This window comes from Neofelis nebulosa, chromosome 1, assembly GCF_028018385.1.
Source record: "Neofelis nebulosa isolate mNeoNeb1 chromosome 1, mNeoNeb1.pri, whole genome shotgun sequence".
Taxonomy (NCBI): Eukaryota; Metazoa; Chordata; class Mammalia; order Carnivora; family Felidae; genus Neofelis; species Neofelis nebulosa.
Genome location: NC_080782.1, coordinates 146,388,156 through 146,532,334, shown reverse-complemented (window position 1 = coordinate 146,532,334; position 144,179 = coordinate 146,388,156). Strand labels below are relative to the sequence as shown.

The following is a 144,179-nucleotide window of genomic DNA, read 5'->3' as shown; positions in this document are numbered from 1 at the left end:
GTACACTCTACACAAAATTCTACTTGTTTTTCACTTGTCCGTGTGTATGCACTTGAAGGAATGCTCTATCTGGGAAGGTTGCCTCTCTTTTTGACAGCCTCAGGAGGTGCCCATGCAGACAAGGAGGGAAAAGAGCCCACCAGTCAACTTTCAGGTATGGGGAGACAGATCTCACAGCCGGATCACCCTTACATCCTCTTCCAAATTGAAGGCAACAAGGTAATCTCTTAATATTTATTTATTTTTGAGAGAGAGAGAGAGAGACAGCATGAGCAGGGGAGAGGCAGAGAGAGAGGGAGACACAGGATCTGAAGCAGGCTCCAGGCTCTGAGCTGTCAGCACAGAGCCCAACATGGGGCTTGAACCCACAAACCATGATATCATGACCTGAGCTGAAGTTGGATGCTTAACTGACTGAGCAACCCAGGGGCCCCAACAAGGTAATCTCTTAATGCCAAGCCTAGCACTGGATACCTGGTAGGTCTCAAGAGATATCTGCTGATCAATCAATAATCAAAAAAAATGTCGAACCTACAGAATTAAGAATAAACATACTGCAGACCTGGTTTAGAGCCCACAAAAAAGTCGTTTGTGATGAAACAAGTTTATTGGTATCTTTTTCTTGAGCCAAAAGTACCCATACACACTAGCCTTGGGGCAAAGGCCCAGAGCCTTGAAGGGCTCTGGGGAGCTTTAAGGTGGAGCTGTAGGGAGCAGGTGCAACTGACAGTGGAGTGCAAACCAGAGCCCTGGGCAGGGGGAGCCAGAGCCAGTCTCTCGAGAAGCAGCAAGCACCAGGACTGAAAAGTAAGAGTAAGGCCAGTGATCGGCAGAAGGGAAGCTGCCAGTGCGCCTGGGTGGCTCAGCGGTTGAGCGTCCGACTTCAGCTCCAGTCATGATCTCATGGTTCATGAGTTCAAGACCCACATCAGGCTCTGTGTTGATGGCTCAGAGCCTGGAGCCCGCTTTGGATTCTGTGTCTCCCTCTCTCTCTTCCCGTGTCCCTCTTGTGCTCTCTCTCTCTCAAAAATAAACAAACATTAAAAAAAAATTAAGGGGTGCCTCGGTGGTTCAGTCAGTTAAGCGTTCAGCTTGGGCTCAGGTCATGAGCTCACGGTCTGTGGGTTCGAGCCTTGTGTCAGGCTCTGTGCTGACAGCTCAGAGCCTGGAGCCTGCTTGGAATTCTGTGTTTCCCCTCTCTCTGCACCTCCCCCACTTGCACTGTTTCTTTCTCTCTCTCAAAAATAGATAAACATTGAAAAAAATTAAAATACAGTCAGAGAAAGACAAGTATCATATGACTTCACTCATATGAGGACTTTAAGATACAGATGAACATAAGAGAAGGGAAGCAAAAATAATATAAGAGCAGGGAGGGGGACAAAACATAAGAGACTCTTAAATATGGAGAACAAACAGAGGGTTGCTGGAGGGGTTGTGGGAGGGGGGAATGGGCTAAATGGGTCAGGGGCATTAAGGAATCTACTCCTGAAATCATTGTTGCACTGTATGCTAACTAACTTGGATGTAAATTAAAAACATAAAATAATTTTTTTTTAATTTTGAAATAAAAAAATAATTAAAAAAAAAAAAAAAAGAAGCAAAGCTGCCAAAGGACCCAGAACCAGGGGAGGAGCAGTGAATGGGATGAGAGGGAGGGCTGAGGAGACAGGATATGCATGCACCAAGGAAGGGTGTTGAGCAGGTTGTTCCCATTGGCTGTCCAGCTGGGGAAGAGTTTGGCCAGCTTACCTGTGTGCTGGGCTAAGTGACAGGTACTGTGTTCCTTTCACACCTTTCACGTGCCCATCCTGACAAACCACACCTTTTAAAGGCATAGTTGCACACTCTGTGTGTGGTTCAGCGCTCTCCCAGCACTCTCCCCCTGAAACTGGCCCATGTAACAGTCATCCCAGAAGATCAGCCTCATCGTCTTAGAGTTAGGCTGTATGCGATATAGGACCAAGAAGCCAGTGAGGTCATTTCCCTTCTTTTGAAGAGGAATAAAATAACTGGAACAAAACAACAGCAAAATACTTCGATATGAGGACCTTAGAAGCTATAGGTCATGTCTGTCCGTAGCCGTGAACTAACTAGTGGAATAGTGACTGACGTTTTCCTCAATGACTTCCAAAGAAGTCCTTTGGGCTCCTTTCATTGTCGGGCTATGAGAACCAGAATAAAACACCAAGCAGCTCATTATTAAGCCTGGGATTTTTGGCACCAGGCCTGGAGATAGCGGAGGGTCTCTAATTCCCCAGAAAAGCACTTCCTATCCACATTTCCCCTGCAGAGGAGTTCTGCCTACAGCTCTGTTCTAGCATGTCTTGGGATTTGGCACAAATCTGAGGGCTACCGCAATAGCCCTGACTCTGACTCTGAATCCAGACAAGGAGAGGACTCAAATAACCAGAAGTAGCTTGTTAAGCAGGTGCTTTCATGAGAAAGCAGTGGAAGTCAGAATCAGCTACCAGGGACATAGTCACAAGACAGTGTCAGGGAATGTGTTGGGCCCGCAGCTTACATTTTTCTAAACCTATGGAACTGCACAGTGACAATGTCAGCAACGAGGTGCTCAAAGATCCTAAAGCTCTTCTAAATTGCCCAAGAAAGGATATGCTCATTTAAACAGCTTCAGTGTTCATGCATTTCATTGAAGTTTGGTTCTTTGAAAGTTGATAACCTGAGTGTGGGCACAATAAACAGCTTGGTAAGATGCCATGATTCACCAGAACACAGCCAATGTCTATCCTGCCAAGGAAAGAAGTCTTCCAAATCAAGAAGTGCCTTAATAAATCATCTGCTGGAGACAGAGACCTTCTCTTCCACTGTAGGATATTAAGCTTATCCTAAACCACACTTGGAAAATAAATATATTTATGTTAATAGTTTACAAATTCAGCAGTGTCCCTATCTGAAAAAAAAAAAATCTGTGGTGACGTGAGGCCAAGCAAGAATAAACCAATCTCTTGTGAAATCTTGTTCCAGAGCAGACAAAGGTTAAAGCTTATTATAGGACAGCTGGGGTTTCACAGACTCAAAAGTCCTTATATTTAGAAATCTTACTCATTTGCCCTGTGCCTTGTGTGCCCTGTCAGTCGGTCACTGGTGGCTCCAACAGTGAGAACTGTGTGGCTTTGTGTATCCCACATGTCCACAAACCATGGCCCCATGGCTCGGTCTGCTGCTCACTATCCCTTAACCCCTAATTCTGCACCAAACTGACTCACTCCCGTGGTGGCCACCAACCCGTGGGCACACCCCTCCCTGTTTTCCCTCAGGTGCCTGTTCTCGGGCACCACGGAATCAGCCATAGCTATGTATTTGTATGTAATTCTCCTAGAATTTTTTCACGTTATGCTATCTTTCTATTTTGAAGATGAGTCTGTATTTTAGATATTTTCCAAAAATACATTTTTCCCCTTCATTCATTCATATCAACCCATTACCTACAACTTTCAATCTCCTGCAGCAGAAAAATTAAGAATTGGCAGACTAAGTTGACCATAAAGAGGAGTGAGTGTAGGAGTGTGACAGAGGGCAAACACTGAATGCCTCACTGTTTTTATTGTCATCACCATCGTCACCATCATTACCATCATCGTCATCACCATAATTGTCACTATCATCACCATCCACCACCACCATCACCATCACCACCATCACCATCATCATCACTATCACCACCATCATCTTATTACTACCATCATCACCATCACCAACATCACCATCACCACCATCATCATATCATCACCATCATCACCATCATCACTATCATCACCATCATCATCATATCATCACCATCATCACCATCACCACCATCATCATCATCATCATCATATCATCACCATCACCACCATCATCACCATCACCACCATCATCACCATCATCACTATCACCACCATCATCATATCATCACCATCATCACCATCACCACCATCATCACCATCATCACTATCATCACCACCATCATCATATCATCACCATCATCACCATCATCACAATCACCATCATCACCAACATCACCACCATCATCATATCATCACCATCATCTCCATCACCACCATCATCACCATCATCACCATCATCATCATATCATCACCATCATCACCATCACCACCATCATCATCATCATCATATCATCACCATCACCACCATCATCACCATCACCACCATCATCACCATCATCACTATCATCACCACCATCATCATATCATCACCATCATCACCATCATCACAATCACCATCATCACCAATATCACCACCATCATCATATCATCACCATCATCACCATCACCACCATCATCACCATCTTCACTATCATCATCATCATCATCATATCATCACCATCACCAACATCACCACCATCACCACCATCACCATCATCATCATCACTATCATCATCGCCATCACCATCGTCACCATCACCATGATCACCATCCTTATCACCATCGTCATCATCCTAAAGAAGAGAGGCTCATATTTTTGGTGCCAGGCTCTATGCCAGGCTCTTCACGGGCATCACCTCACCAAACCCTCCTTATAAGAAGTTCCTGGAAGAAGCAGCTATTGTAATGTCCATTGTACAGATGAGGCTTTAAGAGAATGGCTTCTCTAAGAACACACATCTAGAAGCATCAGAGTCATAACAGTCTGACTCTGGAACCTGGGGCATTCACCAATAGGCGATACTGCCAACCCTTGTGGCTGATCAAACTCTTGCAAAGACCACCTGAGGCCTTTTAAAGGGCAATTTCATATTGAGCTGGAAAATGCAAATAAGGCTTTCCTAATCTGCCGTACATGCAGCAGGTGATTGAATAGTTAGTTGTATGTAAATCAAATTTTTGGAAATGAAATCCTATTCTAAATCCACCAGGGAAGCTTGCTTCATTGCTTCATCAAAAAAAGAAAAATAGGATTGTCCCACAATTTGTTCCAGTAGATCTCTTTGGTAAAGTTAGATTTTTTTATATCTATGACTACCTTAGAGTTGGGTTTGAGGGCTGGGCCTTGACCCTCCCCTTAGCCCAAAGTCACTCCTTGCTGACAAAGTGGGTTCCTTGTGATCCAGACAGAAGAGCGAGAAAGTCCACATCCCCAACTGCCACACCAGGAATTGCTGGCTAAAGGGTAGGGTGGCAGGAATCAGTGCTCCTTTGGGGAGGGGGAGGAAGAGGTGGAGGAGGTAGCATAAAATATGCACGAAGCCGACTTGCACGGATGGCTAAGTGAATTCTTCAGTTAGCCCACTACTTTTTGCTCAGCTCTAGCAGCAAAATGAAGCTAATGGTGCTTTGAGTCAGAGACCCTTCAGGAAGTGATTTGAAATCCTCTGAGGAAAACAACAGAGTCAATAAATATCGTCGCATTATGTGTCCAGGCAGCTCCTTCTGCAGATGAGATCAGCGGTACGTAGGCAGCTAGAATCTCCCCGAAATTCTGTGAACGTTCCGTTGGATCCAGAAGGAAGGGCCTTCAGCCCCAGAACCGTAGTCAGCAGACAGCCTGTGTGTGTTGGCACTGTCACGGATCATCTCAGCTACAGAAAGTCACTTTGTCCAAGGTCATGTCCTTCCCAAAAGACTCCCACTGATGGGTCATTCATAAAGGCCCAGCCATATAGGCCCCATCCGGGGCAATTCTGACAGGCTCTTGGCAAGAGACAGCTCTCCACGAGGTTGTCTGAGGCTGGGGATGTGCATGTCCACTCAACTTCTCTCTGTTCCTCCCTCTCTCCTCCACAGGTGTCGGTCCCCAGGCATATGCCTTGATACACAGCCCTTTCCTGACATTCCATCTCAGTCTACCTGCCAGAGCCCTCAGCCTGCAGCAAGCATCTATACAAACATTTGCAAAACGAAAGTAACTGTAGAATCAAGGAGAAGGGCCTTGCATGTACTGTGTATATAATCTAGGAAGCCAGACTCAAGTTGGCTGAGAATTTGCCCCTGTGTTTCCGGTTTTCATGGTGCCGATAATTAGCAAGAATAACTGCTCACAACTATTTCAAGTAAGGTACAAGTCTATGCTGTTTATTTCTCCCCTATAGAAAATTCACCTGCGACAAAATTATTTGGATACACCTCCCCTTTATTTGGCAGGTGTTAACAGATTGCAAAAAAATGGTTCTAATTCTCCTTCCACCTGTGTCTATGCCTTTAGCAGTGTAACCCTTCGTAATCCTTCCCATCTAGACGTAGGCTAGCCCTTGAATCAAGGATGGCTTTGTGCCTTGCCTTGGCTAACAAAATGTGGGGGAAGCCTCAAACACTTTGCTCCCTCTTTCGGATCCTTACTCAGCCAACTATGTGCTAAAGCCTGGGTGAGCCCCCCAGGAAGGTGAGGAGCCCGTGCAAGGCGGAGACAAGCTGAAAAAGAGGCCACCCTACTGTTCCCAGCCAATGCATGACCAAGCCCATTTAAGGCCAGAACTGCCCAGAAAATTTCAGCCACAAAATTGTCAGCTACAGAAATAGCTTTTGTTTTAACCCACAAGTTTTAAGGTAGTCGGTCATGCAGCAAACACTGTCTGATCAAACACGGTCAGGACTGACTCTGAAGAATGCATTTTTGGGCAGACTGGTCTATTTCCCCAAACCTTTTAAGATAATGATATTAAGTAGGTGGGAAGAAATACAGAAAGTGCTCTCTGCAGGTAGAGTTAAAATTTCAATTTTAAAACACAGCTTCAAGATAAGACTGCTTAGTCTAAGAAATGAACTTCCAGAGAAATATACAGAAAGAGATTTGTGGTCAAGTTGGAAGTTTGAGGACCATGACCTTGGAAGTCCCCACACGGCCTGCTGTCCCCTTCTCTGTCCCATGGACACAGAAGTGGAGAACTATAGCAGACTGCCTTAGAGAACCTTTAGGAACCCAGCACTCTCCCCTCGTCTACCATGGAGAGCAGCAAATGAAAAAAAGATGATCTCCAGTTCTCCAGTAACAGAATAAACAGCCTTCGGCCTTTTAAAATAAAATTATTTCAGGGGTGCCTGGGTGGCTCAGTCGGTTAAGCGTCTGACTTCAGCTCAGGTCATGATCTCACAGTCCATGAGTTCAAGCCCCGAGTCAGGCTCTGTGCTGACAGCTCAGAGCCTGGAGCCAGTTTCAGATTCTGTGTCTCCCTCTCTCTCTGGCCCTCTCCTGCCCATGCTCTGTCTCTCTGTGTCTCAAAAATAAATAAAAACATTTAAAACATTTTAAAATTATTTCAGGGCTCGACACTATTTACTTGTTCCTGGATCTGGTTCAAAAAGGTGGATGGCCCTGCAGCCATTTCCTAGGAAAAAAGTCTCCCCGGTCCCTGGCCCAGGTTCTGACATAAACCTGGTTCCTTTTCTGCTGCTGTGCTCATCCAGATAAATGTGCACAGAGCCACTGTTTCCACCCGCTGCTTTGACTCGGAGCGAGGTGTGTATTCCCCTGATAACCTGGTGCCTGTGGTGGTTTGCTGAGTCATAGTTAGACTTCACAAACAGACGCCTTCGCCTCAGTCTCCAACGCAAAATTTCCTACAAATTCCACATCGGTTCACAGAGGGTTTTTAACCTCTTGAACACCCTTTGTCTTCCCGAAACTTTTCATCTCTCCACGCTAGAGGCTTAGGACGCACCCGCATGAATTGGGCTACTTCCTGCTACCCAGCAGCTAGAAGAAACTGCAAGAGGCAGAGAGTTTACATGCCTCTGAGGTGGTATTCTCCGACTGACTCACCATGGGGCCTCTCAGAACTTTCCAAGTGGATAGCTGGCCCCGGGCAGGAGACAGAATTAGTGTGTATGCGTTAGCGAGGTATTCAGAAGGTCCTGGTAGCAGGGTTCTAAATTAGAGCCGTGACCTCTCAGTAACCTCCTTTATATTTACATGTGTCCATCTGCAAGGTCACAATGCCATCTGACAAGACACGGTTTTTACTCAGAGAAAGACAAGACGTGAATGACAGGGGCATCCGCTGGCATCTGCCAGCGTCTAGATTGCTAGGAATTTCTAAAACATGCCATTTTTCCTAATTAACTCCCTATAGACATTTTTCATCCAACCCAGCTCAAGCAAGTACACTGCTTTACAAGTGTAGGGCTGTCAAGGGGGACGGCGGGGTCTGGTCTACTCCTGTGACACATTCACTTTCCCCTTCCTTATGTAGAGATAACATCTGATCGAGATGAACATCAGGTGCGGTCTTTAAGGAGAAAGTCTCAAAAGGATAGCCCAAGGCATACGTGTCTGTGTATAAGGAGGAAGGTGAACCCCATGGGCTCTACCTGTGGGCTAAGGCAACGGTAGGGATGGCAGACATGTGTCCTCTGGACCCATTTATGAGTCCTTCTTGGGACCCCTCTAGCTAATGAATGTGCAAGCACCCAGTGACCGCGAAGAACCATGTCTGTTGGGGCGCCTGGGTGGCTCAGTTGGCTGAGCGTCCGACTTCGGCTCAGGTCACGATCTCACAGTTTGTGGGCTCTAGCCCTGCTAGAGCTCTGAGCTGACAGCACGGAGCCTGCTTGGATCCTGTGTTTCCCTCTCTCTCTGCCCCTCCCCCACTGGCGCTCTCCCTCTCTCTCTCAAACCATAGAAACGTTAAAAAAAAAAAAAAGAACCATGTTTGTTAATTAGTATACTGTTGACAATGTCAGTACACACATCATCATTATGCTATGCATTTCTCGGCTTTGTTGGTTGCATATTTTAAAACAAAACATCGAGTTTCTACAATTATAACTTTTAAACAGGCGTTCAATATGTTGAAGCTAATAAATATGGACAAGTGCTTAGAAGAACTACATGAATTTCTCAGTGTGTTTAGAGTATGGATATTTTCTTGTGCAGTCTGAACATGTATGTACTTAAAGGTTTTTAAGAAGTATTTAGGGGTGCCTGGGTGGCTCAGTTGTTGAGCGTCCGACTTCGGCTCAGGTCATGATCTCACAGCTTGTGAGTTCGAGCCCCGCGTCAGGCTCTGTGCTGACAGCTCAGAGTCTGGAGCCTGCTTCTGCTTCTGTGTCTCCCTCTTTCTCTGCCCCTAACCCACTCACATTCTGTCTCTGTCTCTCTCAAAAATAAATAAACATTAAAAAAAATTTTAAAAAAAAGAAGTATTTAAAAAAAGATGAGCTGTATGTAAGAAATGTTAATGCAAGGTCAGGGAAAAGGTCAAAGAGAATATGAAATGAATCAAACGATACAAAGAAAAAATAAGAATTCAGTAAGAAGAAGAATGTTGGGGTGCCTGGGTGATTTGGTCAGTTGAGCGTCTGACTCCTGATATCGACTCAGATCACGATCTCACAGTTCATGGGATGAAGCCTCACTTTGGGCTCTGCACTGACAGCACAGAGCCTGCTTGGGATTCTCTCTCTCCCTCTCTCTCTACCCCTCCTCCATTCACACTCTCTCTCCCTGTCAAAGTAAATAAACATTTTTTGAAAAAGAAGAAGAATGTTAAACAATCTGAAGCGTAAGTATAGACTAATAAAAATAATCTCTGGATGCAAATAAATAAGTGAGTGATAATGAAAAGAGGAACCCAAGAACTACCTGGTATAAACAGTACCGGAAAGGGAGGCTGTGGGGACAAAAGTTAAATACAATCATATTTTGTTAGCAAATAGGAACATTTTCTCAGGCAGCATATGAAATTATGGGAAAAGTTAAGTTCTTGGAGTTTCTCAGTACCTGTGTTAGATGCATATGTTTTAGCCAAGCTGCTGGAGTCTCCACCTTCTCCAACCAGCTCTGAGTCACTGGCGGGTCAGGAATCTCAATACACAGGGGGCTTCCTATTTCATTGGCTGTGGCTATTTTTAAGCACTTTGGGATCAAGTTATAATCATAACAGTAACAAAAACAGTAGTAACAACTTAAATACATTATTCATAGGTAAGCTTTATTGAGAGCTTCTTATCCACTAGGCTCTGTTTCAACCCTTGGCACGTAATGTAACAATGATCCTTACTACAATTATTATTACCCTCATTGTACAGACGAGGGGTCTGCAATATGTTGCTAGTCTTTTCTTTCTTTCTTTTTTTTTAATTTTTTTAAAGTTTATTTATTTTTGAGAGAGAGAGCCAGAGTGCAACCAGGGGAGGGGTAGAGAGAGAAGGAGACACAGAATCTGAAGCAGGCTTCAGGCTCCGAGCTGTCAGCACAGAGCCGGACGCGGAGCTCAAACCCATGGACTGCGAGATCATGACCTGAGCCAAAGTCAGATGCTCAACCAACTGAGCCACCCAGGTGCCTCCAGAGTGACTAATCTTAAGCTCACATTATTCTTTACTACTTTTCCAATGTTGGAGCTTTATGGGCTGACATAAAGTGGAAAACCCTACTAAAGGCCTGACATGCTCAGTACAGAAACTTTCTGGCTTGCTCAAGAACCACACTGGACCCTGATCCACTGTGGTCTTATTTTCTTGTCCAGTTTTTCCAAAGGCAGCCTGTTAGCTGCCTGCCTCACACTGACCTGGCCCCAAGACAGAGAGCTACAGGGTCACGTGCGTTTATGGCCAATGGTGGGCATTACCTTTAACCCAAGCTAGCTAAGGAACTGAATTATCTCCTTTACTGAACAATCTCGTTGACTAAGCAGGAGAAGACCATTGGTTAAGAACAAGAGAGAAGGCATTTTAGAGTCAGACAGGTTCAAATCTCAAGCCTAGCACTTACTGGGTGTGATTATGGACAAGTAATTTAACCTCTGTCAGCCTCTGTTTCCCTCTACATGGCAAAAAGATGAAAGGAATTGGGTTTTACCTGCAGCATGAAGAAGTAAAAAAAAAAAAAAAAAAAAATCCATAGACTCAAGTTTCCCAGTCAGCATTTCTAACAGCTAGAAGGGTTTGCCAGAGAGGTTATGGAATCCTCCTTTCTATAAACCTTTACAACTATGACACAGCCCTGTTACTCAAAGAGGAGTTTCATTGAGACCTTCCCCCTTCTAGAGTGCAATCCCGGTGGTCTGGGAAGGACTCACAGGTCTTCGGTCTCTTAACATCAATATCAGTGACACTCTTTTGCCTCTAATCTGTTTGTTTAACAAAAGTGAATGTTGACATAATCACTTCCTTGTGTGCCTCTACCCGCATTCCAAACTTCCATGAGATGAATTAAAAATCAAGACAGGTATTATATGCGGGTGATGAATCACTGAACTCTGCTCATGAAATCGATACTGTACTGTATGTTACCTAACGAGAATTTAAATAAAAATTTGAAAAAGAATTAAAAAATCAAGATATTTTTATTTGAAAATTGTTGGCCACTGCAGTTTCAAGACTGAGAAACTCCCTACTTAAACTTAAGATGTACCTGATAATCTTTTAAGTTTATTTATTTATTTGGGGGGGGGAGGGGCAGAGAGGGAGAGAGAGAGAATCTTAAGCAGGCACTGCACTGTCAGTGCAGAGCCCGACCTGGGGCTTGAACTCATGAACCATGAGATCACTACCTGAGCCAAAACCAAGAGTCGGACACGTAGCTGACTGAGCCACCCAGGTGCCCCGATAGTCTTTATCAGTGTGCCAAAAGGTACCAAACTACTTTTACGCATCAATGAAATGATTAGGCAGAGGCAGGTGCAACGTGAGGAACGGTCGCATTAAACAAAACAACTTCTCAAAAACCTTTTTGTTCCCTGAGCACTAAATCTCATGAATTGAGGCCTCGTCTACCTTTTGTGCCGGCCAGGAAACGGAGAGAAAGACAGGTGGACCAAAGTACAGAAGGTACAGTAATGAATTTTAGGCACTTGTGAAGAGAGCCAGCCTGAGTAAGTGCATGAATTGGGCAGCGGTCAGTTCTACCCGGTGGTATTACTGCAGAGACTCAGTTCCACATTTCGGCCGGAGGGCAGACAGCACCCAGGAAGGGCTTTGGCTCAACAGTTGAGAAAAGCACAGACATATTCATCCCTCCCATGGCCCGGGTCTGCCAGACCACCTTCTGATGGCACCACCTAAGACTGTCGGGGAGGAACGTGCTACGGACAAGTGAGCAACCCTGACAATTCATTCCATTGTTCCAGAAATAGTGACCATGTCCACACTTTGGGCTGTGCTGGGGATACAGGGTAAGTAAGGCCTCATCCATGCTCCCAGGGACTTGCAGTTCAGGAAGAAAAAAAACACAATTATAGAAGAAGGTACAACAGAGCATGGGAATCATGATGGGGAAACAGTGTGTAATAGGGGTCCTTACCTAGTCTGGGGTCAGGGAGTCATTAAAGAGGAACCAAGCTGGACACGAGGTAAAGGTGGTCGAGGCAGGTTTTACTCAGTAACGACTGTAGGTGGGGAAAGAGACTTCAATGTGGACTGAGCTCAATTCCAAGTACAGCAGTGACAGCTGGGAATTTGGAGCCAGTAAGCAGAGTGAGAGGGGTCAGCAGATGGAAAATCACTAAGAGGAGACATCAACGGGTTGGGATTCTTGCTAAATTGGCCAAACAGGAGTTTTGCTACAGGCAGGCCAGGGGCTTTGGTGTCAAGGGTGGGGGATGAGGAGTGTGATCAGATACCAAGGGCCAGGGGCCCGGGGGAGTCTCACTAAATAGACTGAGCCAATTCTTGCTAAAACTGGACCTCAGCAGGCCATGGACAGAGCCCACGGTTGGGGCCTGGTAAAAAATGGGGACTCACAGGAGGATGTGTAAAGTATGGTCAAGAAGAGAGACTTTGTGGGGCGCCTGGGTGGCTCAGTCAGTTAAGCATCCAACTCTTGATGTCAGCTCAGGTCACGAGCTCACAGTTCATAGGTTCGACCCCTGAGTTGACTGTACAGAGCCTGCCTGGGATTCCCCTTCCCCTTTTCTCTCCCTCTTTCTCTCTCTCTCTTCTCCCTCTGACCCTCCCCACTCCTGCTCTCTCTCTCTCTCTCTCTCTCAAAATAAGTAAACTTAAAAAAAAAAAAAAGAGAGGGGGGGGCACCTGAGTGGCTCAGTCGTTAATTGTCCAACTCTTGGTTTCAGCTCAGGTCACAATCTCTCGGTTTGTGAGTTCAAGCCCCACACCAGGGCTCCCTGTTTCAGATTCTCTCTCTCCCTCTCTCTCTCTCTCTCTCTCTCTGCCCCTCCCCTGCTTGTGTTCTCTCTTTCTCTCAAAATAAATAAATAAAGTTAAAAAAAAAAAAGAAGAAGAAGAAGAAGGGGCACCTGGGTGGCTCAATCGGTTGAGCATCTGACTTCAGCTCAGATCATGATCTCGCGGTCCGTGAGTTCGAGTCCCGAGTCGGGCTCTGTGTTGACAGCTCAGAGCCTGGAGCCTGCTTTGTATTCTGTCTCCCTCTCTCTCTGCCCCTCCCCCGCTCATGCTCTGTCTTTCTCTCTGCCAAAGATAAATAAATATTTTTTAAAAATTAAAAAAAGAAGAAGAAGAAGAGAGACTTTGTCAGAGTTCTTCTTGCAGAAAGGTACATTTAGCCTGCAGGCTGAAGGCTGAAAACAGTCTGCATGAGGGCAGATCTCCAAGCGTAGAGAAGGGCAAGTGTGAACGCCCCAGATTCCGCGTGTCTGGCAAAGTAGACAAAGCTGGTTATGTCGGCAGATGAAGTCTGGGGCAGAGGATAGGAAGTGAGACTAGAAACAGAAGCAAAAGAGATTCTGTAGCCTTTGCAAATGGTGCCAGAACATGAGATTTGTACTAAGGCCCCATGGGGGGAGGGGGGGGAGGTTTAACCGGGGGAGTGAGAGAGTGACTTTTCTAGTTTGCAGGCTGGCAGGCAGAGTGGAGAGGCAAGGCAGGAGGCAGGGAGTCCAGCTGAGCAAGTGCTAGAGTGACTGGGTGTGAGTTAATACAGCTGGATGAGGGAGGCCGCCAGGAGCTGGAGAGAAATGCAAGGATTAAGACAGTCTTCGATCAGGAATAGTGGTACTTGACTTAGTGGCATGATTCAATGGCAGGAGAGAGAAAGGCGGGAGTCGAGAACAACCCAGGGGATTCTGACTTTGGCTACTGGATAGAAATTGAAGTTAGTAACACTGGTGGAAGAAAAGCTAGTAGAGGAAGATGATCATTAGCTTGGCACACATTGGGTTCGACTTGTAAGATGTTCAAGTCTGGAGCTCAGGCACGGAAACCCTGTCATCCCCAGTTCTGACGGTGCCTTGCATTGTCTCTTGAGGGCTGACGTGGAGGCCTCCTGTCATTTCCTCGCTGATTATCAGGGACTTGTTCTGAGGGCTCACCTAGAGCAGGCAAGGTGGATGCCCAGAAGAGAGACGTTGGAGAAGGTGTAGCGAGGAGAGAAAGAATAATGGGAGGGGGGCGCCTGGGTGGCTCAGTCAGTTAAGCCTCCGACTTCGGCTCAGGTCGTGATCTCACGGTTCGTGCGTTTGAGCCCCGTGTCGGGCTCTGTGCTGACAGCTCAGAGCCTGGAGCCTGTTTCGGATTCTGTGTCTCCTCTTTCTCTGTCCCTCCCCAGCTTGCACCCTGTCTCTCTCAAAAATAAATAAACATTAAAAAAAAATTTTTTTAAAGAAAGAGTAATGGGAGTGGCGGCCAGTAAAAAGAGAATGTAGGAAGCATCAAAAGGGATAATTCCTTCCTCTTTTCCCTCTTATCTTTCTAGAACCTTGCCCAGTCCCGCTTCTAAGAACAAAGTCCAGGAGGTGTCATGCACTTTCTAGGAATTCACACACCAAGAGTATGATTAATAGCCTACAGGAAACCTGTCTACAAGGAACTCAGCTCAGGGGCACCTGAGTGGCTCAGTTCGTTAAGCATCCAACTCTTGGTTTTAGCTCAGGTCATGATCTCATGGGTTCATGAATTCAAGCCCCACACCAAGCACTGCACTGACAATGCGGAGCCTGCTTGGGATTCTCTCTCTCCCTCTGTCTGTGTCCCTCCCCTGCTCACGTGCACTCTCTCTATAAACAAACAAACAAACAAACAAACTTAAAAAAAAGATAGGTTATCTTAAAAAGCAAAACAAACAAACAAAAAACAAAGAACCCAGCTCATAAAGTGATTTGGAGGCAATTTACCAGTAGGATTAAGATGCTGTCCCATATACATTCGTCAACTTGGACAGAAGCATCAAGTTGCGTGAAGAGGGCAAGATGCATGATGAAACAGAAATACTGAAAATCCTCTTACAGAGATACTATGGAGAGAGCTAGTTGTTACCTGAAGGGAAGGAGGGAGGAGAAGGGGGTGATGGAGACATATTCATATTTCTCCGTACCTCAACCATATCAATAATGATTTGTTAAAATTCAGTTAAAATTAAGAGCTCGTGCCTATTTGGCAAAGTGTTAACATCTGTTAAACCTGGGAGCTTGGCAGATGTATTTATGTAAAATATTTCATTAAGGGGCACCTGGGTGGCTCAGTCAGTTGAGCATCTGACTTCGGTTCAGGTCATGATCTTATGGTATGTGGGTTCGAGCCCCACGTCGGGCTCTGTGCTGACAGCTCAGAGCCTGGAGCCTGCTTCGGATTCTGTGTCCCCCTCTCTCTCTGCCCCTCCCCCACTCATGCACACGCTCTCTCAACTAAACATTTAAAATAATAATAATAAAATTATTAAAATGGCTGTACACTGTATCTTTCTTACACAAGAATTCCAAATAATATAAATAGATACTCCCCACCCCTCCAGGAGGTGGCACTTAACCCCATCCTTCCCAAGGGTGGGCTGGGCTTAATGAAACAGTTCCAAAGACTAGACAGAGGAGAGAAAGAGATAAACAGGACCCGTACACTGGAGAAACCTGGTAGATATCACCTTCACCAGGTGATGAAGGTTAACATCACAAGACATATCAGGTGGTATCATGTAACCTCATATGATGTGACAAGAAGGGCCCTTGACTTCTCGTGGTACCCTTTCCAAAAACCCATAATCCCAGTTAATCATGTGAAAACAACAGACCCACTCTCAGAGCACCTGGCCAGTACTCAAGACTGTCAGCTATTAAAAAGAAAGCAAGAATGAGAAACCACTGTCAGATACCAGAGGACACATACAGGAGACAGTGAAATCTGAATTAAGTCTGGAGTGTAGTTAACAGTAACGTACGAGGGTTGGTTTCTCGGTTGGGACAAACGTACCTGGCTTACGTAAGCTGTTACCAATAGAGGGACACTGGCTGATAGGGGATATATGAAATCGCTCTGTCCTATCATGCAGCTTTTCTATACCTCTGACATTATTCCATCAGAAAAGTTTATTTGTAAAAGAAGGACTGTGCATAGGGCACCTGGGTGGCTCAGTTGGTTAAGCATCCGACTTCAGCTCAGGTTATGATCTCACAGCTCATGAGTTCAAGGTCTACATCGGGCTCTGTGCTGACAGCACGGAGCCTGCTTGGATCCTCTGCCTCTCTCTGTCTCTCTCTCTCTCTCTCAGCTCCTAACCCTCCCTCAAAAGTAAACATTAAAACAATTCTGTTAATAAAAATATTTTTAAAAAAGGACTGTGTGCCATCAAGAACCCTCCCTCTCAAAATGAAACCAACGAGGAGTCAGGTGTGCCTTTGGGAATCACAACACATTATGAAAGTACAATGGGGGTGGGGAGGGCGCCTAGATGGCTCAGTCAAGAATCAGTGTCCGACTCCTGATCTCAGCTCAGGTCTTGCTCTCAGGGTCGTGAGTTCAAGCCCCACAAAAAGTACCACAGCACCTTGTTTCCGAGCACGGATGGAGAAGCAAATGCATGGTGGAGGTCAGTTTTTCAGAAAACTGAAACCAACCCTTCAATCACAAAAAAATAGATTAATACTTTCAACTGTTTTTTAATGGCGAGCTTTCACAAGTGGATGATAAAGTTCCCTGCCCTTTGAACAGAGGACGCTAACTGTAACTGAATCCTTTCTAGGCGAGTCAGGGTCACGGGGGAGGATGGCTGTGAGTTCGTCACACCACACCACAAACGGTTGGTTCTGCCTTTCATCTTCCTCACTGCGGTAGGGTGCAGGAGACACAGAGGCCAGCCGCCACAGCTAAGACATGGCTATGAAAAGGCCAAATAAGATGGATGTGGATTGGGTGCCTGGGTGGCTCGGTCAGTTACGTGTCTGACTTCAGTTCAGGTCATGATCTCACGGTCTGTGAGTTTGAGACCCGTGTCCGGCTCGGAGCTGACAGAATCCCAAGCCTGCTTGGGATTCTGTGTTTCCCTCTCTCTCTGCCCCTCCCTGACTTGCTCTGTCTCTCTCTCAAAAATAAGTAAATAAATTTAATGAAAAAAAATATGGATGTGGATTAAGACATCATAACCTCATGTGAACCAGCACCCTAAACAAGCAATTTAGCTAAGGACAGCAGCTGGCAGTTGATTTTCCCATATATCTATTATTTCCCATCTCAGGGTTAGAAACACAGTTACTGTAGTTTGCTGAATGTGAAGCCTGTCCTCTGAACAACTGAAGGCACCACAGTCCCTGGGTACCTCATGCCAGGCCTGGGAAGCAGGTGCAGGTGAGGGGTTAACTCATCGGTATCTTCATGAGGGAGTTCAAATTGTGACCTTGTCCGGCTCTACTCAGAGAATATTTTCTTGGTGATGTATGTCACGGGGGAATTCTTGGGTTTCTGTTACACGGAGGAGTGTCTCATAAACCCAAAGCAGTATGACGTGAGCCAGGGTGATAAGCAGCCAGAGAAAGGAAGTCTTTTCTTCAACCTTCTTCCAGGACCATGTGCCTCTTGCCCTCCCTGGAATCCAACAAACACCACCTCACAGCCCCATCAAGCGATGGGGTCCCCTCTGGAAAATGGACTTCACCCCACTCTCTGAGACAGCTTTTCACTCAGTCAGCGCCCCAACCTTTACTTAATCTCACACAAAGATGGCATATAGCACCTTCCCCAAATCTCTTTTCCTTGAATGACCTCAAAAAAGAGCCATAAAAATGATGTGATGGGTTGTTTTCACCCTATAAGCAAGAGAGATAGCTATTTCTAGAATCAAGATTTGGGGACAGGAGATATTTAATGAGAAATGAGGGTGTTCAAGAAGCTTCCCATACAATGTCCACCTTGTCAGTTGTTTGCTGGAGAGAGGACTCAAGCTTCCATTAACATCACAGATAGAAATAAACGAGGCCAGGTTTTGACCTGAAATTAGTGGTCAGCTAACTAATCTTAAACAAAAGACATTTTAACATCCACACTATATCCCCATTCCTCTAGGAAAGCCTGCAAAGATCTATACTCCACTTAGGGCAGGATTTTGCAATTTTCAGTACAATTCAAATTTGGGGACCTGATAATCCTTTGCTATGGAGGGCTGTCCTGTGGGCTGCAGGAAGTTGAGCGGCTAGGGTTGCTAGAGGTAGCAGATTAAAATGTAAGGGTCTTGGGGCACCTGTGTGGCTCTGTCGGTTAAGCGTCTGTCTGAGCTGACAGCTCAAGGCCTGGAGCCTGCTTCGGATTCTGTGTCTCCCTCTCTTTCTGCCCCTCCCCTGCTAAGTACTCTGTGTCTCTCTGTCAAAAATGAATAAACGTTAAAAAAAAATTTTTTGTAATGTAATGGTCTCAGTTAAATGTGAATTTCAAATAAATGACAAGATGGTTTTTTGTTTTTTTGGTTTTTTTAGTATAGGTACGTCCCATGAAATATTCACAGCATCCCTGGTCTCTATCCACTAGATGCCAGTAGCATTACCCACCCCAGCCCTGGCCTCAGTTCTGACAGCTAAAAATATCACCAGACATTGCCAAATGTCCCCTTGGGGGGAGGGGCAAAACTGCCTCTGGTGGAGAGCCGCTGATTCAGGACAACACAACAGAACGCTTCAAATCCGAGTCCCTTTATCTTAGCTTTCAGAAGTAATCTGAATCTACTGGCTAAAGTATCAGCGAAAGAATCGAGACACTCTTCTACACGTCTTAAACATTTTGAAAATATTACTACTTTGCTATTTATTTATTTTTGAGAGAGAGAGAGAGAGAGAGAGAGAGAGAGAATGCAAATGGGGGAGGGGCAGAGAGAGAAAATCCAAAGCAGGTTCTGCACTGTCAGTGCCAAGCCTGACACAGCGCTCGAACCCACGCGCCGCGAGATCATGACCTGAGCCGAAATCAGGCATCAGATGCTTAACCGACTGAGCTACCCAGGAGCCCCTCTTTATTTTGCTTTTTAATGTCCTTTGGAATCAATCTCTTCTGGCCTTTCATGCTGGGTAAAATCTTGGCTCTCTTTCCGAATTAGCAGGCTCATTTTGATCAGATGATATAAATTAAGAAACCTGCCATATTCTCCTTTTTCCTTCACAGCTAGAAAGCTTAGCGGTAAAATTAATGCACAGTTGGAGAAATCACCTGAGCTCACCTGGCCCGTATTTTATTATTTTTTCAAACAAACAGCTACACAGTGGCTTTTGTATGCACATATATTTTAAATGCTTTACACATATTAACTTCTTGAATTCCTATCACTTCTTAATTACCTTATGGGTACATGCTATTATTATCCTCCCTTTCAGGATACAAAACTGAGGTCCCTTTTTGGGTATCTTTGTAAATTATTTCCTCTTTCATGACTGTCCTTTTTGTATAAGGAAGCCCACTCCCATCCTGTTTGGAAGCTGATCGCACACTGAGACCACTTTGGACTCTCGGCCTCGCCTGTCTCTAGTGTCAAACTCTACCATGGCAACCAGCCCCAACTACTTCTTCCAGGCTCACCCTCCCAGAGCCCAGCCTCGTACCCATGCATGCACCTCTCATCTCCCATCTTGGCTTCCCTGTTAACACCAAGATGGGGGACACCAAGGGACCCTGCTTCAGAGCCCAGAGTCGTGCAGCCCAGAACTGCAGGGGAATTAACACCTCATGGTGTGAGTGTTGTGCGGCGGGAGATGGAAACTGGTAGATAAATTTATTCTTTTTTTTTTTTCACTCCAGGCTGCTCTGAGATGCAGCTTTTCTGACAGGGTGCTGAAATAAAGCCACTGGCAATACTTAGTGGCAACCAGCTCACTTACCTCTCTGCTCAAATGTCTCTCCTTCTCTCTGCCTCGTTCCTACATCACCTATTCTCTGGCTTCTGCTCCCCGATATTGTGCTCCTGACAAAGCAGCAGAAACACACTATTATCCCGCTCTGCTCTCTAAGGAATCCAGACTACAACACTTAGAAATAATTATAAATAAAATCACACTGGAAGGACGTTTATCTACTTACTTTCATTAACTTCAGAGTCAGCAATATTTATTGTGGTCCAATCAGAACAGAATTCTGGAACGTTAGGGGCGCTTGCGTGACTCAGTCGGTTAAGCGTCCAACTTCAGCTCAGGTCATGATCTCACAGTTCTTGGGTTCAAGCCTTACGTGGGCTCTGTGCTGACAGCTCAGAGCCTGGAGCCTGCTTCAAATTCTGCATCTCCCTCTCTCTCTGCTCCTCCCCCAGTCACACTCTCTCTCTCTCAAAAACAAATAAACATTAAAAAAATTTTTTTTTTAGAATTCTGGAACATTCTCCCTAGCAGGACGTTTAAGAGTCAACCCCATTATTTTTACAGTTGAGAATAACAAGACCCAAAGAGGGAAAAGGATCGCTCCAAATCACATGCCTTGGTAGTGCTGTGTGAATATAGCACATTTAGTTGAGTGTCCACAGGGTCAGATTGCCATACCAATTATTTCACTTCATGCTTGAAAACTGGGGGGTTAGCATGATTGTCCCCATTTTGTGCATAAGAAACAGAGGCTCAGAAAAAGTGCAGTAAAATGTTCAAGGTCACCATGTTAGCAAAATGGTAGAGTCCGGTGTACGTGAGGCCTCCAAACTGGTTCTTTCCCCAACTGCCTCCTGGCCGTTCCAGGAGTCAGGCAGAAAAACACACCTGACCTTTGGAGCAAAAGGCAAAACACACCTGCTTCAGAGCAGCTTCCAGGCTCTGAGCTGTCAGCACAGAGCCTGACTTGGAGTTTAAACTCGTGAACCACAAAATCAATGATCTGAGCGAAGTCAGACACTTAATCGACTGAACCACCCAGGCGCCCCGAGGTATTGTACTCTCCGACAACAGTGTGTGTATACAGTAAGTGCTTAATAAATGTTAGCCAACAGCAGTTCTCCGGAATCAAAGATGCCTTCCGAAAACAACATCAGCTCCTCTTCTGTAGGTGCTCACTAAGTGCCAAGCACGGTGCTAAGCATTTTCCATAGAAGAAGGAATCTCTTCTTTTTTTCTTTTTCTCTTATTTTATTTTTCAAAGTGTATTTTTATTTATTTTAAGAAAGAAATAGAGAGCAAATGGGGGAGGGACAGAGAGAGAGAGAGAGAGGGAGAGAGGATCCTAAGCAGGTTCCATGCTGTCAGCACAGAGCCTAACACAGGGCTCGAACTCATGAACCATGATATCATGACCTGAGCCAGAACCAAGAGTCGGATGTTTAAATGACTGAGCCACCCAGGCACCCCTATTTTATGTTTTCTTGCAAGATTTTATTTAAATTCAAGTTAGTTAACATATAGTGTAGTATTGGTTTCAGAGGTAGAATTTAGTGACTCATCACTTCCATACAACACCCAGTGCTCATCCCAACAAGTGTCCTCCTTAATGCCCGTCACCCATCCCCCCACCCCCCCATCAACCCTGTTTGTTCTCTATAGTTAAGAGTCTCTTATGCTTTCCCTCCCTCTCTGTTTTTATCTTATTTTATTTTTGAAGGAATCTCTTCTGACCATCCTAACCTCATGAGGGAGGAAGATGAAGGGGAATGTCTACCCTCTCCTCTTCATTTCTTATTGCTTCTATCAATAGTTAACAAATGTCAGTCATTTATGTACTCACTTGTTGGACTTTGCCATATCTATGTACCAGTTTTAATTTTTTTTTTTTTAAGTAAACTCTACCCCCAAGATGGGCTTTGACCTCATAACCCTGAGACCAAGAGTCACATGCTCTATGGATGGAGCCAGCCAGGCGCTGCCCACCCCCCTTTGTACCAGTTTTAAAACTTAAATTTCTAGTATAGTTTTGTCCTAAGCAAGAATACTCCCAAATATTAGGTTTGAGCACTAGTTATGTTTTTCCTTACACACATTAAAACATGCATATGCACCATCAAAATGAAAAACGCTATTATTTAAAATACCCTAGGGGGAAAAAGATAGAACAGGATTGGAAAATACTCCAGAAAAAAAATAAGATAGAACAACATTGGCAAAACATTGATCATTATGAAACCAGATATTGAGTGCCTGGGGCTGTACCATTGTCTAATTTCATGTGTCTTTGACATTTTCATGATAGTTTAAAAAATAAAATAAAACAAACTTATCAAATCTGGAGGTGGGGAGGGGAATGTTCTCACGCAGAGACCTAAAACCATCTCACATTCCCCAGAGAAGCTGTCACACTCTAGGAAACACTACCCCATAATACCTACTAGAAGGTGAGTATCATGGAGACAGACACTCAGGCTTCATTCTTTCACATGGGTTGCATCCCCTGTGCTTAGAACAGTAAGTCACAGATGTAAATGCCCAACTTAAGTTTGCTGAATTGATGAATGAGTGATTATCAAGCTTCTCATCACCCTTGTGGCTTCCAGCTCTGTCTCCGTGGATCCCCTATAACTGCTAACTCTCCCTAGAGCGGGCAATACATTAACTTGGAAATTTTCACCCCAAAATGATTGGGGTTGCACAAACAGGCCTCATCTGAGGAGCTCCCTCTGTTTTTCTTTTACTGCTACACCATTTGGCCTCTGTTATTGTGAAAAACACCTAGTAAGTTTCAGCGAAAGTCCACAATCGTATATGGTGGGCACTGGGCATTTTCTGCTAAGTGCAGCCAAATGTCCTAAACGCTATTACCTGGCCACTGGCTTTTATGTCTTTGGTCAGAGAATCCCTTGCCGGGTGCTGCTGAGAAAAGTTTTATAACCAGTGTCTTCAGCGGCGTTAAGTGCTATCAGCCTGGGAAAAGAAGGAAGGAACGAGGTGGTCTCAGGAGCCAGAAATGACCCTGTGCTTTAGGAGTCTGACGTGTGCCTCCACTCCAACATGGACTGTGCCTGTTCTAAGCCGCTGGGGAGCACATCCTCTCCCTCTCACGCCTGGAGCACAGCCAATGCTGCCTACTCTCTGAAGATACTCTCTGGGGTATTCTGAGATCAGATTCTGGTACCGAATTAGGTGTCTCAATTAAAGGTTGAATATACTAGAAGTCTAAATCTATCCAGGAGGAGAGAAAGACCTGGGTGGCATCTCTTTTTGTGTATATAATTAAAAGGCAGTGAGAGTGTGCTCCTTTATTAGACACAGCAATTAGTATTATGCAAAGATACTGTTTCAATTATAACACCATTTTTTTTCCTTTGCTGGAGGATACGTGCCAAATTTCTATTAAATATCTGCATACCTTCTGACTCTTCTTATGTATTCAGTGTAACTCCTTTGAATACAGCAACAAAAAAAGCGATCATACAGGGGCACCTGGGTGGCTCAGTCGGTTAAGCATCTGACTCCTGATCTCGGCTCAGGTCATGTTCTTACGGTTCGTCAGTTCAAGCCCTGTGTTGGGCTCTGCTCTGACAGCAAGGAGCCTGTTTGGGATTTTCTCTCTCCCTCTCTCTCTGCCCCTCTGCCATGCAACAGCCCTCTCTCTCTCTGTCTCAAATAACATAAATAAACATTTTTTTAAAAAAATTTTAAAGAGATTATATGACTAACTTAAAGATCCCAAATATCAGAAACAATTTTTAAAAAGTCTGAGCAATTAGAGCAAACATTCTACTTTACTGCCACGAAATACAAATACAGAAATTATGCTTCTACTCGCCCAGTCTCTACTCTGGAAAAAGCTTTCTCTCTCTGCTTATGGGATGAGAACAACGCATCACGTCATTTTTATGGAACTTTCTGAGAAGTGACGTGGACGCAGGGTTGGAGGCCCTGGAGCCTTCTAATTAGGATTACTTCCATATGATCCACGTTCAGATGCTGAACTGAGCCAAATGGACCACCTAAGACAAAGCTGAGGAGGCAACTGTTCCATGGCTTGTGTCATAAATTAAACCTAAAGCATCTTTCCGAGGAAGTGATCAGCAGATAACTGTCAGCATAAAAATCCTACATGGAAATCAAGTAGAGGACTGGCCCACTGACAAATGAAAAGGGGCTTAACGTCACTCGTTTGAGGGAATTAAAGGTAAATGTGTCCTTTCTCACCTCTCTGCTGGCCTGCTGAGATAGCCTGCTAACAGCAGAGCAACATTCTTGCAGAATTCTCCTTCCATTCGTGCAAGCAGAGCAATCTTTTAAAAACGGAAAATCAAGTTGTCTTTCCACTGCTTGAAACCTGGCTTCCCAGTTCACTTCCCAGGTTGGTTTGTTTGAGTTTTAAAATTTATTTATTTTTGAGAGAGACGGTGGGGAGTCGGGGGGGGGGGAGGCAGGGAGTGAATGAGCGAGAGAGGGGCTGAGGGAGAGAGAGGGAGACAGAGGATCCCAAGCAGGCTCTGCGGCTCAGCACAGAGCTGGATGCCGGGCTCGAACTTGCGAGTTGTGAGATCATGACCGGAGCTGAAACCAAGAGTCAGAGGCTTAACCCACTGAGCCCCACAGGCATTCCCCGCCGCACCCCCCCCCCCCCCGTATATTTAAATACAAGCTGCAACATACTTTAACATAAATTGAATATAAATTACATGGGGCTGCAACATTTTGCATTTACAACGTCTTAGAAATCTTTTCATGTTAGCACACGGAGATCGCTCTCTTTGTAGCCTACGAAGCGCTAGACAGGCTACGGCTCCCTTGTCTACTTTCTTCTTTTGTTATTATTATTTTTTTTTTTTTAATTTTTTTTTTCAACGTTTTTTATTTATTTTTGGGACAGAGAGAGACAGAGCATGAATGGGGGAGGGGCAGAGAGAGAGGGAGACACAGAATCGGAAACAGGCTCCAGGCTCGGAGCCATCAGCCCAGAGCCTGACGCGGGGCTCGAACTCACGGACCGCGAGATCGTGACCTGGCTGAAGTCGGACGCTTAACCGACTGCGCCACCCAGGCGCCCCTGTTATTATTTTTTTAAACGTTTTATTTATTTTTGAGAGAGAGCACAAGTGGGGGAGGGGCAGAGAGCGGGGGACAGAGGAGCCCTAGCAACTCTGCACTGATGTGGGGCTTCAACTCACCAACCAGGAGATCATGACTTAAGCGGAAGTCGTAAGCTCAACTGGCTGGGCCACCCAGGTGCCCCAGGTATTCTCTTATTAATGACTATTTAGATAGTTAACCCTTTTCTGTTGTTCTATATAAATGGGGCTGAAGGGAACATTCTACATATGTCTTCTTGTTTTACTTTGAGAGTTTATCTTAAGACACTGAGAAGCAGTTTTATAAAACTTCAATAGCCACAGCCAAGTTGCCTTCCAAACTAACTGTGGGCACACCCCACCCGAGGAGTGTGAGCTCTATTTACTCACACCTTTGCCAATATTTTCTTCTCGGTGTTCTGGAATGTCTATTCCTGCGACTCATACCATTCTTTAACTCTAGGAAATTCTTGTGTATTCTTTCTTGAATCATTTCTTTAAATACTGTATCCCTCCACCCTCTCCATTTTCTGCGTGTGAATGGTGGAACTTTGAATCTACACCTCATGTTCCCGGAGTTTCCTTTCCTACTTACCATCTTTTCTCCTGCATGGTGAAAAGGAGGATTTCTTGGCTCCATCTTCCAAGTTACGAACGTGCTCTTGGTTAGAGTGCAGTCCCCGCTTGCACTGCGGGGTTGCGTCCTTGCTGTACTGAGCTGCACCTGCCGCCCACGGCCCCGGAGCGCGTTGCCGGGCGCGCAACTTGCAGAGCTCACACGGCCTGAGTCCCGGGCCCAACCGTCTGTAGCCGGGTCTTGCCCAGCAGCCATGGGGGCGTCGGGGCGGCTCCTGCACACGGTGATCCCCGGCTCCCCGGGCTCCGGCAAGCACACCCTGGCTTTGCGCATCACCAAACACTTCCGGCTGAAAAAGTTCTCCAGCGGGGACCTGATCCGAGAAAACATGCTGAGGGACACAGAGATCGGTGTGCTCGCCAAAGTTTTCATGGACCAGGGGAAGCTCATCCCGGACGTCGTCATGACCCGGGTGACCCTTCACGAGCTGAAAAATTTCAGCCAGAAGAGCTGGCTGTTGTGTGGTTTCCCCAGAACACTACGACAAGCTGAGGCCCTGGATAGAGTTTATCAGATACACCTGGTGTTGAACCTGAACGTGCCCTCTGAGGTCATCCAGCAACGCCTCTCCGCTCGCTGGATTCATCCAGGCAGTGGGCGCGTCTACAACCTCGAATTCAAACCTCCCAACGTGGTTGGCGTGGACGATCTGACTGGCGAGCCTTTCGTTCAGCGTGAGGACGATAGACCAGAGACGCTCATCAAGAGGCTGAAGGTTTACGAAGACCAACCAAACCTGTCCTGGAATATTACCGGAAGAAGGGAGTGTTGGAAACTTTCTCCGGAACAGAGACCAACGAGATCTGGCCCTGTATGCATGCTTTCCTGCAAACAAAAGTTCCACAAATAGACCCAAAAGCATCGGTTATTCCATGAGGACACATGCTGGCTGGCAGTTAGCAAGATGAACAGAATCTCTTCTTCTTTTCGTTTACAAGTTCCTTGTTCTAAGTACTCCGCCATGGACGAATTCCTTGAAAGTTACATTAGTTGCATTTCTGTGGATGTTATTTTGTTATTTTCTAAGGATCGGCCAAATGAGTCTCATGCTGAAATTTGTCTTTGGAGACTTCCTGGTGTGTTTCATCCAGCTTTGGGGGCGCAATTCAAAATGTCCAAGCTTAAAAAATTCTCTTGGAGCAAGATTAAAAGAGCAATTGGTAGCAATAGGACTTTTGTTCAGGAGGAAAAAGTGATTGGTTTCCTATTTTTCTGGAAAAGTAAAAAAATTACATTATATGAATTTGGAGAAAGTGTCTAATTAATCAGAGGCTTTTGTATAGCCAGATGCAAAAAAAAAAAAAAAACCCAAAAAACAAACAACAACAACAACAACAAAACCAAAAAAAACCCACAACATTTCCAGCACATGGGGCATGGTTTTGTGAGATGCTGTATCTATAAAATTCTGTACGTATAAATTCAGATAAAAATAGCTGGATTTATAAATTCAGTACAGAATGCAAATTTACTGTTGCCTTATTTAAACTAAGAAACCTATAAGGTGGCTGTATAAGCTGCATTTATTTTGTTGTTAAACATACTTTCAGTTTACTCAGAATTTTCAAGTTGCTATAAAAATGTATCACATAACATTTAGGAAAATATTACTTTGATATGACTTGTTTTCTCTTGAAAATACATGAGCACTGAGGGATATAACTTATGTTAGAAATTGACATTATGATACAAGCTCTTGGATAAGTACCAGAGTTGAATGAATTTTCGTAAGTGAAAATGTAAATGACATGTTGCATTTTCAGAGGTTACTCCGGTTAAGAAATGTGTCTTTAGGATCTGCTTGCCAGTTCGCCTGATCATTCTGCCTTGAAGAGTAACAAAGTACTTAAAAATAAGAAGAAAAACTTATAACACGATGTAAAATACCATACTTTGTCCTCAGAAGATAGAAATAAATCAAGCATCCCTGGTGGGAAATTTCCTTGAGAATATAGCAGCCATAATTAGTAAGCAGGTGTAGCGATGAAAAAGTTTTATATGAGAGGGAAAAAGGACCAGGAAAAGTAATTCAGTTTGCTGAGGGTGGAGTTCTTTATTCCTGACCAAAGAAGTTGATACCTGGGAGCGTTCATGTACATCCTCTCTCAAGGGGAAAAAATCCTGCCAGTGTCTGCAATCTGACCAGCCATTAAAAAAATTTTTTTTAAATGTTTACTTATTTTTGAGTGTGTGTGTGTGTGTGTGTGTGTGTGTGTGTGTGAGCAAGGGGGAGGAGCAGATAGAGAGAGGGAGACACAGAATCCGAAGCAGGCTCCAGGTTCTGAGCTGTCATCAGGGAGCCCGACGTGAGGGTCAGGCCAGGGAACCAAGAGATCATGACCTGAGCTGAAGTCGGGGACTTAACTGACTGAGCCACTCAGGTGCCCCATGATGAGCCATTTTTAAATCATTATTCTAGATTCCTGCCTGGCATTGGGAAGACACATGCTTATGTAGTGTGGCCTGGTAGGAGTGGGCAGTAAGAGAGGTAGAGGAGAAACACAACTATATCTTCTTTACTGTTAATTTCAGTTGGTGCTAAATCAAATGAAACAAGTCCTTGCACCCGCTGTTACTAACAGCCTTTGAAAATGGGGCCTATTTTACTCCAAGCACTCAAAATACAAATACCAGAAAGTGTTCTATATCTAGGAGAAAAACTTCTCTTTCTGTTCGATGGATTTTTCTTTTTTTAGATATTTTTTCAAATGTTTGGGGCACCTGGGTGGCTCAGTCGGTTGAGTGTCCGACTTCGGCTCAGGTCATGATCTCACAGTCCGTGAGTTCGAGCCCCGCGTGGGGCTCTGTGCTGACAGCTCAGAGCCTGGAGCCTGTTTCAGATTCTGTGTCTCCCTCTCTCTCTGACCCTCCCCCGTTCATGCTCTGTCTCTCTCTGTCTCAAAAATAAATAAACGTTAAAAAAAAATTAAAAAAAAATAAATGTTTATTTTTGAGAGATAGAGTGAAAGCAGGGGAGGGGCAGAGAGAGAGAGAGAGAGAGAGAGAGAGAGAGGAAGACACAGAATCCGAAGCAGGTTCCAGGCTCTGAGCTCCAGGTTCAGCACAGAGCCCAACGTGGGGCTCAAACCCACAAACTGCAAGATCATGATCTGAGCTGAAGTTGGATGCTTAACCGACTTGAGCCACCTAGGCGCCCAATTGTATTTTTCATTTGTCAATTTTTCAAAAGGGACCAAGACTTTTGAAAAGGGTTAAGGAATACAGGGGCATCTAGGTGGCTCAGTCAGTTGAGCAACTGAGTCTTGATTTTAGCTCAGGTCATGATCCCAGGGTCATGGGATTGATCCCCATGTCAGGCTCCGCACTGAGCATGGAACCCGCTTAAGATTCTCTCTCTCTCTCTCTCTCTCTCTCTCTCTCTCTCAAATAATAATTTAGGGGCGTCTGGTACCCCAGTCTGTTAAGCGTCTGACTTTGGCTCAGGTCACGATCTTGTGGTCCCCTTGGGTTTGAGACCTGTGTTGGGCTCTGTGCTGACAGCTCAGAGCTGGAGCCTGCTTCGGATTCTGTGTCTCCCTCTCTCTCTGCCCCTCCCCCACTCACACTCTGTCTCTCTCTCTCAAAAATAAACATTAGGGGCACCTGGGTGGCTCAGTTGGTTAAGCGTCTGACTTTGGCTCAGGTCATGATCTCATGGTACATGAGTTCAAGCCCCGCATCAGGCTCTGTGCTGACAGCTCAGAGCCAGGAGCCTGCTTCGGATTCTGTGTCTCCCTCTCTCTCTGCCCCTCCCCCACTCACACTCTGTCTCTCTCTCTCAAAAATAAACATTTAAAATTTTTTTTTAATAATTTAAAAAATAAATAAAAGGGCTATGGAAAACATTTCATTCTTCTTAATACTTTCTGTAACGACTCACTCAGATACTATGGGCTTTCCAGAAAAGTGAACTACCAAAACTCTGAGCTATCACTAGTCACTAGGTTATAAAACACACATTCATCTTCGTTATACTAAAATTACATTTCAGAAAAAAAAGATGTGTCATCTGCTGGTCCAAGGATCAAATTTTAATCTCCCCGACTCTTCTAGTTGATTTATTTGTGACTGCTTTATCCTCACACGTCAGAGAAATTTGCTGATGCTTATTTATTTTTTTAATTGAAGCAGAGTTGTCATATAATATTAGTGTCAGGCATACAGCACAGCAGTTTGACAATTCTGTACATTCCGCAAACGCTCACCACAAAAAGCGTGGTCACCATACAATGTTATTGCAATATTATTGACTATATTCACTACGCCGTACTTTTCATCCACGTGACTTAATCTTACAGCTGGAAGTTTGTACGTTTTCATCCCCTCTGCCAATTTTGCCCATCCCCACATCCCCCTCCCCTCTGGCAATCACCAGTCTGTTGGATTTATGAGTCTGTTTCTGCTTTTTGTTTGTTCATTTGTTTTGTTTTTTATATTCCACATTTGAGTGAAATCATATAGGATTTGTCTTTGTGAAGTTGTAAGGTATTTGTCTCTGTCTGGCTTTTTCTTGATTCCTCTTTTGCTTGATCTATTCTTTATCTTGCCTGGGTGTTGTGTATTTTGTTGAGTTTGTTGTCTTTTGTAGTGTTGGTCTTTCTCCAATGTGTGGTGGTCTTGACTCTTTGATCTTCTATCTAGTTGAGATTCTCCATGAGTCTGTATTCTCTGTCAGTGGGCGTGATCTGCTTAGGGAGATTGCTGGTCTGAATTGGACTGCCCTCAGGGACAATGAAGGGTAAGCCACTGGGTGAGATTTCGCTGGGGTGTTCAGGTCTACCCTATTCCCCTGACAATGGTCAGCCCCAAGACAGATGGCCATGCCCATCTAATTTGGGCTCCCTGGCTATGACTCCTACAGGAAGGCTGACATTTTGTCACAGCTGTTGAAGTCAAGAGAAGACAGAAGGGCTTCAGTGGAGGATGAATCGTTGGCCCCACCTGCAGCAACAGCCCAAGGACCTCCATGTTGATTGTCTTTGATACCCTTCTGCTCCTGGTGTCTGCCACCTTTGAGGATGGAGCAGGCTTGATGTTCCCTGTACCTTTCCAACAATCATCTTCTGTGCGCATTTTAGATTGGGCTTTCTGTCTTTGCATCAATCCACTCTACATGCCATATTTCAGGATCTATCCTGGTTTCTGGTTCACTGAAAGTTTCACTTCTTACTAAGGATTATTAGTTAAGACTCTTGCTGCAGGAGGGAAGAAGTTGTAGGACTAAGTAGGATAGTTAGTCCACCATCCTGAAATGGAACCAGAATTCTTTGTCCATCCTCAAAATATATGAGTCACCAGAGTGGCAGCTTTTAACTCGGGCTGCACAGTAGAATCATCTGGGGAGCTTTAAGACAACATTGATACACCAGCCATTTGGATTGAATTATCAGGTGTGTGGGGAGGAGGAGCAGAATCATGGTCATTGCTATGTTTACTGTATTTTGAAAGATCCCTAGGGGCTTCTGGGTGGCTCGGTGGGTTAAGCGTCCAGCTCTTGGTTTCAGCTCAGGTCATGATCTTGCAGTTGGGGGGTGGAGCCCTGCGTCAGGCTCTGCACTGATAGCAAGAAGCCTGCTTGGGATTCTCTTTCTCTCCCTCTCTTTCTGCCCCTCCCCTGCTTATGCCCTCTCTCTCTCAAGAGAAATAAATCAACTTTAAAAAATTATTTAAAAAAATAAAATAATAAAAAAGCTCCCTAGCTTTTACAAGTCATATCCTAAAGTGCTGAGTGGATTAACTCTAAGAGCACCAGCCTCCAAATCGGTATCCAGAAGAGACTCGGAACCACCTGGCACTCTCACCACCTGGAACTTACATCATAAAAGGCTCTGTCCCCCTTGTCACTCCCCCCACCCCCCACAAATGAATATTTAAGCAATGGATATTTTTATCATTTTATCATCAATCATTACCATGGATGATAGGTTTCATTTCTCACTTTATCTGTGTTGCTGATCAAATGCCACATTAAATGTCACCCTCATTAACTGGGTTTTTGGAAGCCTGCTTAAATAAACACCTTTTCCTGTGTGGCTAGTTGGTCAAGTTCTCTGATGTCTCTACAGCATTTCAACTCAGCTAATGAGGTTCATTTTCCAGTGCACGGGTTGTGGAACCAACTGGCAATGAAATCATGATATATGGGTTTGATGTTGTCTAATCTTCAACTGTGTTTATTTGGTTCCAACTAAAAACCCGGGATGGGGGGGAAGTCAATTAAATAGACACTGAAGATGAAGGAGCCCAAAACACAATGTGTTTTTCTGAAAAACAGCTACATTTTATCTTAGGAAATGACATAAACTTAGGTACACTGAAATGGGAACATGTCTATGGGCAACTGTGGGATGTCCTTATTCTCTCCAATTAGGCCAATGATCGAGGTCTAGGTCCTTGGTCTTCTAAAAAAATTTTTAATGTTTTATTTTTGAGACAGACAGAGACAGAGACAGAGTACGAGTAGGGGAGGGGCAGAGAGAGAGGGAGACACAGAATCCGAAGCAGGCTCCAGGCTCTGAGCTGTCAGCACAGAGCCCGACGTGGGGCTTGAACTCGTGAACTGCGAGATCACGACCTAAGCCGAAGTTGGACACTCAACCCCTAGGGGTCTGGTCTTCTGAGGTCCTTGCACACTTTTGGTGGGGGACCATCTAGACAACCTTACAGTAGTGCCTTCTCCAGAAAGAGCAGGCAAACAGCAGGTATGCAGAATAAATAATGGGTCTGAACAGAGTGCAGCTGGGGAGTAAGTATGAGGAAGAAGGAAAGAACGCTGAAGACACGTGTAGGAAGACTTTGAATATGACACAGGGACACCACCCTCAGCAAGCTGAGAAAGTGTGCGTAATATCAAGAGACTGGAAAACATATTCAAAATTGGTGGTGGTAGTGGGAGTACTCAAAAAGACTGGGATTTTCTCTCTCTCTCTCTCTCACTCTCTCTCTTTCAATGTTTATTTGTTTTTGAGAGAGAGAAAGCACGCACAGGGGGAGGGCCAGAGAGAGAGGGAGATGGAGGATACCAAGCAGGCTCCATGCTGTCAGCACAGAGCCTGATGCAGGGCTCAGACTCCAAATGGTGAGATCATGACCTGAGCTGAAATCAAGAGTTGGACACTTAACAGACTGAGCCACCCAGGTGCCCCAAGGACTGGGATTTTCTATAGGTAATCAGCATGTGTGTTTAATGGAGCAGACATCAGGACACATGGATACCAAATTTGGCTATTGTCAAAGTGGAAGCCTTTGGGAATTGATCAGCTATCCCCCTGAGCCAGCATTTCCAAGATGGAAAACATGCACCCAGTCACGATTCTTTGGGTAAAGGAAGAAGCCACCAAGTAGAAAAAAGTAGGAGGAAATTAGGTTAGAGGCTGACTGGAAAGACTCAGAAGAGAATGGGCAATTGATTATTCAGTAGGACACGGGATTTGAGGGTGGATTGCATTAGAAGGAAATCTCTGGAACGAAGAAAGAAATCACAAAAATGTGGACAAGAGGATTGATGGAATTGTGGTAGGAGAAAAGGAACAGACCCGAGCCTAGTGGTAATGAGCTCTAGTTCTGTTTTCTCAATGTTTTTATTTCTCCTTATGAAAAATGAAAAATCAGTCCTACTATATCCCTTGAGCACTGGGACATTGGTAAGAACCATTAACCTGGGTAAGTAAAGAGGGCCCCGTAAATTACTTTGAAGCAAATGAAGTCTTACTGGGGTTTCCATCTAGCAAGAATAGGGTGTGCCTCCTGTTGTCATTACCATTTGGAATGGCCAGTTCACGAGGCTCTCAAAGGTGGGAACAGCCCATGCAATGTGTGATCGTTTCAGAAATCATTTGAGAACTCATGAAAATCTCTAGCAAGTTTAACAATCCTAGAATCTTCCTTTTCTTGATCTCACTAACAGCTCTCTCAGAAGTTAACTTATTTATTTATTTATTTATTTATTTACCTATCTATCTACCTTTGGGAGTGTTGTAAGCAAGGTAGGGGCAGAGAGAGGGGGAAAGAGGATTCAAAGCGGGTTCTGCACTGACAGCAGTGAGCCCAATGCGGGGCTTGAACCCACACACCGTGAGATCATGACCTGAGCTGAAGTCGGACGCTCAACCGATTGAGCCACCCAGGCGCCCCAAAAGTTAACAAATTTAAGCAGTGAGGCATCCAGATGACATTTCTGTAAGTATATGGAGCGTGGGCCCAGAGTTAGCCTTTCCAAGTGACAACAAGGCAAGATTCAGGCTATCGCAAAGACAGTCTCACAGCGCAGTTTTCAACTGAGGGGTTTGTTAGTAGCTCTCTTGTCACTTGAAACGCCCTTGCGAAATGCAGTAGCCAGGAACCTTCAGGAGATGAAATCTTACCAGGAAGTCGTAGGGACTGCTGAGTCCCAGAGAGGTACCACGTGCTGGCCAATGCTGCTTCTGCACTTGTGGTCCCAGGGGGAGGGAGATGTCAAGTTCTCAAAACCAAAACCAAACTCAAACTCAAACCAACAACTCTAACAAGAGCAGCAACGCATAAGAACAATTCACATCCCGTTTGTAAGAACAATTCAGATCCCTTTCGGGGACACTGTCCTTCTATTTGGATGGCTTTGTGCTCCCAGTTCCCTATTGGATATGCTGTTTGCTCTTTTCTTTCCCTTAAACCATGATTTGCTGTTTCAGGAAAATAAAAAAAGCCCTCCTATTGCCCACAGGTCCTTCCTCTTCGTCTAAGTCACCGTAAGGCTCAGAATCATCTCAGAAGACTTAACACAGTGACTGAGAACTCATTATAGGATAAAAATGAAGGATATAAGAGGGTGGAGGGAGTGATGCTGTCTATAGCATGGATGGGGGTGAGGTGGGATGTGGGAGAGCCAGGAGGGAGGTCAAGAAAATGGTCCAGAAAAGGAGGTGGATGGAGAAGCTTCTGCCGCCCATCCGCCTAGGGCAAGGCTGAGTGGTGATTTAGATATCTTTCTTGGTTCAGGAAAACCTTCCTCCTCACCCCCTACAGAGCAATTGCTAAAAGTTTTCTCTGATACAACAGGCACTTGCCATGCGTAATCCTTAGGGGTGACTAAGCTTTTGTTGCACTGGTATTTTGCAATACTTCTAAGCAACTGCTTCCTTCCTCCTTGTACTGAAGCATCTGCTCCCAGGAAAGAATGTCCATTCTGGGCTCTGATGCATTGCAGCCGAGGATTGCCTGGAGTGAGCTCATCACTGCCTCCGTGACGTCTCCCGTGCATTTGCAGACAGTCGCGTGACCACTCTTTCAGTGACCTAAAGCTGAACAGCCAGCTGAGCATTATGACACTGGTAGCTTTAGAACCTAGCTAGTGGTGTCACAATCAGCATGAGCTATCACGTAAACATTCATGGGAACGTCATGAGAACATGTTCACACAGCTGTGCGTGTGTGTGTGTGTCAGGGTGGGGGCGCAGGTACCTTATTTCCAAACTTACGTCTAAAAGTGAAAATCCCTGGAGTGCCTGGGTGGCTCCGTCGGTTAAGCCTCTGGCTCTTAGTCTCAGCTCAGGTCATAATCTCACAGTTCGTGAGTGTGAGCCCTGCATCTGTCAGTGTGTAGCCTGCTTGGGACTCTCTCTCTCTCTCTCTCTCTCTCTCTCTCTCTCTCTCAGAATAAATAAATAAAGCTGTAAAAAATTCTTAAAAAATAAATAAAAATGTAAAAATCCCTGGGGCACCTGGGTGTCAGTTGGTTAAGCGTCGGACTCCTGACTTTGGCTCAGGTAATAATCTCACGGTTTGTGAGTTCAAGCCCCTCACTGGACTCTACACTGACAGTGTGCATTCTCTCTCTCACTCTCTCTGCCCCTTCTCTACTTTGTCTCTCTTTCTCTCTCTCAAAATAAATAAAAACAAAAAAGGGTGGAGGAATCCCAAACATGCCTCAGTCTTGAGCTGCATTAACGAGTTCGTGCATTCTCACGAACCACACGCTCTGCACAGCCCCAAGTATGTACCTGCTTAGCATTCAGACATCTAGTAAAACCCACTTGTTCCCACCCCCCTAAAGATATAGTAGGAAGGTGCATGTGTGGATCACCAGGACAGAGCTGAACCAGTCAACTCAGTGGGTTTGCGTGCTCAATCTAATCCTTAGAGAAGTCGGGCTCTGCCTGAGGGGCCACACTCTCCCCGAGAATAGACTCCATGACTTCCTTACCCTGCCCACACTCTCCACCTATTTTAGATAGTACATGACTCTGACTCACAGAAAAGAGCAAAGAACTGCATGATGGTTTGAAAACATGCCTCACACCCACTCCCTTGGGCAAGAACCCAAAAGAACTCAGGCCTCTGGGAGCCAGTGTTGGGGACCATTTCTTCTTCCAGCATTTACAAACAGACCCAATGAGTGAGGTCACTGAAACTGAGCAAGAGACAAGCAAGCATTTGAAGATCTCTCCCAAACATACAAGTTGAGCACTTGAGCCAAAATGTGGGGGCCAAAAATAAATAAATAAATAAGTCGTTTCTAGCTTGATGTTTTCTATGATATAGTTAGCTGTGCCCAGATGCTGTGGGTGGAAAGGAGCCTAAAAGGGTCCATATCAACAGGGTCCTGAGGCCACCAAGAATGTGCAGTGCAGAACTTTTTTGAAGGGGCCAATGGCCTCAGGTGATGTCATGGAAATGAAGTGCCATACAGTCAAGTGGCCTTCCCTGTAGCATCTTGCCTTTGCTAGGTTAATCCTCAGCTGTGGTCTTAGCGAGAGCTCTTTTGGCAGCCAGATCTGAAACCCGCTCAAATTTGCTCAGATAAATTTTGTGTTGTGCAGGGGAGCAGGGAGAAGGGAGGACGCTCACTCTCTGTAGGAAAGTATTAGGGATTCAGGAACTGCTCATGAACCGGACCTCCTAGGGACAGGAACCAGGGTTCATCAGAAGCCTCCACAGCCAGAACCAGGCTCCTTCTCTTAGTACAGGCTCACTGGCTCCCCTCCTGCACCACACCTGTAACAGTGGGTCTAAAACAAAAAAATCACTTGAGTCACTCAGACTCGGCACCTGATGAGCAAAGGGAGTGGTAGGGACCCTGAGCCACGCATATAAAATTCTCCATTTGTCCTGTCCCCTGTAAGTTTGCTACAGGTTCATTTACTCTAAGCAGAACCCCCATGGACAGCTCCAGAATCTGGAGAGTGACTGGAGGTGCTCCTGGATGGACATTCGTGGGAACATGTGTGATCTTTGGATGCATGTCCTAAAAAGTCTGCAAAGTCCCAAATGCACCTCAAGTCTGGCCTCTGTGCCATCAGCACGCTTAATCTTAGATTGTCACAATTTCCACACAGTTTGCTCTGGAAGCCCACCCATCTTACAATGTGCAAGAGTCTAGTTTTTAAACGTTGGCAATCATTTTGAATTGCAAACCCTGCGGGCCAAGCAAAACATGTTGTGCTTCATATGTGTCCCGTGGGCGGCTGTTTTGTGGCAACTGGTGCCCTGGTGCCTTAGCTTCCGTTCCACGTATCTGTTTCCTTATGTTCCTCAACCATATCGGCAAATTCTATCTACGTCTCTGAGTTCAGAATCCCTCAAGAGTAATTTCTCTGGTTTCTGGCTGGGTTGGGGGCCATTCCTGGTCCAATCACATGGGGGGGTACGATGGTCCTTTCTAGAAGGCAGAGGTGAGTGGAGTTGTAGGTGACCATTGTTGACATTGCCAGAATTGGTTTCCTCTTTGGATCACGATCTTGAACTGAGAAAGTTCTTATGTGAACTTTCTAATCCTTCCTATAAGTAAAAGGGATCGGGAATGATCAGGTGCCCGGTGTAAATTTCCCAGCATGCTTTGAGGTGGTGATCTGCCCCTGACAGGGACTGTGACTGGCATCTCCACCAATTATTTTCTGGTCAGTTGTTGAGAACTGAGGTGAATATGGGCCATCATCCAAGCTTTTTGTGGGGTCAAGATGGACTCTTCTCTGTTTTTCTTCCTCACATTTACAAATGATACCCCTCCTCCTTTACAACTCTTGCTTGGAAATGGTCTATGCCTGATGGTTCCTCCTGTAGGAAGAGTTCCAGAATATTCTCTTGCCAGTAAGAAAAAGAATTGACAGTCGTCAGTTTCTAAGGAGAGCTAATTGTCTCCACACAGTTCTTACTTTCAGAAATGGTGCAAAGGGCTGGTGATGGTACATTTCTTTCTGCTTGCTTGGTCTGATCACATAATTTGCGTTCAGATCCAGCTTTTTCCAAGTCTCTGTGACTCCACTCTGTTTGTTGCAAAAGACAGCATTGCTCAGTCTTACAAAGATTTCTTTTCAAACATCCCATTTCTGGAAGGCAGCACGAATGTCCATCACTGTTCTTCCTACCTACTCAAGGCAGAGAGTAGAAGAGCCTGCTTGATTTGGGGCTGGAACGTCTGAGTTGTGAATCCAGCTCAGTATTTATTGGCTGCTCTGAAAGTCTATAAAAACAGAGGCAGAGGCCCCTGGGTGGCTCAGTTGGTTCAACGTCTGACTCTTGGCTTCGACTCAGGTCACGATCCCACGGTTCATGGGCTCAAGCCCCATATCGGACTCTGCACTGACAGTGAGGGGTCTGCTTGGGATTCTCTCTCTCCCTCCCTCCCTCCTTCTCTCTCTGCCCCTCCCTCCCTCTCTCTCTCTTTCTCTAAAAATAAATAAATAAACTTAAAAAAAAAACAGAGGCAAAAAAGTGGAACGAAAAAGAAACTAGGATGGCTCCTTTAGGTTTGGAAGAGAAAAAGCTTAGGGAGGCCCTAGGAAAACTTTGGAATTACTTTACCTTTCTGCAGGGAATCCTAGACCAGGAAATCCATCCATGCCTGGAGAATACCCCTAAAAGCATGTATACATTTTCTAGTCCCAATTTATTTTCAACCCCAAATTCAGGATAACAAAAAGCCCAAAGACTTTTTGTCCCAAATCCTTTTTTAAGTCTCAAATCTTTGGTGTGGTCTGGGAGCTTCTAATCTCTAACATATCAAAGGAGAATTATATATTGGGGCTGTAAGGGGAGTCCCCCTTTCCCCTCTCATTTAACACTGGAAAAAATCATGAAGCACAGAAGTCTACACTGGTGTAGTGGACACTTAATTGTCTGTTGACTCCTTCTCCTGCCCCTGATAACAATATATTGATGTTTCTTTGAACTTGCACCAGCACCATTCGCCCCCAGCTTATGCCTCTGGCTATAGGCTCAGACACCAGGTCTGGGCCTACAAAATTGCAGGGACAGTGATGGGTACAGAAATGGTTATGTGTTGGGGTGTCTGGGTAGCTCAGTTGGTTAAGCATCCGACTTTGGCTCAGGTCATGATCTTGGGGTTTGTGAGTTAGAGTCCCACATCAGGCTCTGCTGACAGCTTAGAGCCTGGAGCCCGCTTTGGATTCTGTGTCTCCCTCTCTCTCTCTGCCCCTCCCCCATTCATGCTCTGTCTCTCTCTCTCTCAAACATAAATAAAACATTAAAAAAAAGAAAGAAATGGGCATATGTGTCCCAAACTAAGCATAAAATCAGCCCTGACATTGTTGGAACTATACACAAAGAGGTATCTGACACTGGGACTGCTAAACTGGTAGATGGAGCCCTTAGGGTCGATATTTAGCCCCTTGTAGGGAATGCCAGCCTGTGAATGAAACTAACACAGAGGAAAGGGAGGGAAGCAGTGACAGTGTCCTTCACCCACTGTTTAAAGCCTTGGATCTAAACAGGCTTGAAATCACCTACCAGCTTTCCAGTTATACGGATCAATAAATCCCTATTTTTCTTTAAGCCACTTCATGTTGGGCATGCATTTCTGTTTCCTTTTTGATATTTCTTTCTTTATTTATGTATTTATGTATTTATTTTGAGAGAGAGAGAGCGAGAGCAGGGGAGGGGCAGAGAGAGAGAGAGGGAGAGAGAGAGAGAATCCCAAGGAGGCTCTGCACTGCCAGTGCAGAGCTGGATGCTGGGCTCGAACCCACAAACTGTGACATCATGATCTGAACCAAAATCAAGAGTCAGACACTCAACCGACTGAGTTACCCAGGTGCCCCTGGGCATGCATTTCTGACCCCGATTGGCTGGGACTAATATACCTGGTCTAGTGACAAATTCCTAGATCTCATGATTCCTACATACTCCTCCCTCTCTCTTCACTGCTGTGAGACTTCATCACCTCGTGTTACTCTATGTGAGAATCCATCCCTGGAAGGCACCACTCCTTAGACATGAGTTTTCCTGATCATCCCCCAGTAATCCTTTCTGGACCGCGGGGTTGCCAAGGTTCAGATTTTCTCATGAAAGTATGCCGTCCCCTAGAAATAACTGTCCTAAAACGGAAGCACCAGCTGAGCTGTTCTTGTGAGCTCCCCAGGGCCATGAGCTCCTTTGGAAACAAATGTCACCTCTCCTGCCATCTGTCTCATGGCGCATGGCTCTCTTCCTGCAGTCTTCCCGCTGCGTTTCCATCCTGTTCTCTTAAGCAGAGCTCACTTGCTATAAGACAGAGTCAGGTACAGCTGGCCTTCATTTGAAGCCTGAGTAAATAAGCTCCAGGACATATGCCAGCTCCCGTCAGAGCCCGCGTGTCCTCGTTCACCGGCAAGAAACAAACAAAACAACTCCTGGTGAAAACTACCTGGAGGCCACTGAGTGTGACCCGGACCCTGTGTTCAGGCAGAATATCACCATCTGCCCCAGCGCAGGTGGACAGAAGCCCTAGCTGGTTCAGCATTCCTTCGAGAGCTTCTTTCCTCCGCTCTGGGCTCCCCCATCCTCCCTGTGGATGCTGGGAAGGTGAGGTCCTTGGAGAGTCGAGTCCGTAATATCAGACATTCAAGGAGAGGGGACAGGAGGAAGGGGAGGGAGAGAAGAATGGGCCACGGAGATGGGAGGCAGACGACAATACCTTCGTTGTAACCATTCAAATTCGTTCAGACGGGAAATCAGACTGTGCCTTAGATATTATGACAATGACGTTGGAGGAGATCTAATGACTACAAACTCTTTGTGCTGTTAATTTAGGAACTTAGGCTTTGAGCAAATCTATGCTACTAGTAATTTTTTTCTTAATGGAGAGGAAGACAGTGGAGAGCAAACTCAATCCATACAAAAACACATTCGGTGACGAGTAAAAGCCTCTTTCCCTTCAGTTAGCAGGTTTTTATTTCCTCCTAGGAAATATGTATCCATATTTTTATAGTTATTTACACAAAGGAGATCAAAGTACACATGATTTTTTATAACTTCCTTGTTTTCAATTAATAATAAGACCCAATGGGGCACCTGAGTAGCTCAGTCAGGTGGGCATCCAACTCTTGATTTCGGCTCAGGTCATGGTCGCACAGTTCGTGAGTTCAAGCCCCACATAGGGCTCTTCACTACAGTGCAGAGCCTGTTGGGATTCTCTCTCTCCTTCTCTCTCTGCCCCTACTCTGCTTGCTCTCTCTCTCAAAATAAATAAATACACTTAAAAAAATTTTTTTAATTAATAAGACCCAAGGCTCTTTCCTAGAAACACAAACAGGCCTAACTTATTCATTGAATGGCTGCCTGCTATCCCACTGAAGGTTCATTCCTGTAACCAGTCCCCATGGGGGCTGTTTGTTTGTTTTGGGTTTTTTTACAGTGTTTGTTCTTGCAAATGATATTATTTCTTTTTTTTTAAAAGGATATATTTTTTATTTTTATTTTTTTTATTATGAAATTTATTGTCAAATTGGTTTCCATACAACACCCAGTGCTCACCCCAACAGGTGCCCTCCTCAATGCCCATCACCCACTTTCCCCTCTCCCCCAAGCCCCCATCCACCCTCAGTTTGTTCTCTGTATTTAAGAGTCTCTTAGGGTTTGCCTCCCTCCCTCTCTGTTTGTAACTATTTTTTTCCCCTTCGTTTCCCCCACGGTCTTCTGTTAAGTTTCTCAAGATCCACATATGAGTGAAAATATATGATATCTGTCCTTCTCTGCCTGACTTATTTCACTCAGCATAATACCTTCCAGGTCCATCCACGTGGCTGCAAATGGCCAGATTTCATTCTTTCTCATTGCCAAGTAGTATTCCATTGTGTATATAAACCACATCTTCTTTATCCATTCGTCAGTTGATGGACATTTAGGCTCTTTCCATAATTTGGCTATTGTTGAAAGCCTGCTATAAACATTGGGGTACAAGTGCCCCTATGCATCAGCACTCCTATATCCCTTGGGTAAATTCCTAGCAGTGCTATTGCTGGGTCCTAGGGTAGTTCTATTTTTAATTTTTTCAGGAACCTCCACACTGTTTTCTGGAGAGGCTGCACTGATACTGATACTATTTCTTTTCTTTTCTTTTCTTTTCTTTTCTTTTTTTTCTTTTCTCTTAAGTTTATTTATTTATTTGGGGGGAGAGAGAGAGAGAGAGAGAGCACGAGTGGGGGAAGGGCAGAGAGATGGAGACAGAATTTCAAGCAGGCTCCACCCTGTCAGTGCAGAGCTTGACGCAGGAACTCGAACTCATGAACCGTGAGCTCATGACCTGAGCCGAGAACAAGAGTCAACCCAACTGAGCCACCCGGGTGCCCCAATGATACTATATCCACAGTTTGAAGTCCTGACTGAAAATGCTCAGTCAATGACTCTATACACTTTACTTTTTGAGAGATGATAGCGAATAGTGCCTTGTTTATGAACAATAAACAGTCACCTATATCGGTCAGCAGTAAGACTCTGCATGTAACTAAAAACCTAAGGTAACTTTGGCTTAACCATATGAAAGTTCACTCTCACTTTGTTAAACCAGTTCAAAGAGTAATCAGCGACCTAAGCTCCTCCTTGACTCTGCTCTGCCACGTAAGGTGTGTGGTTTCCATCCTCAAACCAACTAAACGGTCCAGCCCGGGTCCTGGGGCTCTGCATTCCAGGCAGCAGGAAAGAGACGGGGAAGAAGAGAGGAGACACCCCTCTTAGAGGAGTCATCCCCCCTTATTGTGCCTTCCGGAAAGGCCCCTGTCACATTTCTGCTACATTTCATTGGCCAGAACTAAATCACGTGGCCACACCATGTGTTAAGGAGGCTGGGAAATGTTTGGGCGGCAGGGAAGCCTGACAAACACTTAAGGTTTAGCTTCTAGGAAGGAAAACAGAAGAGGGGGGCAACTAGCCTCTCCCACGCATCATCACAGGCAGACCTCAGAGATATGACAGGTTCAATTCCAGACCAACAGAATCCAGTGAGAATCGTGATAAAGCAAGTCAAATGAATTTTTTGGTTTCCCAGTGCCTATAAGTGATGTTTACGCTATACTGTAATTTATTAACTGTGTGATAGCATTGTCTAAAAACAAAAAAAAAAACAAAGTACAGGGGCACCTAGATGGCTCAGTTGGTTAAGCTTCTGACTTCAGCCCAGGTCATGACCTCACAGTTCATGAGTTTGAGCCCCACATCGGGCTCTGAGCTGACAGCAGAGAGCCTGCTTGGGATTCTCTGTCTCCCTCTCTCTCTGCCCCTCTCCAGTTTGTACGATCTCTCTCTCTCTCTCTCTCTCTCCCAGAAATGAACATTAAAAAAAAAAAAGTACATACCTTAATTAAGTGTACGTACTTTCTTGCTAAAAATGCCAACTACCATCTGAGCTTTCAGCAAGCTGTAAATCACTGATCACTGATCACCATAACAAATGTAATTGACAATGAAAAAGCTTGAAATATTGCAAATTACCAAAATATGACACAAAGACATGAAGGGAGAAAATGCTGTTGGAAAAACAGGGCCAACAGTCTTGCTCAACGCGGGTGGACACAAACGTTCAACTTGTAAAACAAAAACAAAAACAAAAACAAAAACAAACTGGTGTCTATGAAACGCGATAAGGTGATGCCTGTACTCATCTTGAATAATTCCTAAATGCTGCTTCATTTCCATTTTTAGCAGAAAGAGCTGTCTATGTACATCTAAAGCGAACAGTAAAGCTCCTCTACAACCCCCACCCTCTTGCGGCTGTTTTATGTCCCTATTAATGTGAGCATTTGGATGTCTTCATCCCAGAGTGATAGGAGCCTTCATCCGCATGAGCGGAGCCTACGCGTAGCTCTGAAAAGTTTCTCGTACGTGGTGCCAGCAGCTGTCATCACAAGGAAAGCCTCGGCTCCGTTCACAATGAACCCCCATGAGACCATCATTCAGCGTTGACAAATTTCAACCCAGAGCCCATCCAGTTTCAGTGAACCCCTTCCCTCTCCCCCATATTTTTTGGAGAAAATGCCAATCATATGATTTCATCTGTAAACGTCTCAGCATAAATCTCAAAACGATAAGAACGCTAAAGAGAAAACAAAAACACGCCACAATGCGATTATCGCATGGAAAAATAACAATTCCTTCATACAAAAAAGTCGATGTTCAACTTCCCACATCTCGTAACTTTTTAACAGTTTGCTTGAATAAAGAATCAAAATAAGATCCCTGCATTCAACTGGCAGATAGGTTTAAGTCTTTTTAAATGTTTACTTACTTATTTTGAGAGATAGAGCATGAGCTGGGGAAGGACAGAGAGAGAGAGAGAGAGAGAGAGAGAGAGAGTATCTTAAGCAGCCTCCACACTCAGCATGGAGCCCAACACAGGGCTGGATCCCATGACCCGTGAGATCATGACCAGAGCCAAAATCAAGAGTCAGACACTCAATTGACTGAGACACCCAGGTGCCCCAGGTTTTAAGTCTCTTTTAACTTGTACATTTCCAGCAGAGCTGCTGGGGTTTTCGATCTCTTATTTTCTTACAATCAACAGAAATTTATTATGGAACATTTAAAACACCTATAAGAACCTGCAGGCATTTTGATTTGCAACCAACATTCTGACTAACACTCGAATCAGCCCCCTTGTCTGCATCTCCAGCCCCATCTTACCCCAGCTGGCCCAGCCACCCATCCTGGTCTGGGCCACCATCATCTCTTCCTGGACACAGCAATGGTTTCCCAGGCACCCATCCATCCTCCAACTGCCACAAAGTGGATCTTGCACCTCTAGGCTTAAATAGAAAGGGTAAGATAAGAAAACCATTGATGAAGAACTCATGATATTTGTTTTCCTGTGTTGCTCAAAAACTTGTCTCTGGAAGCAGTTTCCAAATGTGTCTTCCCAAAATATTGAGTGTTCATTTGAGTATATAATAGCAGATAATCATGTAGGGCAGTGAAGTATTCGGGTGACAGAATCCATTGCCTGTGGTACAGATAGGATCCCTCTGAGCCTTGGTGCAGACACTCCTTTTGCTAACCTTGGGGTTTCAGGAATGTCCTGGGTCCTGCCAAAGCCCAGTTTCCTGGTTACCATTCTATACCCCTTCCTGTCATAGGATAGCCCTTTCCTGGTTTGGTTCCTGCCTTCCGGATTTGTCCCTGCTCACATGCTTCAATGTCCCTGCTTTCAACCAGCCTTGGGTGCTAGATTTCACCTCCAGTTCCTAGATGCCAGCTGGACCTACCCCCAATGAAAACTGTCATTTCCAGTCGACTCCACACACCCATCACACGCACACGCACACACACACACACACACACACACACACATCACCACCACCACTAAAAACAATAGTTCAGAGGGGTGCCTGGGTGGCTCAGTTGGTTAAGTGTCCCACTCTTGGTTTTGGCTTAGGCCACGATCTCACAGTTTGTGGGTTCGAGCCCCGTGTTGGTCTTTGCACTGACAATGTGGAGACTGTTTGGGATTCTCTCTCACCCTCTTCTCTGCCCCTCCCCTGCTCTCTCTCTTTTTCTCTCTCTCAAAATAAACAATAAGTTAGTTAATTTACAAAAAAAACCAAAAAAAAAAAAAAAACACAAGAGTCAAGAGCACCTGGGTGGTTCGGTCAGTTGAATGTCTGCCTTTGGCTCAGATCATGATCTCATGGTCGGTGAGTTCGAGTCCCGCATAGGACTCTATGCTCACAGCTTGAAGCCTGGAGCCTGCTTCAGATTCTGTGTCTCCCTCTCTCTCTCCCCTCCCCTATTCATGCTCTGTCTCTCTCTCTCTCTCTCTCTCTCTCTCTCTTTTTCTCTTTCTCTTTCTCTCTCTCTCAAAAATGAATAAACACTAAAAAAAGTTTTTTGAAAATCAAGAGTTCAGATAATTTTTCTGTAATTAGCCACAGGAAATTATCACTTTGATCTGTCCTTAAGGAATTAACCACCTCGTGAGGCAATGCAGCAGGTAAGCGTGTGCAGGATAATGACACCCCTTCCAACAACCTGAGTAGAATAACAGATGCTCCGCCTGGCACGGGGATCTGGTATTTGCCCTAACAGAATCCCAGGGAGGTCAAATAATCAGAATTAACTGTACTTATTTATGTATAATCTGTAGTCAAACATAAGCTTGGGACAAACCATAGTCTTGTTTCATCAGGCTTACTGGATAAATCTTATTTTTTTAATTTTTTAATTAAAATTTTTTTTAATGTTTATTTATTTTTGAGAGAGAGGCAGAGTGAGAGTGGGGGAGGGTTAGAGACAGAGGGAGAGACACAGAACTTGCAGCAGGCTCCAGGCTCCGAGCTGTCAGTACAGAGCCCAACGTGGGGCTTGAACTCATGAACCGTGAGATCATGACCTGAGCTGAAGTCCGACACTCAACCGACTGAGCCACCCAGGCACCCCTATTTTTTTAAATCTTGGGGTTGAATCTGTGCAGTAGCCAAAGGAGCTCATGGTAACAGGGGGAGGGGTTAGTTTTGAACTTTGAATTCCCTCCACTTTCTTCCCCTGCTCTGATCCCAAATGTTCTTGGCGTATCTGTACAACATCATCTCCCAAAATAATTTTCTCCCTAGGACTCTCTATCCCTGCTCCCATCAATGGAGTAAACCAGTGCCTTCCTAGTGGCCACCCTTCAGCTGAACTTTCTGCCTTCCAGAAATAGAGCTTGGCTCTAGCCAGCTAAGCCTGGGCCCTGCTAGCTGTCCCAGGAGGGAGGGGCAGGCTGCTGCCACCAAGGCTTATATAAGATGGTCCATGTGAGGAGCGGTGCCCAGCAGAAGCAGGTGCCCAGCAGAAGCAGGCCAGGCAGGGCCTCACAGCTGTCCCGGGCACTCTCCGGTCCCCACCCCGGGAGAGCTACTGGCTGCTCAGAGTGGGTCACTTAATACGTTGTTATTTTTACTACAGCTCTGGCTGCTATTTTACTAGAGAATCTGAAGGAAGGCATCCTTCCACCTGCTAAGTCCTGATCAGGAACAACTACCCTTTGGAAGAACAAAGGTCTTGAACTTGCCAGAGAACTAAGACCAAAACCCAGTTGCAAACAGCACACTTTGAGAGTTGACTATGTTACACGACCCACGGATGGCAGTTACTCAGGTGCAGAATCTTCTAACCAAAGGGGCCTCTTTAGTAAGAGAGAGACCGTCTAGTGCTACCCTCCAGTTGAAGGATGTTGGGGTAAGTGTTTGATAGACACGGCCACAGAGGACAGGAAGAGTTAGAAGAATAGCAAAAACCCACGCGTTTCAACTACATTTCACACAAAAGGCTTAATATGGAACTGGAAGTCATAGCAAAATTGAGATAGGGGCATAGGTAGTTCTCCTTCTCTGTCACATCCCTAGCTCCCATTAGCGTGGAAAGTCGAGGAAGGTTGTACTACCAACAGATCGCCTTCCAAATGTCAGATCTGGTGAATGGCAGATGTAGTTGTAAAGCTAGGTGACCAGACTAATACAGTCCACAGATGAATCCGTGCAGCTCTGTGCTGCCATCCGTTTGTCCATGCTGTCTTTGGTAGGTTATTTTAAAATGTCGGAAAAGAAAAGGTCGTTCACACAGACTTGCAGGCTTGCTGTCACAGGCCGAGCCAGCAGACCTTGCCAAAGGAAACTCTGATCCCAGATCCTTTTCCCCGCGGGCACAGATGGCAGCTCTGAGAGCAAGGAACTGGCACCGAGGTCCCGTCACTGGGCTTCAGGTGTCTTGAGCATGTTTGGTGACTGGGCAGCTCTCGGTGGATGCCTTCATCCACACATGTAGGATGGTTCCTTATATCACATATAATAACCACATATAGAGATGAAGGCTTCCTTTTACACACTACTCTTCAGAAACAACTCTTCATAGGGACCTACAGTTCACTGGGGGGAGAAACTGACAAAGAGGGCTGGAATCCGTGCAGACGGGTGGCTAGCACCTGGCTCCACAGGGAAATAAAGCTCTGCTTTGCAGTGGTTGTCATTTTCCCTGGTGTTATCACTCCACCTTCGCCAACCTACCCACCTTGGTCAACCTACCCACCTGATTTCATCAAACGCAGAACCGGGAAGAGATGCACGCGGTTGGTTCCTGCAGGTAGGTAGGTGTGAGCCAGTGCAAGCCAGCATCAGGGCACCAGCAGCTAGAATGGCCAGCAGCATATCATCATCTGTCCCATGGAGGGCATCTTACTAGACCAGTGCAGAACTACTGTTTTTATTTATTTTTTATTTTTATTTTTATTTTTATTTTTATTTTTTTATGTTTATTTATTTTTGAAGGAGAGAGACAGAACGTGAGTGGGAAGGGGCAGAGAGAGAGGGAGATACAGAATCCGAAGCACGCTGCAGGCTCTGAGCTGTCAGCACAGAGCCAGACATGGGGCTCGAACTCACAATCTGTGAGATAATAACCTGAGTGAAGTCGGCTACCCAACCAACTGAGCCACCCAGGCGCCCCATCCTATTTTTTTTTTACTACAGTTTTGGTGTTTAAAAAAATTTTTTTTTAATTTTGAGAGAGACAGAGAGAGGACAAGCAAGCAGGGGAGGGGCAGAGAGACAGAGAGAGAGGGAGACAGAGAATCCCAAGCAGGCTCAGCACTGTCTGCTTAGAGCCTGATGCAGGGCTCAAACTCATAAACCTTGAGATCATGAACTGAGCTGGTTGCTTAACCAACTGGGCCACCCAGGTGCCCTTATGGTTTTGGTTTTTTATTTTTTATTTATTTTATTTTTTATTCTTAAAATTTATTCTTTTTATGCTTTTTATTTTTCATTTATTTCATCTTATTGTATCATATTGTATCTTATCTTATCTTATCTTATCTCATCTCATCTCACTTTGGGGGGTCTGCTGAAGGCCAGACAACTTTGGGCAGACTTGATTAGAATCTGTGGACACAAGAGAAGCAAAGAGCACAGTGATTGAAGACAGGACTTGGGAGTCCAAACAAACCAGGTTCAAAGTCAAATCTATCACAAAGACAAGCCAGGAGATCTAGGGTTCCATGACCTAGAATTAGGTTGCTGGACCTCTTCTAACTTCTCCAAATTGGAATCAGATAATAATATAATAAGCTCGTTGGGTAGCTTTGAAAGTTAAATAAGCAAATGTATGTAAAACACTTAGCTTGGCATCTGGCACAGGGGGCTGTGTAAATAGTGACTACGATTATCGTTATGGCCGTCAGTTGCCCTGGTTTCTATCTCGGCACTGTTATGGCCTCACCAGTGAAATGAGATGATCAAAGTGTCTGCGTTTTGTGCAGTGTACCAGGAGCCACCAAATGGGGCTGTCATGTGTCTCCCAAGGCAAGAGAGTCCCGGGGTGATGTTGGCTGTAGTCCCAGATACAGGCATCTTCTGTTTAGAAGAAATAGCGCAACAGGTATTTCCAGCAGTAAGGCAGTAAGACCACGCTGTCCAAAAACGGACAGTCTTTGGAAGTAGACCCAGTAGGCTTGGAGTTTCCAAATACCCCACCAAGGAGTTGGCTGCTGGGTAGGAGCCTTCCCTACATTCACGGGTCCTCCAGCGCTACTCTTTCCCCAACTTCTCTCAGCCCAGACTCTTCCCCCTTCACCCCTGCACTGAAATCCCCCCAGCCCTGCTTCCTCCTGAGGCCAGGCACAGGGGCAGAAACACCTTTCAAAGGGGATCACAGGGGCACCTGGGTGGCTCAGTCAGTTAAGCATCTGACTTTGGCTCAGGTCGTGATCTTGTGGTCCGTGAGTTCGAGCACCACGTCAGGCTCTGTGCTGAGAGCTCGGAGCCTGGAGCCTGGTTCACATTCTGTTGTCTCCCTCTCTCTCTGCCCCTCACCAACTTGTGCTCTGTTTCTCTGTCTCTCAAAAATAAACATTTTTTAAAAATTTAATAAATAAATAAATTAATTTTTTAAAAAAGGATCACAATGTTTCTCTTTACATGTCACTGGGTAATTTTTGAAGCTTCTTACTTCCATAGTGTCTGTGGTCCTTATCCCTGCAGGGCTGAGCTCATTACCCTTCCCTCACACATGTAAAGAAATAGCATCCCGAAGAAGCCAGTGACTTCACCAAAGGTCAGACAATGTTTGTGACAGAGCTGTGCCTCTCTTTGCTGTTAGGTCTCCCTCCAGCACACCTTGGCATCCCACCAGGATTCCTTACAGGCTCCAAGCTGGATGGCAACCCCAAGCCAATGCCCACATCGTCAGGGCGATGAATTTGAGCAGCTCTCCCTGGTCTGTGTCTGAACATACCGTTCCCACACGGCCTTCAGTTGGAACATCTTTCTGAACTTGACCATTTCCCTGGTGATGAGAAAAGACAGCTAATGCCCCTGTGCTTTCCCTACACGGACTCTAAGACTTGTGAGTGAGGTTGTCTCTGGAATTCTGAGAGGAAAATCATTAAAGGAGCACCAAAGCTGAAAAAAACCGAGGGGTGACCCAGCCCAGCTTCTCACTGCACCAATGAGTAAGTCAAGGCAGACGGCTTGAGGGATACAGATCAAGTCCTCAGGCTGGCGGGCCAGTGGCCGAAGGGAGCCAAGACCCCAGCGCCTTCCACCTGCACCTTTACTTTGGGCAAATGCTGTTTCTTGGGCTCCTAGACCTCTTTGAAAAACTAGGGTTTTTCAGGTGTTTTTTAAGAAGGAAGAAAAAAACAGGGGAAAAAAAAAGGTAAGCAGGAAAGGTCATAAATCCCAATGTTGGAAAGCAGATAAAAGCTCTTCCTTTTCTATGATAAGATCTTGCCGGTTCTTTATTCACTGTGCTCAATGCAAACACTAGAAAATGTCAGCGAAGGTCAACAGTGTTTTCTACACAAAGCACTCCATCTTTAACCAGACTGAGGTATTTTTCTTTAATAGATGTGAGGTCTAATTCCTCAGCAATGAGATTTCCCTTTTCAAATGAGACCAAATTTCTGTGTGAGTAGCATGAACACCATGCTCAGTGCACAATGTTGTGGAATTCTTCTCTGGGAGTTTTCTTTAGGGTCGACGGCACATTCTTCTGCAGGCCTTCAGTGAAATGACTGTCTGTCTTGGTGAAATTGGACTCAGTGCCTTCTCCAGAAAAGGCGCCCAGAAAGGACTCCACTGTTCTCCACCTCTCCACCGCAGTGATTCACAGGACATTGATCATTCATGTGAACCTGAGTGTTCATTCCCCATGACAAGGTCAGTCCATCTTGGAAAACCTGCTGTGCCTCAGATGGAGAGGCACTCAGAGTGTGCCTGCTGTCTTACCATCAAGAGAGCAAATCAGGGGCGCCTGGGTGGCTCAGTCGGTGAACTATCTGACTCTTGATTTTGGCACAGGTCATGATCTCAAGGTTTGAGTTCGAGCCTCCACATCAGGTTCCCTGCTGACAGTGCAGAGCCTGCTTGGGATTCTCTGTCTCCCTCTCTGCCCCTCCCCCATTCACACTCTCTATCTCTCTCAAAATAAATAAACTTAAAAAAAAAAAAAGAGAGAGAGAGAGCAAATCAGTCTCTGTTCAAGGCCAGATAAATGGTCCCAGTCAGGCTGGATGATAAGTCCCCTTCCTCTTCTTTCTAGTCTTTGGGACTGCTTACTGATACTAATATTTTCTTTTGAAGATGGTTCCATCAAGAAGGAGATGTCAGTGGACACACGAAAAGATGTTCAACATGACTCACCATCAGGGAAATCCGAATCAAAACCACAATGAGATACCACCTCACGCCTGTCAGAATCACTAAAATTAACAACTCAGGAAATAACAGATGTTGGCGAGGATGCAGAGAAAGAGGAACCCTTTTGCACCACTGTTGGGAATGCAAGCTGGTGCAGCCACTCTGGAAAACAGTATGGAGGTTCCTCAAAAAACTAAAAATAGGGCTACCCTATGACCCAGCAATTGCACTACTAGGTATTTATCCAAAGGATACAAAAAGCTGATTCAAAGGGGCACATGCACCCCAATGTTTATAGCAGCTCTATCAACAATTGCCAAATTAAGGAAAGAGCCCACATGCCCATCATCTGATGAACAGATAAAGAAGATGTGGTATGTGTGTGTGTATATATATATATATATATATATATATATATATATATAATGGAATACTAGTCAGCGATTAAAAAGAATGAAATCTTGCCATTTGCAACAACATGGGTGGAGCTAGAGTGTATTATGCTAAGTGAAAGAAGTCAGAGAAAGATACCACATGATTTCACTCAGGTGTGGAATTCAAGAAACTCAACACATGAACATAGGGGAAGGGAAGGAAAAATAAGATAAAAACAGAGAGGGAGGCAAACCATAAGAGACTCTTAAATGCGGAGAACAAATTGAGGGCTGCTGGAGGGGAAGTGGGTGGAGAGATGGGCTAAATGGGTGATGGGCATTAAGGAAGACACTTGGGATGAGCACTGGGTGTTGCAGGTAAGTGATGGAGCCTACTCCCGAAGCCAAGACGACACTGTGTTAACTAACTTGGATCTAAAAACAAACAAACAGATAAATAAATAAAATATATTTAATTGGATTGAAAAAAAGGAGATGGTGGAGCATTAGTGGGGTGAGGGGGAAAGGCCGGGAGAGGTGACCAAAACAGTGAAGGCTTTCATTCTGCAGTAAAAGATTTAAAAATTAAAGGTAAACACCTTGTTGAGTAACCTAGTCAAGGGAGGGAGGAAGTTTCCAAACAATTTATATCAATGACCCATTTTCAGAGTCTCCCTTGTTTGGATGGGTGGAAACCTGGAGAAATCAGGAAATACGGCCTACCTTCAAGAGAAGGAAGGATGTTCATGGATGGGGGGGGGGGGGGAGGGCCCATTTGGGCTCATTTTCTAGCAGCTTAACTGGGACACAATGTAATAAGGCCAGCAGAGGATTTATCCCGAAGCTTAGGCTCAGGGGTTCCTCAACAGCACAGGCTTCTTCCAAAGCTCCCCCGCTGATTTTTATATTTGTAAGCTTGTTTTCTTTTTCTTAAAGGAGCTCCCTCCTCCAAGGCTGAATAAATTTCAGTCCCATAAACTCTGGAGTAGCCGCTGAATGTGCCACGTAGAGATACTGAGTTACAGAATCAGGAAGGTAGGCCAGTCTGATGTGGATCAAAGCTGCTACTTTTTTTTTTTAATGTTTACATATTTAGCTTGAGAGAGAGAGAGAGAGAGAGAGAGAGAGAATCCACGCTGTCAGCACGGAGCCCGACGAGGGGCTCGAACCCATGAACCATGAGATCATGACCTGAGACAACGTTGGACACTTAACCAACTGAGCCACCCAGGCACCTCCCCAGAGCTGCTACTATTACTTGGAGGTTCAGGAAGGATCCTCTCTCTCTCTCTCTCTCTCTCTCTCTCTCTCTTTTATGTAAATCAACCTGATTTTCTCTTGGAAACCCCACCTTGTCCCAGTCTCCTCAGGCACATCACACAACCATCCCCCTCGAGGACCAGCCACTTCCTGAGGAGCCTGAACTAAATGACAGGCACATTTCACTCTCCAGTGACCCACAGACTCTTCCCTCTTCAGCTTCAAGAGAACCTTGTCTTTACTCAGCGGCTTCCCCCAAGACATGGCGCCTTTCCTCTTTCCTGCTCTTTTACCAGAATTCTTTTGGCTTCTCTACCTGTAGTGTGATGATTAGCAAGGCAAATGTTAGTCTGTCTTTCCCTGATCAGCAAACTTTCCCAAGGGGAAAGGGGACTCAGCATCATGTCGCTTTGGTGCAGACACAAAAGGGAGAGGGGAAAGAAAATCAGTTCATCTCCAGATTAAAATAGAGTGATTGTTTCTATAAGGCCACATGCCATCACAATGTAGCTGGTCTCACCTCCTTCACCTTTCCAATTGCAGGAAGAAAAGGCTGTTACAAACCAGAGAAGAGACGGGGAGCCTGGGTGGCTCAGTCAGTCAAGGGTCTGACTTGGGCTCAGGTCATGATCTCGCGGTTTGTGGGTTTGAGCCCTGTGTCGGGCTCGTCAGTCCAGAGCCTGGAGCCTGCTTTGGATTCTGTGTCTCCCTCTCTCTCTGCAACCCCCTGCTCGTGCTCTGTTTCTCTCTCTCTCTCTTTCAAAAGTAAATAAACATTAAAAAAAAAATAAAAAGTGAAAGAAAAACAGGGAAGAAACCCTTTATGAATTTAGATGGGGGTAGAGAAGATACTGCCGAGGAAGACTACAGGTGGTATATAAGGGGGTGCTGATCCCAGGCACAGCAAAGACCTCTCTCGAGTTGCACCCAGTACTCTGTGTGGTTGGCCTGGCTCTAAACACGTTTCTTTTTCAGCCTCATACTTAGTGAGTCAATATTTGCAAACAGGCTGCAAATATTGCCTCAAGGAAATGGTACGCATGTACTCCTGTGGCGTCAGTTTTTCATGGTTTGCTTTTTTTTTTTTTCTCTAGAGCCAATGCAACGTCTCTTATCAGATGCTTTGCAGCCACGTGTAAAATGGTATTCTGTGCAAAAGCAGCCAGCTGGCCCTTCCTGATGTCCAGCCATGACTAAGTCCTAACCTTTGCTCCTCCCTTTAGTTAGCAGGACCGCACCAGGCACAAAGGGCAGGTGAACCAGCACTGTGGGTTTGGGTCCTTATCGCCTGATGTGCAGGTGTGGTCGGGCCACACTGCACAAATGGTCCAGCACATAGAAATGTGTGCTCACTGAATTCTACTCCTGAAACCAATACTACACTGTATGTTAACTAACTTGAATGTAAATAAAATCTTGGAAGAAAAAGAAAAAAAAAAAGAAATAAAGAAATGTGTGCTCTCTGTGTGTTGGGGACAATATTCTGTTATTTCCATTTGTTGGTTGGTCTGGTGCCCAGCTTCCCGATTCGCTTGAGTCCACATCAGGTGAAAGGAACAAGCAAGTGCATGAGGGGGTCTAATGCTCAAAGACTCAAGGAATTAGACTCAGTAACGAAGCAGATCTTTGGGGAAGAACTGAGCCTCTCTTAGGTTCTGCCGGAAAGTTCTGTAAACTCCATGATAAAATCTAGCTGAATGTCTGCACTCGTGAGGATTTACAGCTTCTGGTTCAGGTTGATATGCCATAAACTCACCAAAACGTCACTCTTGCTAATGATGTTAATTCCCCTGCCGTTAATCAGCTTAGTACAAAACGCACATGAGACACTGACTAAAGAGTCCTCCATGGATTCCACGTCTCTACACTCAGCTTGTAGCAGGCACATCCCGGAAGAGAATTCCTCCTGAATCAACTTGCTGATTCTGGACACCATTTCAAGCATCCTTGAGTTTTCTAGCACTATCATTGTTTTGTATTTCAGGAAACCACTGGGACCTCTCTCTCTACTTAATCATCTGACATTTCTAAGCCTTTGGCAAGAGCACCACCAAGTTTAGCCGGGATGTTTACCGTCAGTTACCTGTCAGGGTGCACTTGTAGGGCAGGTATCAGTTAGCACTGGCATTTCACAGGCCAGGAAATAAACTTCTGATGACACACAGGGAATCTGAGACAGAACTATGATCAGAACTCCAGATACTTGGGTCGTACATGACCCAAGACAATACACACTGCTGAGGCAGGTGGATTTTCATCACCTTCCAACAGACCCGTTGTTCAAAGCCTTTCTCTAACACTCCAGTCCAGGGAGCCCCAGCCACCTCAACTGCCTCCTAAACTCCTAACCCATTTTATTTGTATGTTACATTGGTCTTTAACACATCCTCTTTATATGGCCCATCATTTTCTTCCTTTTGTAAAAAAATATTTATTTATTTATTTTTGAGGGAGAGAGAGAGTGTGTGAGCAGAGAGAGAGGGAGACAGAGAATCCCAAGCAGGCTCCACACTGTCAGCACAGAGCCCAGTTTGGGGCTTGAACTCACGAACCATGAGATCATGACCTGAGCCAAAATCAAGGGTCAGGTGCTTAGCCAACTGAGTCACCTAGGCACCCCCATAATCCATCATTTTTTTCTTTTTTTTTTTTTAATGTCTATTTATTTTTGAGAGAAAGAGACAGAGTGTGAACAGGGGAGGGGCAGAGAGAGAGGATGACACAGAATCTGAAGCAGGCTCCAGGCTCTGAGCTGTCAGCAGAGAGCCCAATGAGGGGCTCAAACCCAAGAGCCACAAGATGGTGACCTGAGCCAAAGTTGGACCGAATGAGCCACTTAGGCACCCTTACATTTCCTACTGCCCTGCAACACTGGCCTGAAGGGCTACTGAGGACAATAAACTAATATAAACGTGAACCAGGAAGTGCTCCTCAGCTTGACTCAAAAAAGAACACATGGGTAACCCCTCATTGCAGGTACTTCCTCCCTGGTGGCCTCCTCTGTTGCAAGCAAGCAACAGCCACTGCCTCCCTCCAGCCCTTGCAGGAATCCCGCTGGGCACATACCATCTGTGAACTGCCCTCTCGGCCTTGCAAGTTCATGCAGAAACAGACTCATGAGCTAACCTTGAAATGAGCCCCCACAGGTTGTCAGATTGCCCTGAGGAAACTGGGCTGAGTTCCCTGCCCAGTAACTGAGCCGAGTAACAGCCCGCCCTCCATGTTCAAACCAACAAGCTCAAGAATAAGTCCACCTGTCCGCCCAGCAAGCTTCATATTTAATCTGATCATACAGAGAAAACCAACATGTTTGCTTATTTAAAAAAAAAAAAAAAAGGTAAAAATGTTCCATGTAGAACATTTTGGAAATGAAGAAAAGTACAAAAAAAATCATAAAGTTCTCCATTCTCTCACCACCCAAAGATAGACACCATCTCACATGCTGGAATCTTTCCTTCCAGTCTTTTTTCCCTGTGTCAAAATACTTTTCTCACATAACTGAAGTTGTAGTTTCACAACCTGATTATTTTTGCACTTAACCATTTCTCTGAGCATTTTTCATGTTCTTAAAAATCCCCAAAGCAGGTAGGAAGGGAGGCAAACCGTAAGAGACTCTTAAATACAGAGAACAAACTGAGGGTTGATGGGAAGGGGGAGGGAGAGGGGGAAATGGGTGATGGGCACTGAGGAGGGCACTTGTTGGGATGAGCACTGGGTGTTGCATGGAAGCAATGAATCATGGGAATCCACCCCCCAAACCAAGAGCACACTATATACACTGTATGTTAGCCAACTTGACAATAAATTATATATTAAATAAACAAACAAACCAATAAATAAATAATTCCCAAAGCATGGTGTTAATGGTTGCACAGTACTTCCTATCACAGAGGTACTCTGAGAAAGCAACCACACTTTCCTTAGGACAGTGTTCATGTGTCATGTTACTGGAGGGTGTGGCTAAGAAACCCACCCCAAGTAATTCCACTGAAATCTTTTTTAGGAAACAGTCAAACAGACCTGCTTCCTGCTGGAGAAAATAAATACACTTTCTCAGGAAGAACCATATAAACATGGCTGGCGCGGCTGGTCCCATTGACACCCCGCCCCGTGTTCACCTTGATCTGCTCAGCTTGCAGCCAGCGGTAGACCTTTTCTTTGTTCCCTGACAGCTTCCCATTGGAGCACCAAGCTGTTCTCCCTGTCCACCTGGGATTTTCTCTGCGATTCAAAGACCCCAGGAGTGATCCTCAACCAATGAGGAGGGAGTCCGTGGATCAATACCCCAACTTCCTTGACCTTCCCTGGGAAAGTTCGGAAGCTCAGGCTGCTCCTTTACTCGAGGACTCCCGGAAGGACGGAGCTGCAGGTGCCTGTCTGGGGTGGTGATCCACTTAGTATTGGCTTTCTTCCCTTCCTCTCTTATCCACATCCTTCGAGGTTGCTTTCTGGGATCCACTTCTGAATGACTCACTAAACCCAGCCTCGTCTCTGGGTCTGCTTGGAAGAACCCAAGTAAAAACAGTCCTCTGAAAGCTTAATCTGAGAAAGAATAGGGGGGAGGGGAACCAACATTTCACAATTGGCCACTAAAGTGCTACTATGAGTTATGCATGCACCCCACGTGGAAAATACCAGTTTGCGTCACTAACGTAAAGACAGTCTGGAACCTCTTTTCTTTCTGAGCCATTTTGACTCCCTTCCACCCGCTTTGGAATGTTCCCCCATGACTCTGAGTGTAAGTAGAATGCTGGTCCTCATTTCTTCAGTGGTCATTCACTAGAACACACATATTTTGGAGCTTCTGGGTGGCTCAGTCAATGAAGTGCCTGACTCCAGCTCGGGTCATGACCTCATAGTTCATGAGTTCTAACCTCACATAGGGCTCTCTGTTGTCAGCGTAGAGCTCACTTCACATCCTGTCTCTCCCTGTCTTTGCCCCACCCCATTCGTGCTTTTTCTCTCTCTCTCAAAAATAAAGATTTAAAAAAATTTTTAAAAAGGAACACACATATTTTTGGTCATTAGGGCTATTTAGAAACAACCTTGCCACCTTCAGGGGTTGTTCCACAAAGATTCTGAAGACAGAGTAATTGGAAATTCCATTGGATTTAAACAGACCGAAGTGTCTGCTAAATCCAACCAGCAGGTTAATAGTCTTTGTTTACACAGCTGGGGCTTGATATAAACCCGCTGCAGCCGTCAAGTACCACATAAACAACTTACCAGGAGTGCTCTAGGCCAATCCATAAAGCAATGGGTGTTTTAAATAAATTAGAAATCCCAAGAGTCTTTGAAACCCCAGACTGTTTACAAAAGAACTGAGACTCCTCTTTCTGCATAAAATAATGCAAACCTTCTAGAACATTCTGTACCAAAAAGTGCTTTGTATCCCAATGATTACAGAATTTAAGACCCTTCCCTACTTTCTCATTCTTTGGACACTCATTTCCCAAACCTTTTTCTTCTTCAGTTCTTGCTGGTATGCAATTTGGCATCGAGAGACAGATTAAAATCTTTAGAGGCTGAATTATGGTACATTTCCCTTTCTCTACTGATGTGTAATTGAAAATCAGTACAATTTGTACAAAAAGAACAACAAAGTTCTAATAATTCCCGTGATGAACATTTTGGTGCTTCTTTAGAAATATCAAATGTATTCTGAAAATACGTATTGTCTCTTCTGGTACCGTAAGCACAGGCTGAGTATGCCTATTCAGTAACAGCCATGATAACAGGTCACTTTGCGGTATAGAACTAAGCACTGCAAAGCTAGCTGAAGTCCCAAGTCACATAGTCACCTACACCTGACATATGTGCTAATAGCCAAAGAATTAAAAGCACCCCAAATTTGGTCCTCAGGTTAGTATTCAGACAGGTGATGAATTTATTTCACAGGAAATTGGCAAGCTCATCAAAAATGGCTGCTGTGGGGCACCTGGGTGGCTCAGTCGGTTAAGTATCCGACTCTTAGTTTCAGCTCAGGTCATGATTGAGCCCTGCGTCTGGCTTGATGCTGACAACACAGCGCCTGCTTGGGATTTCTCTCTCCCTCTCTGTCTGCCCCTCCCCAGCTTGCTCTCTCTCTCTCTTTCTCTCTCTCTCTCTCTCTCAAAAAATAAATAAACATTAAAAAAATTTTAATGGCTATTGTGATGCCACAGCCCCATCCAAAGAGGGTGTTACCAGTGAAAATTGAATTTATCCACGTATCACCAAACAAATGTCCCCAGCAGTTTCTCCACGGGCTCCTGAAAATGAATTGACCTTAAAGTAGCCAGGAGACAGGTCTGGCAGCACAACTAATTTATCACCACTCATGATGGCCAAAAACCTCTGCTGGGTTTGACGTTCAGAAGATGAATGGGAACAGACTATCCAAACAATTCAAGTGGTCTGAGATAAAGCTCCATGACTTCGCGCTCTTTTAGTTGACAAGGAGAAAAACCCAACTCCAGCTAGCTCAAGAAAAGAAAGGGAGGTGAGGAGGTTGTGATTTGTGCACCTGGAAAGTCCTAGGTCTTCAAGAAAGTCCAGGGGACTTCAGGTAAGGCTGAATCCAGGGGCTCAAGAAGTGCCATCAGGGCAATGCTCCTTTCTCTCCTCCCCCAGGTCTGGTTGCCTGCAAAATTGGAGTCATTCCACAGACCAGAGCCCCTTTCAACAGCCCCAGTAAGTCTTAGGTCTGTCCGTGTTTGGCTCAACTTGGAGCACTAGCCATTCCTTAGTCTCAGGCTATTTTGGCCACAGCTGGGGTTTATGCCCAGCCATAAACCTGGAGATGGGGCTGCCCACAGACATATGAACCGGGAATGAAAAGGGGTGGTTCCCCAACAGATTCTGGGCAAGGAAGAAAATATGTCCATGATAATGTCCCATCATCCCTCCTTTGCGTCATATGTTGATTAGAAGCAGCAACCGTGTCACTCATCTTTCAGGCTCAAAGCAGCTACTGTAGGTTGTCCTCACTAGTTGGGTGCTCATCTGCTGATCCATTGATTGACTAGCACAGATCAGTAAAAAAAACAAACAAACAGGGGGCTTCCTTTGTGCAACGGCCACGCATGGCAGTCTGCAAAGACAGAGGACCTCACCAAAGTGCAGAACTTACTCCAGTTATTAATGAGTCTTTGTAGAACCTTGCTTATCTTAGGAAGCATTTTTTAAAAATTTTTTGTATTTTTGAGATAGATAGATAGAGAGACAAAAAGCAGGGGAGGGGCAGAGAAAGAGGAAGACACAGAATCTGAAGCAGGCTCCAGGCTCTGAGCTATCAGCACAGAGCCCGACGTGGGGCTTGAACTCATAAACTGTGAGATCATGACCTTAGCCAGAGTCAGACACTTAACCGACCGAGCCACCAAGGTGCCCCTCTTAGAAAGCTTTTTAACTTCAAACAGGAAGCCCAAAGAGAGATAGGCTGGAAAATGTGGCTCCAATTAGATCTAGATACCCAGCAGTCCAGCACCATAGTTTTGAATGGTGAACTTGTGGCTGGTCCCGTATATAGGGGGGCATGGCTAGCTACTTACACAATATGTTGAGTTTCTCAAGCACTTGTAAGTCCCTCATTCCTCCCCAGCCAACCAACCAAACCCTGTGTCGTCAAGTGTTACAGAAAAAAAACACTGCGATGGGTTCTAGTCACCACGCTATTAAGATATGTGATTTCTAGAAAATCCGTTGGTGTCAATGAATATCAGCTGCTTTGTCTGTAAAGCTAGGAATTAGTTCTCATCCAGTTCTGGCATTCTACAATCTGTAATTTACTGAGCTCTGTAACAGAGCAGCGGCTCCCAACCTTGGCTTGCATGTTACAAATAGTTTTGAGAATTTTATTTTTTATTTTTGAGAGAGAGAGATAGAGAGAAGGGGGGTGCAAGTGACCAAGGGGCAGAGAGAGAGAAAGAGAATCCTACAAGGGAGAGAGGGAGAGAGAGCAGAGACAGAGAAAGAGAGGGAGAGAGAGAGAGAGAAGCGGGGCTCACCCGAAGTGGGACTTGAGCTCACCCAATGTGGGACTCAAACTCATGAACCAGGAGATCATGACCAGAGCCGAAGTCAGATGCTTAATGTCTGAGCCACCCAGGGCCCAGTTTTGAGAGCTTGAAAAATGACCTTGACACATGGGCTGCAACCCAGATCAATGAAATAAGAATTTCTGTGATAAGGCTCAGGCATCAATATATTTAACTCTGTCCCTGTGATTCTGATTTTCAGCCGAGGGTGAGAACCATTATCCTATTTCATTTTTCAGTCTTCTAGAAGGGCGAGCTGAACAGGGTGAACAATGAGCCCTGGAAAAGCATACCTCCCAGGGACCCCATCAGTAGCCAGTGTGGCCCTGCAGCCAACAGCATCTGCCATGCGCAGTTCACTCACTGCATTAGAAATCATTGTCTTTTATGGATGCTCCCAGTGCTATCTGGCAGTCCGCATATTCTAGGGCAAACTTCCAGAATTAGGGGATTACTGCTGTGGGTGCTGCATTCTTGCTGCAAATGGTTTAGATGCAACCATTTCAGCCAAAGGACATTTTTCCCTATTGAGAGAAGAGAAAACTTCAAGTTACTCCACGCACTGCAGAATGAACTAGAAACGAGTGGCACCCAAGGGATAATTTAATCGTTTCCCTTCTCTTATGTAATAATGCATATTTTTGTTCAATTACGTGAATCATCGGATTCGTCCTAAGATCAGAATGCATTGAAAAGCAGGAGGAAATATATCTGTGGCAATTAGCTGCTTTTTAAAAGAAAAAAGAAATCATAATCAGTTGAGCTTTCTATGGTTCAATAGCACTAACCAGCATTTATGTCACTTTCAATGATAGGTTGGTCTGTTTCATCGAACCTTTTTTTTCCCGGGGAATGAAACGGCTATATAATTTTGTGATTCACCTCCATACCTCCTGCCACATAACCTCATGTTCCACGCGAGCCTGCCTCCTACATGCAAGGGCTCGCCCTTCACCTTTAGTTGTTTGTTCCTTCTTGTCTCTGCTTTGTGAGCTCCGGTGCCCTTTCAAAGTAACAAGACAGAAATAACTTGGCTTGAAGTTTCAGGAAGTTAACTTGTCCCCCTGAAGCTCCATTCATTTAAAGCCTTTGAAAAATGTATCTGACAGGATTAAAACACATGACATAAAGGAAGCCCACGAAAAGAGGAGCCCTCTTCATTCCTCTCTTTTCCTTTGAGGCTTAAAACAATCAAATATTGTAGTGGTCAAAGAAAAGCAAACATGTCCGTTAACCAAAGAGAGCATCATTAATTTTCTTCAGAGAGGCTCAGACCCAGGCAATATATTTTCCAGGGTGTGGAGAGAGGTCCCCGGCTGTGAAAGGGGGGCTTAGGCCTATTTTATATGGCTTCAAACCCAGAGTTTCCTCACTTCAGGGTAGGATGTGCTTCTGTGGGAAGGCTCAAAACCGATCTCTTCTATAAAACCTTTCCTATAGTGATTTCCCATATTAAGTTGGATTTTGCCTTCTCTTAATTAATCACACTGTCTGATAACACCAGATTCCATTCCCCATGGCAACCCAGTGATCATTATTTCTCTGAGGTCTTACAACCATTGCTTTCAGGTTCCCTGAACCCATCTGGGAGTTTTAAGGAGCCTGTATTTGTCAGGATTTTATAGAGATGCAAAACCCTATAGGACAGATAGATATAGGTGGATATCTGATATACACACATATACATACACAGAGAGAGACTTTAAAGAACTGGCTCATGTAATTATAAGTACCGTCAAGTCCAAATTTTGTAGGGCAGACCAACAGGCTGGAATTCAGTGAGTTGAACTTGCAGTCTTGAGCCCAAAGTATGGAAACTCAGGTAGGCTTTCTATATTTCAGTCTGGAGGCAGAGTTCCTTCGTTTTGAGGGAAATCTCAGTCTTTAATCTAAAGGCCTTCAGCTGACTGAACAAGGCCCAGCTACATTATGGCATGCAATTGCTTTATTTAAAGTGTATTGATGGTACAGGCTAATTGCATTTTTTTAAATGTTTGTTTATTTTTGAGAGAGGGAGAGAATGAGCAAAGGGAGGAGCAGAGGCGGGGGGTACAGAGGATCTGAAGTGGGCTCTGAGCTGACAGCAGCAAGCCTGATGTGGGGCTCGATCTTGAAAGATCATGAGATCTTGACCTGGGCTGAAGTCGGAAGCTTAACTGACTGAGCCACCCAGGTGCCCTACATCTTTTAAAAATGCCTCCAAAGCCACACCTAGACCATCGTTTGACCAAATAATTGGGCACCATCGCCTAGCCAAGTTGACATATGAAATTAACCATCATAGAACTACAGGTTCCTGTATTTCTCAGGAAATACAACGTTAGCATCTCCTTTGCTTCCCCTTCCACTCTCTTCCTTCCTCAACCAGGGGCTCTTTATGTAGTCACATGACCAAGCAGCCTCATATTCCTCCAAAATTATTGATGATATCCCATGGCAGCACCCCATCACTGAAACTGTACGTACAGCAAGGCTGAGCTGCCTGAGTGGGGGAAAGGTCTGGGGTACAAGGACATATAGGAAACCGCACCCTCAAGTAGTATTTCAAAGATCATCTGCCACCATTACATTTTGTGTTCATCAGTACTGTTTGAGCTGAACCGGCTCTTTTCCTCCCCAGTGATAGAAAGTTCCCTTGAGGGGCCTGGGGGGCTCAGTCAGTTAAACGTCTAACTCTTGGTTTTTGCTCCAGTCATGATCTCATGATTCCATGGGTGTGAGCTCTACGCTTGACAGTGTGGAGCCTGCTTGGGATTCTCTGTCTCCCTCACTCTCTGCCCCTCCCCCAGTCGTATCATCTGTTCCTCTTTAAAAAAATAAATAAACTCAAAAGAAAGGAAAGTTCCCTTTACTCTTGTTGTGAATTCTTCACCACCCACTTACCCTTAAACATTTGTGCACCCTGAGTTCTGCTCTCCACCCACACCTCAGTGAAGTTGGTCCTTGGAGATTTCTAGACGGCACATTATTTGTCAGATTCTGCTGGGTCCGCCCTGTCATTGGCCTGCAGCTGCCTGTGGGGCTCTTCCTGCATGTTCCTCTTGGGTTCTTTGTGCGATCCTCTATTTGTAGGGGAATCATCTTTATCTGACATCCTAAGAACAGTATTCTCCAAAAATTTCCTTCAGCCGTGTTCTCTTCTCCGCCACCAACTCCTTAACAATCTTCTCTACCTTCAAAATTCATGGTCTTGATAAAGAAGATTCCAACATGTGTATCTGTAGCTCCAGAGTCTCTTGCAAACTCTAGACTCATAACTTTTCCCCCTATTCAGGACCTCTCAACCTAGCTGTCCCTCCGGCACCTAAATTTTATTATATCCAGAAGTCATTGTCTATCTCCTCACCAAACAAACAAGACAAAACAAAACAAAACAAAACTGTGTGTATGTGTGTGTTCCTGGTACTGATCTCTCCACAAATGTGCCACTAATTTCCAAGTACTTGGGTTTCAACTTGAAGTTGAGTGGTATTTTCTGACCATTGTTATGCCCTGCCCCCCACAGCCACTTCATTTCCAAACACTATTTATACCAACAAAACATGTCTCACAGTCTCTGAAACTGTGTCCTCCCTTTATGTTCTCACGGCCGCCATCTTGGTGAAGGCCTCCTTGTCACTCACCCCCTCCCTTGCAAGAGCCACCTCACTGCCATCCCTCCACCAGCAACTGAGCCTCTCCATGTCCCTAAGCACACTTCGGTTTCTCGTTCTTCGTGCTTTCGCTTGGGCTCTCTCCTTTGCAGCCCTCTTTCCAAAAGTTACCCTTGAATCCAGAGATTTTGTTCGCCATCTTGGCATTTTACCATATTGCCTTAAAGTATCTTGTGCACCTCTCGTTTTCTATTATGGCTTAATCTGTATTATGGCTCTACCCCTGTCGAGGTAAAGAGTTTACAATCTGGAAGGGAAAATAAGCTACATCCACCAGTATAAAGTGTTGCTCATAGAAGGTGCTTCATTGATATTTGTGGAAGGAAGGAATACGTGTTCCCCTTGTACCTCCTCAGGAATTTAAAGTAAAGTGAGGACTTTGCCTTCTCCTCCTCTATTCCCTCTACTGCTCTGAGCTCAGACTGGTGTGGGACACAGAAATCTCAGTAAACCTCAGTCACTGGAGGATCTCATGGACTTAAAAAGACCTGGAAATACATCCCTGCCTTAAGCCCAAAAGAATACCTTAACTAGTGATAGCAAACTGATGGGCCACAGGCTGACTACAGGCCAGCTTGCAATATACTGATTGCAAATATATTTTGATAATCCTCCTATGGTTTTAAATATTAAAAATATTTTTTAACGTTTATTTATTTTTGAGAGATAGAGAGAGAGACAGGGCACGAGCAGGGGAGGAGCAGAGAGAGAGGGAGACACAGAATCCACGGCACGCTCCAGGCTCTGAGCTGTCAGCACAGAGCCCAGGGGGGTCTCGAACTCACAACCCGTGAGATCATAACCTGAGCCAAAGTTGGACACTTAACCAACTAAGCCACCCTCACACCCCAAGGTTTTACATATTTTTAAATTATTTCAGTTAAATTGTTTTAATAAATACATAATAAAGCCTTTAATAAATCAAAAGATTGCATACGGACACCTGGATATCTATCCTCTCTTGAAAAACAATGACATTTAGCAAGACTGGAACCATGTTCCCACTGGACACCCATCAGCTGGAGCTGATTCGGTGCCTCCTTACCAGGGGCTCAGACTCCACTTTGCCACAATTCCCTCTGACCCTCTTTAAAGTAAGAGCCTTGTCCCCATAGACTCAGCAACCCCTCATCTAAGCCATTTGGGACCATAATTTCCTTGTGTAGCCCACCCACTCATCAGACTCTTCCTATGACAACGTGTGAAACAGTATTCCAGACTTCACACTGACATCCCTGTCTAGGCTGACAAATGCAGACCCTCCTCCCAGGGGATCTGTGGGGCCATTCCCTGTGCCAAGTACTGCCTGTGACCTCATTCCGTTTCCTTCTGCCTTTCTTCTCTGCTTCAAGCGGAAGCAAGCCAAGACCCTACACAAAACCTAGCTTTCAACCTCGTTCTCCTTAGAGAACAAATGAGACCGATGATTGCCAACCCATCTCTAGTTTGAGTGTCTTCCCAGAACAAACGCTTAGAGACACTTTTATGTGGCCTGGCATCCTCTGGGATCACACAGAGAAATGAAGAGAAATGCCCAAGTTAAGAAAGGATTCAGCACCACTGTCCCAAGAGAGCTTTTAGATAAAACATGAACATTCCAGAAGCCTTTGGGGTATCTGGTTTATAAAACAGATATTTGGGGACCCCACGAATCTTCCAGATGATTAATTTAATCTACCCCTTTCCATCCAGTTACCTAATTTCCTATAGACTTAGCTTCTTACAGCTGAGCAAGACAGTGTGGTCTGTATAGACTGAACTCCCTTGGCCCTTAGGCATAGCAGAAATACTAATGATGGATTTGAAAAGGAAATTGCTGGGTGGGGCCCCAGCTCAGATGAGAAGTGAAACAGGGTGTTTCTTCAAGTGGAAGTTTGTGTTCAGTTCATATGTCATCAAATTCCTTAGGTTTTACTGTAAATCGGAGTCATTCCCCACAGCCAGTCTTTTCTGAGAGAAAATTAATGTGTGTGTGTATTGATAATTCTATATATATTTGGTTGATAGAATTAATATTAATTTAAGAAAATTAATATTTAATGTATATGATTACAATTTATAAATAATTTTATAAAAATTAATTAAGATCTATATTACAATTGCTTGTACATTGGTTAAGGTTTGACTATGCTTTTCTTCTTCCAGAACTTTTGAGAAACACAATACAGATGCATCAGGAGCATGGTTCCTAGGTCATTTTTGTTTGCTTGTTTTTTAAGTTTATTTATTTGGAGGGGGTGGGTAGGGGCAGAGAGAGAGGGAGAGAGAGAGAATCCCAAGTACGGCTAGAACCTGAGCTGAAATCAAGAGTCCAACACTTAACCCCCTGAACTGACTGAGCCACTCAGGCTCCCCCTAGGTTGTTTTTAATGCAAATAAGGGGCAAGATCCTGTTAGCTTTCCAGGTGCCTCAACTCTAACGAAGCAGGGGCAAGAGTGCCTGGGTGGCTCAGTGAGTTAAGCATCCGACTCTTGGTCTCACCTCAGGTCTTGATCTCAGGGTCCTGGGTTCAAGCCCTGTGTTGGGCTCTGCACTGGGCATAAAACCTACTTTAAAAAAGAAGAAGCTGAGGCTTTTCTGGTGAACACTATCTCCTAAGCCTTCTTTGTGACTAGAAATGGACCTAATGCAGCTCTTGGATGAGTGTGTTAAGATGAGCAACATCGAGCCGTGCAGCTGAGCAGGTGTTGGAGGACCTAAGGGCCGATGATTCAACTCATCAGTGTCCCCAGCTCCTGCGTGCAGAAAGCAGCCCACACCCCGAGACCTTTCCCGTGGCTGGGAGTCAGGGTCCTGGGCATGGGGTGTGGGCGGGCTCCAGTGGGCCTCGCAAAGTTCCTGCTCCTACGTGTGGTTACCAGAAGGCTGTAATGACCATAATAAAAAATAACATGAGCATGCACAGTTCTGGGCCTCTGAGGTGCTGAGAGTACTTCTCAGCTGAGGCTCCTAGCGTCAGAGACAAATGAGCTAAGTGCTTACCTTAGGGGGGTTGCTCAGCACTCGGGAGACCCCCGTCTCCCAAGGCGACCACTCCCCACGCATTCACTATGTGCTTTCTGTTCTTCCTGGCTGGGAAGTCATAGCTCCGGCCATTACTCCCTCCCTGACCCTCTGACAGCCCAGAGGTCCCGAACTGGCAGCCAAGGAGCTGGATCCTGCCTGCAGGATGGCTCTGTTCACCCAGCGACGTATTTTGCTGGCTCTGAGCACCTGACTCTACGCCTCCTGGGCCCCCCTCCCGCCTCTCCCTCATGGGCTTATTAGCTGCGGGCTCACCATCCTACCAAATGACTTTACTCTTGTTGATGGCATAGCATCTGGCTCTTCTCAGTCTTTCCCAACAGTGTGTACTTTGTTTCTTGCCTGCTGGAAACAGTGAGCTCCTTAAAAACATGGGCTTTGGGGATTTTCACACAAGGTGTTCTCAAGGGGAATTCTAACAGGACCATGGAGAAGATGGGGTGGGTGGGAAGAGAGGAAAACAGTGGTGAAGGACCAGTTAATTCATTTCCCTAATGTCCTCCAAGACATGCAAAAGAGATTCCCGTCACCCAGTCCACAGTTAGGATCCTGAGGACAACAGACTGTGATGAAATCAACCACAGATTATAGTAGAGCCTGGATCAGAGCCTAGATGCCCAACTCAGAAATATATATATTTCTTCTATCTGGATAAAGGGAGAAAACAAAGACAATTAAAACTCCCCTTTCTGGGAACCCTCTTGCACTGTTGGTGGGAGTGCAAACTGGTGCAGCCACTCTGGAAAACAAGATGGAGTTTCCTCAAAAAATTAACCTACCCTAGGACCCAGCAATAGCACTACTAAGAATCTATCCAAAGGATACAGGAGTGCTGAGTCCAAGAGGCATATGTATCCCAATGTTTATAGCAGCGCTATCAACAATAGCAAATTCTGGAAAGAGCCCAAATGTCCATCAACTGATGAATGGTTAAAGAAGATGTGGTGTATATATATGCATATACACACAACAGAATACTACTTGGCAATGAAAAAGAATGAAATCTTGCCATTTGCAGCAACGTGGATGGAACTGGAGGGTATTATGCTAAGTGAAATAAGTCAGACGGATATCATATGTTTTCACTCATATGTGGAATGTGAGAAAACTTAACAGAAGACCATGGGAGAAGGGAAAGGAAAAAAAAAACAGTTACAAACAGAGAGGGAGACAAACTGTAAGAGACTCTTAAATATAGAGAAGAAACTGAGGGTTGATGGCAGGGAAGGTGGCAGAGGGGTGAGGAAAATGGGTAATAGGCATTGAGGAGGGCACTTGTTGGGATGGACACTGGGTGTTGTATGTAAGTGATGAGTCATAGGAATCTACTCCCACAGCCCAGAGCACACGGCATACACCGTATGTTAGGTAACTTGACAATAAATTGTATTTTTAAAACATAATAAAATAAAAAATAAATAAATAATAAACAAACAAACAAACACTCCCCTTTCTGTAGGGAGCCCAGAAATAAACCTATGCTTATATGTTCAATTAATCTACAACAAAGGAAGTGAGAATATACAATGGGGAAAGATAGTCTGTTCAATAGACAGTATTGGGAAGGGGTACCTGGGTGTCTCAGTCAGTCAGGCTTTCGACTTTGGCTCAGGTCGTGATCTCACAGCTAATGAGTTCAAGCCCCACATCGGGCTCTCTGTTGTCAGCACAGAGTCTGCTTCAGATCCTCTGTCCCCCTCTCTGCTCCTCCCCCTCTCATTCTCTCTCTCTCTCTCAAAAATAAATACATATTTTTTAAAAAGTTAAAAATAAATAAATAAAAACAAATAAACAGTCTTGGGAAAACCGGATGGCAACATTCACAGGAATGAACCTGGACCACTTTCTTATACCACACACAAAAATAAACTCAAAATGGGTTAAAGACCTAAGTGTCAAACCTGAAACCATAAAACTACTAAAAGAAATCATAGGCAGTAATCTCTCTCTCTCTCTCTCTTTCTTTTTGTTTATTTATTTTTGAGAGAGAGAGTGTACAAGCCACAGAGAGGCAGAAAGGGGGCGGACAGAGGATCTGAAGCAGGCTCCACACTGACCGAATCAAGACCGACGCAGGGCTCGAACTCATGAACCATGAGATCATGACCTGAGCTGAAGTCAGATGCTCAACTGACTGAGCCCCTGGGTGCCCCTCTCTCTTTTTTTGAGTACAGTTGACACACGATGCTACATTGGTCGGGTGTACAATTTAGTGACCAGACAAGTTCATGTATTATGCTATGTCCATCACCAGTGTAGCTGCCATCTGTCCCGCTCCATCGCCATTACAATACCGTGGGCTGTATTCCTAATGCTCTGCTTCTTATACCCGTGAATTACTCATCTTACAACTGGAAGCCTGTATCTCCCACTCCCCTTCACTTATTTTGCCCAGTCTCCCCTCCACCCCCCACTCCCCTCTGGGAACCATCAGTGTGTTCTCTGCATTTATAGGTCTGCTTCTGCTTTTTGTTTGTTTGTTCACTACTTCAAGATTCCATTTATGAGTGGAATCATACAGTATCTGTCTTTCTCTGACTGACTTAGCATAATACCCTCTAGTCTATCCATGGCAGCAGTCTCTGGGACATTGGCCTTAGCAACACTTTTCTAGACATGTCTCCTGTCACCAAGGGAAACCAAAGCAAAAACAAACTATTGGGACTACACCAAAATAAAAAGCTTTTGCAAACTGAAGGAAATCATCAACAAAACAAAAAGGCAGCCTACTGAGTGGAAGAAGGCATTTGCAGACGTTATATCTGATAAGAGATTATTGCCCAAAATATGCAGAGAACTTATACAAATCAACACACACCAAAACAAACAATCTGATTTAAAAATGGGAAGATGGGCAGAGGACCTGAACGGATATTTTCCCAAAGAAGACATACAGGTGGCCAACAGACACATGAAAAAATGCTCAACATCACTCATCATCAGGAAATGCAAATCAAACCCACAATGTAATATCCATTACATTACCCCTGTCAGAATGGCTAGTATCAAAAAGACGAGAAACTACAGGTGTTGGGGAGGATGCAGAGAAAGGGGAACACTCGTGCCCTGTTGGTGAGAATGCAAATTGGTGCAGCCACCGTGGAAACCAGCATGGAGGTTCCTCAAAAAATTAAAAATAGAAATGCCATACAATCCAGTAATTCCATTAGTGGGAATTTACCCAAAGAAAACAAACAACACTAATTCGAAAAGATACACAAACCCCTAGGTTTGTTGCAGTATTATTTACAAAAGCCAAGGCACGGAAGCAACCCAAGTGTCCATAAGAGACGAATGGATAAAGGAGATGTGGTGTATACATACACAATGGAATATCAGTCAGCCATAAGAAAAGATGAAATCTTGCCATGTGCAACAACATGGATGGAGCTAGAGGCTATCACGCTAAGTGAAAGAACTCAGAGAAAGACGGATACCATATGATTTCACTTTACATGTGGAATCTAAAAATTGAAACAAATGAACAGCAAACGAAAGCAGAAACAGACCCATAAATACAGAGGACAAAGTGATGGCTGCCAGAGGAATGGTGGGTAGGGAGACGGGCAAAATGGGTGAAGGGGAGTGGAAGTTAAGGGCTTCCGGTTATGGAAGGGATAAGTCGCAGGAATAAAAGGCACAGCCCAGGGAATGGAGTCAGTGGTATTGTAATAACATTGTATGGGGACAGATGGTGGCTACACTTGGAGTCAACATAGCATCACACACAGTGTCCGATCACTATGTTGTACCCTGGAAGCGAACAGAACCTCATGTGTCGACTATACTTCAATTAATAAAACAACTTTTTTCCGTCACTTGTGGTGGAAGCAAATGAGTGGCCAGCATTGGCCAAATGAAGCCACTTTGCTCAGCAGACCCCCGCTTTCTTTGTGTGCTTCCATTGCCCACCAGAAGGAACGGTCCAGAGGTTCTTGTGTGCCTCATTCAGTCCCCAAGCACTTACCCGGTGCCCCCGGCGTACTTCGAGTGTGCTAAGCTTGCAGTTCAAAATTCCTCACAAACGAAGCCGACCTGGAGATGGTCTCAGCTGTGGGATGCGAGCCTGCCGCTCGGCAGAGGAAATCTGTTTTCTACGTTATTTTCACCGTTCTAGGAAAACTGTAAGACTGACAGAGTTACTCCCTCACATGGCCCGGCCCCCTAGTGAGTAGAGGTGGTTCAGGACAACAAATGATGACCACCAGAGCTTCCAGACAGCCCTGCTGGGCTCGTTGGCTGGGCTCGTTGAAATGCTGTCTAGTAAAATGAAGGCATATGGAGTTTCCTGAACTGAGTCCATACCAATAGTAAGGGGAGAGGGGGATACGCGGGGAGCGCAGGCTCTGCGTCAGGAGTCGGGGGAGGTAAGCCACAGTGGGATTGTTTAGCCTCCCCCAGGCAGGGCCAGAGCAGAACACGCTTCGTTGGGAAAACTCAATGCCCCTGGGGTAGTTTAAGGTCTCCAACAGCACCCTGATAGTGGAATGGAGCAGTCGGTGCCAAGACCTCGCTCCTAGAAGCCAGGCCTCATTCCAGGCGAGGCCATGCTCGCAGAGAGCTGGCATCAGAATATCTACTCATTCTTCGAGCGGCATACCTTGATGCCACAGGACCCAGTCAAGCCAGGGCATGGCGGGACAATGACCTGGGGAATCACCTGAACTCCAAAGGGTACGGCCCTGGGTTCCACAAAATCCCAGTCATTGAAAGAACCTCGGACAGCTTCTCAATCCCCTAAGCAATCACTCTACTCCTACCCAGCTCAAGACGTTCCATACTCTTCACCGTATCTACACTTGGGGTGACACGTTCTCTCTTACTGGCCCCCCGGAAGGAAACAGAATGCCCCCAGCAACTTGATGAATTCCCAGTGATGGCCCAAGGGTCAAGGATTTGGATTCTGTTGAAATGTGTGGATCTCCAGGAGCCTCCATGGTGGCTGGCTGGCAGGTGGCAAGTTCGTTGAATTTAATTATCTGAATAAAGACTCCATTAACATGCCTCAAAACTCAGGACGATCTAAAAAGTGCCCATCAAAAAGTCTGACCTCCTCTTCCCCACCATCACCCACAAGTAACTGTTTTATTAGTTCCTCAAGTACGGTAGCAAATTATACACACTGCTCTGCATGTTGCTGGCAATCACTCTCCACCAGTTGACTGAGAACTTCCTCACTCATTTCTGCAACTATGAAGTGTCCACCTGCTTTCATCCCAGCTCATTTACCGGTCCTCTGTGAATGGTCCCTCAGATCGGGTTCAATCCTCGCTACTACGAAATGGGCTGCAATGGAAAATCCTGTACACACGCCTGGTAATATGTAAGAAGGCAAACCCAGAAGCGAGAGAACGGGATCCAAGAATCAGTGCATTCGTAATTTTTGAGGGACGCGACCCCACCGTCTTCCACACAGGTGGCCAGTTTGCTCCCTGCGAGCATTGGAAGAGTGCCTGCTTGGCAGGGGAAACGTTTGAAGATGGATGGTTCTGTGGGTCAGGGGTAGCCCTGCAGACACCACGTGAGAGAGAGGCAGAAGGCAGCGGATGGTTTCATGCTGTCCGGAGCAGTATCCAGAAGAACCCCGGAACGAATCTGAGAGATGCCAAATCCACTTGAGTTACTCTGGGTTTTAGAAAGTGCTCTAGAGCATGATCGCCCTCTGGGAGACCTCTTGCAGAACAGAAATCGAACAAAGACCACAAGCCCTTGGATAAAAACTAAAAAAATGATTTGATGCCCCCCCCCCCCCACCCAGACAAGACCGGTTTTTGAGCTTATGAGATTTTCCGTGTCTGGGGCTGAAACCCTGGTGAACAGCTGGAGGGCAGTGGGGCCACAGTGTGGACAGTGCACACCTGGGGATCAGGATTCGTGTGTTCTAATCCCACCTCTGCCCTTCAGTGTCCCCTGCCTTTCTGTGACTTAACTAGCTCTCCGAGCTTTGGGTCCCTCACCTGAGCAATGGATTCCATGCTCTGCATCTAGGGAATCAGATAATGTGGATCCACGTCTCCCGGAAAACTGGAAAGCGCTCTTCAAATTTTGGAGTTAGTGCTACTGAAGGGCAGTCTCCAATCAGAATGCTGAGAACTTTGCATCGGGCCAGGAAAAGGAATGAGAAACCCAGTCACATGGGTCCCTTGGGGGGCAACCTGGGTCATCTGGAGAAAACACGTGCCAGCCTGTTGCACGCATTGCAGACGAGAGCTCCGATTCTAACCTCTCTGACTCCTTCGCCAACTCGTGGCCCTTGACAAGTTTATCACGGTCAAGAGAAGGACGTTCTGCCTCTTCGGTGTCAGAGGTTTCCCTCTCCGCTACAGTAAGCGCAGAAGCCAAACCCAGCCCCCTCCACCGAAGGAACAGCCAACAGCTCTGAGCGCAGAGTCCTTCCGGATCGGATCGGAGAGGCAGTGGGGAAAATCTACCCATGAATATTCATTTGCTACTCATTTAGGAGCGTTCTGTGTGAAGACCCTTTGAAAGCTGCTGGGAATTGGCATAAAAGGGTTTGATTAATTCCTGAGTCAGCTGGCACCTACCCCAGAACACACGCAATGGTTGTCATCGAGAGCTGGTTTACTAAAGAAAAAGTCTCTGCAGATGTGTGGGCTTTGCAACGCTACAGCTGCCCACTCTCCAGCAAGAATAAAACAGACTCTGGGGCTGGGCTGGGCCCTCGAGAATGAAGGCACAGAACCAAACGCCAAATGCAACTTCAGCTCCCTCAGGGAACATCCTGCAGGCTTGCGTCCGAGATGTCACGTCTGAGCAGGGAGGCTCTCTCCTCTCACTTCATCGGTGGCGCTGTCCCCGACAGCATCAAGGAAGTGCTGGTAGGCACCTCCCAGGAGGGAATTCATTACACAGCTTGCCACCCAGCCATGTCTCCCTGCCGTGGTGGCCTGCTTTTAGAAAGGAGTTTCTTGGGGCGCCTGGGTGGCTCAGTCGGTTGAGCGTCCGACTTCGGCTCAGGTCATGATCTCACGGTTCGTGGGTTCGAGCCCCGAGTCGGGCTCAGTGCTGACAGTGTAGATAGAGCCTGCTTTGGATCCTGTGTCCCTCTCTCTCTGCCCCTCCCCAGCTGGTTCTCTCCCCCGCCTTCAAGTAAATAAACATTAAAAAAAAATGCATTTCTATTTTCTTAAAGACTCGACTATTTTATTTTTTATAAAGCTTATTTATTTGAGAGAGAGTGAGCAGCGGAGGGGCAGAGAGAGGGAGAGAGAAAGAACCCCAAGCAGGTTCTGCCCTGTCAGTGCAGAGCCCAACACGGGGCTTGAAGGCACAGACATGAGATCATGGCCTGAGCCAAAGTCGAACACTTAACTGACTGAGCCACCCAGGCGCCCCAAACTTTTTCATTATTATTATATTTGTTATGCTCATGTGTGATCAGTGAGTATGGTTCGCTGAAAGCTCAGATGACAGCAGTTTTTAGCAATACATTTTTTTTCTTTAATGAAGGCATGTACATCCAGGTTTAGACTTAATGCTATCACTCAATAGACTACAGGATAGTATAAACATAACTTTTATACGCACTGGGAAACCAAAATATTCATTTTGACTCTCTTTATTGAGATGTTTGCTTTACTGCGGCGGTCTGGAACCCAACCCACAGCGTCCCTGAGGCACGCCTATAATGATGCCAATGGTGTAGTAACAATACCACTAAAAATGATAACAGCGTTGACTGAGTACTATACTTCAGCTTCCGTGTTTTCCTCAGTCATTTAACTACCCCGACAACCTTTGGAAGGAAGGTATAATTTTTATCGCCAATTTAGTGATGAGGCTCAGAGGGGCTAATTAATTTGCCTGCGGCTGCACAGCTAGGGTATGATGAAGTGATCAGTAAATCTTTGTGAAGAGAGAAACCCCTTTTAAAAATCTATTTTTCTGAAGCGCCTGTGTGGCTCGGTCAGTTAAACAACAGACTCTTGACTTTGGCTCAGGTCATGATCTCGTGGATCGTGGGTTCAAACCCTGTGTCAGGCTCTGCACTGACACTGCAGAGCTTGCTTGGGATTCTCTCTCTCCTTCTCTCTCTGCCCCTCCCCCTTTTTCTGTCTCTCAAAATAAATAAATAAACATTCTTTAAAAATCTGTTCTTCTGAATCATCCTGTGCCATGCACACGAACTGTGATTAGCTATAACTCCACATGGGTTGTCTGAGGAACCTCTGAATTCCTGTGGAAGAGATGCAAACTAAAACCAGAAAACGTGACGGCGGGTGTCCCACCCAACTCATACAGACTGTCAGAAGTCCAACACAAGGCCACAAACCCTGACAACCTGCTTCCCAGATACATCATTACCTGTTGCCCTTATTCATGGTTTCAGAACACTTTCATGTTTATACCACATGGCAAACCCCTCAAGAAAAAGGGGGGTGGGATAAACTTACGTAGCTGACACTGTTAAAACCTCACCGACAATCATTTACCTGGCTGCCCCTTTTTAACAGGAACAGACCCCAAGTTTTGTTCACTCTCCCCAAAGGATTCCATGCACTTCAGGGATTTGTTAAAGCCTCTGGGGATTGGTTTAGGATGGACAAATGAACCAATGCTGGCCAATGAGACACAGGGGAAGGCTTTCAGAAGACTTCTGGAAATGTTTTCTTCAGCTCTTAAAATGATGCGTGAGAGAGCAAGAGTACTTTTTTTTCTGCCTCTGCACATTGTTTACTATATGTGAAGGCTGGAGCTGTGGCAGCCATCTTGACACCACGGGAACCAGACAAACCAACATGCTGTAGATGGAAAGAATCTGAGTCTTTGCTGATACTGTTGAGTAGCTCAATTAACCAATCCTGCAGATGTCTTTCTGCCAGATTTCATAACAGATGAGATCCTGAGTCCCTTTATTGTTCAAGTTTTGATGCATTCTGCCATGAGTATTTGTACATGAAATGCCACTGTGCTCGTTGCTGGCAATGTTCTCCAGATATGGAGGGAAGGGTGATGAGTACATTTTGCTACCATGCCACTGTCCATAGTCCACCCATGGTCTCCCCTTTCCCCTGGCTCTCCCTGCTGACTCCCTTTCTCTGGTTCCCGGTCCAGCCCTCAGACCCTGAGCACAAAGCGCAGACATCTGATCACCTGAGCCTGACTCCTCTCCAATGTCAAGTTGTGGGTTTCCTCAGAGCTTCAGATGAACTGTCCCTCGCTCTCTGGGTCAGTCAGTGGACACAGAGGTGGGGTGGCACCGTGCTGAAAAAACTGTACGAATTTGAACCCAGCGCTGAGTAGGAAAAAGCTCAACGGTGAGGAATTCTCGAGGAAAAAGAAATCAGAGGCTATCAGTGACTGTGCCAACAAACCCTGCTTGAGATGCAGGGACAGCAGCGTAAGGAATGTGAAGAGGCAGGACACACGCAATCATAAAATTCATTTGTTTTGTAGAAGATACTATTTCCTGAGCGCTTACCGCACGAGGGGCAGCGCGCTACGTGATTTGGAGATGACGTCTCCTTTGCTCCTTACGACATCCTGTGATGTAGATATTTCAGTGTGTCTACTTCAGAGAGGAAAATCAAGATTATCTAAGTCTCCCAGCTCTGTGCTGCTGGTTAGTGGCAGAGCCAGGATTCAATCCAACTTCAGCTGACTCAAGAGCCCATGCACCACAAACTACCGCAACGGATAGCTTCATTCATTCCTTTGTTCATTTACCAGTTTGGGGTTTTTTTTTTAATTTTAGGGAGACAGAGAGTGAATGAGCAAGCAGGGGAGAGAAGCAGAGAGAGAGACAGAGGGAGAGAGAGAATCCCAAGCAGGCTCTGCACTGTCAGCGCAGAGCCCAATGCAGGGCTTGAACTCATGGCCCTGAGATCATGACCTGAGTTGAAGCCAAGAGTTGGAAGCTCAACCGGCTGAGCCACCCAGGCGCCCCTTCATTTACTGCTTCAATAAGAATTTACCGAGCACCAACACTGAGCCAGCCAGGACTTGTGTTCGACAGTGAAGATATAAAAGACAAGTAAGACAGAGTCTCTGTCCTTATGGAGCTAACAGGCCAGCAGTGACATGGCTGGGCCAACATCTCCATTTGTACCACAGAAAGACCCCCAGGCATCATGGAGCACAAAAGGGGCAGAGACGCCATAGAAGGACTCCTGGACGAGAGGAGATCTCCTTAGTTTTTTGGTTTCTTTTTAGAATCATTCAACATTCTCACAATGTTGAGAATGTTATACATTCTCAAAATACAAATCAAGACCACAATGAGATCCCACCTCACACCTGTCAGAATGGCTCACATTAACAACTCAGGCAACAACAGGTGTTGGCGAGGATGCGGAGAAAAAAGGAACCCTTTTGCACGGCTGGCGGGAATGCAAGCTGGTGCAGCCACTCTGGAAAACAGGATGGAGGTTCCTCAGAAAACTAAAAATAGAACTACCCTACGACCCAGCAATTGCACTACTAGGAATCTATCCAAAGGATACAAACATGCTGACGTGAAGGGGCACATGCACCCCAATGTTTATAGCAGCACTATCGATAATCGTGGAACTATGGAAAGAGCCCAAATGTCCATTGACTGATGGACGGATAAAGAAGATGTGGTATATATACACAATGGAATACTACCCGGCGATCAAAAAGAATGAAATCTTGCCATTTGCGACAACATGGATGGAGATCTCAGTTTTAAACAATAGTTGAGAGTAGCTAAGGGGCTGTGGGGGGAGCCACGTTGCAGAGGGGACAGAACAGCAAAGGCTCTGCTGGTCCCTCTCTCTCTCCATGAGGTCTCAAGTCCCCTTCCTGTGATTTCTCCAACACAGTACTCAGACTTCTTACGTGGGGTCTGGCTCTCCCTAGAGCAAGTGCCCCCAGGCAAGGGTCTTCAAAGACAGTTTCAAACAGACACGTCATTACGTTTGCCATATTCTCTTGGGTAAAGCAGTCACAGAGCCTGTCCAGATTCAACAGGAGGGGCCATACCCCCACGTCTCAATGGGAAAAGTATCAAAGAAATTGTGGCCATCTGTAATCGACCTCAGTGGCTGCAGGAACTAAACATGCTAATACACATGAAACACTTAGAGCTCTGCCAGCACGAAGCAAGCACTAGACCCACGTCTGTTGTTGTTGTTGCCACCACGTTATCACCAGTGGTGCATTCAAAATCCTTGCCAGCAAGGTCAGGGAAGCAGGACCTTTCACCCTTGACTGCCCACCTCCTTCCACGACCTTTCCAAATAAAGGGGTGGTCCCCATTACAAAGAGGAAGATGTAACACTCACCTGCTACCTCAACCTGGCACAACAACTCTGGCCAAGACCAGCCCGCAGCCTGATGGGGCTCCTGAAGGAGATGTGCAGGTAAGGGAAATGCTGTGCCCTTGTCTGGCACCCGCATCCAACACCACCTGGTTCACCCATCTGCAGCCCTGACTCACAGGACAGAGGCTTGTGTGGAACACATCCAGCTGTGATAGCCTCCTTTGTAGAACACTCTGCTCCACGGTTTCCGTGTAAATAAAGCCTACAAGGAAAAGAAAGATTGGGGTGCCTGGTGGCTCAGTTGGTTGAGTGTCTAGCTTCGGGTCAGGTCATGATCTCACAGCTCATGAGTTCAAGACCCGCATCGGGCTCTGTGCTGTCAGCACAGAAACCGCTTCAGTTTCTCCTTCCCTCTCTCTCTCTCTCTGCCCCTTCCTCTCTCTCTCTCTCTCTCTCTCTCTCTCTCTGTCTCAAAAATAAACAAACAGTTGGGGTGCCTGGGTGGTTCAGTCGGTTCAGCCTCCAACTTCGGCCCAGGTCATGATATCACAATTCGTGAGTTTGAGCCCCGCGTTGGACTCTGTGCTGACAGCTCAGAGGCTGGAGCCTGCTTCAGAATCTGTGTCTCCCTCTCTCTCTGCTCCTCCCCTGTTCTCTCTCTCTCTCTCTGTCTCTCTCTCTCTCTCTGTCTCAAAAACGAATGAATATTAAAAATTTTTTTAATAAATAAAAATAAAGGGTTAAAATAAAAGAAGGAAGATTGTACTTTCAGGCTGTGCCTCTTGTCCTTTATGGTAAATATTTCCTATCCCTTCCTTCCCTCCCATCAAGATGAATGTATGCAGAGTCACGTACGCTTGCATTTACCCACTCACACATTGAACAAACACTTACTAAGCACCTACAGTGTATACAGAGCTGAACAAGACACACAAATCTTTCTGATATAAAGCTAATATTTTAATGGAGGGAGCCAGATAATAAACAAGTATGTAAGGAGGTAAACATGTGAAATATGTGATCACTGCTCTAAGTGAAAGCAGGTCACCTGATAAAGGGAACTAACTGCAGAAGCCTCTTTCACTCCGGTAGTTTTGGAAGGGTTCTTTAAGGTTACTGGAGTTTGGATCTAAGAAATGAGAATGTGTTAGCCTCTTGAAAACCTCGGGAAAGGGCGCCTGGGTGGTTCAGTTGGTTAAGAGGGTGACTCCTGATTTCGGCTCAGGTCATGATGTCATGGTCATGAGTTCAAGCCCCACGTTGGGCTCTGCACTCACAGCACAGAGCCTGCTTCAGATCCTCTGTCTCCCTCTCTCTCTGCCCCTCCCTGGTCACCCTCTCTCTCTCTCAAAAATAAATATACATTAAAAAAATTTTTTTTTAACCTTGGGAGGAGAATTCTAAGCAACATGAACACCAAAGGCGAAGATACTGAGGTGAGAAAGGGTTTAATGTGTCTCAGGTCCAGGGCTGAGGGTAGAAAGGAAAATGGTTTGGGAGAAGGCTCAAGTGTAGACAGGAGTAGGTCCTGCAGGACAAGCTAGCCCAGAAACCCAACTTAAACAGGGAATGTGTTGGCTCAGCTGAAAAGTTGAGGCATGGCATGGGACTGACTTGGCTCAACAGAGTCAATGGGACTTGCCCACTTGACATGATAAGTTAGATGGGTTCCCAGAGGTCCAAGTGTTCACCATCTTTGCAGCCAGCATTCCCCACCATTCCTGCAAAAGACCTGGGCTTCAGTATTCCTGGATCAACTCAGGAGACGGACTCATCTCTGAGCCAGTCATTGTGACATAGGGAAAGAATATGCTGACTGTCCATGCTGGGGTTGCATGCTGACCCCCGGACACAGCGGGTGGAGGGGAGTCAGCCTGCCCAGAGCACCTGCGGTAAGAATCAGGGAGAGAAGAATTCCCCAAAGGAAAATGGAGAAGCAGCTTTCAGAAGAAGATGCATGGATAGTGAACAGGCATAGGGTGGTGGTGGAGGGGAGGGGGAAGTTTCCATAAAGCAGGACCATGTAGACCACGGCAAGGAGCTGGGTAAGAAGCTAAGTACACTAGGAAGCCATGAGAGGGTTTTAAGCAAAGGAGTGGGAGGCAATCTGCTGGCATTTGATAACATTTCAAAAAGATTATTTTGGCCACTAGGTAGAGACAGGGTTACAAGAATCTAAGCTTGGAAGCATTGAGGTCAGGGGACTATTACAGAATGACAGGCTGAAGAGGTAGGTGCCTTGAACGTGGGTATATGGGTGACAGTATGGAGTCAGAGAAACGTGAACAGAGCTGAGACACTCTTGTGGGGAAAGTTGATGTCTATAATCGACGGAGGAGAGTCAGGGGAGTAAGTGAAAGAAGTCAAGCATGAATCCCAGGGTTCTGGCTTTGTCACCTGGGTGAATCATGAGGCCATTTGCCAAGAGGGGAAAGACATGGGATGTGGGAGGGCAGGGACAAGTCAGGAAAGTGAAAACCAGGAGGTCCATTGTGGGTGTGTTCCGTGTGAAATTCTGGTGGGATTATCAAGGGGAGACCTTGACAAGGTCATTAGATGACCGGGTCTGGAATATAGAAGAAAGGTCTGTGCTTGAGTTATATAAATCCAGGAACCATCAGCACACAGATAGTATTTAAATGTGCAGGACTAAATGAGATCACTTGGGAGCACATACAGTTGACCTTGAACAACATGGGTTCGAACTGCTAAGTCGCTTATTGTTGGATTTTGGGGGGGTGGGGAGGTAAATGCAGCACAGTACTGTGAATTCATTTTCTCTTCCTTATGATTTTCGTTAAATTTTTTTTAATGTTTTATTTATTTTTGAGAGAGATGCAGAGCATGAGTAGGGTAGGGGCAGAGCCTGCTGGAATCAGGTTCCAGGCTCTGAGCTGTCAGCACAGAGCCCAATGCTGGGTTTGAACTCACAAACTGTGAGATCATGACCTGAGCCAAAGTCAGAAACTTAACTGACTGAACCTCCAGGCACCCCCGCCATTATGATTTTCTTAATAACATTTTCTTTTCTCTAGCTTACTTTATCGTGGGAATACAGTATAGAATACATAGGACATACAAAATGTGTTAATTGACTGTTTGCGTTATTGGTAAGGCTTCCGGGCAACAGTAGGCTATTAGTAGTTAAGTAGTGGGGAGTCAAAAGTTATACATGAATTTTTAACTGCATGCTGGGGCGGCGGGGACTTGGTGCCCTTAATCCTTACATTGTTCAAGGGCCAGGTGTAGACAGAGAAAAGGAGGAGGCTTTCATGCTAATTTCCCAACAAAACTGCCACTCTGTTCAAACTGGTTTACTTGGGTTCTAGGCAAATACAGGCTCTTCCACCCCTGGATATGTGTGTGCATGTATGTGCCCGTGCGTGTGCACATGCACGTGTGTGCACCATTCCTTCTATCTGCAATGCTTCTGCTCACCCCTGAAGACTCATTCTTTAAAAATCAGCTTCAACATCACTTCCCCAGGAACATTTGCCTTATTAGCTCCATTGCAAATGCCAGCCCCTTGCATCCTATGATTTTCATTATCTGTTTACCATACATTTGGCATTTACAAAACATTGTCTTATGTTCTGTGTGTATATTACATTTCCCCTAAAGAGATGATAAGCCCTTAGAAGGCAGCCTTCAAGCCTTTGGACTCCCAACACGGGGCAAGTTGCCCCAAAAAAGAGTTAAAACAAAGATCTGTCGATCGATGCCAACATCTGCTCATACTTTCTTTTGGTGTTTTTGTTCCAGTAGCTGGGAATTCATGTCAAACTCCTACGCGTGGTGAGACAGGGGCTCAGCAAGGGTGTCCCAATCAACCCCCTGAGAACGAGGGAGGCAGCAATTGTTCACTGCTTTAAAATACTTGTGGCAAATAAAAGGAATATGACTCAATCCATATTGAAAAGAACCAGATGAAAGTAGTTCCCCACAGAGGAAAACCAAAGAATTAAAATGAAAGCCTATGAACCACTTCAACTATTTCTGCATCTATCCCCGAATAATATTCCACCCAAGTGGAACACATCTCAGTGTGTTTGCACCCGTTTAACACTCCCTCCTCCTTTCCCAGCCCGGGTTCCACAACTCCCAGCTTAGCGTCATCCCAAAATGTTTGCAGGTGGTTGGACTGGATTCCCAAGCTCCAGATGGCTCAGTCAGCACCAGAGAATCTGGAGAGCCCCGCATTTTCATGCTTTTCTGGTTGCACCACAAAAGACCTTCCCATCCAGCCTCCTCCCCAAACGACCCCTCAGTTTTCCACGTGTGCTTGACTTAACCTGAGTCCCAACGGTCTCCAGCTCTTCCCGAGGCCCTCCATCTGGCCTCTCCTTGCTCTTCTGCCCACAACAGGATTCTCCAATGAGGCAAATCACCCTCCAACCCCAAGAACACCCTCGGGTCTGTGAACTCCAATGGCCGTGACAATATTGAAGAGAAACCGAGCAGGTGTGATGCCGCTTTCCAAAGTTGACCTGCTGCTGATTGAGTCATATCTGCCTGTCTTCCGGAGGTTGTATTACGTTCCCCTTCTGACTCATGTCACTTTAAAACTTGTATAACTTGAATCTGCCAGGTGAACATGACCCTTCACTTTTTGCCTCTGGGTCCTCCAGCAGCAGCCGGCTCCCGGGGCTCAACCTATAGACACCATGCAGTGAACCCATCTGAGAACAGAATCCCTGGACCTACCATTTAAAGACTGCTGCATGGGGGCACCTGGGTGGCTCAGTTGGTTAAGCATTTAACTTCAGCTCAGGCCATGATCTCGAGACTCTTGAGTTCAAGCCCCATGTGGGGCTCTGGGCTGACAGCACAGAGCCTGCTTCAGATCCTCAATCCCTCTGTCTTTGCCTCTCTTGTTCTCTGTCTCAAATATAAACTTTAAAAAATTAATGGGGCACCTGGGTGAATGTCCAACCTTGACTCAGGTCATGGGGGGCACCTGGGTCTTGCGTTCGCAGGTTCGAGCCCCTGTATCAGGCTCCGTGCTGACAGCTCAGAGCCTGGAGCCTGCTTCTGATTCTGTGTCTCCCTCTCTCTCTCTGCCCCTCCCCTGCTCATGCCCTGTCTCTGTCTCTCAAAAAATAAAATAAAATGTTAAAAAAAAAGTTTAAAAATTTAAAAAAAAATTGCTGCATGATCTGCTAGTTAGACGGAGCCTGCTTTCTTACTTGAAAAATTAGCCTTAAGAACACTTTGAAGTATTGTCATGATGATTACATGAGATAACATGAGGGAAGGGTCTGGAATCAAACCTGGCATCGAAGTAGGGGCTCAGCAAACATGAAGTTGAATCTGCCATTTGTATAGGACCCAAAACTGGGCAAATATTGACAATTTCATATGACTCAACCTGCCACGAGTCTTCTAGTCAAGCACTGAGGACATTAGTATTCAACTGGCTGGAGTGTCGGGACCAGAGGAGGTGGGATTTTAGGGATGGAACCTCAGAGATGACTTTCAAAGATTCATTTAAATCATCAATGATTTATTTAAATCCTCAAAGAATCAAGTAATGCCAGAATCCAGCAAGAGGCTTTAAAATGCTGGGAGATTTTCTGGACTCTGAGCTACTTAAGCAAAACTCATTTAAAGAGCTAGGATAACAATGTGGTTAGGAGCCTAGATTCTGGGGACAGATTTCCTGAGCTCAAATCCCAGCTCTGCTACTCATCAGCTTTTTGACCTGGAGCAAGTTTGTTGGCTAATTGGAGTCTCAATGTTTTCCTCCAGGACTCAGGATTGTACTGGGTTGCTATGGAGACTAAGTAAGTTAATATATGTGAAGTTCTTAGAACATGAAGTGTTAACTGTCATTAACTTGATTTAAAATAGGTGGTATGTAGGGGCGCCTGGGTGGCTCCATCTCTTAAGCATCTGACTTCAGCTCAGGTCATGATCTCACAGCTCATGAGTTTGAGCCCCACATCGGGCTCTATGCTGATGGCTCAGAGCCTGGAGCCTGCTTCGAATTCTGTGACCCTGTCTCTCTCTCTGTCCCTACTGTGCTCGTGCTCTGTTTCTCTCCCTCTCTCTCTAAAAAATAAACATTAAAAAAAAATTTTTAAGTTAGGTGGTATGTACTGACCGGAGACCCAAGATTGGAAATTCGAATTCCAGCAATGGGAAACCAGCCTCCTTCCTCTTCTAGAGCTGTTCCAGGACAGCAGCTGAGACACCCCTTGGGAAGTTCAAAGATGGTGGATGTCACCACCCAGGAGAACTCAGGGAGGGTCCTCCCAGCCAGCGGCATTGCATCCAGTCCTTCCAGGTGCTTCGAGAGAAGGGCCGAGAACTTTAGTCACCCAGAGCAGAAGTGACTCAGGCGCACCTGCAGAATCCAATGGAGGAGAAGTGACGAGGGATGAAAAGGAAGGGAGATAGAACAGCCACACACCACGGAGAAGCGGACACAGCTCATGCTAGAGGGGAATGAAAGCATTAGTTGAATTCACGGTTTCCTTAGAAAGTCAGATTCGGACAAAGACATCATAAGGAAAATGATAACGATGTCCTACAGGTTTTCCCATAACTACTTTCACGTGTATTACCTGATGATATCCATCCAAAACAAAAACAAAAACAAAAATAAAAAAACAAAAAAGTAAAACCCTATGAGGCAGGTAGGCAAAGCTAGCATTGTATTTGAAGATGAGCAATTAGGGGCGCTGAGTGGCTCAGTCTGTTGTTCAGCATCCAACTTTTGGTTTCAGCTCAGGTTGTGATTTCACAGTTTGGGAGTTCGAGCCCCACGTGGGGCTCTGCACTGACAGCACACAGCCTGCTTGGGATTCTCTCTCTCCCTCTCTCTCTCTCTCTCTCTCTCTCTCTGCCCTTCCCTGCTCATGCTTTCTCTCTCTCTCTCTCTCAAAATAAATGACCATTAAAAAAAAAATTTAAAGATGAGCAAAGGAAGGATCCGGGAGCTTCAATGACTTACCCAAGCCTACTTGCCCAGTAGGTGATGGAGCTGGAATTTGAGCCCCTTAAAGTCAGAGCCACGTTTATCTTTGTCTCCCTAGCACCAGCCACTAAGCTCAAGTTTACTGAGTGAATGGGCTCAAATGGGCTGGAACACAGACTCACGCTCTCAGGCTGGTCCTGGATCTCAGGCAATGACTCAGATGCTCATGCTTTGCAGATTCCCAAACCCACAGCTGGACAGTCACTCAGAGGCAGTGAAGGGGTGGGGGGTGGGTAAAGGGACAGGGTTTCAACAGTTTGTGCCAGAACAGATTAGGTATCTCATACACATAATCAGCATGCATATGTCCCTTTTCCATAGCCCTAATGACAAGCGAGACTATCCAGCCACAGCTCTCAGGCTGCCATTTATAACCCATTTGCTCATGAGGGATAAAGCCTGCCTTATAAGGTGGTTTTGAGGTCCTTCTTCTTCGTGTGTGTGTGTGTGTGTGTGTGTAGATACATACAGGTATATACATTTACTTATCAGGTACACCATCGATTTGCCCCACATCTTATTAGAGACAGATCTGGACAGAGTGCTTAAAGATCTCAAGAGAAAGAGGCACCTTGGTGGCCCAGTTGTTGAAGTGTCTGACTTCAGCTCCAGTCATGATCTCATGGCTGGTGAGTTCAAGCTCTGCATCACACCCTGTGCTGATAGTGCGGAGCCTGCCTGGGACTCTCTCTCCCTCTGTCTCTCTCTCTCATTCTCTCTCAAAAAAATAAATAAATAAACTTAAAAAAAAAAAATCTCAGGGCGCCTGGGTGGCTCAGTCAGTTGAACGTCCAACTTCAGCTCAGGTCATGATCTCACGGTCCGTGAGTTCGAGCCCCATGTGGGGTCTGTGCTGACAACTCGGAGCCTGGAACCTGCTTCAGATCTGTGTCTCCCTCTCTCTCTGCCCCTCTCCCACTCACACTCTGTCTCTCTCTGTCTCAAAAATAAATAAACATGAAAAAAATTTTTTTTAAAAAAGGATATTCTTTCTCCATTCCAAAGCGGTGGAGATTTCACTGCTAAGTGTCCAAGCCCCTCTTCTGTTCCAAAGAGTTTGGGGGGGATTCTGAGCCATTGGAAGGATGAGAGGAGGAGGCGTTTCTCCAAATGGAGTATGTTTGATGAAGCACCAGGGAGTCTGGAGGCATCGCCATTGCCTGCAAGATAGATGGCCCCTGTGCTATCTGCTGTTAACTAGTGGTCCCTCAATGGTGGTACACATGGTGACAGACGCAGGAATGCAATGCTGGCAAAACTTCCAAGAGCCTCTGAGTCCTGGTGACAGACGATGCTTGCTCCCAAGAGACAAACATTTGCAGATTTCATTCTCTGGCTCGCTAGTCAGTGATTCTAATCTGTCTACCACAAACGGAGAAAGCCCTCAGGGTATAAATTGATGTAGCTCATTGTTGCTCTCTTGAATCCTTTAGAATTTCCTCTTTATCTTTCTGAAATGTTGCCCACGTTGTGAAAGAGGGTATGTGTGTTAGTGTGTTCTTCTCATTCTGCAACTGTAGGAACTCATATTCTTTCGTTTCTTTTGACCTCTCCCCTTTACTCTCTCTGTTCTCTTTTTTGTGAAACTCTTACTAGAAGCTGTTGGGACTGCTGGATCTGCTTCGACATCTCTTTGCTGTTCCCTCCTATTTTTTTCTCTTTGTCCTTTTGCGTTATGTAATGGGGTTGATTTTTCAGGTCAATCGGCAAGCTCACGAATTTGCTTTTCATGTGTGTCCCTTGTGCCCTTCGTCTGAGGAATACTAGTAGTGACAGACCTAACATGAAAAATGTACAACCTTGCGGAACGTCATAATGAACAAAATAAAATGGAGAGGGGGCGCCTGGGTGGCTCAGTCGGTTAAGCGTCCGACTTTAGCTCAGGTCATGATCTCACAGTTGGTGAGTTCGAGCCCCGCATAGAGCTCTCTGCTGTCAGCACAGAGCCCGCTTTGGGTAGTCTGTCTCCCTCTGTCTCTCTGCGCCTCCACTCTTTGCACTCTCTCAAAAATAAATAAACATTAAAATAAATAAACAAAATAAAAATAAATGGAGAGATTTACCATGTTCTCAAATAGGAAGACACAGTAACATAGAATTGTCCCTTCTTAACCTAGACCTTCAAAAGTAATCCTGGTAAAACCTTAAGAATATTGTTTTTGATAGACAGGCCATCTAGAGTTGATTGGGATATGTGTGAAGTAGGAAGATTATTGTCTCCTCTCCTGCTGGAGACTCCACTACGTTGAGAGTAAGGCAACTAGGATCACAAAAGAAGGTAGAAACCTGTAAAGAGATGCAATTTTGGAAGACGGAACTGGATGGGGGAGAGGTGACTGATTGTAGCATGCGAAGGAAGTAATGAGCCAAGTCACCTGGAGGGGAATGACCGCTAATAAGTGAGCCAAATCACCGCAAAGGAAAACCTGAGATGCTCAGCTTTGGAGACAGCAGGTTCAGTGAAAGGCTGGGTTGAAGTGCGGAGCTAAAAATCGGCGTTGCTCGAAGCTTGTCAATGGGGTAGCCATATCCTTCCTCCACCTCAGGCAGTCAGGCTACTAATCTCCCAGACCATGGATTGAAGAGTTCTTTTCTGTTTAATTTAATGGGCAAGGCTGAGACTCAGGCTTATGCAAATGGAGACAGCAGAGGGGAGGCAAGCGGAATTCTGCAAAAGAAATGGTTGAACTGCATGGCTCCCTTTCCCCAAATTGCGCTCCATATGCTGACAGGTGCATAAAGAAAATCAGAAGATTCTCTCTCTCTCTCTCTCTCTCTCTCTCTCTCTCTCTCTTTGTACAAACTAAATGGCCCTAAGGATGAAGCTTCCATTTTTCTCTTTTCTTCCTCCCTCCCTCCCTCTTCCTTCCTTCCTTCCTTTCTTCCTTCCTTCCTTCCCTCTTTCCTTTTTCTTTCTTTCTCTTTCCTTTCTTTTCTTGCTTTCTTGCTTCTTATGAACTCTCTGTTCAATCACCCCTAAATGTAGCCCAGAGGTCAACAAATCCTGTCCACACACTCAGGCCCTTCAAACAATATTTTAGAGGCTCACTCTTAGATAGAATCAGAGTGCCAACCCTCCCAAACTATTGATGAGAACCTCCAGCACGAAAGAGAAAGACCAATGCAAGAATAAAGAAAAAAAAAGAAGAAATCTCAAGAAAACAAATGGAAGGGGATATAAGATTTCCTTACAACACTAGGGAAATAAGTGAAGAAACTGTATCCTTATACCCAGAAATAGAGGTGATATAAAAGGATAAAATCAAAGAACAGGAAGTCAAATTTTCTGCTGGAAATAAAAACTTAATCAAAATCCAATATTCAATAGGAAGGTTGGAGGAAGAAGCTGAGGAAATCTCCCAAGAACTAGCACAAAAAGACATAGCACTAAAAATTAGGAAAGGAAAGAAAAGTAATGTAGAGGATGAATATAAGAGGAGGCATTAGCCAAGCAAAATGATTTCTTAAGAAAGAGAAGGGAGAAAACAGAGAGGTGGGAAATACAGAAGTAACACAGCAATAAAATTTCTAGCACTGAAAACAATAAATCTCCAGGTTGCAAGTACCTCTTCTATGCCCAAGAAAATGGATGAAATAACCCATACCAAAGTACGTAAGTTGTGAGATGTCTGAGTTCTGGGGGAAAAGAGAAGATCCTAATGGTTCCCCCAAGGAGCAAAAAAAAAAAAAAAAAAAAAAAAAAAAAAAACCATTTACAAGGAAAACAGACAGGAGGTAGAAATAGGATTATTCACAGCTACAATGAATGTTAGAGACCAATAAGGCGGTGCCTTCAAGTATTTAAAGGAAAATTAAGTTTTAGCCTAGATTTCAAATCCTGGCCAAATTGTAATTTCAGGGAGTGGATAAAATGGACATTTTCAGGAGGGTAAGAACTGTAAAATACTCCCCTTGTTCCTTATAAAAAGCAAGTAGAGAACTTTCTGCTCTCTGGATTGTAGGCTATAACAACCTTCCCGCTGAGGTCAACTAAAACAGTTGTAGGGATGGGCGTCTGAGTGGCTCAGTTGGCTAAGCATCTGATTTCGGCTCAGGTCATGATCTCGCAGTTCACGAGTTCAAGTCCCGTGTCGGGCTCTGTGCTGACAGTTCGGAGCCTAGAGCCTGCTTCTGATTCTGTGTCTCCCTCTTTCTCTGCTCCTCCCCTGCTCGTGCTCTGTCCCTTTCTGTGTCTCAAAAATAATAAATAAATGATTTTTTTAAAAAAGGAAGTAACAAAATAAAACATTCCTGGGAGTGGAAGCAGCATGGATACTTCCGCGTGCATGCACACACACACACACACAAAATAAAAAAACAAAACAAAACAAAAAAAACAGTTGTAGGGAAACAATATATCCAGATACAATTTAATTATTTAAATATATTATATATGTATATATCTTTATAATTATCTTATAATTAGCATATTTTCATTTATAAATATTAAATATATTATTTTTAAGATACTAGACTGAAATACATAATTAAACTATATTTTACAAATATGAATAACATATTTATATTTCAATTCTTCTTCAAAGCATCAAAAAGCTGGTAAGATAGTGATGGATTACTATGGCCAAATTTTGGAGAATCTGAGAAGCAAGGTCTCACAGCTGTTTTTGCTCTGCTTAGGAAGAAAAGGCTGCAATAGGGAGCTGCGGTATCTGGCAACCTCACTGGACAAAAGAAATAAAAGGAACAGCCAAGTGGAGAGTCTGATAGACACACACATTAAGTTGAGGTCCTGAAGGGCTTTACTCTTGGAGCAGGACTTCCCAAATGTGCCTGCATAGTAGGATCTCAGGAGGGCTTTTATTTTATTATTTTTTTTAATGTTTATTTGTTTATTTTTGAGAGAGAGCACAAGCAGGGAAGGGGCAGAGAGAGATTGGGGGAGAGAGAATCCCGAGCAATCTCTGTGCACCATCAGCACAGAGCCCAACATGGGGCTCAAACCCATGAACCGGGAGATCATAACCTGAGACCAAGTCGGATGCTTAACCGACTGAGCCACCCAGGAATCCCCAGGAAAGCTTCCCCAGGAAAGCTTCAGGGGAGCTTTGAAAAATTCCAAAGTGCAGGCTGCACCAGAGACCAATGAAGTCCCAGTCTCTGGGGGTGGGACACAGGCATCAGTAGATTTGGAAGCTCCCCCGGTGATTCCAGTGTGCTGATGACTTTGGGAACCTCCAGTGTGTGGAAGTAACACTGTTCTCATGTGGGTGACTCTGAGAATCTCAAGTCTGGGATCTCAGTTCATGTGGTCCCAAAGGGTCAGAAGCAAATGAATGTTCTCTGTGGTGGTATATATTTTCATCCTAGGCCTCAGATTATTTCTCCAAAAAAAGAAATAATGCTTAAATGCAATGTCAAGTGCAAGTTCTCTATGAGTGAAAACCAGCATCTGGGAATATTACCATTCAAACAAACCCAGAAAGACACCCTAACTTCAGAGAGTGAAAGTACTGGGCACAGACTCCAAAACCATGTTTCTTGTCTTAAAAGAGAAAAGGAAAAGCTTGAAACTTTCAGCTGGGATGTGGAAACCAAAAAGGTGACTTTGATTTGAAAAAGAAGCAAGCAGGGGCGCCTGGGTGGCTCAGTCGGTTAAGCGTCCGAGTTCAGCTCAGGTCATGATCTCGCAGTCCGCGAGTTCGAGCCCCGTGTTGGGCTCTGGGCTGATGGCTCAGAGCCTGGAGCTTGCTTCCGATTCTGTGTCTCCCTCTCTCTCTGCCCCTTCCCGTTCATGCTGTGTCTCTCTCTGTCTCAAAAATAAATAAAACGTTTAAAAAAAAAAAAAAAAAAGAAGCAAGCAGAAGTTCTACAACTGAAAAATATAAGACCCATAATTAAGAATTTAATGCAGAGTCTAACAGTCCAGCAGATATAGCCAAAGATTAGACTAGGAAACTGGAATATAAATCAGAAGAAGAGATCCAGAATGTGTTACAGAAAGGCCAAAAGGATGAGAAAGAAAACAGAAGAGAGGATAAAAAACATCAGGTAAGCTTTGGTAGACTTTTGCTTGAAAGGTCAGGTAGTAAATATTTTAGGCCAGGCAGGCAGGCTATACTGTGTCGGTTGCCACTGTAGCTTAAAAAAAAAAAAAAAAAAAAAGCCATAGACAAGAGGTGAATAAATAAGCATGACTATATTCAAAACTTTGTTTACAAAAATAGACGGCTGACCCACAGGCCATGGTTTGTCATAGAAAAAGATCTAATATATATATGTTAGATCTTGGAGACGTATGTTCTCCAATCATACCACAGAGGACAGTAGAGAGGAATAGAGTAAAAACAATAATCTAAGAAAAAAATTACTAATAATCTTTTAAGAATTGATGAAAGACAACAACTCACAAATTTGGGAACCCAATAAATCCTCAGGACAAATATAAAGAAATCCACACTTTGGTTTGGAAGTAAAGCAAAAAGAAAGAGAAAAGCCTTTTTCTTTTTAATTTTTAAAATGCTTATTTTTGAGAGAGAGAGTGAGGGAGAGAGCAGGGGAGGAGCCAAGAGAGACGGAGACAGAGAATTGAAAGCAGGCTCTGCACTGCTGGTGCAGAGCCCCAGGCAGGGCTTGAACTCACGAACCATGAGATCATGACCCAAGCCAAAGGTAGACACTTAACCCACTGAGCCACCCAGGTGCCCCAAGAAAGAGAAAATCTTAAAAGATGCTAGAGAAAAAGTTGCTTTCAAAGGAGTGATGGAGTGACAGCTGACATCTCAATATTACAAAATAAAATAAAAAGCCAGAACACAAGGGAATGTTATCTTCAATGTATTGAAAGAAAATAACCACCCATCTAGAATTCTAAAGTCAGCAAAATTATATGCTTCAAAAATGAAGGCAACATAAAGACATTACTGGATAAGTAAAAGCACAGAAATTTTGCCTTCTGTAGATCTCCACTAAAGTATATGGTAGAGAATGCACTTCAGACACAAGAAAAATGATCATGGGCAGAAGGTATAGTTAAGAGGGGGAAAAGGAGAGCAAAGAAAATAGTAAATACATGAGTAAATCTAAATGAATATTGACCATGTAGAATAATAACTTTTATGCCTTAAGGTGTCTAAATATAAAGAGAATTGAAATACATAGCAATAAAAGCATGAAATTTGGGAATATGATAATTAATACTGAAGTTTTTGTGCTGTCTGGGAGGAAGGTAAAGGAATTAAGTAACATTTGATAAGTCAAGGATGCATACTGTAACTTCTAGAATAACCACCAAGAAAAAGGAGATGAAGTGTGCAACTTCCAAGCAGATAGGAAAGAAAATTTTCAAGCTAGTAAAATCAATGAAAACAAAAAGAAAGAGAAGAAAAAAAAACATAGAATAGATGGTAAATAAAAACATTAAACATTAAATTCTCTACATTAAACACAATGTAGAGAATTAGATTAAATGTAGATAGACTAACTGGCCGGTTAAAACACTAAGATTGCCCATCTAGATCAAAAAATCAACCCCGAATATGTACTATTTAAAAGTTACCTATCTAGGGGTGCCTGGGTGGCTCAGTGAGTTGAGCATCCAACTCTGGATTTCGGCTCAGGTCATGAACCCAGAGTCATGGGATCAAGCCCCTCACTGTCGGTGAGGAGCCTGCTTGAGATTCTTTCTCCCTCTCCCTCTGCCCCTACCCCTCAAAATAAAATTAAATTAAAATAACATATCTAAAACATAAGAATACAGAAATGTTGACAGCAACTGGAAAACATGCTCCAACAAAACAAGGAAACGAATTTAAAAAGAGAAAGACTTGAGATGAAGAAAATAAGGAATTGGAGGAGGAAGACAAAAGTTTCTGGGAAGAAATCTTCCAGATAAAGGAAGAAGTAAAAAAACTATCTAATGCTTCTGAGCATGGGAGAAAATCTGCTGATAGGTATGTGGTCCTTCAATGGAATATTTGGAAAAAACTGAGATATGTTTATAAAAAAAAAATCACACAAGTAAAAACAGGAGCAATTAATAAGTCCAAAAAAAAAAAAACAAAAAAAAACCAAGAAAGGATTTTATTTATACTGGAAAGGAAATGTAGTCATAATATACTAATCAACTCTCATAATATACTAATATACATAATATACTAATCAATACTAATATACTAATCAAACACTCCAAGTATTTGTCCAATCTTAATGTAAACATGAATTATGTATTTAGCCAAAGTTGTGATAAACTCTGTTGAAGAGGGAGTGGGGTACGATGTAAAACAGATGAATATTTATGAATGGAAGTCAATAAATGATGTGAAAAAGTGATCAACCAAGCAATTAGCGGTATAATAACATTATTTAGAAATTTAAAGGTTAATGCCAGAAATACCAGCTAAAAGAGGTAAAAGTGATTACCTCTGAGGAGAGGAAATGAGGAAATGAAGAGTAGTAGGACAAGTGTTGTTTGTAATTATAAGCCTTCTCATTTATTTAGTTTTTAAATTATGTACACATCTTATTTTGTTAAAATTTTCAAAAGTTAAAAATAAAACCAGAGGGGCGCCTGGGTGGCGCAGTGGGTTAAGCGTCCGACTTCAGCCAGGTCACGATCTCGCGGTCCGTGAGTTCGAGCCCCGCGTCAGGCTCTGGGCTGATGGCTCGGAGCCTGGAGCCTGTTTCCGACTCTGTGTCTCCCTCTCTCTCTGCCCCTCCCCCGTTCATGCTCTGTCTCTTTCTGTCCCAAAAATAAATAAAAAACGTTGAAAAAATAAATAAATAAATAAATAAATAAATAAATAAATAAAATAAATAAAAATAAAACCAGAAAAGAGAGGAGGCAATGCAGGGAAACTTTTTCTACCGGATATAAAAAATTAAAATGGAAATTAAAATTGTAAATCACTTTATGAGGGAATAGACAAATAGCTATCTGACTACCTCATAAATTATATAAGTTAAACAATGATTAAGTGGCACAGATATAAACAAATAGATCATTGAAACAGAATGAAAGTCCAGACAGATTCACATTCATACAGGAATTCAGTTCATGATAAAAGCAGCATTTTATTTTTTTTTTTAAGTTTATTTTTTTATTTTGAGAGAGAGAGAGAGAGAGAGAGAGAACATGAGCAGGGGAGGATCAGAGAGATAGGGAGAGAGAGAGAATCCCAAGCAGGGTCTGCGCTATCAGCCCCAAGTCTGACATGGGGATAGATCCCATGAACTGCAAGATCATGACGTGGGCTGAAATCGAGAGTCGGATGCTTAACTGACTGAGCCACCCAGGCACCCCCAAAAAGCAGCATTTTAAATCAGTAGGGAAGGATAGTTTTTGATGAGTGGGTGAGACACCTGTCAATTCATTTAGAAGGTCAACATTGGAGCCCTGTTTCACACCATACACAGAACGAAATCTCACACAGATTAAAAGACTAAATGCAAAAAACAAAATTATAAAAAAAGAATGAGATACTATCTCATTCTGAGTTTGCAATAGGTCTATAAAAAATTTGAAAATATGAAAAAGGAAAATGGTCGTACAGTATAATAAGGATGATTCCATTTTTTTAGAAATATATGTGAGTGAGTTTCTGTGTGTGTGTGTGTGTGCACACTTGTGTGAGTGTGTATGTGAGTAAGTGTGTGTGTTTATGTGAGTGTGTATATGTGGGTGAGAGTATATGAGTGTTTGTATGAGTATACGAGTGAGTCAGTGTGTGTATGTGGTGGGTGTGAATGTGCATGTGTGTGGTTGTGGGAGTGTGTATGTGGGTGAATGAGAATATGAGTGAGTGTGTATGTATGAGTTTGTATGAGTATGTGAGTGAGCATGTATAAGTGTGTGCATGTGTGTGTGTTAATAACAGTGACCAGATTTGGGTGGTGGTGATAATGGGGGAGGTTATAATTCTCAAAAATGTGGCAAAGATGGGATGACTATTACTTTCATTTTCTCCTCTTACCATTTTTAAAATAAAAAATGTTAAAAGAAAAATTTTTTTAATATTTAAAAGTAAAGTTTTCATCTTAACCTTCAAATTTATCCACCTGTTACTTACCAGGCAATTTGCAAAAAACTGTGTTCACTCGGCCACAGCAACTGCTTACTCAACACATCTCCAGAGGCAAGGGAAACCAAAGCAAAAATGAACTATTCAGACCTCATCAAAATAAAAAGCTTCTGCACAGAGAAGGAAACAATCAGCAAAACGAAAAGGCAACTGACGGAATGGGAGAAGATATTTGCAAATGACATATCAGATAAAGGGTCAGTATCCAAAATCTATAAAGAATTTATCAAACTCAACACCCAAAAAACAAATAATCCAGTGAAGAAATGGGCAAAAGACATGAAGAGACACTTCTCCAAAGAAGACATCCAAATGGCCAACCAACACATGAAAATATGCTCAACATCACTCATCAGGGAAATACAAATCAAAATCACAATGAGATATCACCTCACCTGTCAGAATGACTAACATTAACAACTCAGGCAACAACAGATGTTGGCGAGGATGCAGAGAAAGAGGAACTCTTTTGCATTGTTGGTGGGAATGCAAGCTGGTGCAGCCACTCTGGAAAACAGGATGGAGGTTCCTCAAAAAACTAAAAATAGAACTACCCTACCACCCAGCAATTCCACTACTAGGCATTTATCCACGGAATACAGGTATGCTGTTCCGAAAGGACGCATGCACCCCCATGTTTAGAGCAGCACTATCCACAATAGCCAAAGTATGGAAAGAGCCCAAATGTCCATCGATGGATGAACGGATAAAGAAGATGTGGTATATACACAATGGAGTATTACTCGGCAATCAAAAAGAATGAAACTTGCCATTTGCAACTATGCGATGGAACTGGAGGGTATTATGCTAAGTGAAATTAGTCAGAGAAAGACAAAAATCATATGACTTCACTCATATGAGGACTTTAAGAGACAAAATACATGAACATAAGTGAAGGGAAGCAAAAACAATATAAAAACAGGGAGGGGGACAAAAACATAAGAGACTCTTAAATATAGAGAACAAACAGAGGGTTACTGGAAGGGGTGTGGGAAGGGGGATAGGCTAAATGGGTAATTACTCCTGAAATCATTGTTGCACCATGTGCTAACTAACTTGGATGTAAATTATAAAAAATAAATAAATTATAGAAAGAAAAAATAATTAATTAATTAATTTTTTAAAAAACCTGTGTTCAGATGTAAAGCCTGGAAGAATAAATGCATATATTTATATCTGCTACAACTTCTCTGATCTTTATTTTTTAAAAAGTCTTTGTTCAGCCTTTGTAAGTAGGAAATGTTCTCTTTAAGCAACATGTATTGAATGATTATAATATGCTGAACATATGACTAGGTATATCATGTAATTTCTCCTAACACAGGGAAAAATTCCTAAGTAAAATTGCAAGCCAAATTGCAAGAGGGAAACACTCTTTCAGATTATTATAGGAAATAACTTCAGAACTCCCAAGCAATAATGGCAATTTTTTTAATGTTTTTATTTTATTTTTGAGAGAGAGAGTGAGAGCAGGGGAGGAGCAGAGAGAGAGACACACAGAATCTGAAGCAAGCTCTAGCTCTGAGCTGTCAGTACAGAGCCTATGTGGGGCTCGAACTCATGGACTGTGAGATCATGATCCAAGCTGAAGTCAGACGCTTGACCGACTGAGCCACCCAGGTGCCCCTCAATAATGGCAATTTTTCAAATGGACTCCTGTATTGTGGAAAAACTAAAAAAATGATACAACTAGCACCCCTATATGAGTTGTAAGAATTGCAAAGGAAAAGATGCGATGGGAGAAATTTTTCTGGAAGCACTTAATTAGGAATTAAATTAGAAATTAGAAATAAATCCTGTTTAGGGTGCCTGGGTGGCTCAGTTGGTTGAGCATTGGACTCTTGGTTTCAGCTCAGGTCGTGATCTCACGGTTAGTGAGTTCAAGACCTGCACCGGGCTCTGCGCTGACACTGTGGAGCTTGCTCGGGATTCTCTCTCTGCCCCTCTGCTGCTTGTGCTCTCGCTCGCTCACTCGCTCGTTCTCTCAAAATAAATAAATAAACTTTTTAAAAAATTGAGGAAAAAAAAATCCTGTTTGCCCCAGTCAATTAAAAAAAATTTTTTTAATGTTTATTTATATCTGAGAGAGAGAGACAGACAGAGCGTGAGCAGGAGAGGGGCAGAGAGAGAGGGAGACAGAATCCAAAGCAGGCTCCAGTCTCCGAGCTGTCAGCACAGAGCCCCACATGGGCTGAACCCAGGAGCTGGAGATCCTGACTTGAGCCAAAGTCAGACACTTAACCAACTGAGCCAACCAGGAGCCCCTGCCCGTGTCATTTTCAAGCCACAAGAGTAAGGTCATTTTTTTTTTTCTCTCTGTGTAGCATAGAAAGCAGACCAACAAGATCAAATTGAAAGCAATAGGGGGGAAAAAAGCAAGACTAGAGGTTTTATACTGTCTTGGAGAACCTGCATGGGTGTCTTGAAGAGGATGGGGGCTCTATCCTGACCTCTGTTTTACCCCCCAGGTGACTGCCATCTCTTGGCGTCATTTGCTCAAAGACACCCTGGAGGCCCGCTTTTTGCCAGGCACAGTGCTGGGCACTGAGGATGCGGCAATCTCAAGTTGCTGTTAGCAGAGGGAGTGGGCAAGACGGATAAGTGACAAGCAAGTACAATTCAGAACTCAAACGCCAGCCTGGAGGTGTGCGCAGAGAGCCGGGGAGCCGGGAGCTCAGACTGTCTCCCGAAGCCATCCGTTATCTCCCCAGGCGTGAGAAGCCACACAAGGAACAGAACAGCAACAGAATCTGAAAGCGTCTCTGTGATTGCAAAGCGCATACCCTGTTAAGACAACTCAGACGGGGAAGTGTGGAGGTGGGCTTGGGGAGGTGAATCAAGCACCCAGATGCACAGAGGGTATAGAGTCCTTAGCAGACCAGCTGGGACCCTCCCCCCACCCCCACCCCCAACGTGGCCCCTGCTCTCTGTCCGTGCCTGGTGCTGTCACCCTGCTGTCCCATGTCCTGCCGCCTCCAGGAGGCTGCTGTAGCACTGTGCACAGCTGAGCTCTGCTGGAGACACCCCCTCATGCCACCCCCGACTGCTCCTACCCCTCAGCCCTCAAGGGAGAGGACACTTCCTTCCCACTGTGTTTTCTGTGCTCACTCACCCCTCCCTTCCCTTCATTCTGCACACACAAATGCCCAGGCAGCAACATTTAAGGAATCTGCACCGAACTGTCAGAGGTGATGGATTGGAAATATGGTTCAGGGAGTAGCTTCCAGTAAATGCCAAGACCCAGACCAGCCTACAGCATCCCTCCCGTCCCTCTCCCTCCCGGTACCCAGCCTGCTGCCATTGTGGCAGGGACGTGCCCGAGGTCTCTCCTGCCTCAGAGCCCAGGGAGGCAGTATTTTCTCTTATTCCGCTCAAGTGTCCTAAGAGACACACGCTCGGTCCTGGTTCACACCTGATATGCCTGTGTAATTTTATTAATAGGCCCCCTTTTCCCTCCCCAGACAGACCTAGTCTGGATGTTAAGCTACGGGATCGCCTTGCCTAGGAATAATCTGCTCTAGGAGAAGCCGTGAGAATACCCATCCCTTTGGTGCACATCTGGTACACGTCCCACCCCCAGCACCAGGGGAATAAGTGGGCCCCAGGAGATCCAATAATACTTAGCCTCTGGTTGTCAGAAAGCAGAACTTCTACCAAAGTCTGGCTCATTTTGTTGTCTATAATGTCACATGTGGGACCTTGGCGGTCCCATCCAGGGCCCACTGTGGCTAAATCAATACTGTCCCGGGGCGCCTGGTTGGCTCAGTCGGTTATGCATCCAACTCTTGGTTTAGGCTCAGGTCATGATCTCTCAGTTTGTGGGATCGAGCTTGGGATTCTCTCTCTCCCTCCTCTCTCTGCCCCTTCCCCACTCTCTCTCTTTCTCTAAATAAATAAATAAATAAATAAACCTAAAAAAACAAAAAAAACAAACAAAAAAAAAAACAACAACTGCCCCTTTTAAGCAACAGGCGAGAGCTCTACTGATTCAGGAGTCCAAATGAAGTTCACGTCTGTCTGGGCTTGCCACATGCCATTCACACATACAAGCCACCTGTACACAGGACAGTTCAACCAGTACGGTTCACCTTCAGTGATGGGAGCCCGTGTGTTAGAGGACTGAGAGATTTTTGCAGATATACAAGCAACTAAATATGCAAACAAACCTCAGACCTAGCTGCCAACTTTATTGGGAGAGGGACCGAAATGCCAGCTCAGAAGTAAGCATCCTTCTGTCTGCAACACTTGGGTGTGAACAGCCATATCCAGAGGCTATATCTGATAAGCAAGCTCATGCTGTCTGCAGGGAGGTGATGCATGTCACATCGGTAAGAAAATTGGGCCTTTGCACCCCCCCAACCCTTTCACCCTCAAACCCAATCAAACTGAATCAGGATGTGGTGGGGGGTGCTGTAAAAGCAGGTCCAGGTGCCTAGCTGCTCTGGGGTCTGATGTGTTTTTTTCCATTCGCTACTCATTTCGATGTTTATATTGCAGGGATTGATTTTGCCCTTGGCTTTCAAAGCCTCCTGGCACGTGAGGCGATTGTTGCACCAGGAACATAGATTCCGTCTGGGCTGCCCAAGTGCCTCACAGCCTGCGAGTGGCTAAGCTTTGAAGGCAACCCGACATTCAGCTCCTGCCAGATTTAAAAACTGCAAGGCCAGCCTAGAGTGGCATACAGCTACCCCGTGGGTGTGAAACGCTTCAGCTTCCCCATATGTCTATGTCTTATATGGAGTTCTGCAGTTTCTAAACGGAGTCAGAAAATGTAGACCTGAGTTCGAATTCTAAGCTCTTCTTCGAAGGAGCTCACGTCTGCTCTCTGGGACTTGGTGCTTTCAACTGGAAAGTAGAGTGGGTGGCTAGGAAGCCACTGACACCCCTCCTGTTCTGATATTCTGTGGGACTGTGCTTCTGTTGCTGTCTGGTTGTTGGACCTCAACAAGTATTCTCTGGGCCTCAGTTTCCCCATTTGCAAAAGTGGTACCATGGTACCCATGTAATAAACGCCTTGCAAGGAGGCTGTGGGCTTTAAAAGTGGGACAGGGATGTGGAAACAGGCAGCAAATGAGTGCATGCAGTAGGAACTCAATAAATGTGTTTGCACGGCCTCCCAGATTCTCCATCTGTGAAAGCTGAGTGACACCTACATGCTTGTCTATCTCGTGAAAATTGCAATGAGCTATGGAAAGAGAGACAAAGCGCTTAGAATTAAGAAAAGCATAGGCAAACAGCAGGCATAATTATCATTCAAAAGTGGATGGGGGTCAGAATTTAAGACATAGCAGGTAGCAGATTTGATGTGCCTGATTAATTAAATGAACTAAAACCATAAATAGAGACATCAGCTTAAACCCCTGGACTTGACCCCAGATCACACTGTGAGAGGGAAGGCAGAGGGGGACTCTCCGGTGTTTCCAGGGCTTGCGGAGCCCCCAAAGCCAGGCCACGGGGGAAGGTGACAGAGTGGAGGCAATGGTGACAGAGTGGCTATTGGGGGACTGGGGAGCCACCAAAGTCAAGGCAGCAGCGGGGAACAGAGGCAGTGACAGCTGAGGCAGAGGGGATCTTTCAGAACTCACGCTCGCTCTTGCTAGGGCAAAGGGATTGAGCTGGAGGGAGTTTGCTTTCCCTGTTAAGAAAAAGGGTGAGATTTTTTCCCTGGAAGGGAATCACCACAATAAACTGTGTGCCTGTTTCCTTCTAGGCAGAGAGCTCAGACCCTCAGGCAGTAGATCTTCACCTGGGAGCCCAAAGCAAAGCTGGAACCGTGGGCTGGTCAGAGAGATAAGGCCCAGGACAGAAAACTGGGCATGGCGATGGTTGTTTTCTCTAACATTTTGTTATGAAACTAACATTTTAATATGAAAAACCTCAAACAGGCAGCACAGTAGAAAGCACTTTGCTGTGAACCCTGGGCACCACCCCACCTGGATGACTTCATGATCATTTGACTATCCTTTCTGTATCCCATCTATCCATCTGTCTAACCCTGTCTTCACCCATTAGTCCATGTTAATTCTGGTGCATTTCAAAGGAACTTACAGGCCTCAGTACACTTCTCCCCCAAATACTTCAGCATGCATAGGGTTACCTAGCGCTCAATATTTTTTTTTTTACAGATCTTTCCTTCCCACGTAAAATTTATGTTCTATGAAATGCACAAATACTATGTCTATGGATGCTGTGTTTTGACGAATGCATGCACCTGTGTAGCCCAAACCCCTATCAAGACATAGAATATTCCCAGTTTCCTAGGTCAGCTACAGATTTGTTACATGACCTTGCACAGGAGCCTTATTTAACTTTTATTCCAGCATGCCCCCAACTTGTCTGATCATAAAGCCTTTTTTCCAAGTGCCAAGTTCAAAAATTCTACCTTATACAATTAAGGCTGCCTGGAATACTGAATATTATTTAGTTCAAGCCACTATATTACAGCTAAAGAAACTTGAGAACTGTAGATGTGATTTATCCTAGGTCCCTAAGCCAGTGGCACAGTTACAACAGGAAATTGATATGTATTGAGCAACCGCTCCCAACCAGGAAATGTACTAGATGCTGTATATGGGAAAGCTTACCACAGCCTGCCTCACAGGGCTGTCGTAAAGATAAAGGACAATCGTGTATGTGGAGTGCCTGGCATTGTCCCTAGCACAGAGAGGACACCAGAAGTCACCAGTGATTTTCTCCTCTGTTCCTTGCTAACATTTTAACGTGTTCATGTGGCTAAGATAGCAAGTATACACGCTTCATTTCATTCTGCTATCCCAATAACCTGTGAGGTAGGTAGGGGAGGTATTTTTATCCGTGCCTTACAGGCAATTATACAGCATGTCCCTGATCATTATTAGTAAATGATGGGGGCACCAGGACTTAAATTCAGTCTCCGGAGCCCAAGTAATTTCAGCAGAGAGCTTTAGGAGCTTTGTCCATGTTCCTCCCAGGCCATCTGGGACCAGAGTGGAAAGGCACTTTGGAAATGCTAAGAAGGATATATTTGGCTCAATGACAGACACCCAACTTGAATTGGCTAAAGAAGAAAAGGAAATCTATTGGCTCCTATAATAGAAAGTCTCCTCCCGACGCCCCTGTCTCTCTCTCCCTCTCTCCCCTACACTCCCTCCAATTTCCTCTTGTCCTGGCTCCACTCTCAGGCAACATCACCCCCATGGACACAAGATGGCCCCCACAAGGTCTTGGTTTACATCCATTCAGGTGAGCAATCTCAAAGGACAGAGAGAACGTTCTTTGGCAATGTCAGGCAAACATCCAAAGACTAGGTTTATTAAACTAACTTATTTCATGTGCCCACTCTTGAAACAATTTTTTTTTTAAAGGATGAACTCTGTTGACTTGCCACCATGTAAGCAGGGGGTGGGTCAGCTCCTCCCATGGTCTGAAAGTGAGGAAGGGATGGCGCTCTCTGGAAAAATCAACATGCTGTTATCAGAAGAAAGGGAAAATGGAATGATGGATGCTGGGCAGCAAATTTTAGTTAACAAAAATAAGTTTAACAAAACTTAAGAACTTAAATTGCTGAAAGTGGGTTGACTGGTACCCCTTGGAGCTTTCTAAACCCAGCCTTTTCAGAGATTTTCATGGTGGTTTCATTACACAAATGACTGAATTGTTGGTGACTGAATTCTGTCTCCACCCCTGGAGAGTGTAGGGTGGGATGGGGGTGAGGAGCTGAAGGTCCAAAAGTCTAATCACCTGTTTGGTTTTCCTGGCACTAGCTCCCCTCACTCCTCAAGCTGAAGCTAGCCAGGTTCCCCTCACTCCTCAAGAGTCACTCATTGGCACACACTCAGGTAAGGTTGAAAGGATCTCACTATGAAAACAAAAGACACTCCTAATAGAAGGTCCAGCTGAAGCTCCTGGCACTAAGAAAATGCTATAGAGTTCCCCTATTTTCTTTCTTTTTTATTTAATGTTTATTTCTTTATTTTGAGAGAGACAGACAGACAGAGAGAGAGAGAGAGGGAGAGAGAGAGAGTGTGTGTGTGTGTGTGTGTGCAAGAGGAAGAGGAGTAGAGAGAAAAGGAGACAGAGAGTCCCAAGTAGGCTCCCTGCTGTGAATGCAGAGCCTGACTCATGGCTCAAACTCATGAACCATGAGATCATGAACTGAGCCAAAACCAAGAGTTGGATGCTTAATCGACTGAGCCACCCAGGTGCCCCAGGATTTTGTATGTTAAGTCTTGTAGACCTTGCTGATGATCCTCCTAATAGACCTGGAGGAATTGGAGGGTGACATTGATGGAAATATCCCTATTTCACAGATGCAGAAGCTTGCTAGGCAAGGGTTGGCCAGGTGGCACCAGAGAGTGAATTGTCAGCAAGTTCAACTTGAACCATGAATGGAACTATCTCCCACAAGAACTATCTCCTCACAATCCCAGGGTCAATGGTGTCCTTTAGGCCAGTGCGTGTTCAGGATATGTCTGAAAGAGGTTTGCGTTTGTTTGTTTGTTTGTTTACAAATGGCTCTGCTCTTTCTAACAATTAAATATGACATCTCAATGGTCAATCATTGTTTCATTCCATTTGACCCAAAGAATAAATGAATTTCTAACCTATGGCCTAGAGAATATTCAGTTGAAATGGTTCTCAGATAAAGTCAAAGTTTAAGTGGAGAATAGATTGGAACTCTACTAATATATTCTGAAAGAGATATACCTATTTGTGAATGAAAGGATTCAATTGGTTAAGTCTAAGGATAAGTAGACAGTTTACTCTTAACAGAATTAGTTTACTTCATGGTAGTTTCCAGAGAGTAAATCATTCAAGTCCTACCTGATTTCTTCAATTTTCCCATTAATTCACCTGATTCCCTTGGGGTAGATATAGCATCAAAGAAGTTGAGATATGTATGGAATCTTAGAGGGAAGAATGGCACGTAGCCAGAAATATACTCAGATAGGGATTAGAAATCTGGACTCTAGTGGTGCCTGGGTAGCTCAGTCAGTTAAGTGTCCAACTCTTGATTTCAGCTCAGGTCACCATCCCAGTGTCAGCTCAGGACATGATTCCAGGGTCATGGAATCGAGCCCCACATCAGGCCTGGAGACTGCTTGAGATTCTTTCTCTCTCTCTCTCTCTCTCTCTCTCTCTCTGGACATTTCCCCTGCTCGCACTCTCTCTCTTTCTCTAAAACAAAACAATAATAATATTTTAGACATCTGAACTTGGGTAAGTCAAATCCCCACTCTGGGTGTCAGTCTCCTAAACTTGGGTAATAATCTCTAAGATTAGGGGCACCTGGGTGGTTCAGTTGGTTAAGCGTCTGACTCTTGATTCTGGCTCATGTCACGATCCCACAGTTGGGATCCAGCCCCATGTTGAGCTCTTCACTGAGCATAGAGCCTACTTTCTCTCTCTTCCTCTCTCTCTTCCCCTCACCCACTCACGTGCTCTCTCTTTCTATCTCTATCTTAAAATAAATACATAAATTTTCTTTAAACATTAAAGATTCCTTCTAGCATTTTTTTCAAGATACTAGGCTGTCAGGGTTAATTCTCTCCCCCATTTAATTCAATAATTTCTCCTAAAGTGCTCTAATGGAAATATACTCTTCTTAGCTGAGATGCATGAGTGACAGGGAAGTCGACTTCCCAAGGCATTCACTCCTCATTAGTTGGTTTGTGGTCTTAGAACCTGCCTGTCTGTAATTTCCTCTCATTGATCTTTGTGCATCAGGAAAAGCCAGAACGACAGACCTTATGTGGCCACATGACTGCTGTTTAAAATTTACAGACCTTAGGGGCACCTGGGTGGCTCAGTCAGTTAAGCGTCTGACTTGGTCTCAGGTCATGATCTCACGGTTCTTGGGTTTAAGCCCTGCATCTGGCTCTGTGCTGATAGCTCAGAGCCTGGAGCCTGCTTTGGATTCTGTGTCTCCCTCTTCTCTCTGTCCCTCCCCAGCTCACACTTTGTCTCTTTCTCTCTCTCTCTCACAAATAAACATTAAAAAAAAAATTTTGTAGACCTTATCCTGGCCTCCATTTTCCAGGAGAAACCTCTCTGCTTCCTTTCACTCCTATATAAGTGCTTTCCAGACACATCAACATCCTCTTTGCTGAGATTTGGCCCCTCTCCATATTATCAACATCTATCTTAAGATGTAGTTTTCCTGTCTGTGATCTCAGCCAAGCTCAATGAGTGTCTCCAGTGATCTAGCAAAAATACGTCTCCAAGTATTTTGGTTTGATGGGTAATGAACTCAAAAGCAAGCACTGGCTGTGGATATGGTGGTTGGTTTTTGTTGTTGTGTAACCATCTACATCACACTGTTGCTTCTCATGGGTGTGGTTCCAGCTGAGCCTATGCGGGGATTCAGACTCTGTGAGGATATGATGCATTGGTACTAATGATGACCCAGGGCATTGGTCATTCTGCATGAGGTGGCTTTCACGGAGGAAGGAATTTGCAGTGAGGGCTTGGTGCCAGAGTGCCTGGGAATGGAGATGGGAAGCGGAGACAGGTGCCTATCAAAACTGTGCCCTTGGAGATGTCTTAGATCTGGGGAGAGTAGGGCTGGGAGTTATATTAGGGTACACACAAGGCTACGTCAGCAAATGCAGGAGGTGGTACCTCCCCATCTCTGCTCATGGCCTAGCGGACTCTTTTTTTTTTTTTTTTTGAAGATATTTGAGGGGGTTTTTTGTTTGTTTGTTTTAATGTTTATTTATTTTTGAGACAGAGGGAGACACAGAATCTGAAGCAGGTTCCAGGCTCTGAGCTGTCAACACAGAGCCTGATGCAGGGCTTGAACCCATGAACCATGAGATCATGACCTGAGCTGAAGTCAGACACTTAACCGACTGAGCCACCTAGGTGCCCCCCCCCTTTTTTCTAAATAAAATGGGCTTCAATTTTGTTTATTTGAGTATAGTTGACATACGATGTTACATGAGTTTCAGGTGTACAACATACTGATTCAACAAGTTTGTACGTTGCGCTGTGCTCACGAGTATAACCACCACTTATCACCATACAATGTTATTACAATACCATTGACCATATTCCCTGTGCTGTGCCTTCTATTCCCATGACTCATTCATTCCATAACTGGAAGCCTGTATCTCACACTCCCCTCCACTCATTTGTCCACCCTCTACCCCCTAATGGAATCTTGATGTGGTGAATATTGAAGGAAACATGGCCCTTGAATACGTCTGCCCATTGGAGGGGATTTGGGGCTGCCATGAAACACCCCAGCAGGCAGTGACAGGCAACAGTCGGGGAGGAAAATCTGCCCCTCCAAGTGGCATGTGGGTGACCTTCTGAGGATTCCAAGGAAAGCTTAAAGGTACTTAGAAAATGAACTGAGATCCTGTCTTAGACGCTGCCAGGGAAATCTGAGCTAGTGAGGTTGAATTCTTACAGATACCGAGAGCTTACTGGGACCATCAAGTCAGGGAAGCAAAGGAAATTTGTGTTCTCTTCCTACAAGCTTAACAGTTAACGCAATCTCTTTTTTGTTAATGACAAGCAAGACTTTCCTGAACAATTCCCACGTGATGCCAAATCTTCTGGTCCACATACTACCCTTTGGGTAACAAGGAATTAGAATGATGAGGGTGTAGATCCTCTAAAAAAAAAAAAAAAAATAGTATCGAGTGAAAAAGTGCCCTGAACTTGGACTATAATGTTTGGTGTCTCTGTTTCTTGCTGACTCCCCATCTTTCTAAATTCTCTGAGACTTCCTCCTACTTGTTAAAAATGAATCTCTGCCCCCAATATTTTTGCCGTTTTTGTGTGGTCCCTGAAAATAAAGAGAGAAGAGCCATTTGCAAAGGAAACGGCTGGCAAGCAAATCTGTCTACTTTTTGCGGAAGGAGAAGAATCCGCTTTTCTTGAGGATATATTAAAATTAATCAGAGAAGCAGACTTGGAACTTTCATTATGTTTGATCTGATATTTGATATTCCAGAATGACTGGTAAATGAGCAGAGGGAGAAAATGCCAGGAAGTCATTTTAATATGATTTCTCCACTCCTGTAATCCCAAAAACAAACTGTCTAGGGTTTTGTAGAGACTTTAACCCCATGCAATCAAAGTGTGTGCTCACAGGCGACTCCCAGGTGAGCTTCTAGATCTTGTGGACTTAGGTGGGTGCAGAAGCTACAGGGGTAGGTGAGGGGTTAGAGAGAAAGGGAGTGAGCTCACCCTGATGGGGCTGTCTCCCTCTCTCTCTGCCCCTCCCCTGTCTCTGTCTCAAGAATAAATAAACATTAAAAAAAAAAATTTAAACATTGTCAGAGTCTCCTCCATTTTCCTCAAGCATCACACTTCAAAATCTCGCACAGAAAAGCCTTCCCAACAACCAACCCTAAAACACTAGGCAGACAGTCAGGGACCAGGACACCAGCAGAAATTTCACATGACACTCAAGTGCAGAAGGATGCACAGACATACCATCACCGCTGGAAGGTGGCATCTCAGAGGAACACCGCACTGACTTGGGCTCACGCTGCAGGGCAAGCTCTGTGGGTCCCCCTGCTCTTGTCCCTGCTACAGTCTTCAAGTGCCGGGGCTTCAGCTCTCCAAGAGGAGTAGTTTAGGAACCCTGCCCACTCAGGCTCCAGTAGGTTCCTTTCCACACTACACGAAGAGCAGGTGTGTTCACAAAGCACTCGCTCCCAACAGAGGCTCTCAGGCCCTGCGTAAGAACGTTAACTGCCGATGGGGCTCAGGGGTGGCTCAATCGGTGAAGTGTCCGACATTGGTTCAGGTCATGATCTCACGGTTTGTGGGTTCGAACCCCACATCAGGCTCTTTGCTGTCAGCTTGGAGCCTGCTTCGGATCCTCTGTCTCCCTCTCTGTCTCTACCTCCCCTGCTCATTCTCTCTCTCTCTCTCTCTCTGTCTCTCAAAACTAAGTGAACAACTGGGGCACCTGGGTGGCTCAGTTGGTTAAGTGCCTGACTCTTGATTTCTTCTCAGGTCATGATCTCACAGTTTGTGAGTTCGAGCCCCATGTTGGGCTCTGTGCTGACAGTGTGGAGCCTGCTTGGGATTCTCTCTACCACTCCCCTGCAAGCGCGCTCTCTGTCTCAAAATAAATTAATGAACTTAAAAAAAAAAAGTAAACAATTAAAACAAAAAAGAATATTAACGGCAGAAGCCAAAGTGATGTCCAACTGGCTTCTTTTGGCTGTCCAGGACCAAGCGAGTCCTAGATGAATAAACACACGCCTTGTGTGTGGAGAGCAGAAAAGCAGCTGACTCAGGTAAAATGTAGCCAGGCAGGTATCTACACTGGGATAGGTGACTGAGAAAGGAATTTTTATCACCTTCTCCTTCAGCCTGCCTGTTAAGTGGTTGTTTTTCAGATCTCCTTCCATTTATTGATCTTTTATCCCTCACCTATTAAAAAAAAAATGAGGAAGTTTATGATAAAAGTCCCAAATCCAATTTACTCATCAAAATAAAAATGAATGAATGAGGGGTCTGGATGGGAAAATACTGAATTATAAAATCTAAGCTACAGAAAGCCATTGCAATCAGTTCCCAGATTAGCTCTTTGCTCCCGGTAGCCAAAACAAAAAAAAGAGGATACTATTAATTTAGTTTAATTTTTAATTTTTTTAATGTTTATTCATTTTTGAGAGAGACAGAGAGACAGGGCAGGAGTAGGGGAGGAGCAGAGAGAGAGGGAGACACAGAATCCGAAGCAGGCTCCAGGATGAGCTGTCAGCACAGAGCCCGACGCAGGGCTTGAACCCATGAACTGTGAGATCATGACCTGAGCCAAAGTCAGACGCTTAACCACTGAGCCACCCAGGTGCCCCGGATACTATCAATTTTAAAACTGCTATCTAACAAAAGGAGACACATTTGTCCATGAACAGAAACAAAAATATCCCCTTACTTCTAAAATGACCCTTCCATATCTTGGGTTTTCCCAATGTGATGAAATCAGAGTCAGAGATGTATACCTGCTCTTGGAAATTCACACCAGCAACACCGGAGGGTCAGAAAGCCACTGTCCTGCTCCTGGACTTTACATATACCTCTATGCGGGGAATGCGTGATGACAGTGAAATTGACAAGTTTATTTCTGGGATAAAAATGAATTAATGGAGGGGAGCCTGAGTGGCTCAGTCAGTTAAGCATACGACTTCCGCTCGGGTCATGATCGTACAGACTGTGGGTTCGAGCCCATGCAGGAAGGATTTTCAAAGAGGAGAGACAATGAGACAAAGAACTTCATGTATTTAGAAACAGGTGAGGAATAAAACTTTGTGTGACTTTCTAATGTCCTTAATATAGTACTTTCTTTCCCTTCTGCTCCCCTGGGAGTGATTTAGAGGTGCTACTCTGCCACATGTTAGTTCCATAAGTTTGCAGCTGGTATCTTTCTGCCTTGATGTATTATTCATCTATAAAATGGGATAGTAATACTGATATCAATGTCGTTGTGGTTTTAAATGAGGTAATACACATGAGGAGGGATCTTACAATTATTCTGCACAAGTTGGCTATTATGTATGTGAAATTCCGGTCCTAATTAATTCGATTATGTTGCAATTTCCTTGAGGACAGGGTCTGGGTCCTGTTCACTGCTCTGCTGACTAAGACTCCAGACTAAGCACGTGGTTGGTGTTGAGCAAATATTGGTTAAATGTATGGAGGGAGAAGATATTTCCATTTTCCTGAAAGTTCCTAATGTATCCGGGATAATAAGGAGTAAAACCTTAAAGAAGAAGTAAGTAGACTCAATAAGAAAATGAGTCTGTGTGTTTCGTTGCACGCTGGGTCCAACCTGGATGGAATTATCATTATACTGTGTAAAGCTGGTGCTTAAGACATGGGCACTAGTGACCCATCACGAACTTCCTGTAGGGCAATTTGGCAAAGGGCATAAAATCCTCAAAAACAATCACAACTTGACCCAAAAACTCCACGTCAAGGAAGTTATGAGAAACATCCAAAGATGTGGGCAAACATATAACCATAAGGATGTTACCCAACAGGAAAACCAGATACTACTTTCTGACTCAAAAACAGAGACTGGCAAAATAAATCATCTATATCTAGACAACAGGACACAATGCAGCCAACCTTTAAAATGACTGTATAGAGGGGCGCCTGGGTGGCTCAGTCTGTTAAGCGTCCGACTTCGGCTCAGGTCATGATCTCGCGGTTTGTGAGTTCGAGCCCCGCGTCAGGCTCTGAGCCTGGAGCCTGCTTCTGTCTGTCTGTCTGTCTCTCTCTCTCTCTGCCCCTATCCCACTCATACTCTGTCTCTCTCTCTCTCTCTCTCTCAAAAATAAATAGACATTTTAAAAAATTAAAATAAAAATAATACTAAAATTATTGTATAGAAGTATATGTGTTAACATGGAAAGATGTCTGGACATACTCAATTAAAGGAAAAAAAAAGGATTGCCCAGCAATAAACACACAATGAAGGAAATACACGTAACAAAATGCCAACAAAGATGACCCCTGGGATTATTCCTGCTTCTCATTTTGCTGTTCCTGAATTTTCTCCTGATTCTATAAAAGGCATGAATTCTTTGTGTGGTTTTAAGAAAAGTTGACAACAGAAAAGAAAAGGAAACATAGTCTCAGATATGCTTTGAGGAATTTTGGGATGCTTGGAAAACACATGAGAAGTTCCAGAGAACAAAGCCCTATATTTATACACCAGCTAGGCAAATTGAAAGCTGAGGGGGAGCTTAAAAGATGTCAAAACAACTGATCAGCTGGCTGGTTTTTGTCCACTAAGGCATTTGGTTAAGGAAAATACCGCTGCTCTCTGCCTCCCGCATCCCCAGCCAATGCCACGCTGACCTCAGGCTGCCTCACTTAGAAACCCAGCTACCGGTGTCGGCCCCTTTTCTTCTCCTTTTGAGGTCTGGGCATCTGCACGAAGCAAAGGGAGGAAACGTCCACACTCTGAGTCACTCTGCCACGTTCCCAGCAGGAGACCATCGCACCTTCTTCCCTCCTCCCAGAGGAGACCACCCACAGCCAGTGCCCCCCAGCCACGAGTATGCTCCGGGGTCCAACACAGAGGGACTGCTGGATATCAGTGCACAGTAATTTCCTCCGGTTTAGTAACACCCCCCCCCCCCCAGAACAATCTGAGGACTGGATTTTTAAACTGTGTTACACACACACACAAAAAGTGCTCACACAGTAAGAGCAGACAAGGAAGTATCAGTTCTGGTTTTTCGAAGTTGCTACACTTTCCGGTTGAAAATTGCTTCATTATCTACAATATCCTGCCTGCCTCGCCTCTCTGCCTCTCCAGCTTTCCTGCTTTACTGACAGTGCTAAAATCCCCCCCATGCTTCCAGAGTATATAAGCCTGTTCAAAAATCCATGCCACAGCTGTAGTATTAAAACCCTCCATAGCTTGTCCTTTCTCTGAAAATGCTTTCTCGTTGCTGTGCCTCCAACAACCTCCAAGCTCATCATGTGCCCAAATTTTGGGCTGTTCGGGGGGATCTGGGACGCTAGCAATCCCGAGGAAGACCTAGACCAAGTTTCCCCGAGAATAAAGGCCCTTCAACACGAACATCACACTGGACCCAAAGTCTGTGGTTATTATTATTATTAGACGTGTATTTTTTAAAGTGTCTATTTAAATGCCAGTATAGTTAACATGCAGGGTAATATTAGTTTCAGGTGTACAATGTAGTGACTCAACACTTCCATCCATCACCCAGTGCTCATCATGACAAACTATGCATCTTAATCCCCATCACCTATTATTTAACCCATCCCTTAGTCGCCTGCCCTCTGGTAACCCTCGGTTTGTTCTCTAGAGTTCTGTTTTTACAAAGCTCTGGAGAACCAGGCTCAGTTCCTTCTGAGCACGAACATGCTGTTCAGAGGACAAGCCCAAAGGCAAGACTTTGGAGACCATATGTTGGGCCCTTGATTACTTTCCTACACTCTACAGGGGAAAGGGAAGAAGATAAGGAAGAACAAGATAGCATTTGTTGTTGGCGTTTGGGGATGAAAAGTACTTTGTTCTAGAAGGTGTGGTCTTAAAGCACAGGTTTAACAAACACAGTATTAGGAAAGTCCACTTGTTGGGTGGATGTCTGTTGGCACTCTTTGAGTTCCAAATGAGAAAAAGCCCAAGACCAGCGGGCTTGAGCCAAGGGGAATTTGTTATCTCAAACGTCAAGGTTGGGTCTGCCTGGATACGGAATTCAGATCAAACGCTGCCAGGGATCGGTCGCTCTCTCTCTTGCTAAGCGTTCATCTAATTTCCTCTGGGTTGGCTTCACTTTTCAGTGTGCTCCCATGTTGAACTCACAAAGAATCCTGGCTTTCACCCAAGTACACCAAAGAAAGAGAGCTTCTGTCCTTTTTATTTATTTATTTATTTTCATTTTTAGAGAGAGAGAGCATGAGCAGGGGAGAGGGGTAGAGGGAGAAAGAGACTCTTAAGCAGTCCCCGTGCTCAGCACGGGCCTGACATGGGGCTGGATCCCATGAACCACAAGATCAGGACCTGAGCCAAAGTTGGACACTCAAGTGACTGAGCCACCCAGGCGCCCCATTGCAATTTTTGTCTTTTTTCTGATCACCCATGGCTTTCTTTGGCTTCCTGCCTGGGACGTTTTCCTAGACGATGGTCACTACTTAGCATCCCCTAAATCCACTAAATCCCCTACTTTCCATTCTACCCAAACCTTTATGCGCCCTTACTAATAACCTTTTAAATGTGCCTCAAACTTCTCATTATAGGACAGTGATAAATACAGATGTATTATTTTTAGTTATTTTGTATTTAATCTATTTTCCACAGCCCTCAGGTACCGGCACTGAATTAGCATCTGAAAAATGCTCACTAAGCACACAGTAGTGCTTATTCTAAATGCTAAATAGAACATGTGATTTCAGTAAATACAGGTACACATCAGAGATATTTCAGGTTCAGTTCCAGACCAGACAATAAAGCCAACATTACAATAAAGTGAGTCAAACAAATTTTTGGTTTCCCCGTGCATATTAAAAATTTTTTTTAATCTTTATTTTTGAGAGAGAGAGAAACAGAGTGTGAGTGGGGGGAGATGCACAGAGAGAAGGAGACATAGAATCCGAAGCAGGCTCCAAGCTCTGAGATGTCAGCACAGAGCCGGATACGGGGCTCGAACTGACAAACCGCGAGATCATGACCTGAGCTGAAGTCGGAAACCCGTGTATATTAAAGTTATGTTTGCACTGTTCTGTGGTCTATTAAGCGTGTACTAGCATCGTGTCTAAAAAAAAAAAAAAAAAAAAAAAAACAGTGTACATGCCTTAATTAAAAAATACTTCACTGCAAAAAAATGCTAAACATCATCTGAACTTTCGGGGAGTCGTAATCACTCATCACAGATCACTGTAACAAGTACAATCATAATGAAAACGTTTGGAATATTGCAAGAATTACCAAAATGTGACACAGACATGGAACGAGCAAATGTTGGGAAAATGACGCCGACAGGCTTGCTCGACGGAGGGTTGCCACAGATTTTTAATTTGTAAAAAACGCACTGTCTGTGAAGTTCAATAAAGGAAAGCACAATAAAATGAAGGGTGTCTGTCTTTGCTGCGGCCCCACCACGTGCACCGTGTGGGGCCACAGACCCAGTTCCTGCCCTCAGAGAGCTGACTCCAGTTTGGGAGTAAGGACTTGCTGCTAAGAAAACATTATACACATAAACACTTTGGAAATAAATATTCAAGTAATGAAGTCCTAGAAAGAATGGTGGACTTCGAAAGCTTTGAAGTAGATGCCACTGAAAAAAAAAAAAAAACACATCAAAAGGTGAATTTTCTTTAACAACTTCTAATATTTTATTATTATTCTTTTAAAGTTTTTTTTTTTTTTTAATGGGGAGCCTGGGTGGCTCAGTCGGTTAAGCTTCTGACTTCAGCTCAGGTCATGATCTCACAGTTTTTGAGTTTAAGCCCCACGTCGGGCTCTGTGCTGACAGCTCAGAGCCTGGAGCCTGTTTCAGATTCTGTGTCTCCCTTTCTCCCTGTCCCTCCCCCACTTGTGCTCTGTCTCTCTCTGTGTCTCAAAAGTAAATAAATGTAAAAAAAATTTTTTTTAAGTTTTTTTTTTAATACGAAGGTGCAAACTACTTAGTATTTTTTAAATGTTTATTTATTTACTTTGAGAGAGAGAGAAGGAGAGCACAAGAGGGAGAGAAGCAGAGAGAAGGAGAGATAGAATACCAAGCAGGCTCCATGCCATCAGCACAAGAGCCCAGTGCAGGGCTCAAACTCACAAACTGTGAGATCATGACCTGAGCTGAGATGAAGAGTCAGACGCTTAATTGACTGAGCCACCCAGGCACCCCTATTTTTTTGAAGTTTTATTTATTTATTTTGAGAGAGAGAGAGAGAGAGAGAGAGAGAGAGAGAGAGAGGGAGGGAGTGGGGGAGGGGCAGAGAGAAAGAGAGAGGGAGAGAGAGAATCCCAAGCAGGTTCCACGCTGTCAGCCCTGAGCCTGACATGAGACTCGAACTCACGAAGTGAAAGATCATGACCTGAGCCAAAGTCAGATGCTAACTGACTGAGTCACCCACGTGCCCCATCAGCCTCGATAGTTTAAATATCCGAGATTCTATCATTTTTCCAGAACAGATGGGTGATACTGCCTCAGTTCACACCACAAGGGGCCTCATACACACTGGCGAGAAGGCCCAGCCCTCCAGTCCAAGTTCCTACTATGTACCACTCTCCCTCCACAGGAGATGCTCTCAGCCACCCCTAGGGCCTGGGGGTGCACACACCAGTGGCTTGACCACTTTGGGACCCTTTGAGCAGGGGACCCAGGGTATGTCTAGAAAGGAGGATATGGGCTCTGGGTGGGCAGAGGTGAAGTCAGAGGACCCAAAATAGGGCCTTCCAAAACCTAGGGGGCCTTTGTACCCAAGTCTAGGGGACACTGCACTTACGGCAAAGGTCTGCCACTCAGCAAGACTCATCAGGGCTGCCCGGCACCACACTGCAGGCATGCACCTCCACTGCCAACCCAGCCACACCTCTCTCAAAAGGCCAGGCCCAAGTGACACCATCCAGAGGCCACGCCCAAGTCACCTGTCTGCCCCAAGCCTATTCCAGGCAAGAAGAGGCCCCACCTGGGCCCCTGGGCTTCCTCCCAAGGCCACAGACAGAAGCAGAAAGGGAATCTACAAAAGACACTCAGGGTGCCTCGGGCAAAGGTGATTAATCAGATTGGCTCATTTGGTTAACCATCCGACTCTTGACTTCGGTTCAGGTCATGATCTCACTGTTCATGACTTTGAGCCCTGTGTCAGGCTCTGCACTTGACAGCGTGAAGCCTGCTTGGGATTCTCTCTCTCTCCCTCCTTCTATCTCTCTGCCTCTCCCTCTCTCTTTGCCCTTCCCTCTCTCTCTCAAAATAAATCAACTTAAAAGAAAAAGAAAAAAAAAGAAAACCATAAGTCAGAGAAGATATATTTACAGTACTGTACTCCACCGTATTTATTGAAACAAATATGTGTAAATGGGTGATGGGCACGGAGAAGGGCATTTGCTGGGATGAGCACTAGGTATTGTATGTAAGCGATGAATCATGGGAATCTACCCCAAAACCAAGAGCACACTGTATACCCTGTAGGTTAGCCAACCTGATAATAAATTATATTAAAAAAAAAAAAAGAAAGATAAGGAACAAATGGGTGTAAGTGGACCCACGAACTTCAAACCCATATTGTTCAAGGGTCAACTGTACATTCCTACTTGTTTATACTTAAAGTGTCTCAGACGGGTGTACAAATAATCTAATAAAAGTGGTGGCAGGGACTGGTGTGGGGGGCGGTGAGGGGGGATGTGGATGGGGGGAAATGGGGCTGGAGAAGGAGGGACACTTTCCAACAATTTCTCTGGTGCATTTCTTCCTGAAAGAAAAGTGTTACGAAAGCAAACAAAAGTGGGGACGTACTTAGCTTATGATATTACCTTGTGGATCCACAAAAGAATGAAACATGTCCACGTATTATTCAAATAATTCAATAATTGAAGAGTGATTCAGTGATACAAAGAATGTGAATATTCCTACAGTTCTATGGATAACTGTAAAAGGCAAAATGGAGAAATGCATTTCATAGTGAAACCAATAGGAAAGGAACTTGCGGTGCGGGGGAGATAAACAAAGATGCCTGGACCCCTTTTTCGAGAACACAAGCCTTTTTTTTTTTTTAATTTTTTTTTTAACGTTTATTTATTTTTGAGACAGAGAGAGACAGAGCGCGAACAGGGGAGGGGCAGAGAGAGAGAGGGAGACACAGAATCTGAAACAGGCTCCAGGCTCCGAGCTGTCAGCACAGAGCCCGACGCGGGGCTCGAACTCACGGACCGCGAGATCATGACCTGAGCCGAAGTCAGCCGCTTAACCGACTGAGCCACCCAGGCGCCCCTGAGAACACAAGCCTTTTACTCCACCCTCTTAGGGGCAAAGCTGTGTGCAAATGGGATATTTTTAAAAACATTTTTTAACACTGATTTATTTTTGAGAGACAGAGCATGAGCAAGAGAGAGAGAGGGAGACACAGAATCCGAAGCAGGCTCCAGGCTCTGAGCTGTCAGCACAGAGCCCAATGAGGGGCTCGAACCCAGAAACTGTGAGATCATGACCTGAGCTGAAGTCAGATGCTTAACTTACTGAGCCACCCAGGCGCCTCCAAATGGGATATTTTTAAAAGAAATCGTTGGGAAATCCTGAATGGCCTGATTGACGTATGCGGTTGACTGAGACCTGGAATTTGCTTCGAGAATTTGTTTCCTTTCTTTCTCTTCCTTTCTATGTATTCCTTCGTAGTACAAACACAAGGGTTGGCATTCTTTTCTAACCTTTGGAGAAACAATGAAGCACCAGCCAAGGAGATTCTAAGAAGCCAAGAGGCATAAGAAGAAAGAATCACACAAATGCTTTAGGTGACTTCTTAAAAATTTCTTGAACATGCCCCGAAGCATGGAATTGCAGATCTGCTAAAGAGTAAGGAAACGAGGGAAAAACGCAGAGGTGAACAAAAGACCCTCATGAAAGAGAAATCAAAGCCTGTGTTCCTCCCAAAGGGAAAAGAGACTAGGAACTCCAATAATTTTTCTATTAACTAAATACTCCCTTATAATTGCAAAATAAAGAGTTCAGGCATGTGGTTGACATTCCAAATGTATTTAAGCAAATATATTTCTAATAGGAGAAAGGCAAGAGAGATGACCTCAGTTATCTGACAAGGGTCCTCTAACACCACTTAAAACATTGTTTTAAAAGATGTGCCCTCATCTGTTAAAAATGGAAATTGAGGAGTAAAAGGGCATTTGGTGCTTTGCTCCAGAATAAGTCCTAAGTCAAGGGGGTAAAGAATGTTTTTAGAACGCCACCACAGTCACAGACATGACCACCCTGATTTTCTTAGTCACAACTTGGTCCTGAAGCTTCCCCAGGTTCCCATATCGGAAACAATGATTTTTTTTTAATGTCTATTTATTTTTGAGAGAGAGAGAGAGAGCATGCGAGCAGGCAGGGGAGTGGCAGAGAGAGAGAGGAGGACAGAGGATCTAAAGTGGCTCTGTGCTGACAGCAGTGAGCCCTATGCGGGACTCAAACTCACAAACCTCGGGATCGTGAGCCAAAGTCAGATGCCCAACCAAACAAGCCACCCAGGGGCCCCTGCAAACCATGATGTCTATCCGTTGGCACAGTGGACAAGAACTGTGGGATTCTGAGGGCCAGTGTTAGCACATAGCCCCCTTATCTCAAAGGCATCTTACCTGGTGCGTCTACCCTTCTTCATTTCACAGAAGAAAAATGCGAGTATAGAGAAAAGTGGGGAACAAAGGTAAAGCCAGCCAGGAAATAACTCACTCAAGAGTACAGCTCCCAAAAGAAAAGGGGAGGGAGGTAGCAACTTTCTTTACCGGCACTCCTGTATGTGGGCACTTCACAAACGTCATCTGATTTAATCTCACAAGTGCTTATTGCCGACAGGTACTTTCCTCTTCCTATTTTTCATATGAGGAAACAGGTGTCAGGAGGTTAGGTACTTGCCCAATGCCACTGAGCTCCAGCAAGTGGCTCCTTTGGGAAGCTAGGCACGGAGGGAGGGGGTGCCAGGCAGTGCTGATGGCTCCTAACCTCACTTCTATTGGGGCCGACCCAATTTCACACTTGGCCTCTATTCCCTGGTGCTCAAGCTAATTTATAAGATTGCCCTACTTTTTTTTTTTTTTTTTTTTTTTTAGACAGTGACTCTATTTGAAGGCTCTTCGTCACAAGGGCACAAACATCTTTTCTAAGTGAGTGCTGTCTCTGCTAATTCTAGAAGACTGGAACAAGCAGGAGGGCAGTCTGTGACTCACCCCCTTTGGCTCCGTCTATGAAAATGGACCCCGGAGATTCCAAAAAAGAGAGATGATAGAAGGCATGGGTCCGGGCACTCGCCTCCAGTTGGTTGCAGACATGTGAATGTGACTTCTGTCTGACCCAGAAATAAGGCTTCTACAACTGAAATCTGTTCAGACACTCATCAGAAATATCTCTGCCTCTTTCATCTCTCTCCCAAAGTGCTTCTGGAGCCTCAGCAGATCTCGGCTCAAATATTCCAGAACAGCCCCTCCCATTGGCAAAGGAGGACTAAAGCTGTCTAATTTTAGGGTCTGACAGTTGGCATGCAATTAAAACTGTATTTATTATGGGCTTCAGAGGAGAATAATTTATTTATGGGTAAATTAGGATCATTGCAATACAAACACGCTCCCACGGACCAGGAATTTGCTATGCTCAACCAGGGACTGTAAGAACTCTGCCATTTTTACAACATGGAGCTTACCGTCGCAAAACACGCGAAAGATCCGATGTTTCTAGACTACTTTCAGCATCAGTCCCAAATGCTGAAGCAGGATTCCAGTCAAGACTATTTTTTTTTAGCATTGGGAATGATCTGAGGTAATTGATCAAAGGAAACCATAAACAAGAACATCCCCCTTCCTGAAAAGAAAAAAAAAATTATATTAGTGTTACAGTTCAGAAAAGCGAACTGAGAGTATTTTGGTTTTGATTTGCTTTAACATTTTTGCTGACCAGAAATTCAGGCTGGAATCCGTGAGTCTAATTATGCTGGCTTATTTGATGACACTGATTTGCTAAAGCAGAAAAGAGCATGCTTTATTATTTAATAATGAGAACTCAAAGAAAAAGAAATAAAAGTGCTTCCAGCAGCCTACACTCCCATTGTCCTCTTGAGAAAACAAGGTTTCTGTAATATTCCTCTCTGTTGATTCAGTATTGCCTTCAGTTTCCTGTTTAAGAATCTTCCAACCTAGACTACATCGTCACCTTCACCAGCACCGTTTTACAAAAAGGTATAAAGCATAAAAATACACAACAGTATGAGTCCTTTCCAACTGCAACTCAAAAACTGTATCACAATGTTCTATGCAGGGTAAGACTTTTTTTTTTTTTTTTTTTTTTTTAAGAGAGACAGAGAGTGCAAGCAGGGGAGGGGCACAGGGGGAGAGAGAAAAAACCTTAAGCAGGCTCCGCACTCAGTGCAGAGCACGACTCGGGGCTCAATCCCACAACCCTGGGACCATGACCTGAGCTGGAATCACAGGTCAGACGCTTAACCGACTGAGCCACCCAGGTGCCCCATGTGTCTAACCTGTGTTTATGTTCTGATGTAGAAAAAAGTCTAAAACCAAAAGCTAGGATGTGCTTGCGTGCTGTTCCGTTATATCATCTATTTCCCCCAGACTGAGGACAGATTGGCAACCTGTGACTACGTTCTTGGGGTTAGTGTCTCTGCATCTTCTTTTCCTGCCCCACTCACCATGACACAGTAGCCCAGGTGTTAGTAGTTACGTGTGATTTCCAACTAGTCCCTGTGTGGTCAAAGCCATTCAGTATAAAGAGAAATGCTGAGCTGATAATTACGCCCGAGCACCCATCCTAAATGAGTACAGAGACACCCTCCCAGCTTAGGTCAGGCTTTGTCACAGATCATGTTTTGTTTTGTTTTGTTTTGTTTTCATGGAAACATTCATTACTACAGGAAACGATGTCGTTCACTTATTTACTGCCTTGTTCATTGCCTGTCTCTTCTTACTACAACAGGCTTTCTACGATGTTAGGAAACTTGTCTTTTTAATTCATTCCTGTGTCCTAACCACCTAGAAGACACTCAGACACACTGGCACATAACGGAGATTCAGTAAATGTTTGCTGAAGGAATGAATGCCCTAATGACTTTGGAAAGTACAAGCAATGGAGCTATAAGTGAATCCCTGGCGAGAGTACTCAAGGACTTTAGAATCTCCCGGATAGAAGGACTCTATCTCATAGGTCATTCAGAGTTGGCAAATTTAGGTTAGAGGACCGGACAGTAAATACTTTAGGTTTCATGGGCCGCGTGGTCTCTGCCATGGTGACTCAAGTTTGCCTTTGCAGCATGAAAGCAGCCAGAGACAGACATGTACATGAACAGGCATGCCCTGTTCCAACAAAGCTTTGTGAACGAAAATGGGCAGCACAGCAATCTGAAAAGATATCTGTACTCCTATGTTTATTGTAGCGTTATTTACAGGAAGCAAGCTTGGAAGCAGCCTAAGTGCCCACTGATAAATGAACAGATAAAAAATATGATATACATATATATACAAATAAATATATAGTATATAAGATGTGGAATATATATATGGATGTACACACACACACACACACACACACACAATGGAATATTATTCAGCCATAAAAAAAGAATGAGATGCTGTCATTTATGACAGCATGGTTGGATCTGGAGGGTATTAGGCTAAGTGAAATAAGTCAGACAGAGAAAGACAAACGTCCTATGATTTCACTTATAAGTGGAATCCAAAAACAAACAGACTCATACATACTGAGAACAAACTGGTGGTTGCTGGAGGGGAGGCGGGTGAGGGGATGCTCGAAATAGATGAAGGGTGAGGGGGAACGCACTTCCAGTTATAAACTAAGTAAGTCACAGAGACGAAGAGTACAAGCATAGGGAATATAGCCAATAATATTGTAATAACATATTATAAGTAGCGTGGTGACTACTTATGGTGAACACAGAGTATAGAATTGTAAAATCCGTATCTTGTACACCTGAAACTAATATAACTATTAGTCAACTATACTTCAACAATATAAATAAATAAATAAATAAATAAATAAATAAATAAATAAAAGGAAGTTGAGAACCAGGAAAAAAAAATAAATAATGGTCAGTGATGGGCTGAAATCTGCTGACCCCTTTCATACCCACAGCATCCCAGTGGCTTTCTAAGAACACATTTACCGAGGGCAATTAAAGGAAAATATAAGGATGTTACTCTGAAGTTTTTCATCAAGCTTAATGTTTTCAACTTAAAAAACATTTCTTTTTTGTTTTTTCTGAGTATCTGTCCTTCTTAGTGTTTTGATCATCAAAATATTTCTTCAGATCAGGGGTGCCTGGGTCGCTCAGCCGGTTAAGCATCCGACTCTTGATTCTGGCTCAGGTCATGATCTCACAGTTCCTGGGTTCGAGCTCCACGTCGGGCCCTGTACTGATAGTGCAGAGCCTGCTTGGGATTCTCTCTCTCCCTCTCTCTCTGCCCCTCCTGCCCTCTCTCTCTCAAAATAAATAAACTTAAAAAAAATATTTCTTCAGATCAACTATGGTGATAACAAATTCATTTTGGGTTGTTAATATTGTCCATATCCTTGGAACAACAGAAGTGAGCACCATTCATGTAGTGCCAAGGTATATTTTGGACATTCTTCCTATCCAGGCAACTTGAGCCACTGAGGACCACCGCAGCACTGTCCCATACATCCATCTCATTCTACAGCCTGGTCCTCATTTACAGTCAAGAGAGCCCTTTCTATCTCAGGTGTGCAGGAGACTTTAGAAGTGGACAGAATCCAGGGAGGGACAGAGAACTAAGCACCAGGAGAAAGCTACCCCACCCTGTGTAACTGTCTTGGCATAACTACAGTTTTTGGAAGAAAAGCAGCATCCCGAAAGGTTACCTAGGGGGCTGACACCACCCTGAGACATCTTCAGCCTGTTGGTGAAAATAGAAAAGTGAAGGACTGGGCTGTAATTATCCAGATAACTCAGATCTCAAAACAACTTTGCCTGACCACTAAGGCAAAAGGTAAGAAACAAAGACCCTTACACAATTCAAATAATTGTTTTAGTCATTTTTTGCATGTGCAGACCTATTTAAATTTTTTTTCATGTTTATTTATTTTTGAGAGAGAGAGAGAGAGAGACAGAACGCAAGTGGGGGAGGGGCAAAGAGAGAGGGAGGCACAGAATCCAAAGCAGGCTCCAAGCTCTGAGCCATCAGCACAGAGCCCAACATGGGGCTCGAACCCACAAACCATAAGATCATGACCTGAGCCGAAGTCAATCGCTTAACCAACTGAGCCACCCAGGTGCCCTGAATGTGCAGACATATTTAAACCCTGGAGTCGAGGAGGATGGGGCTGAGGGTTACTTCTTCTAAGCAAAGCACAGTGGCTACTGCATGCAGCTATCAGACCCAAGCACTAATGTCAATGAAGCAACTTACCCTGAATAGGGAGAGGATTCTATTTAAACAAAATAAAGAATCACATCAGGGGTGCCTGGGTGGCTCCATTGGTTAAGCATCCAACTCTTGATTTTTGGCTCAGGTCATGATCTCATGGTTTGTGGGATCGAGCCCCATGTCAGGCTCTGCGTTGACAGCACAGAGCCTGCTTGGGATTCTTTGTCTCCTTCTTTCTCTGCCCCTCCCTTGCTTGCTCTGTCTCTCAAAATAAATAAATAAACATGAAAAAAAAAAACCTAAAAAAAAAATTGCATTCGCTTCTTTTTGTCTATTAAAAGATCATTAGTGTGAGATAAGAGCTGGAAACAGCATAAAGAAAGTTAGATTTAAATAAAAGTTGTTTGATGGGATAGTTCCAGGAATCAGAGACCCAAGTAAACACACCAAAATGTCAGTAGTTGTTACTTCTGGATAGTGCAATAGTAATGATGCTCATTCTTTCCAAATCTTCAAAATTATGCATACACTATGTATCTAACCCTTTTTATTTTTTTATTTTTTTTTTTTAATTTTTTTTTTCAACATTTTTTATTTATTTTTGGGACAGAGAGAGACAGAGCATGAACGGGGGAGGGGCAGAGAGAGAGGGAGACACAGAATCAGAAACAGGCTCCAGGCTCCGAGCCATCAGCCCAGAGCCTGACGCGGGGCTCGAACTCACGGACCGCGAGATCGTGACCTGGCTGAAGTCGGACGCCTAACCGACTGCGCCACCCAGGCGCCCCTCTAACCCTTTTTAAAGACAGAAAAATTTACTCTCAAATGATATATCAGTATATAGATATTTCTTTTTAATGCATTTAAAATGTTCACCCCTTCAGTAAATATTTACAGCTCATTAGGCACAAGATGGTATCTAAGACACAGGAGTCCAAAAAGATGCCTGAGATATGATCCTTTCCTCAAGAAGTGCACAACTGAATGAACAACATTGAGTAACAAACGATGTCATCACAAATACTACAAAAGGCATAAAGTGTTGTTAGAGGTATGTATGTTGAGAGAAACTACTCATTTTGTGAGGAAAGAAATGTGAATGCTAATGTACACACATGATTTTTTTTTAAGAGAGAGAGAGGGAGAGAGTGTGGGGGGGGAGGGGCAGAAAGAGAGATGGGGGGAGAGAGAGAGAATCTTAAGCAGACTCCCCACCCCACACGGAGCCCAACTCGGGGCTCAATCTCACAACCCTGAGATAATGACCTGAGCTGAAGCCAAGTCTTAACTGACTGAGCCACCCAAGTGCCTAGCACATGTGATTCTTGGATGCATGAAATGTGTTATTGTGAGAGGGGGTGAGCGGTTGAGGAAGAGGTGAAGGAAGCACATTGCATCAGAGGGAAGAAAAACAAAGATGTACCCACCGAGTGGTTAAAGTTTGCTGATAATCTCAGTTCAGTGGTGTCCTCAATTTCTTAATATATAACCCAGGGACCAAAAATATCACTCGTGCATATTTGTGTAACAAAGTCCTCCTTAGGATTAAAACACATCAAAAAAGTCACAACCACTGAATTTTCTAATGAAACAAATCAGGATGAACGACGTTATGTGTTACCAGTCCATTTGGGCTGCGATCACGAAACACCACCAGGCTGGGTGGCTTATAAACAGTAGAAATTCATTCCTCACATTTCTGGAGGCTGCAAGTCCAAGGTCAAGGCATCAGCACATTCAGCATCTGGTGAGAGCCCGCTTCCTGGTTGACAGACTGATGGCTGTCTTCTCCCAGTGTTCTCACTTGGCAGAAGGGATGAGCAAACTCTCTGAAGTTTCTTTACAAAGACAATAATCCCATTCCTGAGGCTCCACCCTCAAGACCTATCCACTTTCCAAAGTCCCCACCTCCCAATATCATCACAGTGGGGATTAGGTTTCAACATGGGAATTTTAGAGGGATACAAGCATTCAGTCTATAGTGTTATGTCCTAGTATTTGTAAACAGCACGCTAAAAAGTTAGGGGGGTGCCTAGCCATGTTCTGAATATCAGAGCCAGTCCCCCCCAAAAAAACCTGCTTTTTCTTTCTAATTTTTTAATGTTTGTATCTATTTTTTAGAGACAGAGAGAGACAGTGCGTGAGCCAGGTAGGGGCAGAGAGAGAGGGAGACACAGAATCCGAAGCAGGCTCGAGGCTCTGAGCTATTAGCACAGAGACCGACGCAGGGCTCGAACCCACAAACCTTGAGATCATGACCTGAGCCAAAGTCAGAGGCTTAACCGACTGAGCCACCCAGGCACCCCAAGAACTATTTCTATTAAGCATTGCTCCCTTTAGAGGTTAGGACTAGCCACACAAAAATCCTCTTTCTTTCGATGAATGGGAACATTCTCTCCTAGACTTGTGGTCAATTTCCAATCAAAGATTCTTAGCAGAGTGGCGTCTACACTGCGTTCTGAGACCTGCCTCTCCACCAACACTGGGAACACTTGTTGGCAGCCTCTGGGATGTGGTTTACATTCAGGAGATTCATTTACAAGGAAATAGTTCCGTTTATCTCTTGGCTGGGTTGCAGCTTAATCCCATGAAATTACTGACTTAATATTAAGTGGAGTTTATATCTACTGACCTAAATGTAGGCTGACCGAAAAAACAAAACCAAAACAAAACCAAAAAAAAGAGGAAGCATGTTTACTGTTGGCTTCAGACATACACAGACAGGCTGATAGCCCTCAGGCTTTGACGGAAGCCAGCTTGTAGGGTCAGAGATAAGTGGTTGCAGAGAATCCCTCCTGATCCAGCTACTTGGGTGGCATTTCTGTGTCCTGGGGAGAAAAAGCCTTGTATTCTGGGACTGACAGAGCTCCCCGCAAACCCTGCTCCAGAACCGACACAGTCCTCTGTGCAGAGGGTGGTGTGGCCCGCGTTAGCATTCTTACTACACAAAGGTGGGAGCTGAGAGATAGTCAAGCATCCTGGGGAAGACTTTTGTTCAATATAAGGATGACTTTTTGGTTTATAACCTACTGGAAATGTGAACAAACCATCTCCTCCCCCCCCCCCCCAAGTGGAGTCCTAAACCTTTAGACACTTCACTTCCTGGTTCTTCTTCTTTCCCCTCTCCGTTTCCAGGGCTTATTTTCACGGGCTTTGCAATGAGCATGCGCCAGAGAATAAAGGGAGGAAGGACTGAAAGTTTCTGTGTCACCTTTGGGAATGTTTGTTTGTTCCAACCAGAATAGTTTTTGCCTTCCGTGGGCATAGGACCTCCAGGTAAGGCTGCAACCTGGTAGAACTCAGCCAATGAAGGAGCAGGGGAGGGACTTCATGCTAGGAGATACATGGTCTGCTGTGAGTGTCCCTGAGTCTGCCTGTGCAGACACCTGATCTTGTAAAAAGGTTGATTAAAGCCTCGCTTCACTGTGCTCTGGGTGTCCGCATCCTCCTTTGACTGGGGACAGTGGGCTTATTTCTCACAATAAGCTCCCCCTAGCACTGGAAGGAGTTAAGCAGAGACTGAAAAATCAATGCTGGATGGAGAGCAGTCTGACCAGCCTCTAAGGTTCCCTTCCAGGGTTCTATGCTTCTAGCTAAAAAGTGGGCTCAAGGCGCCTGGGTGGCTCCATGGGTTGAGCGTCGGACTTCGGCTCAGGACATGATCTCGAGGTTCATGGGTTCAAGCCCCACGTGGGGCTCTGTGCTGACACTGTGGAGCCTGCTTGGGATTCTCAGGATTCCCCCACCACCACCCCCCGCCCCTCCCCTTATCTCTCTCTCTCAAAATAAATAAATAAACTCTCAAAAAAAAAAAAAAACAGCAAAAAAAGAAGACCCTATGTCGATCACGACTCCACACTGGTGTTCCACACCTTAATTATTTCACAGGGAGCCTTGCTCACACTCACTGGGACATTACCCGTCACAGATTGAAGCTCACACTGCCCTCCCTTCACCCCCAAGATTTCTTTTACATGAATTTGGTTACACAACTTGATGATCTTCCTACTTGTCCTGTCTTTCACGTCACTTACAAATTCACTTGCCTCTCTCTTCCATGCCTTTCTTAGCCTTCTGCATCTCTGTGAATATCTTGCTTAAATTGTAGGTTCTGATTTCAACCAAGGAGGCAAGAGACTTACTGTGCAAGTACCATGTTGGAGGTGTTAAAAAAAAAAAAAAAGATAGGAAAAAGAAGAAAACAGGACACCCTTTCCTTCTTTTCCTACCCTCCCAAACGCACCCTGATCAATTTCCGTGTGTCAAACATGAGGCCAGACCCTGCTCAGGGACTCTGTCAGCCTGGCCCCCTTGGCTGGATGGGTGCCTTGTGTTTGATCTGGACTTCCATCATTTCTCCTGATGGCAAATCACAGGTCAAAGGGTGGCACAATTTCAGTGAACCGTGAACACTTTGGAAGACAGAAAAAGCAGCATGCACTGACTGTGGGCCTTCAAAAAAGTGCACAAGATGTGTAGGTGTTATTTTAAAGCATATGCAAAGAAAACGTGTAAAATGTGTACGGAAAGGAGCAGTGTGACCCTTAATGAGTATCTGTGTCACATCAAGCATCTGCCTGAGAAAGTCATAGGAACCGATTTCCCATCTAATGTCCTTTTTTTTTTTTTTAAGTGGATGGTTAATTTTCAGAGTCCCTTGGCACATTTATTTTATTTTTAATGTTTGTTTTTGAGATAGAGAGACAGCGCAAGTGGGGAAGGGGCTAAGAGAGAAATACACAGAATCCAAGGCAGTCTCCAGTCTGAGCTGTCAGCACAGAGTCCGATGCGGGGCTCAAACCCACAGACCGCGAGATCATGACCTGCGCTGAAGTCAGATGCGTAACAGACTGAGCCACCCAGGCACCCCATTTCTAAGGCTTTCTTTTCCTGAATAGGCAAGCGGGAGTTTTACTAAAGCCAGGGTTTGTTACTAAAACGATACAATTTAACTGTGTCTCAGCTAGGATTCCTCCATCACAAGCCATAGAAACTAACACCAGCCAACTCAGCAATAAAAGGGATTTCTTGAGAGGATATGGTAGCTGATACTCACAAAGAAACAGCTGAAGTACCAGGTCTCACCAGGGACAGGAATTAGGCTACTCTGGGGATCTAAGTAGTTGAAATCAAGAGGGAGTCTCTTCACGATGCCACTGAGTTTAACACGTTCCAGTCATCTTTTTTCTCTGTACTCAATCCACAGAGACAGCATCTGATTGCCCTACTTTACTGAATGTTCGCAGAGCAGTCCCACTAAGGGCGAAACCCCGTGGAAGAAGGGTGAGTCTACCCAAGAGAATCACGAAGCTGCTACCAGAAGACAAGAACGGATGTTGTTGGGGGGTGGGGGTGGCACCAGGTGGATACTGATGGAAGGTGTTTTCAACTTACTTTGAAGTGTTAATTTGATGCCAGTGACTAATTTAATACATTAAGAAAAGCCTCTTGGGGCGCCTGGGTGGCTCAGTCGGTTAAGCGTCCGACTTCAGCTCAGGTCACAATCTCACAGTTCATGAGTTCGAGCCCAGCGTCAGGCTCTGTGCTGACAGCTCAGAGCCTGGAGGCTGCTTCGGATTCTATTCCTCCCTCTCTCTCTGTCCCTCCCCCCTGCCCATGCTGTCTCTCTCTGTGTCTCTCAAAATTAAATAAACATTAAAAAAAAAAAAAGCTTCTTGCACTCTGCATTGACTTAGCCATCAGAACGCTGACTCTGCACAGGGGTTGTCTTGAATTCTCACAGGAGGGAATATTCTGTGTGCCACTGAGCGTTCACACTCCTTAGGGACACATAGGCTGCATATTGTTACTCGCCACCCCCTGGTGCACTATTGTTATTTTAGGGAGAAACAGGTACTCCAAACACGGATGGATAGACTGTCTTAACTGTTTCCTCCCCTGAGTCTCTCAATAGGCTAACATTTTTTAAGTTGGCTTTTGCATTTTGGGTTTGGTTTTTATTTTCTGTCTGAACCACTGCCATTTGCAGAGTTCATCTATTTCTGCCTTTGCATTTTTTCTTTCTTTCTTTCCTTTTAAAGATTCTGACAGCTAAGGGAATATTTGCTCTTCCCTTTGTGAGACAAAATTACCATGGTAATCTAAAAGAAAACATTGTAAAGCTTCAGTTTTTCAAATCCCATCGTTCCCTCACAAGTGCACCGGGGACTGTCAGTCACTGAGGCTGCTGTGTTTCACTGTGTGGCAGAAATGACAAGGGGCCATCAGCCAGGGTGGGTTTTGCTTTGTAACTGCTGAGGAAGTAACAAGTTGCCAAGCACTATGTTTAGAGTCCCCGAGTCGTTCCGCCCTCCCACGCATCATCCGACCCATCAGCCATCCTTCAGGAACCGCCTCTGAACTCGAGTCTGCACCCCTCTACTTCTGTCTCTGTTACCCGAGCCCTGGGGGCAGCCACGACTGTCTCTCAGCTGGACTACAGTAAGAGCCTCCTCAAGTGCTTCAGTCCCCACTCACAGCCACCCCTTCTCCTCTCCGGACGCCTGGGTGGCTCAATCAGTTGAGGGTCCCACTCTTGGTTTCGGTTCAGGTCATGATCTCATGGTTTTGTGAGTTTGAGCCCTGCATCAGCCTCTGCACTGACAGGGTGGAACCTGCTTGGGATTCTCTCTCTGCCCCTGCCCGCCCCCACCCCCCCCCTCTCAAAATAAATAAACTTAAAAAAAAAAAATCTCCCAGTCCCCACTCACAACCACCCCTTCTCCAGGCGCCTGGGTGGCTCAGTCTGTTGAGCACCTGACTCTTTATTTCAGCCCAGGTCATGATCCCATGACCGAGCCCCACATTGGCTCTGCACCTGTTTGGGATTCTCTCTCTCTCTCCCTCTGCCCCTCTCCCCAGCTTGCTCTCTCTGTCTGTCTCTCTCTCTTTCAAATAAAAAATAAAATAAAATAAAATAAAATAAAATAAAATAAAATAAAATAAAATAAAATAAAAAACCAACCACTGCTTCTCCAGGCAGCAGCCAGAGTTATCTTTCAGTAACATACTGCATATCAACTGGAGGTCAGCCCCCTCTAATGGCATCCCATCACACCCAGAATAAAATCCAAACTTACCCCAGCTGACAGCCACCAAAGCCTGATGCGATGCACCTGACAACCTGTCCCACTCCTCAGCTACGTGTCCTTGCCATTCCTTAAATAAGCAAGCCAGAGCCCTGCCTCAGGGCCTTGTCAATCTGTCTGTCTTCCTAAGGCTGGACAGCTCCCCCTTCTCTCTTCTCTCTCTCTCCCTCTCCTGTCTCAGTGCAGACGGCAGATCCTTGGAGCAGCTGTAGGGATCGATCGCCCACCCTAAACTGCCACCACGGTCCCATTCCTACTCCTTCTCCATCCTTCCACATTGCTTGTATTTTTCTCCTGCAGGACATGTATTCCTATCTGAAATTATTTTATGGAGGTCAGTCTTCCACTGGAAGGTAAGAGCCGTGACAATGGGAAATTTGTGTGCCCCTGCTGCCCCTCCTCTAACTCCTCACCCATCACACGGTAAGCTCTCCATCAAGATTGTTGGAGGAATGAATTCTCAGGAATATAATGTTGTTGTTGTTTTCCCATGAGCTATTTATTTTTTTTAATGTTTATTTTTTTTTTATGAGAGACAGAGCATGAGTGAGGGAGGGGCAGAGAGAGAGAGAGAGATTGAGAGAGAGACAGAACCCGAAGCAGTCTCCAGGCTCCGAGCTGTCAGCACAGAGCCCAACGTGGGGCTTGAACCCACGAACCACGAGATCATGACCTGAGCCGAAGTGGGTGGCTCAACCGACCTTATACCCCCAGGACGCCCCTCCCATGAGCTAGTTATGAACCCAGTTCTCCTAACAGGGGAGATTCCTGCAGAAGGGATGTGTGACAATGTGGTACAGTAACAGAAGCGCAGTTGGAAGGGACCCTGGAGCCTCGATCGTTTCACGTGGGCTCCTCCATCACACCACTCCGCCCGGTCACTGAAAGACTGGCAGTGACTCCCTCCTGTCTGTACTTTAAAGGTCTTTGGCAGGAACGCGTGGTCACTGGAGGACGTGATAGGACGCCCCTGTTCTTTAGCAGAGTTAGTAACCAGAGCTCAAGGCCGTCTGAAAAATCCAGGCCTGTGTCTTGACTGTACAGAATCTCCCCACTCTCCTCAGCTGCTGTGGCCTAACGCTGAGCCTACTAACCTCTAAAGACGGCCTGGGGTGGCGATCGGTCCTAAGTGCAACGGCAGGAAGTCTGCATTCCGAGTCAGAAAAGGTAGGTTTGAAGTTAAGAGTGCGGCCACTTCACAGCCTGGGGACTTTGGTCCAGTTTCCGATGAACTGATTGCCTTATCTGTCTGTACAGGAGAGATAAGGCTGCCTACCTCACCGGTTCTGCTTGGGGAGTGGGCAGGCAAGCTAGGGCTCCCTCCGGGCACTTAAGAGTTCAGTGCATGTTAGTTTCTTCCCATCCTGCAAACTCTGTGGCTCTTTTCCCTTTGTCCTTCAGGCAGTCAGGAAAGGACTGCGTATGCGGGGGCGCCTGGGTGGTTCAGTGGGTTAAGCGTACAACTCTTGGTTTACGCTCAGGTCACGATCTCATGGTTTGTGAGTTCGAGCCCCGCATGCGGCTCCGGGCTGACACTGCGGAGCCTGCTTGGGATTCTGTCTCCCTCTCTCGCTCTCTCAAAATAAATAAATAAATTAAAAAAAAAAAAAAAAAGATTCCACATGCCATATATGCTTTTCCAGCATCAATATATAGGCTTTTGAGGTGTGCTTTCTTAGCCTCACATAATCGGATGAGTTATGGCTAATCAGCCAGAGATATGGTCTTATTTGGATAGTAACAGCTTTAGATTTTTCAAACACATTGCCTGTGCTGCATTTTATTCTCGGTGCATCACTAAAATGACAGGCTGCTTTCCTGAGAATGTATCAGGAATTCTGTTTCTTAGCAACACCCCTCCCACAGGCAATAAAAGACAGAACACAATTCCCTTTGGGCATTAGGGGCCTGCTCATAATACTGAAAATGCAGCCAATTTCCCCATAGAGGCAGAATTAGAAATCAGTTCTCTACCTCTGAAAGACAATACAATTGAGACCCTTCAAAGTAAAGCGTTTAAAAAGTTTAGCACATTTCTCATGCCAGCACCTGCTGTCATGGGGCTTATTTTTAAAGGTGTTGTGAAATTTTAATGTAGTCGGTCTCCCAAGCTTGCTCTGCCTGATCCAAAATTAAGAATGAAGTTTTTCTGATGCTGAGCTCTTTCCTGTTACTACCTCCAAGTTCATCTTTCAGGGAAGTATAACAACTTACTAGTTTCCAATACCAGCTGTCCTCTTCAGTTTTATAATCTCAATTTCAGAAAATAAAAATTTCACATTTTTTGATCAAGGATACAATAAGCTCAGTGTGCACGTCACGGTCGCTGAAAGGTGAAATCCAAGTAAACCTAGTATTTATCTTCTCATCTATTCCACCAAATACTAATACAAGCTACTACATTTATTAAGAAATTATTATGGGCCAGGTGATCCACTTAGCACGTTAAGTCCTTTTTTTCACCCCTTATAAAATCCTTGTAAGATAGGTATTATTAATTCTCATTAAGTGTAGAACGGAGGCTTCAAAAGAGGTAAGTAACCAACTCAAGGTGACACAGCGAATAATAGACTCGTGCACTTAAGTAATACATTAATCTTTAGTCTCTAATATTTTACTGATTAGTTCCCTTTGTTATTCTGTGTTCTGCTCATCACTGCCTTTGACCTAGTTTGCTGAATCTAACTGAGTGAATACATAAAACCACATGCAATTTTACATTTCCAGAAAAGGCAGTATTCAGTAGTTACCTAAGACACGTGAACATATTTACAATTAATACTAAATCCTTTAACACTGTAATTGTATGCTACACAGAAGATATACTGAATGAATCCAACGCAGTCAGAAAATCCAACCAACCAAACAAAAAAACTCCAAAGGGCTTTGACTTATTTTCTGAAGAGATCCGTGTCTCAACCACCAGAGCCAAACTATTTTTTCAGCTGTTTGATAATCAGGGTCATCTACGACGTCTTCTTGGTGTCTGTGATTCTGTTGTGTCCTGTGCGTAACTAGGAAACTAGCAAGCAAAACAAATGCGGTCACGATTATTTAAAGTGTGTTCCCAGCTGATGGGTCTCATTTTTTCTCAGACATCTGACATTTGGATGACTATCCTATTCTATGACTAAAAACAGCCTTGTCATTATAATTTAATAAGCCATTCCTTAACTTCAGCACGAGCACTCCAGCACATACACTATCTGGGATGCTGTTGACACAATCCAACAAAGTGCATTACCATTTAGCTCTACACTGAATAGTGTCTCCAGAGGGATCTCTCTGTCTTTCTGTGTGTGTGTACATGTGTATCTATATAGATGTATCTGTAGCTCTCATTCTCTCTATACAAAACATATGTATGTGTATGTGTATACATACGTATATATTAAATGGAATGCTAGAATTGTAGCATTCCAGCCTAAACGGAAGGATGAAAGAGTATGCATTTCTTCTTTTCGCTTCCTTGAGATAGCAATCCATTGTTAGAGGTGTATGACATTTTCTTAAAAAATCATTAGACACTCAATGTTTCACAAACATGTAAATCAGAATAAAAATAACACTTGGGGCCCCTGGGTGGCTCTGTCGGTTAAGCATCCGACTTTGGCTCAGGTCATGATCTCACAGTTGGTGGGTTTGAGTCCTGCGTAGGGCTCTGTGCTGACAGCTCAGAGCCTGGAGCCTGCTTTGGGTTCTGTGTCTCCCTCTCTCTCTGCCCCTCCCCTGCTCTTAGTCTCTCTCAAAAATAAACATTTTTTAAAAAAGAATAAAAATAAAGCTTGTACACCAACATAACCCATGAGTGAGTTTTTCTAGTGGGGAAAGTACACTAGATAAATCTTCACCCTCTCTTTTACCCTGGACGCTGCAGGAAAGTTTCCTGGAGCTAGGTCTTGTACAGTCTGTGACTACAAAATGCAGACCTCTCTGCGGCTCAAAAGACTCTCAGCCTCAAATCTTGGCCTCGTTACAGGTTGCTCTGAGCAACTTTGTTTTCTATTGTGGCAGAGGAAAAACAGGGTCCACATTCAGAAGCAAATCCCATGGGCATTTCCAAGGTCGTATAGGACTCTCAGCACAATTAGAATTCTATGCTTTTCTGATCCGTTAACAAAGTAGAACTAAGGAGAATATCAATATAAGAATGACCTTGAGTCACCTTTTATAAAACTGAAAACCCTTTAATAGCTCTTGGACTTGTGACCCATCAGTTTGAAATGAGGCTGGTGGTCTCTCCTAGAGCTCTCTAATTACAGACCCATGGAGATGGAAGATAAATCTACCAAGCTTGAAAGCTTGCTTTTAAATTATATAGCCAAGCTTGAAAGAAAGAAAAACTCTTTAAGTTTCAGAAACGAAGAGGAGAATTCAAAGCCAGAGTGTAAGTGTATAAGCTACTACTGGACACGGATGGGGGTAGGGGTGTCTAATGGCCAAGGACTAAGGGTTCAGCATCTAAGGAAGGGCATCTCCTTGAGTCTCAGTTAGACCACGAGCTGGAACAGAATTCTACCCACAACGACAGGAACCCTGGGAAGACTCTTCCTTAAGGATAGGGGCCAAGAAAACTTCAGCCTCCTAGGCTCCTGATTTGTTGGCCGCCCCTTCCTCCACATCAGACTAAATAACAAAATGTTCTCCTGTGAAACTAACTTGAGGCCCACATGTTGTGCATAGAATCCAAATTAATTTCGCCCTCTTCTTATAGAAGGTTCAAGCTGAAACTTTAATGTAAAAACGAGTTCTGGAACTCCTGGGGCCCTGGTTGCTTCGTAGGGATATTTCCTGGATGCACAGGTCTGGCACCAGCCTGCTGAGGACAGCTATGAAAATAAAATGACAACCTCTAGGGGGAAGGGAGGCATGACCAAGAGAAAGCAGCATGCACAGGAGAATTAGCAACCCATGAACCTGAAGACAGTCTAACTAAAAGGAATCATAAAGTAGGAATGTTAGTGTGATGATTGGGAGAAATTGAATAGGGAACAGGAAGACTTGAACAAAAGAAACTTCTGGAAATAAAAACAGAGGCAGTGGAATTTAAAAACTTAATAGGTAGGAGAGCAGATTTACCTAGGAGATAAGATAATTAGTGACTGGAGGAATGCTTCAGGAGGACTACAGAGTCTGGGACAGAGACAGTGAAGAGGTAAGAAAAGTTAAAAGGCAAAGAAGAAATCAGAAAAGTCTAACAATATGTCCATCAGGAGTTCCGCAAGGAAAGAATACAGAGAATGAGGAAGAGACAACACACAAAGATACAATGGTGATGATTTTCCAGAACTGAAGAAAGACATGAGTCCACAGATTAAAAAATCCTACTGAGTCATAAGCAGGATAAATAAATAAATTCCAACCTACTCACATCATAAAGAAACTGCAAAACGTTGCAGACGGAACATCTCAAATGAGAGAAGAAGAAGAAAAAAACCCAAACCCATCACCCACAATGGAACAAAGAATGACAGAACTTCTCAGCAACATTAGAGGCCAGAAGACTATGGAACAGTGTCTTCAAAATGCTGAGGGGGAACGCTGTCCGTATAAGAGCTGTTAATATATACATCTTTAAATTTTTTTTAACATTTATTTATTTTTGAGAGAGAGAGAGACAGAGTGTGAGCAGAGGAGGGGCAGAGAGAGAGGGAGACACAGAATCCGAAGCAGGCTCCAGGCTCTGAGCTATCAGCACAGGGCCCGAGGCGGGGCTCGAACTCATGGAGCGAGAGATCATAACCTGAGCCGAAACCGGATGCTTAACTGACTGAGCCACCCAGGCGTCCCATTATACATCTTTAATGTATCGTCTGCAAGTTTAAAAGAAGACAATTTTTCCCCAAAGGAAAAACGTGGGGCACGAATGATGAATAGTGCTGCTAACAAAACTGGTAAAAGAAGTACGTTGGAGCACAGTGTAAAACAAGAAAATGATTCCCTTGTGTGGGAGAAGTGTTAGATCCGAGGTGGGGCATTTTCTTAGGGGTGCGACAACCTGAAATTCGAGAGCATATAGGAGTGCCAACATCCCAAGGTGTGCACAGCTCTGCTAAGCCAGCATGCACCTTGTATTCATCATCTAGGGCTGCTATGACGATTTACCACAGACTTGGCTTCAAACAACAGCAATGTATCCTCCCACAGTCAAGGCAGGCAAAGTCCAAAAGCAAATCGTCAACAGGATGACTTCCTTCTGGAGGTTCTGAGGAGGAATCTGTCGTGTGCCTCTCTCCCAGACAGATGGGAGCCCTTGGCATTCTTTAGAGACCTGTAGCTACAACCCTCTGGTCTCTGTCCCCATCTTCACCTGGCCTTCTCCCTTCCTGTCTCTTATAAGGACACTCTTCATTGGATTTAGAGCCCATCCTACTCCAGGAGGACCTCACCTGGAAATCCTTACCGTAAATATATCTGCCAAGACCCTTATTCCAAACAAAGTCACATTCTGAGGTTCTGGGTGGACATGTTTTGAGACTACAATTCAACCCACTATACATGTTTTTAAAAAAATGTAAGAGTAGCTGTAAATGTAAAAAAAGTGTAAAAAACTTTACTAACAAAGTTTTGTTTTTTTTTTTTTTAAGTGGAAGATAAAAATTCTAAACAGATGATGGGAAAAAGAAACAGAACAATCTCCCTGAAGGTAGGAAAGGAGAAAAAAACTAAGCAAAAGCTTGGTAAAATGACATGGTAGAAATCCAAATGAATCAGAAATCGCTTTAAATGTAAATAAGTTAACGGGGTGGGTGGCTCAGTCAGTTGAGCATCCACCTTCAGCGCAAGTCATGACCTCATGGTTTATGAATTCGAGCCCTCACGGGGGTCTCCACTGTCAGCACGCAACCTGCTTCGGATCCTCTGTCCCCCCGCCCCCTCTCTGCACCTCCCCTGCTCACACTGTCTTTGTCTCAAAAATAAATTATTACTTGAAATTTTTTTTACAAAATGTAAATAAGTTAAAATAGAATTGTTAAAAACCAGATTCAGATTAGATTAAAAATGAAACAAATCCAAACCAACATACTCCATTGCTGATGAAAATATTTACAGACGTGGGTAGCATTGCCTTTACTAATCTTCCTCAGTGCCATAGCTTCGCCAGGCAGAAGAACTACATTCTCACTGGACTGATGTTTTGAAATCCTTTCCACTGGCGACATTAAGACCAGACTGTCAACAGACGCTACAGAACAGGAAAAAAAGGAAAACACTGCTTTCGAACCAAATTTCCCCCATTCTAAAGGTAGCTAAGAAGCTAATTTTTCTGCATTAGTTTCAAGATTTTTTTTTAATTTTTAATGTTTATTTTTTCAGAGAGAGAGAGAGAGAGAGAGACAAAGCATGAGCTGGGGTATGGGGCAGAGAGAGAGGGAGACACAGAATCTGAAGCAGGTTCCTGGCTCTGAGCTGTCAGCACAGAGCCCAACGTGGGGCTCGAACTCACGAACCATGAGATCATGACCTGAGCCAAAGTTGGATGCTCAAATGACTGAGCCACCCATGAACCCCTCAAGATTTTTTTAAAAAGTAGTTGTAGTGGCTTAAAAGATTAATGAAAGGTTAAAACTGTGAGATGTATTTTCTGATCCCTCACTCATCGTTATTCTTCTTCCAATTCTACATCTTAGTTTAAAAAAAAAATTTTTTTTTTCTCTGAAATTCCAGACTACAGAGAACAGATCTCGTTACCAAACCTGGTTAAGACTGATTTTCAATCACGGTGAGCACACATTCTGAATGCTCAGTATGGGCCAGATGTAACAAGTTCAGAATACAAAAAAGGTCACTTGCATGCACGTGAACACATACACACACACACACACACACACACACACACACACACAGGGTAGCTCCTACAATTTTATGTAAGAAAAGGTACACATTTCAAATGAGATATAAAGTACAAATTTTAGCACAAATAAAGATGTCAGAAGATGAAGAGAATTCTATCAGTGAACTATGTACTTTTCCTCTAAACCTCTTTTCGATAAAAAGCTGAACACAGGGGCACCTGGGTGGCTCAGTTGGCTAAGCCACTGACTTCAGCTCTGGTCAGGATCTCACAGTTCCTGAGTTCAAGCTCCGTATCCAGCTTGCCGCTGTCAGCCCAGAGCCCACTTCCCATCCTCTGTCTCCCTCTCTCTCTGCCCCTCCCCTGCTTGCTCGCTCTCTCTCAAAAATAAACATTAAAAAAAAAAAAGATGAAATAGACAGCCAGTGCTAACAATGCGAACTATGGTTTGAAGGGGGGGAGAGGTGAGGGGAGGTGCACAATGTAATTGAGAAGCAATTTTAATTCAAGATCTCAATTCTTTTTTTTTTTTTTAAATTTTTTTTTCAACGTTTTTTTAATTTATTTTTGGGACAGAGAGAGACAGAGCATGAACGGGGGAGGGGCAGAGAGAGAGGGAGACACAGAATCGGAAACAGGCTCCAGGCTCCGAGCCATCAGCCCAGAGCCTGACGCGGGGCTCGAACTCACGGACCGCGAGATCGTGACCTGGCTGAAGTCGGACGCTTAACCGACTGCGCCACACAGGCGCCCCAAGATCTCAATTCTTATTAAACCTAAAAGTCAGAAAAAACGCTCTGCCCTCCACCAGAATAGTCGAAAATTAGCTTTGTTTGCCTCCCCGAAAATACTACTCACCCTTCAATGGCAGGGCTGTATTAGTAATGTTTCTATCCCCGGCTCACTGCATAGCACTTGATGGTCAACAAATTTACTGTGTGAATGCATGTGATAAATTCCACCCTGCCACCAATTTATTTTTCTTCAGCCACGAAGACTTTCCCTTAACCTTTCAAGTGCATTTGCAGGCTAGAGGAGTTTTTCTATTTTAAGTTGTTAAAATTTACTTTGAGAGAGAGAGAGAGAAAGAGAGAGAGAGAGACAGCATGAGTGGGGAGGGGCAGAGAGGGAGGGAGAGAATCCCTGGCAGGCTCTGAGCTGTCAGCGCAGAGCCCGATGTGGGGCTCAAACCCACGGACCGTGAGATCATGACCTGAGCTGAAACCAAGAGTCAGACACTTATCTGACTGAACCACCCAGGCACCCCATGGAGTTGAAGTTCTGATAGTTGAACCCAACAGTATCCCTTCATGTCACGGTGTGTACATGGTATACACAGGTGGGGCTTGAAGAAAAGCCAGTGGAGTCAATACAGGGCACACCACGAGGTGTCATGAGGGTTACTAGCAATTCTCTTATTTTGGCTTTCAGCACACATTAATCAAGGTGGTCGAGCAATGTAATCACGGAGCATGACATCATTTTAATAAATACCCCTGAAAAGATAATGAAAAGAAAGACTCTCCCCTAACCTTGCTCCCCACCTACTCCAAACAACCCACGAACACCAGTCACTTCCACTTTTTTTTTTTTTTTTTTTTTTTTTTTTTTTAATTTTTTATTTTTGGGACAGAGAGAGACAGAGCATGAACGGGGGAGGGGCAGAGAGAGAGGGAGACACAGAATCGGAAACAGGCTCCAGGCTCCGAGCCATCAGCCCAGAGCCTGACGCGGGGCTCGAACCCACGGACCGCGAGATCGTGACCTGGCTGAAGTCGGACGCTTAACCGACTGCGCCACCCAGGCGCCCCTCACTTCCACTTTTAAGGCCTACTCAAAATGGCAGGAAGACCAATTTCGCCAATGGAACTTGTGATTCTATTTCAGTAATCGCAACTTCTAAATCTGACATTAAAATGCTAGACAATCAGCAAAAGCAGTGAAAAGATACTGGAGCCAGATCTGCCGAACAGTCAGCTGAGACGGGGAGAACAGTTTTAGTTAAATGTATACATTTAGGTTAAATGTATATGTTTCTACTTGAACACTTTCTACATGATGTCTCTTAAACATTTCCTCGTTTTTTGATGGTGAGCCACAGCTTGCAGTCAGAATCTTGTATCACACGGAAGTTTTGTGGAGGACAAAAGGTGTCACCTTAAGTAACTTTGGAAAATGGTAATTTGACTGGATACTTGTAAGGCTAAGGATAAAATGGAACAGAAAAAAGAAATGTATATAAGCACTGTATTCCAGGAGGTAAATTTCTCGCAAGGGTACTGGTTAGCAATTCTGAAACTACTTTACATGTATGCCAGTATTGAAAAAAGTAAATAAAATACAGATAATAGGAGTTAGGTTTCTTGCTGACAGAGAAGTAGGTGCAAATAAGCAAAGGGAGAAAGCTGGAATGAATCCTCTAAAGTGCTGGATGAGAAGTTGGGAGACAGAAGGATGAACCCAGGTTTATTTTAAACACTACAGACAGAAGTAACTGTAGAGATGTGTCTGTACTGGGGTCACTATACATTCAAGGAGCACATCCAACCATCAAGTCTTAGGTTCTAAATACCATTCTCTGGGGAGCCTGGGTGGTAAAGCCATCTGACTCTTGGTTTCGGTCATAATCTCACTGTTTTGTGGGTTGGAGCCCCGCGTCGGGCTCTGTGCTGGCAGCACGGAGCCTGCTTAGGATTCTCTCTTTCCCTCTCTGTCTGTCCCTTACTTGCTCACTCTGTCTCTGTAACTCTCAAATAAATAAATAAATAAATAAATAAATAAATAAATAAATAAATAAAACTTAAAAATAAATAAATACCATTCCCCAATAAAAGGAACAGAGCTCTTTGGAGAAATGGCTGATTCGAGGGCTGGGGCAGAGAAACACAAGACAAACCTACAGTATTTTGTAGTACCAGAAAGTAAGGAAGCCTAAAGAGAAAAAACTCAAAAAGAAATGGCTCCCAATGGCCAAAGCTGGAACCATCTGAGCAATGAAACGTTAATTACAGTATTTAATTGTAACACACACAAATGAAATACATATCCATGAGCCTATACCAACACGACTGAATGACTGAGAAGGGACAAATCTCCGCACGATTAGGAATTCCAAATAATATATGCAGCTGCCCCCCCCCCCCTAGAATGTGGAGCTTAATTGGTCTTCTCCTTGACTTGGGCTTAGTGACTCACTTCCAAATAATAGCATATGGAATGGAAAAATGGTAACTCTACAACAGAAAAATGAACCTGGCAGACACAATCTCAACCCAAGGTTCAAGCTTAAGATCACCAGTGGGTAAGTCGCATCGGCATCATGTACCCCCAATGTGAAGTACCAAGGAGGGTACGTCACCTCAGTGGTGACCTCAGTACGTCATCCCCAGAAGATGGCAATCCTGATAAAACGTAAGAAAATATCAGATCAAAATTGATGGGACTTTCTAACAAAATATCTGACCAGTACTCCTAAAACATGTTAAGGTCTAGGAAAACAATGAAAGATGGAAAAACCATTACAGAGTAAGGAGACATGATGACCGGATGCAATGTTGTTTATCTTAGGTTGGGTCTAGGAACAGAAAAAGGACTTTAGTGGGAAAACTGTGAAATGCCAATCTAGTGCATAGATTGGGCTCACTATATTGTACCAATGTTATCTTAGCTTTGACAAACTATATTTTCATAAACAGGTACCATGTACGTCAGGTGTTAATATTAGCAGAAGCTACAGGATGGGGCTGCAGAACTCCTCTATGTTCCACCTTCGTGACTTTTCTGTAAATACAAAATTACTCCAAAATTTTTACAAGTTATGTTGCGAGTATTCAAAGAAAAATATTCTAAAACTCTTCCTGACTTGTACGTTTCATCTGTAAAATAAACAATATTTAGAACTCAAATCTATACCAAGACCCTGAAAGGGCATGGGGAAGAAGCGTACTTCCCCCTTAACACTCCAGTATAAACAGGCCCCACTCAATTTACATTCATTCTTGACCTAATTCTATTTTCAGCATTTCCTGAATTTTAGATGCCATTCACTATTTTAAGAACTTGCTTGTCCTGAGAGAATTTAAGATTTAAAACAACAAACAGTAGAAAACACACCTTTGCATTAGTTGTGTGTAACTGGGAAGAGAGATTGGTGGTTTTCTTTTGGCTGGTTTCCCCCAAGTCTTTGACAGTGAGTGGACACAGTAATGGTCAATTGGCACAGTGTCTGGCACAGCACAAATTCGGTAGGACCAACTCAACAATAAACTATTACTGGTGCTATTAAAGAATCTAGGTGGGGATGGCTCCCAGAACCATCCAGACATAAAGGACAGGGCCCAGTGCGGGTGCCATCAGGGCCCTGGGGACCAGTTTCCAGCAGGCGCTGATGATCCTCACGAATTCCGGCAACCAGGGAATTTCTGCCAGTCCCTCCATCAGACCACCTTTCCAAATGGGTGGGGACCATCCATGGAAGAGTCTGGGAAGACCTGAGGTAGCAGCTCTCCCTGGGGTTCACAGCATGCCTGTGAGGAAGCCCCCTCAGGCCCATGGACACCATGGCCATGGCTGCCTGGACACCCTGGAGGACAAGGACCCTGCCCTGTGTGATGTCAGGACCATCCAGCTCTCAGAGCAGAGCCTGCTACGAGGATCCAACACTGGCAACCCTCTGTGAACACATGTTGCTCAACTCTGTAAATACCCACAACCTCCAAGTACCTATAAGAAATGTCCCCAGAGCAGGTGTCCCTGGTAAGAGCCCTGACCCTGGCTGTCTGGCCTCACTCCCTGTGCTTTTTCTTTTTTCCTGGATGGTCTGTAAACAACTCTGTTATTTCAAGCTATGGTTTAACTTTTGTTTTCTTTTTGGTTTCCTAAGTCTCCAGTTGAGTCCTTGTAATGAATATATTAAATAAGCACGTTTTTAAAAACAGGGAATCAAGGTGCCTAAGTTTTAGAGCTAAGTGATATTATCATCTACAAAGACATTCAATTACAAGGATGAAAAGACTTTAAAAATAAACGTCACTCCTAGGATCAATTAGTCCTGGTTATCTATTATGTAAACAAAGGAAACCTGCCATTAACAAAGTTATATTTGGTCTTTCAGAAACGGAAGAGAGTAAATTAATAAGGCTCAAATACGTCTAAAATAACCAAGCAGACCTCACATTACAAGAGACTGATTATTGGGAAGGAAGGTTTGAACATAGTTTTTCTGTAACAGACTTTATCACTTTTTTTCCATTTTTATTTTTGGCAACAATGTCAAATACTTTATACCATTCCATTCCCTGACTTACACCAAAGTATACAGTGGTTAATGTCTTAGTGGAATGACTCATCAAATCATTCTTCCATATGAATGTCTTAAATGTATCCTTTTGTAAGTTTAAATTGTCTTTTAAGGCAGAGAAATTATTCACTTTTGAAATCAGACAAATATTAGACTAGGAAAATGAAACTGAAATAGTTCTATAAAGGTGAGTTAATTTTTGGAAGAGAAAATCTTATTTAAATGTATCTTTACAATAAAATGTAAGGTAACACGGAGACACCCAGGAACCAATTATTTAACAAATCCCACAACCCAAAATTACTTAAGAAAGAACATTCTGGAGGGTATTGTGGTAATTGAAATAAGTCAGAGGGAGATAAATACCATATGACT

General features: G+C 44.6%; 1 long non-coding RNA gene and 1 pseudogene across 2 annotated transcripts; one reads left to right on the top strand and one right to left on the bottom strand.

Annotated features, from left to right (window-relative positions):
- The first annotated feature begins 25,835 nt into the window (after positions 1–25,835).
- On the top strand, positions 25,836–26,737 carry LOC131486427 (GTP:AMP phosphotransferase AK3, mitochondrial-like; annotated as a pseudogene).
- A 52,226-nt stretch (positions 26,738–78,963) lies between these two features.
- On the bottom strand, positions 78,964–121,388 carry LOC131517034 (uncharacterized). Of its 2 annotated transcripts, none has more exons than XR_009264347.1 (3): positions 119,914–121,388; positions 85,172–85,414; positions 78,964–79,330 (listed from the first exon to the last, which is right to left on the bottom strand). It is a non-coding gene; the product is annotated as an uncharacterized LOC131517034 (long non-coding RNA). The 2 variants fall into 2 exon arrangements; XR_009264350.1 differs by lacking the exons at positions 78,964–79,330; positions 85,172–85,414 and adding exons at positions 116,883–117,154; positions 119,003–119,086.
- Positions 121,389–144,179: the final 22,791 nt, after the last annotated feature.